A 130,102-nucleotide genomic window follows, 5' to 3' on the forward strand; every position below is an offset into this window, starting at 1 on the left:
GATTTGATGAGTGGACACTTTGATACCGGAATTGCAAAATTGAACGAAACTTATAGCGCTCGCCAAGAAGAAGCGGCCCGAATGTGTTTGCAAATGAAGGAAATCTTAGATAGGGAGGAAAATAGGTTTGAAATTGAATTCATGATGAAGGACCTCAGCAAATACACTCCAGAGAGGAAGAAGTTCTTACGTGGTAAGCAAAAGGAAATTATGCGAAAGTCTGCCTCAAGGAGTATGTTTCAAGATGATGAATCTTCTTAACCCTATATCCCAACATTTCAACGAAGTCCATCATCAAGTGAAGATGGTGGATATGATTGTTAAGTTTATGTAGTGTATGCATTATGTGCTTTATTAATTAAGTTTATTAATTGTGGTTTGTGAATTATCGGTTCTATTAAGTTTATGTACTTTATTAAATTTATGTCTTATTAATTATCCAATAATTTATGTCTTATTATTCCCCACTTTGATGTAGAATAGATGCCTTGAATAATTCAACCTCCATTTAATCATTTATCCAACGTACTAGACAAAATACTTTGCACAAAAAGACACTTAAATTTATTACTAGAAAATAACAACATAGTACACTTAAAATTATTACATAAATGCATAACCAACATCATCAACGTTCACCTTCTCGGCGCCATACATGCTCAACCAAATCTTTACGGAGTGTGTCATGACATTGAGGAGCTTGAATTCTATTTAAACGTCTTATATACTCACTCAAGGTGACCCTATCCTGTCGGGTCTCATATGTGGTTGGAGCGAGATATTCAACATATCTTGCAATAGCTCTTGCATGTGTTGGTTGGTCATCATCCACATCTTCGTCTGAATCTTCTTCAATTTCAATGTACTCATCTTCCACAATCATGTTGTGCAAAATTATGCACGTCATCATGATTGAATGGAGGTCTTCGGACTGCCAAAATCGTGCAGGCCCTCTAACAATGGCCCATCGAGCTTGTAGAATCCCGAACGCTCTCTCCACATCCTTCCTGTAAGACTCTTGCCTCTGCGAAAATAATTTCTTCTTTGCATTATTGGGATGAGAAAAACTTTTGACAAAAGTAGACTAACTAGGATAAATACCATTAGTTAGGTAGTAACCTAGCTCATACCTATTACCATTTACCTTGTATCGAAATTCTGGTGCCCATCCATTGACAACATTATCGAATAAAGGAGAAGACCAAAAAACGTTAATATCGTTGTTTGATCCAGGAGCGCCGAAGAAAGCATGCCAAATTCATGTGTCGTAAGACGCCACAGCCTCGAGCACGATGGTTGGCTTGTCATGACGGCCTTTGAATTGGCCAGCCCAAGCAGTAGGACAATTCTTCCACTTCCAATGTATACAATCGAGACTTCCTATCATGTCAGGGAAGCCTCTTTTTTCTGCCTTGTGTAAAAGCCTCTTCAAGTCTTCACGATTTGGGTTACGGAGGTATTTGGCTCCATATATGCCTTTAATTGCCTTACAGAAGTGCTTCAGATTCTCAATAGCAGTACTTTCTGCAAGTCGGCAATACTCGTCAGTTGAGTTTGCAGAGCATCATTAGCTAGCATGCGAAAAGCATATGTGAGCTTCTGATGAGGTGATATACCTTGTCGGCATGCGGCATCCACCCTCCGTTCAAAGTAGTGGTCATGATTGACAACTGCATTCAAGATGCTTTCAAAAAGCTCTCTCCTCATCCGAAACCGCCTCCGAAAATCATGAGCAGGAAATCTTGGACACTCGATGAAATAATCTTTCATTATTCGATCATGACACTCTTCTCTATCACACTGCACATATGAACGCCCCGTGACAGAACCACGATGACTAGATTCGCTATGGTGCTCAGATTGCATAAACGAGTTGATAAGTTCAACTTCGGCGTTGAACAATTCTGCATCCTCAATCTCCATCCTTGCTTGGTATTGTGCCATCTGCATTGCCATACTACGCCTTATTCTATCACCCATTGATGAGATATTGAGGATTTTTAGGAAACAAAAACTCTTTGAAAGTTGAAATATTGGTGAATATAGATGATGATTGAAGGTTGAAAGGTTGTGTGATCAACAAATATTGGACATATGTTTATATAGAGGATGATTTCTGAAAGTTTGGTGTTGAATGGTTGGTGAAAGTTGAAAGTTTGGCGTTGAACAGTTGGTGAAAGTTGAAAGTTTGGTGTTAAACGGTTGGTGAATTGAAAATTTGGTGTTCAAAGGTTGGTGAATTGAAAGTTAGCCCAGGGTTGAAAGATTGGTAAAAGTTGAAGGCTTGCTTTGTGGGAAATTTAGTGATTTTTCAATATTTATCGGAATTTAAATTTTTTTAGATTCAAATGTTCATAAAATTAATTTACGACAGTCTACATATTTATTTATTTATTTATTTTAAATTTAATTTAAGAAAAAAAATAGCCTAAGTTCATTCTTTAATAATTCCGGGCTAAAATTTTAGGCCAGAACGGTTGGAGTAGAAAAGTTGTTTCTAGGCTAAAAGCTAAATTTTCCGGGCTAAAATATTTGGTTTTTAGCCCAACCATTGGAGAATACTTTACCTACCATGTATACTTTACCTACCATTGGCTATTATTACTATATGTAATAATAGATGAAAAATACTTTACCTACCATGTATACAAAAATGTTATTTGATTCAAAATATATAATCTAGATTTTCTCAATATATATATATATATATATATATATATATAATCTGGGTGTAGTATATATATATTTTTTTATATAATTGGAACAAACTAATTTCTAATAATTTACCTACAAAAAATTATACCCCGTGTGTAATATATTTTTTTTTTTTCACTAATACATGGAGAATAATTTACCCATAACAAGAAGAAATATAATTTGATGTATTATATTGAAAAATATTATGTCATACCTATATTTATACACCAATAAAATGTGCCTAATATATGTAACAATACATGAAAAATAATTTACCTACAAGTTAGAGAAGTGTTATTTGATTCAAAATATATAATACGGATTTAGTATTTTTTTTTATAATAATTGGAACAAATTAATTTACTTCCCAATTAACGCAAAATATATATATCACAAAAAGGAAAATTTTTTGTATGATATGGATACAATTAATGCAATACAACAATTTATATATTTTATTTCACATTTTCTACAACTTATAATTTGGAATAAATTTAGGGATTTGGGAAAGTGGCATGGGTGTAAATAAATTGTATTAGTAGGTCAATAGTGTTCCGATGTGGCTGCAGATTTTAATTTTGGACTTTTATTGGACGTTTATATGTAGATGGGTTTTTATCTAGGAATCATGAATTGTAAGGGCCAAAAATCTAAAGCACCTTAAAATATTTTAGAGAGAAAGGGGGACGTCTGTAGAGAGAGAAGATGTAACATCCCGTCCCGAAACTAACGAAACGTACGTGTGAATTTACAATTTTACCCCCTAGTTGTTATTTTACGTGTATTTTTGTGTTGTGTGGTGTTGTAGGACCACACACACACTCATACACTTTCTTTTTCTTCCGGGATTCCCTCCCTCATTCCCTCACTCTGTCTTTCTCTGTCTCTTTCTCTCTCTCTCTCTCTCCCCGAGTTCCTCTCTTCTTCTTCTTCCTTCTGCAAACACATGGACATACACACAAACTCACCCAATACTTCACCAATCGAGAAACTAAGACCACCCTCGTGCTCGTGAGGCTGAGAGGAGTCCAGTGGTGCCATTTCCAGGTAAGAACTTTGACGTTTTCACGTCGATATCACCATGGCCGATTTGAGCACTGTTCATGCAAACCTAATCTAGCTTGTTTTAGGAGATTCTAAGCTTGTAGTTGTGTTTGTGAGGTTCCCAGGAGCTTGGGAGTAGTTCGTTGGACGAGTTTTGACGTCGGGAAGGCTAAGTTCAAAGTTGGCCGACTTTTGGAAGTGGTGGACAGGTATGATCTAGCAATTTTTAGCCCTTGAAACTAGTCTATCGTGATTCTACTAGTCCTAAGCTTCATTTTGGCGTTTGAATCGTGAAAAATGGTTGAAAAACGAAGGAGAAAACTAAGTTTGAATTTTTCCCAGTTTTCCGGCGCCGTCGCCGGCGCCGGAGAAGAAAGGGGAATATTCCGTTAAGTCTAACGGAATATTCCTAACGGCAGTGACGGAATCTGGTTAGATTTAACGGAATATTCCGTTAGTTGACGGAATATTCCTGACGGCGTCAGCCAGTGTGCATGGCACGTGGCCGCGCGTGGGGGGCGCGTAGGTCCGTGCCTTGGCCGGCGCGTGGGGGCGCGTGCGTGGTCCAAAATTTTTTCTAAAAATATGGGTGTGATCCTGAGGTTGTGTAGAGCACGTTGGTATATTCATTTGTCCAAATTGAGCAATGTATGAGAAGTTATTACGAGAAGTTGCTTAGGTGCTTTTAAATTAACGTTTTCGTAACTTTGTCGCGTTTAGGTGATTCGTTTTCCGAGGACGAGCGTTCACACTCGAGGCAGGGGGGCTACGACCCTTCCAATTATCAGTGAGTGGGCTTTTGTTTTCCGTATATACCTATATACATATTAATTCCCAGAAATTAAATAGAAAAGGTTATTTGTTTTATGCCATGCATCATATGAATGTTGGTTACGCATCATTGCATGTATTAGTAGTGGCATACATATATATATATATATGTGTATTTGGTGTTGTGGACGCACAGGTAAGTGCCAGGTAAGCGGTATTCATATTGTTATGCAATGGTAGTTTGAGATGTTTACAGAGCTCATAATCTGCACCCCCGGTGTTAGTGCTCCCGCCCGAGGCCAGGGCACAGCCTTCACGTGTATGTTCACCAGCACCGCATGCTCGCCTTGGATCCAAGTTAGGTGCAAGCCTGTCGTACAGACCACAATAGGTGGTTCCGACTTGTAGGTGACCCGCGATTTATCGCACAGCTTCACGTGATCGTAGCACTAGAGCATACATATATATATTACACCCAGCCTGTCGTACAGACCACGTTAGGTGGTTCCGACTCGTGTGCAGATTCAGTTATTGAGTTGAGAGTGGAGCTCTAGATGCAGCCGTACAGGTCACGTTAGGTGACTCCCGACTGCCAGATTATATGTTATTGATGTGAATTACGCTTGAGCATTTATAGTTGATTATGAGATTCTGTTGTGGCATATTCTCGAGCATGAATGGCATATTGTGAGCATGAATGGCATATTGTGGAGCATGATTGGCATACCTATACATACGTATATATGTTCATTTTCTGGGAAGTATACAGGTTTTACGGCGAGGGGTTAGAATGTATTTTGCTAAAGAGTTTTCAAAGAACTTTGTTTTTGCCCACTCACGCTTTTGTTTTTGCGCCCCTCCAGGTTCTAGTGGTCTAGCAGGTTCGGTGGTTTATCCCAGAGGGCGTCCCGGCATTTCTGACAGACATTCACCATTGTAGGGTCACCTTCGGGTGTATATATGTCGCATTTTCCTTTTGGACTGTTGTAGACTTGCTCTGAATTGTGTCTCACATACACTAGTACCTTGTATGCTAGTTAGTTTTTAATTATTAGTACTTTTATATTACTATCTTAATAGCTTCCGCACGCGCACATGGCTACGTCACCTTCGTGTGACGGCCAGCATGCCCTGATCTCGGTCGGGGTGTGTCAGAAGAGGTCATCTGTTCGTGAGATATGTTTTCTTATTAGTCTTGTACTTTTATTTATAACTAATTTTAGAATAATGTTAGGTGTATTAAATTTGTTCATTAAATAATGTGGTACTAATTAAATTTGTACTTATTTAAGTTGAATTGATTAAGAGTTGTAGTAAAAATTTATACGGTGTAGAATGAGCTACTATCATTCAGTGCATAAATTGGCATATGAAGCACCACCCCTAATTTTATACTTATCATAGGTAGGGTTTTACTGGACCCCCAAGTAATACAATCATGATAGGTTAAGATACTCTAAATATAAAAGGATTTTACTTTAAGTTTACACAGTCACATTCTTTAAATAACTTTATTCATAGCACTCCCTCTTGAGTGTGTACAACTTAAAAGGAGTAGTTGCATCAAGGTTTTCATATTAATAGAGGAGCAATTCGAGTTTTCCGAATAACCACAATTAATTAATTTATTTTTTATATAAATTTGTTTTTCGTTTCATAGTAGTACCTCTGGACTTATGTTCAAATTCTCTTCTTGTAGTTTAAATGAATCTAGTGCATTTATCTTACCGTTTGTGAAAGAGTAATATTGATATCCAAATGTCTTCCAACTCATTGCTCCCAAGGTATAAGGAAAGCAATTCATCACTGTTACCTAACATGTAAGGATACAATCTTGTAAGCAACAAGACTTCACCATCCTTCCTAAAATATATAGGAAAACAAATGAAAAATGCTTGAAAATTTTGAGTTTTAACGAAAAGGACAAAATAAAGGGTAAAATGAATGGTACTAGGATTGACTTTTTAGTGTAAAAATATAGTTTTTGGTTAAAATAAACAGTACCGAAAGTTTTTCGTTAAAGTTCTCCAAAATATAATGCCTTAGTAATCCAACCGTGACAAAAAAAAAAAAAAATAAGAAAAAAAAAAGAATGGATATTCGCATTGTCGGAAACAATTGAAATGTTCTAGCAATATTTAAATGGGCTACACAAATTCAAATTTAGCTGTTTTTGTTGTAGTAAAAATGTTCTTTTAATGAAGACTTAAACAATAAATGGTTCAAATCATGAAATCAAATCGTGCTTAAACGCTGTATTTACATGCTAACTGATTAGTGTGATGAGTCAATATTATACTATATATTTTACTCTTATCTTAGTATTAATTTATTGGTTATTTTGGTAAAATTTTGATACTTTGTTATGTATTTTCAATGTAGGACATTCGACTTCTTCTGGAGCAAAAAGTGATGCAATGGATGAATTTTGGAGTGATTCCAATTGGAGGATGTTTGTGAGTCTTTAAGATGATTGTGTCAAAATTCCAGATTTTTCTACCAAGCCATTTGAGCGTGGCGATGAAATAAAGGTCCAGCGCGCAGCCTTTCCAGATTGATGTTTCTAGACGTTTTGAGTATTTTGGAGGTCAAAATGGCATATTTTGAGGAAGATTCATAATGAGGATTTGTTAGGGACATCTCAAGCTTTAAAAAGAGACATTTTATGACCAAATTGGAGTTGATTTGGATGGTCAAAAGATAGATTTTCTGAGAAGTCTGAATTTCAGTTTAAATAGGAAACCTTTTATTTTCTAGTTATTTTAATCTATTATGTTTCCTAGTTTTAAGAAGACTTTTCTAGGTAGGATTTTATTTTGTAGCCTTAAAATAAGGCTATTTAGCCATTAGAGAAAAAAGGAGAACACATCAATGCTTTGCTAGACTTGGAGAGTTTTTGACGATTCAAGTTTATTTTTAAGGTGTTTTCTATCCATGTTTTTAATAATATTTTGTTTTATGATTGTTCGTGACTAGTTCATTTGCTAGGGTGAGGCCACGAGACTTAGCAAGAATATGTAATTTCTTTTCAATTTACTTATGATATTCTGCATGCATGTTTTGAATTGTTAATCATCGTGTTTGAAATTATCTAATTGTCTTGATGATTGGCCACCATTAGGGTATTTAGAAAAGTAATTTGATGCAATGTTGGCGAAAGACTGTCCTTGGAATTGACTAAGGCTTCTTGTGGTTAATATGTGCAACTTCTTAGGATGGACGACACGTCTTAAGGGTTATATGGTTTTTCAAAAGGATTTCACAAAACTTAATGAGTCTTGCATGTTCACATACAATCTGGACGCGCATGTTACATAAACATTATATGTTGGAGGTTCCAAGTAGGATATATATTAGGAAAACCTAACCTTCAAAATATGCATGGGTAATTCATAAGTAATTGGAAGAAATACATAAGATTATTAAGGTGACAGCGGAACCCTAGTGCTCAAATTTATTATCTTTTGTTTTCTTTACTTTCTCAATTTATTTAATTGTTTTTAATTAAATTCGTTTTTAATATTTTAGGTCATTAAATCACTTTTTTTCAAACTTTGTTTTTAAATAATTAATTAAGATTTGGTTTTAACCTAAAATATTCATTCAATCCCTGTAGAGAATGACATTGCTAGAGTCGATTATACTATAATTACCTTGTACTCTTGTAAATATTTTAAATATTTTTATTCCTACTTTTGCAGGTGGTAAAAATTCCTATCATAGTGCTAAGTGCTATTTTCTGTTTATGTTTTAATTCAAACATGGTATACGTAATTCAAGATTTCATTTCTTTAGACCACGCTCTCTATGTACGAGAGGGTGACACCCTTCGACCTACGTTCAAGTTTCAACACACAAAAGCATCCATCCAAGCCCATTTCGACCCCACTCACTCCTCTTGGTCTAGATGAGCCTTTGGATGGACCACATCGACGTCCAATTCTCTAGTACAAGTGAATTTTCCATATGTAAGTGGAGTTCATCTCTATCAAAAATGCTATTAACCATGTTATCAGTAAAAAATTGTACAAGTAACATTATTATCGTATAAAACTTTGAGCTTAATTATATCTCCAAATTCAATCAAGTCTACAAATTAATGTGAGGTCTTGGATCTCCAATTATTATTTATCTTAAGAATAAAGTCAGATCAAATTTATGCATTAAATTTGTAAGAAACTTGTTTAATACTTTGATAAACACTAATTATATGTGTGTTCCCAATGTTTTCAATATGTTCTAGTACTTTATAATTTATATGTCATCCTATTTTTACAATTTATATATCACAATACAATTATGTATATTTTATAAGTATACATAGACATTTATTTATAAGTTATATAATAAATTTAATTAAAAAAAAACTGTTGACACTGCCTAGATCCTGACTAGACGCATAGGCGTTAGGTCTCTATCTACCATCCGACTAGCACTTAGCCTCTTTAGAACCTTGTCTTAGTCTATAGTAGAACATTTAATCTCACCATGCATTGTCGATGTTTGACTCTAGTCTTAACATCTCCTTCCTGGAACAAATAAAGGAAAAAAAAAAAAACAAGTGACCTAATTAAAGAATGACAACTTGTATGACAACTTGTAAAACTTCAGCACAAAAACGCTGAAATCATGAGATATAAAGAGTGCTATGTATGCTCGTCCTTGTTCGATATGTAAGAAATCATCATGAAGGCAGATGCTATAAGTATTACACTCATGGCCTGTGGCTCCGTCATTGCCGTTGTCGCTGTTATATATCTGTGGGGTCATTGCATCGGAGGCAACAAGAAGCAAACCGGACAATCCACCATGATGCAGAGTGTAATGCCTCCTCCGGCAGCTCAACGAGCTTACTGCGATGTTGAAAGAGGTGCAGGTACAAATCATCAAAGAAATAATATTACTAGAAATGGAACAAAAGATGGTGGGATGGTGATCTTGGTAGGAGCTGGTGCTGCTTTTGCTACTGCTGCTGTCGCGGCTGCCGTAACTAATGATGTTGATGGGGACGGTGGAGGTAGTGCTTGTGGTTGTAATGACGGTGGTGCTTGTGGCGGTTGTACTGGCGGAGGTTGCGGGGGTTGTGGAGGTGATTAGGCATTACACTTGTTTTCTCTTTCTTTCTTGCTTTTTAAAATTGATTTTATTCTTATTTGAAGAATAAAATCAATGATTCATGCATTTGAGATTTAAATAAATGTTGTGAAGAATAATTAAGAGAAATTTCGGATTTGGTTTGTTCTGTGGTGGGTTGAATTATTTGTCTGCCATGCAACTTGGTGGAAAAATCAATTTCCCAAATTTGTAGAGAATAAGCACGCTTAATTTGAGGTTCAAGTTTAAATAATAAATTATGATTATACGTAATATAAAATTTTATATTATTAGAGCATCTCCAAAGGATATGTCAAAATGTTCAAATGATCAATAACGGTAAGATAACGGTAAGAAAAGACAACAACGATGTTTTCCAACCGAGAAGCCAAATCTTTTGTGGCATGACATGAAATGGCAGCTCTCTTCTTTGTTGTCAAATTTGACAGCAGCTTCAAATATTTTTCTAATTAATTTTTAAATGTTATTTCATTAATTTGTTTTTATCAAATCTACAACTCTCCTCTCTCAGTCGAGCCTGAGAAGCGCCACTCGTCCTTCTTCTTCCCTTTTCTTAGAACCAAACCCAGAAACCAACCTCATTGTAAACACGAATATTCCTACGATGAATGAGACAAGAACACGTGTACAAAATAATATTTTGTATTAATTTTGGGGTTATAATCTCTTTTACAATTTGATCCTCTGATTCTATCTTCGTAAGGTGTAGATTTGTGGATGGGCTGTTGATCTAAATGGCCGTTGGGGCTTGATCTTAGGATGAATAAGGATGAATGGATCTTCAAGGGCCTTTGGAGCTTGATCTTGATGAATAGTTGTGTGGATTTCTTCAAGTGTCGTTGGGCTTGATCTTGATGAACGGATCTTTAAGGGCCCTTAGGGCTAGATCTTGATGAACGATGAACGGACCTTCAAGGGCCTTCAGGGTTTGATCTTGATGAATAATTGTGTGGGTTTCTTCAAGGATTTGACGAAGAATGAAGAGAGCTTTCTTGATCCTTCGGGATTCTTAGGAATTTGGGCGGTTGGATGCTTGAAAGCTTTAGAGTTTCATAGCTTCAAGGGTTTGGGGATTCTCTTCCAATTTGGGAGTAGAGAAATGTATATGTCAATTCCTACTTTGATCCCTTGATGGAGAAGCCTATTTATAGACTTTGAGAATGAACCACCACCATCCTTTTTTTTTGGTGAAGCAAGTGGATGATGTAGGTGAAATGAGTAGAGGTTGTAGGTGAAGTAAGTGTATAATGTAGGTGAAATGATTGGAGGTTGTAATTTTAATGCATTGGTCAACATTTATTTCACTGAAATTTCGATGTCTACAAATACCCGCACTTCAAGGTGCGTCGTATACATGTGCTTGTCACATGTACGAGATGCGCTTTGAAGTCCCTTAATGTAGATGTCGATCTAAGGGCCTTCAAGGCTTGATCTTGAAATGGACTGGAAATTTCTTCAAGGGCCGCTGAGGTTTGATCTTGAATTGGGCTGAAAGTTTTCTTCAAATGTCGTTGAGGCTTGTTCTTGAAATTTGTTTGAAATTTCTTCAAGGGTCGTCGAGGCTTGATCTTGAATGAAATTGGACCACAAGGAGCTTCACGTGGTAGATGATCTTTGGCTTTGGTAATGGATGAATCGGCACATATTTTGTTGTGCTTGTTGACTTTCCACAGTTTTGATCTTGAACTGGGTTGGAGGATTTTCTGGTTTCCTCCGATTGTTGACTTTCCATAGGCTTATTCTTGAACTGCGCTGGGGGGTTTATTCTACCAGACTTGCACCAAATGTCTGAATTTACTCCTTTTATCTGGAGCTGAATTTGGTTTAAGGATGGTGGACACTTGATCTTGAATCAGACTTGTGATTTCTTCAAGGGCCGTCGAGGCTTGTTCTTCAACAGAACGAGACCACGAGCAGCTCCACGTGACAAGTGATCTTTGGCTTCGTCAAGGATGAATCAACACGTGCAGTCGTTGCGTTTGTTGATTATCCACAAGCTTGATGTTTCATTGTCACTCTCTTTATCTGTTCTTCAGGCAGATGTGGTGTCTTCTCTGGAAGTACATCAACTGTTGAGGATGAGTACTCGAGAGCGATGCTAGGTACGCTATTAGGGGATGGGTTCCAGGCAGTCGGTTCCTGACTAGAAGCTTGATTCCAAGTACTGACTGATTGCTTTCCTTCTTATAGTACTGCAGGTAAGAACAAGGACAAAGAAAATGACAGGGAGAAAACATGATATGAGATACTTTTTCTTTTGAAGAAGTAGGGGTGATTTGACGACGTTGCACAACGAGGCTCTTTGGCGACGGTACCAGCAAAAGGCTATTGAGGCTTCCCGAGCTCTTCGATTAGAACAACGACGCCGAGCTTGGATTTAACTTAGACTCTTCTGTCTGGATTATGCAGTTCTACAGGGAAGGGTGTCATGCTACAGTGATTTGTTCCAGCTCATCGTGCTGCATTCTTCTCTGCTTGTTTCTTTTGCATAACAGTAGTGATGCGCAACATTTTGCCTTTAAATGGTATTCCAGAGCATCACCTTTCAGTGATTCATCCATGCTTGGATGCTTCAGTGTAAAGAGCCAACATCATATCAACTATCCTGAAGTATTCGCTAAGGAAATTCGAGACCTATCAACAGTTGAAGACGAGCACTCGAGGGCAATGCTAGGTAAGCAACCAGGCAAAAGTTCCGAGCAATCAGTTCCGGATCGGAACTCCCTCTCTCTCTCTCTCTCTTTGATTCTGCGATTTTTGTTAGGGTTTGTTGGTTTTCTATTTGGGTTTTCAATTTCAATGTTTTTCGTTTCAATGATTGGGTTTCCATTTTCTTCTCTCAAAGTTTTTCGATCTAGGGGTTTTTCGCTTTTCTCCTTGTAGCCGGTGGTCTGTCTCCCTCTGTTTCTCTGACATTCAATGTTGTTCAATTTCTATTCAGATTAACCATTGTGTTTGTTTAATTTTCTCAGGAATTTATACATGCCATGTATTCGTCTCTATCTCGACTGTCTTCGTCACTGATTCACTGCCTTGCTAGAACCCCATGCCAGGGCGAGATCATCACTTCAAGGTTTTTCTCCATCGATAGGATGCCACCAGGCAAGTTCTTCTTCTTCCTGCATCCTTTTCTATTCGCCCATTGGGTTTCTGTTTTTGTTGGCTATGAAGTTGATTACATCTTAGACTATTCGCCCATTGGGTTTCTGTTTTTGTTGGCTATGAAGTTGATTACATCTTAGACTTTCTTTTTTTACCTCAAACTTGGGTTTTGAATCGCCTTTTAAATACGGTTGCCTGTGAAATTAGTTTGATGAAATAAATGGTGAGTCGAGAAGCTTTGATGGGAAGAGAATCAATCTTTCATTAGTGATATCTAATGATTGAAAATATATTGTGGAATTTACAGGCCGCCAAGAAAATTTTCAAAATGGTTTCAATGTTTCTGAGAATGGTGCAAGGAATTCCAGGTGTATAAACTTTGTGAGGGGAGTTATAGAAGAAGATGGATGGAACAACTTCGGGGGTTCTCAGTTTCCTTGATATAATATAGAGCAAAATGCTGATATTGTCCATGTAAAGATGATGAAAAGCAATACCTTTGTTACTGTGACGGACTCAAAGGGCAACAAGAAACTTGGGGCCTCAGCTGGTTACTTACCAGACATGAAGGGTGGACCTAAATTGGCCAAGTATGCTGCTGAAGCAACTGCAGAACATGTTGGACGGATGTCAAGAAATTTTGGCTTAAAATCAGTTGTGATGAAGGTGAAGGGGTTTACTTATTTTAAGAAGAAAAGGCAAGCTATCATGAGCTGGAAAGAGGGCTTCACTAGTTCCCAAGCGGGTCATAGTCCAATTGTATACATCGAAGATACAACCCGAAAGCCTCACAATGGTTGTAGACTCCCAAAGCAGCGTCGTATCTGAAACACGGGCGCTTTATTCTTGACTGGGTATAATTTGTACTTGGTTAGGAAGATGTATTTGGTGAAATAATGAGCTTGACCTAGTTGTTTTTTTTGCTTCAAAATTTGAATTTCTATCTTATTGGGATGCTAATGTAGTCTATTTGAAGGTCTTATTGCTATGTTTTGAAGATGGTTGTTTATTAAGATGAATTAGCTGGTTAAATAACTTCTCCGATAATATTGGTTTGGAAAGTTTGGCTTTTTCAGTTTTTCCTACTACTGGTAAAGAACTCATGTTGAAGATGGTCTGTTTATTATGTGTGAAAGACTTTCGGTTATTCTCTACCTGTATGTGTATTTCAAGTTACTAATGATTAATGTCATAAAGAGCTCATTGTACGTTGATAGGTGGTCGTACTTGGAATGAATATGTTTCATGACTGAAATGATTTAGGTTCGAGCTAAAGTACATAAACACAAACAGTATTATTGTCTTGTCATTGTAGCTTGTTCATGTATAAAATCGGATCGATCTTGAAACAAAAAAAATCTGACTGTAAAATCACACATACACACAAGAACACAATGATATATCGTGGTTCACCCCAAGTTGGAGCTACATCCACACTGGTGTCAATCTGGTTTCATAGTGAAATGAGAGTTGCATTATTGTTGCTAGAGAGGCTAGGGTTTGCCATTGAGGGTGAATGATGCCTTTTATAGGACAAGGTTTCCTTCCCCTCTTACATACATCATGGGGCTAAAGTAGTGAGGCCCAATATATGGTACAACATGGTTTAATGCATGAATGCGGAATGCATATGCATGTGGGTTTCTGCCAAGAGTTGGGTTGGTCGGTATCGCTTTGTTGATTCTTATGAAGAAGGCCTCCTCTTACTCGACAAGATCAATGAAGTTTCTTATTGAGGGAAACAACAGGTGAGGTGATTATAGCGCCGAGGGAAGAACGTTGCGTGTCTTGCTCATTATTATTTTCTTTGCCATATTTCAATGTTCATTAAAAGCCTGTTTCATCGATGAGTGAATGTTGAAGATAGTTTTTCAATGTTAGTTACTGTTCTTGTTTTCTGGTTTAAGAGCCAAATGATTTTGACTTCTCTATGAGGTTGAACTCTGTTCTTAGCTTGCTGGGTTCCTGTATGGAATCACTGCAGGGTTCTTGACTTGGTGTTTGTTTAGTTGAATTTGTTGTGCCTTGGCTGATTATCTTCACCAACATACAAACCCACAGTTGAATAGTTTAAAATACAAGAAATAAAGACACCGAGAAATTTACGAGGTTCGGCAAAAACCTGCCTACGTCCTCGGAGAGATATTGCTCTTCACTATGAGAAAAAACAGTACAAGTTACACATGAGTTAAATCGACATAACCCAATCCCATATCCCTTGTACACCCACTCACAGAATTTTCCCAAGAGCCTCACTCTACCCCAAGAGTTCTTTCACAAGAGACCTTTCACTCTAGCTCTCTTGATTTCTCTCTGCAACTCTCTCTACAACCATAAGGCATAACAAATGCCCTTAATATAAAATGTTCAACTTTTCCCATGGGAGAGCCGAATGCTCTCCCCTTGGATGCTTCTTTATGCTTTCTCATCATGATGCTTCCTCATCATGATGTTTCTTCATCATTTTCTTATTTCTTGCTTTCGGCTTCTTTAACAAATGCTGCCAATTAAAACAATAGGAAAACCACCCCGTGGCTTTCACATGGACCAAATAATTATGGCTTTGAAAAAGCCACAAAACAAGGAAACGTAATCCTCATCATGATGTTCCCTCATCACTATTGTTTTGTTTCCTAGCCTAATTTGGCCACTATCCAACAATCTCCACCTTGGCCAAATTGTACCAAAGTCCATTGGCCTTACGTACCAGCATGCACACTCTGAATCAACCTCGTTGGTCTTGTTCCGATTCAGTCACTCCCAATGCATGTGCAGCTGCTACAAGCAAAAAAAAAACATTTAGCTTCAGACAGGATCTCGACACATCCTCGTCTCCTCCAGCAGGTTTTCCTCATCTTCATTGTCTGCAACTTGGAAACTTGTCAGTGCACCCATTTCCAGCAACACCCGTCGAGCCAGACAAACATTCCTCACACTTCTCATTCTTCAGGACCATCTCATCACCTGTGAATCCCATAGCTCCACCTGCTGCAAAACCCCTGCAACACTTGAGACTATACATCACCAAGAGATGTGTTGCTTCGAGTACCTAGAGGGCATACTCGAAGTCTTCCGCCACAAAATTGCTGCTACCTGGACCAAGATCATCCTTTCTTTTTCTCAAAGGACAATTTATCTTTTTATGCCCGAATTCTTTGCAGTCATAGCATTGTGGTCCCTTGCCTTTAGAGCTTGATTTGAACCTCCTGTCTCTCTCAAATCCTCCTCCCAATTTTCTTCCATGATTCCAACCTTGAACAGCTAAAGTAGTCTCGTGCCCACCATCAACAATGGTCTTCCTCTTTTGTGTATCATAAGACACCAAAGAAGCCTGCACCTGCTCCAAACTTACTGTATCTTTTCCATGCAATAAGGTTGTCACAAGATTCTCATACGAATCTGGAAGTGAAGTAAGAAGTAAGAGGGCTTTATCTTCTTCCTCAACCTTAACATCAACTTTCCTCAATTGATCCAAGTATCCATTGAACACATTCATGTGGTCCATGAGATTCCCGCCTTCATCCATCTTCAGCTTGTACAGCTTCCTTTTCAGATGTAACTTGTTGGTCAAACTCTTAGCAATATAGAGTTTTTTCAACTTCTCCCACAGTGCAGGCGCAGAATCTTCATCCATAACATTGTTGATAATGTTATCAGCTATGCAGTGTCGAATCGTGCTAACACAACGTGACTCCAGCTCCTTCCACTGGTCATCTGTCATTTCTTTAGGCTTCCCATCTTTTCCCTTCAAAGCTCTAACCAAGCCTTGTTGAGTCAAGACATCCTTTACTCTTATCTGCCAGAGAGTAAAACTGCCCTTCCCATTAAACTTCTCAACTGAAAACGACATGTTTGTAGTCATCATGGTGAATAATAAATCTGAACCTTCAATGAACCAAAGCTTCCAACAAAGCTCTGATACCAATTGTTGTGCCTTGGCTGATTATCTTCACCAACATACAAACCCACAGTTGAATAGTTTAAAATACAAGAAATAAAGACACCGAGAAATTTACGAGGTTCGGCAAAAACCTGCCTACGTCCTCGGAGAGATATTGCTCTTCACTATGAGAAAAAACAGTACAAGTTACACATGAGTTAAATCGACATAACCCAATCCCATATCCCTTGTACACCCACTCACAGAATTTTCCCAAGAGCCTCACTCTACCCCAAGAGTTCTTTCATAAGAGACCTTTCACTCTAGCTCTCTTGATTTCTCTCTGCAACTCTCTCTACAACCATAAGGCATAACAAATGCCTTAATATAAAATGTTCAACTTTTCCCATGGGAGAGCCGAATGCTCTCCCCTTGGATGCTTCTTTATGCTTTCTCATCATGATGCTTCCTCATCATGATGTTTCTTCATCATTTTCTTATTTCTTGCTTTCGGTTTCTTTAACAAATGCTGCCAATTAAAACAATAGGAAAACCACCCCGTGGCTTTCACATGGACCAAATAATTATGGCTTTGAAAAAGCCACAAAACAAGGAAACATAATCCTCATCATGATGTTCCCTCATCACTATTGTTTTGTTTCCTAGCTTAATTTGGCCACTATCCAATAGAATTCATGTGATTTTTCTTGGTCTGCTTGTATTTCTTGCTTCTGTGGCCACAGAACTGTGTCACCAAATTTCACTCAGATTTGGTGCAAACTTAATTGGACAACGAAGGAAAAAAAAAAACGAAATAGCAAGAACTATAAACTCAAAGGTTATTCTCTGCGGTTCTGCAGATTGATCAGTACATGTCTTTTTTGCATTCCCAAAACAAAATGAATGGAAATCATATTCATTCATGCGGGATTATGGAAATATTTTTTTTGGGCCTTTACGCGTGGCACTCAAAGTGGTTGGAATGACTGAAATGTGAATAGTGTGTAAGCAGGGTTGGTCTAGGCTCACTGGACTAGACCACCGGAACATGGGTGGTTCGACGTGCTTCGGGTGGTCGACGGGATTTATCTGGTCGAGGGATTTCTTGTCTCTCAAAAAATGGCAACCTATCTAACATTTTAGTGGATAGGGTATTAGGTTTTTACTCATTCATTCCGAATGTTAATAGTCCTTGGAATGAAAAACAAGTCCCGCAGTGATTTGGTATGTCATACGGCAAACCAAGATGTGGGATTACCAAGGAGGGTCGATCATTCCATACCCAATGCTTCATATCCACAATTCCCATATCAGATATCGGATCAATTATTCTCATTGTGATCGCATGCAGAGTTACCAAGACAGTCATCCCTTCTGACTTTGTAATACTTACAGAATGGAGACGATGATTGCACGATTTAGATTCATCGTGTCAGAATCATCCTTCAAAAATGGTATATAATTACTCGTGCTCAGTATTGGTCTAATACAAGTGAAGAGAAATATCACTAAATTGTAGTATTAAGCGGCAAAATATTAATCCTTCCTAAATCAATAAAAACTGCTTTCGTTTCTCTTAAAAGCAATAATATCTCACAGAAATACAGCTCAAAATAATACCAAGTAAACTATTCGATATTTTTATTCGCAACGATATACATGTAGTGCTAACAAAAATTAGATAACACCAATCTAATTAAACACTCAACAAGCATCAATCTAATCCGAGAGATAAACACGTTTTGGATTGTGACCATACAAAATAACTAAATTAAACATAGTGCAAAACTAAGAAATAGTTAATTGATCATTATTTCCCTTGTACTGCCGAGATTGATCATTATTTTGCTTTAAATCGTAAAGAACTGTTTCTTTCCTCGAGTCTCTTTCTTTTCTCTCTTGACTTTATTTCTTTACCTCGTGCTTCTCATGCTGCAGCAGACAAAAAGAAGAGAGCATAAAATGTTTAAACTTTTTACTCATACATATCTAGATCTAAGAGATGAACAATTATCAAATAAAACATTATCTTTGACTTGATGTATAGAAATTACATTTACGATTCTACAATAATAGTACACATTGATTTTAGACAATAGAAAATATGATTAATTAGAAAGAGATTTTGGTGAGAATTTTGGTCTCCTGACTTATAAGTATATAATGTAGTTATTCATGGAGTAGAATTCTTTCCGCTCTTAATCTCTCTCTTTCCATTCCCTCATATTTAAAAGGTTGCGATTACGCCACCTTGTTTTGAATTTCTTATATAGAGAATAAGACAAAAAAAAGAATGAGACAAGAGACTGAAAAGAGATGGGTAATGGAAGGAGAAATAATCATACTCCATCATTCCAATTATTAATTTTCAAAAAGATTAGTTAGCTACAAAAAAATTTAGTATCTTTCCCAATTTGTTTTTCCATTGACAAATATGATGACCCTCACACCACGAGATGGTTTAACTTCCCTCTAAGACCGATGAACATGCCATTTCATTGACAGATATACAATAATACAAGATAAAGAGTATTTTTATAATCAATTTATCTTTAAAATACGTACTAATTGTAACAAAATATCCAGCTTATTCAATTTAAAAGTACTAATTAATTGATTACAATCATGAAAATTAGGGGTTTGCAGTACGTACCAAGGCATAAGCGCCAGTAGCAGCAGCTACACTAAGTTCCTCAATAGTCACTTTCCTTGCTGTACCCTCCTCCGCCACGCCCTCCGTGTCCTTCTTCCGAGTCATCATCATCAGATTTTTTGTACCCGCGACGCCCTCCGTGTCCTTCCTCCGAGTAATCATCAGTGCTTCCCCCGCCATAGCCACCTCCGCCGCTAGTACGACGTCCTTCACCAGAGTACGCAGTGGTCTCGGTAGCCCGGCCTCCGTGTCCTTCTTCCGAGTAACTATCAGCGTTGCCGGTCCCGCCGTAGCCACCTCCGCTGGTACGACGTCCTTCGCTAGAGTAAGCTGTGGTCCCGGTAGCACGGCCTCCGTGTCCTTCTTCCGAGTAACTATCAGTGTTGCCGGTCCCGCCGTAGCCACCTCCGCCGGTAAGACGTCCTTCGCTAGAGTAAGCTGTGGTCTCGCTGTACGCGGAACGGCCTCCGTGTCCCTCTTCCGAGTAATCATCAGTTTTGCCTCCGCCAGTACGGCGTCCTTCACCAGAGTAATCAGTGCTGTCACCGTAGCCGCTGCCGCTGCGGGCACCGGTACGTCCTTGGGAAGAGTAACCAGTAGTGGGGTCGCCGTAAGCACCACCAGAACGGGGTTGATCACCGTAACCAGACTGAGACTGAGAGTAGGATGAGCGTTTATCGTCCTCTTCTTCGTCCCCTTGGCGGGAGAAGAGGCCACGGCTGTGCCGCTCCTGATCAGCCATATTGGGGTAGGGGTATTTGGGAAAATGTAAGAAAATGCGAAAATGAAGGGAGGTTATGAGGAGGAGAGGTAGATACTGAGTTTTGTTATGTTGTCTGAGCGCATGATCGATGGTGGTGGAGGGTTCTTATATTAAGTGTTGGGAGTCCTAAAATAACTGTCGGCAGGAGGCTTAAGCTCTTCTCCATCACAAGCTCATACGTACAATATCCGCCTAAGGTGGGACTCTTGTGGTTTTGCCACTTGCATGGCTACCAGTCCAAGCCTTGGTTGTCGGTCATCATCCCCTGTATTTGTTTTTGTTTAAGAAATGTGTATGGGAGACATACCTTCGGAGTTCAACTAGATATTTTTTTGTTTGGCCGACTCTAGATATCATTTTGGCTACATCAATGTGGTACTCAAATTTTATTGACTCCAGAGGGCACGCCACATGTATTAAAGCATATTTAACAACATTGTATAGTTTTGCTATTACTTAAACATGGGTTTTTAACAATTTGGGTATTTGGATAAAAAATGACAAGAATACCCTTGAAGCACACCGGGATTCCTACATGTGAGCAACGGGCAATCATCTTTCAACCGAGTCAAAAGTGCCCAAAATAGGTAATAATTCAAAGCCTATTTCATCCATCCTCATCAAATCCTTTCTACAAGGTAACTCCCAAAACATTCCTTTTAAATTATGTTAATTGGCTAATTAATAGATTTATTACATAATTAATCTATTAATAGCCAATTAAACTACCAATTACGCCCAAAAAACACACATTAGGCCGGCCACCTTCTCTCCCAAGGGGGCCGGCCATGCCTTAAATATTCTACCTCATTTTCCCCTTTTATTAGCTAATCAATTAGGCAATTATTCTATTAATTGACTAATTAATTAGTTAATTATTCCATAACTCCCAATTTAACACAAATCAAGAACCTAGCCCACAAAGGGAGCTAAGTGGCTGGTCCTCTCTCATCCAAGGAGGTCGGCCACTCTCCTATTTAAACCCCATCATTCTCCTCAAAGTTCACTTCCAATTCTCTTTGCTAAAATTCTCTAAAATTCTCAAACACTTTCTCTCTAAATTCTACCTTTAGCATCGGAGGTTCTTCGGCCAAAGCCTCCCCCCCCCCAACCATATTCATCATGGGCACGTTGAGGCTCTTGGCCTTGACCAAAGGTGTTAATTGTTTTGTAGGTGCAATCTTGTCCAAGATCAAGGAGGAAGAAATTTGCATCCACAACCTAGTTAACTCACTAAACTAGTAATTAGTTACATGGACAGGGGTAACAAAACTTGTAATAGTAATACAACTAACTATTTGGATGTCTCTTTAATTCTTACCATCTAAAGTGGATAATCGTAACAATAAAGAAAATCTGAGTTTAATTCTTTTAAACAAATTATGAAAGAGTGCTACTAAAACCAACTCATTGTCTTATTTTCCCATCCACCTTTTAATAAAAATGTTAATCACATAATTATCCTTTTAGCAAAAGACTTTTAAATCCATATTTATAAATTCGTTATAACCTTAATTAAATAAACTAAAAGAGAATACAGAAAAACTAAAACTAACATAAGTAAAAATAAATCCATTACTCTCCCAAATCATCCACGATGGGCCGACGACTATTAAATCTCCAATCATCCATTACCCTCCCTAGCGACAAACACCACCCTACTCTCCCTTTCAATTCTGGTACTACCACCTCCACCCTTTCTTCCTCTTCCTCATAGATGAACAACGACGACAACCAAGACTTTAAATTTTAAAAATACCTAATTCTAGTTGGAATAAATCGGCTTCTGTATTGGAGCAATTTCCCCTGTGTTTTTCTCACTTCCTCCCCCTTCGGTTTCTCTCTCTTTCCAAAGGAGATGCCGCCAAGCAGGTGTCAAAGGTTTTGGTTTTTGATAGGGGTGGGAGAAGGTTCTAGTGGGGCTAGGCTAACTAGTGGCAATTAAGGAAGCATGAAGTTTTTCAAAAAACATATTAATATTACTCTTTAAAAAAAAAAATAGAGGTTATTTTAGGAATAAAGGTGGGTGGACAAATAACATTCCCAAATAACATTTTTAATTTTTAATTTTTTTATAGTGGATGAAATTATAATATGGATGTAGAAATAAGACAATGGGGTGGGTCTATTATCACTCAAAAACTTTTATGAAATTAATGGAACCCTAATGTTGATCCACACGTTCTCTAGACTTGTCACCGCCATCCTCTCCTCTCTCCACCGTTACCTCCCTTCTCCAACGACTAATGTTGATCCACCCTCTCCTACATGGCCAGCTGGATAGCCACATGATGGTGCTCCACCACCTCCTCCGGTGACCCACGTGATTGCTCTATTCTACCAAAATTAGGATTTCATAGTGTTTTTATTCTCACCAGAAAAAAAAGATATATTTGAAAAAACGGATCCAATATTTTCTCTTCTCTTCTATTTCTTGGGGATTTTTAAAAAGGAGGAAGACGTGATGAAAAAATCAACATTTTCTTATCCTTATTTCCTTTCGGATTGCTGCTTTATATGACAGCCCGAATCCTTCATGATTTTTTGTTTTGTGAAGTCAGAATCTTTTTTTAATCCTCAAGAAATTTTATTTCATGGTATATTCCTTGATATTTCCGAAGCTTTTGGCTTGTACTTTTACCGGATTTATCATCTGTAAGTCCTCCAAAAGTGTGGAGGGATGGAGGGTATGGAACAGAGGAGGAGAAAGTATTCAAATTGCTAGATTTTCAAAAAAAGAAACTAAAATTTAATAAAGAAAACAGAAAATTACACTAGACTATACACCTAAGCTACCACATAAGGTGCGGTATATACTAAATATAGTATAATAAAATGGTAAAAATAGCATTACTCTTGGATAAGAATTGAAGGATAGAAATCATGCTAGTTGTTAATTTTCCCAAGCGACAGCTCCTACTATTGCATGCATGAAACAGGACACCTCCAACTACAAAGAAACATTGATGGATTAGAAATCATGCAGGCTAACTTTTATAAAAAAACAAGATAGCCATATATATATATGTGTGTGTGTGTGTGTGAGAGAGAGAGAGTTTGATAATAAATATAGATTTAAATTTCTAATTATATACAGTTACTTACCTATGATAGTGATATCTAAAGCACTTTTTTGTTGGTGAAACAATATATAATACAATTCTATATCTATGAAAAATATTTGGTCAACATCTCCCTTTACCTATAAAAGAGATACGAAACAATTATACGTATGAAAATATTACTATCTCCCTTCAATAAAAATACCAAACCAATTATATACCAAAAGGAAAGGCAAAGACATACAAGCATTTAACAAATTTTAAGACATGTAGAAGAAGCAAAAGGAATATTTATTACATGTAGTTATCACCATGACAAATTTCAATATAAATTGTTGGACTATGATTTTTCAAGGCCAGAGTAAGACGGATCAAAATACGAATATCCAGTCATGGACTCTACAGCCTCCGATGCAGAGCTAAATAAACGGAGCATCGATGACACCATCATCCTGTTTCAGAATCAGTGGGTGAAGTTTGATGACTTCAATGAAATTGACCTTTTTCCATAAGATATGGAAACAAAATCCAGCAAGAAATCAGCAGGTTTCTTATAATTAATCTTGGAGTCCTTACAATTTAAAGATTGACGTGTGCGGCAAGTAATCACACTCCTAAGAGGATGAATATCTATCCCTAGATATCCTCTGGGATTCTCCCGATTTAATAAGAATTTTACTATTCTAAAATATCTCATCCTCAACTGGTATAAATACACCATTCTAGGATTATCTCTGGTAACACAATTATCGCATACTTACTCTCTTGTCTATTTCTTGAGTCTTATATTGCTTGCTAACTTGACCGTCGGAGAGTCTTTGACCGGCACACTCCTAGTTTTTGGTTAGCTCATGGTTGTTTGTTCTTTTACAAATTACTCGAATTTGTGTCAGTACCTCCTATGACGGTGCGTAAATTTAGTTTCAACATATTATTCTCAATATAAGATAGCATTATAACACGAACAAAAAGAAGAATAAAAAGTTGAAGAAGAACTTAGCATATCAACCAAAAAAAAAAAATGAAGAAGAAGAAGTTAGCATAAAAGTGGCTAGGCAAGGAGCAACAAATTAAGTAAAGGTTGGCCTAAAAATTATGTTTCTATCCATCTTTAAATTTAGGGCAGGTTCGGAATGAAAAAATGAAAGTATTTGTTTGTATCACACAAAAAAAGAAGGTTATACTAGTTGATATAAGTAATCAAGGGGTTAAAATGAATGTTTTTTGGATTTTCCCCAAAATAGGCAAGGATTTGGGCTAAATTAACTTTTCAATATTTAAAAAATACGGATTTTGACCGCAGATGAGAATCGAGAATGGAGGCCAGAAAAAAATATCCTTAAAACTTTCCACTAAAAATAGAGATAAATATAATCGTATTGTGAAGACTTTAATTTGCTTATACCATTCTATTTATCTTTATGCCCATATTTAATTGTTGCCATACGACGTAGTAAGTGTTGTGTACCATCACCACATAATGAGGTAAAGTTGATATGACATACATATGACTTTGTCAAATCACAAGATAATATACACATGGGTAGGAAAGCCTCTCGTGGACGCCTGAGTTCGATATGTTTTTTCTCAAAATTTGGATTAAAAGTATAATATCGTGCGAAACAAATGTGGTACATCAATATTGTTAGACATTAATTTCCTAAAAAAAATCTAAATTTATATTATCTTTACTAATTAATAAGACACTCATTGTCAACCAAAATCCTATGAAATTACCAGTTTAATCTTCTAATTAAAACAGAACATGAATAAGAAATATCGGGCAGAAATGTAATTTTACATAACCAAATTTTGCTATTTTCTTTTTTCAAAACCTCACCTACATATAATTCTAACATATCTCCAAGTAATAAAAAAAAATAAAAAATAAAAAAACTTCCCACCCCCACATTCTCTATCACTCTCTTCCTCTCTCCTTCTATTTCAAAAACAAAAATAAAAAATTTTCCCACACACTGTGTGTTTATAAGAGAAAATTAGAATTAGGTACCTTATTTTAGACTTTTGTAGACTAAACATTTATGCTTTTTGAGTTTTTGATTAAGCTTTTGAAATATTTGATTAAAATACTTAGACTTGAACTACTTCAGATTAATTAAAAATAATTTACATTTGAATATTTTTTATATATTTTAAATAATTTCAACTATATTTAAATCTAAAAATTTAAACTTTTCAAATCTAAATGTACACCCACTCCAAATGGAAATGTACCAACATTAAATGAAAACATACCAACGTCAAACGAAAACGTACCAACCCCGAATTAAAACGTACCCAATTATAAACTATATTAAAATGAATATTCATCTTTTCGTTAGTAAGCTCGGCAAGAATTTTTCGTAGTTGAATTGATAAAATATGGATACCGAGTTTTTACATATAAAAAAATAATGGTATGAAGAAATCATTCAAAATGAGATGTGGCCACTAGGAATTAAACACCGAGTAAACGGCATTATTATGAACCATAACAATGACATACATACATACATACATACATACATAGATGGCATGCTAAAAGAAAACCAGATAGCACCCATTAATTGAAAAGGACATAAAACCACTCAACAAGTGTAGCGATATTGTTGAGATTAAGCATCACACACTCACTGATCAGTCCAGATGATAACTAGTAAAAACACAACATTGCATATGTAGTCAAAAGATGACGTTCCACAATCCACATAGATCTAGAAGAGGTGGTGCTTCTTCTTTCCATGAGCCTCTTCCTCTTCTTCCTTTGTCTCTTTCTTCTCATGATGTTCATGGAAGGCAAATCCACCCGAACCAACTGCAGCTGCTGCAGCAATCTCCTCTTCAATCTTGTGCCTGTGGGCATGCTCTGGATCTTTCTTTTCCTTCTGCTTCTCATGCTACACACATCATATAGAAACTGACATAGGTTATATATCTTGCTAGCATCGATCTCACATCAATGTAAAACAAAACCTTGAAATTAACACATATTTGATTAGATTTGTCCTCGTATATATAAGATCAGGTGGTTAAGGCTTAATTAATATCAAAACTCTACATGAACTATTACGAAGGTATCAGTTAACTCATTTCTTCTCCCGATTGCAACTGTACCATTTACATGAGGACTTTGAATCCGTATCTTACATACCTATATAGTTCATCAATTCCGTCCATTGTTAATGGTTGACTTTGATTCCGTATCTTACCTATCTAGTCCATCAATAATTGCGCAACTTTCCATATTGCTAATTAATTTCATGATAAAACTTTAACTTTCTTCAAAATTAAAGTTGCAATGGACAGAGTTGATTGCAGTAATGTGAGACAAAAAAATGAAGGTGAAGGGACGAGGACGGGGATTCGGTTAATGTGAGACAAAAAAATGAAGGTCAAGGGACGAGGACGGTGATTCGGTTGCAAGAGTATGGGTAAAGTGATAAAGGGTAAAGTGATAAAGAATAAAGTGATCAAATATTTATAAGAATAATGACAGAAAGATTAAACTAAATTTATAAACCAAATGATATGTAGTTAATAAGAAATAAACATACTGATTGACGCTTAGTTAATAATCCAATCATCTACTAGTTTGCAAATTTGATTTAGAAACTTTGATCTCCCACGTTACCCTATCAAAATCATGAATAATTTTGAGAATGATAAAGTTAGAGAGACTAAATTTCTAAACCAAATAATGTGTCACTATTAAAAAATAAGTATGTTAATTAACGCTTGAGTAATAAATTCATCATCAACAACCACATCATTTGATTTTCAAAATTTGATCTTATTAACATCATTCTTAAAAAAAAAAAAATATATATATATATATAGGTGGGTTAAAATACAGTACGTACCAAGGCAAAAGCGCCGGCAGCAGCCACACCGGCCTCGCCGAGGTGCTCGAGGTGCTTGTGGTGCTTCTCCTCCTTCTTGTAATCAATTTCAGATTCATGAGTGGTAGTGGTGGCATATGCCGCAGTGGTCTCACTGTACCGGCCACCGCCGGGTCTTTCAACTCTTTCCTCAGAGTAAGCAGTGGTCTCGTTATAGCCACCATAGCCGCCGGGACGTCCTTCACCAGAATAAGCATTGGTGTCGCCGTAGCCACCACCTAGGCCACCGGTACGTCCTTCACCAGAATAATCATTGGTGTCACCGTAACCACCACCAAGGCCGCCGGGACGTCCTTCATCAGAGTAGCCAGACTGAGGGTAGTCTGAGGGTCTGTCTTCCTCCTTGTGGTGGTGGAAGAGACCGCCGTGGTGCTTCTCTTCAGACATGATAGGTTTTTGGATATTATGCGGAAAACAGAATGGTTATGATGAGGAGGAGGATTTGTAACGTGGGTTGTGATGGTGTGAGGAGTTGGGTGCATGGTGGAGGGTATTTATAATGTTGGTGCCCAGCATTTACCCATTTTTTCTTCAACTAATGTAACCGAGTATGCTTGCAGAATTTTTTCTTACTGTCTGATTTAATCATACAGCTGAGATTGAGTGTCCTGTATACTCACTTTTTATTTTTATTTTTTGAATAAATCAATATTTTACACTAAGGGATGAAGAATTCGACTAAGCCACATAATAGACAACCTAATTTGATATCAAATTCATCATCCACGAGATTCGAACCTAAGATCTCTCACTTTCAAATGAAAAGAAATATCACCAGACCATAGTACTAAATGACTGCTCATTTTGATTTAGCTCAATCAAATGTCAAATGCTGCTTATTTTTTTAAGTAAAAAATACATTAATAAATATGTTTATTATTTTTTAAAACAATAAAGCTTGTTTAAAATTTCATTGAACTAAAATCAAAAAGTGAGTATTATTCTTTTGAAGCAGCTACACAATCTTGGGATCTTCTTTATGAGGATCATAAAGATCATCATATTGTATTTGTTTATCGAATATTGTGCGACTAATTTTTATTAGGTACACAATTGCCCTTATTTATCATTATATAAAAGTGAAAAAAAAAATCTATATTTGGTGCTCGGTTGCACCAAAGAAAAATCGAATATTTAACGGTTCAAATGTGAAATACTAAATAAGGTAAAAGTAAAGGGGCTCAATCATGTTATCTAGACACATCGATAAGGATTAATTCTTCAGATTCTCTTTATGAGAATCATGTGAATTATTTTATTGTGTCCGTTCACTTACCATCTTACAATTATAAATTATTTTAAATTTTTATATTTAAAATTAAACATAAATAATACCTCACAAAAAAAATTCGGAAAGAATCCTCTTCCCACTGATAACACCCTAATACTGGTAAGCCTTACTATTTTGAGTAATGTTAAAAAGGTTACATTTTTTTACAGCGTCAGCATATCATACACCATACATTACAACAAAGTACAAGTACAGCTAAGTTTAATGAAATAATTTATTGATTGACATCACTTGTCTTATCAGCTTGTATAATTATATTGTACAATGCGGTCCCCTTGCGACATGCATCGCCAGTTATGCTTACCTAGGTGGACGGTTAGGATTGCTCTATCGGAAAGTGATAGCACCCATTTAAAGTGGGCAAGTGCAATCATATATGGATAAGATTTTCTTGAATTGAGAATAAAAATTGGGTAGTGATATCTACAAATGTATTTTTAATTTCATAAATACTGTTCTCAATTTTTGTTCAACTGATCAAATGAATTGAAGAAATCAATGGACAAAGTTAACAAATATGTGTAAGAAATAAAAATGAGTGTGTGAATAGCGCATTGCTTAAAAATTTCTTAACACTATGTTTGGATGAAGAAATTTAAGATTACTAAGAAATTTTAAAATGACAGAACTTAAAATGACGGGATTTTATTTTCTAGAGTTTGTGAATTTTCCTGTTTGGTTAACCTAAAAGAATAATGGAATTGAATACGGAATTTCTTTTTATTTTTAAACTTTCAATTTGGGAATTGGAGGTCTTAGATTTCAAGTATTTTTTTTTTCCACGCAGAAATTCTAAATTTCAATATTTATGAATCCAAACAAAAGATTTGGTGCATGTCAATTTATAAATTCTGACTTTTATCTAAATTCCAAGTTTATTTCTCTTATCCAAATATAGTGTATGTTAATAGTAACTTCAAAAGTAGGAAACTATTTTATTCTTTATTCAAGATATAATCCCTCAAGTAGTGTGGTGTTAGTTGAGGAAATTCTAAGCGGAGTCTCACCCAGTCCTATTGGAAATTCTCAAAAAAGGTTAATAAAGGAAATTTTAAAAGAGTGTGGTTAATCCAAACTTCACACATTTTTTAATACACGATTGGACAGAACACATAATATACGTTATTCGCAAGAAATGAAATATCTACATTTTTCAAGTGGGGAGATGCAAGTATTAATCTTGTTTTTTAACACATCATTTAGTCGATCAATTTTTTTACCTACAAGACTACTAATTTCATGACCCATCTAGTGATATTCCTCTTTACTTATAAGTGATAAGTTTTAGGTTCGATTATTGCCAAAGGCGAATTTGAACCACATTATGCTAGTCCATTGTGAGGCTAAGATCACCTCCTCTCCCTTAGTGTAGATAAATATAGTTTGTTCAAAAAAAAAAAAAAAAAAAAAAAACTTATCACAATATGTAGATAGAAGGGAATATTAGAAATGTTATCACAAGATTCTGAAGTGTATTTTTCATTCCTTATATCTAATAGTTTGTGTGTATTTCTACCTCACTTGAACTAAATTCATTCGTGTGAGACTTGAAGATCAATCATTCAAACATTCAAAGATTTTGATAATAGATATGCAAAATATTTTCATATCCCTCTTTACGAGATTAAATTTGGAATTTCTTCCAATGTAAAATAAATACTAATGGATAAAAACTAATGTTACACAGATTAATTTGCGAGCATTTGGTTTTCTTTTTCTTGGTCGAATTTTCTAGAATTTGTAAGCAATATTTGTTGATGTCCTAGGTTGTGGGTGAGTGAGGTGACCTAACTGCTAATGGATAAAGGAGGTAGGTTGTCTGCCCTCTTGTTTGGCCTTCACATTCTCTTTTCTTTGAGCAGTCACGATTAAGTCACGTCAACATTTTATATTCCTATTATTTTTTATCTTATTATCTCTATAAAAAAATCAATATAAAATATTAAAGTGACTTAACTGTGATCGCATAAAATAAGAAAAGATGAGAAAGACACCCAAACAAGAGAGCAGACAATCTACCCCCATGGATAAATGGGTATATGCCTTTGACAAATCACAAACGCCATTATTATATCACCCCACAAAAATGGGTCCGCTTTGCAAAAAAATATGACACGTTATCAAGATATAACAAATTATCACTCGAGTAGTACCTTCAAAAGTAGGAAACAGTTTTACCTCCTTGGTTTAAATTCTAAGTTTATTTTTCTCATTTAAATATAGTGTAAATTACTGTTTTATTCTCTATTCAAGATATAACAAATTATCACTTGAGTAGTGTGGTGTTAGTTGAGGAAATTCGCAGCGGAAACTCACTCAGTCCTATAAGAAATTCTCAAAAAGTAGTTATTTAAGGAAATTCTCAAAGGGTGTGATTAAACTTCACACATTTTTTAATATGCGATTGGACAGAATGTAGGATATACGTTATTCGCAAGAAATGAAATATTGCATTTTCCAAGTGGGGATATAAAAATATTAATATTGTTTTTAACATTTTTGAATATGCAATTGGACAGAACGTAAGATATACGTTATTTGCAAGAAATGAAATATCTGCATTTTCCAAGTGGGGAGATGCAAGTATTAATCTTGTTTTTTAACACGACATTTAGTCGATCAATTTTTTACATATAAGACTGCTAATTTCATGACATGTCTAATGGTATTCCTCTTCACTTGTAAGTGAGAGATTTTAGGTTCAATTCTCGTCAAATGCGAGTTTGAACTATATTATGTTAGCTTATTGTGAGGCTAAGCTCACCTCATTCCCCTATTGTAGATAATATCGTTTGTTCTAATAGTTTGAGTGTATTTCTTCCTCTCTTGAGCTAAATTCAATTGTGTGAGACTTGAAAATCAATCATTCAAACAATTGAAGATTTTGGTGATAGACATACAAAGTATTTTCACATCCTTCTTTACGAGATTAAATTTGAAATTTCTTCCAACGTAAAATTAATACTAATGGATAAAAAACTAATCATGTTACACAAATTAATTTGCGAGCATTTGGTTTTCTTTTTCTTGGTCGAATTTTCTAGAATTTGTAAGCAATATTTGTTCATGTGTTAGGTTGTGCGTGAGTGAGGTGACCTACCTAACTGCTGATGGATAAATGGGTATATGTCTTGACGAACCACAAACGCCATTATCATATCACCCACAAAAATGGGTCCGCTTTGCAAAAAAACATGACACGTTATCAAATTATTAAATGTTGGTTGAATAGTTGTGGGCGAGTGATGTTGACAGAGGACGAACACTAATAGAAGCCGGTTTTCGGGGAAAAGGAGAAATAGTTCAAGAAGTTGGAGGGTAATTTGCATGTAACAAATTTATCGTTACGTAATATTTTAAATGTAATAATACAATGTTATGTAAAGAAAAATTTACACATAATTTGTATAATTGACCGAAACTTTATGATAGCTATAAACTTGTTCTTTCTCAAAAAAGTTGAGGTGAGGGCCAAGTACCTCCTTTTCTTCTTGACTACAGAAAGAGAATTTATTATGGCCGGTGGTGGTGGTGGTGGTGGTGGGGGGCTCATTTGATTGGCAGTTGGAATTTGGCATCTGTCGGCAAGAGTATATTCATCCCCAGATACTCCCTCATAGCGTTGTGGCCGACAAATTATCCAATATTTCGGTAATTATCACTCTCAATAGGAAGATCCTACCAAATTGTGGTGCATTTTATTTTGGGATGTGCTATTCACATCACCCATTTTCCATGTATAAAAAATTATAGCAATTGTTTCTTAAGTTTAACTCAATTGAAGCAATAGTTTCTTAACTAAAAAATTATTATCTTTGGTCCCTCAATTCATTAAAACGTGCAGCTATGACCCCTCAACTAAAAGTTCATTACCATTGATCTCTCAACTTTAATCTAACTGGAGAAATGATCTCTCAAATTTAATCTAACTGGATAAATGATCTCTCAACTTTAACCCAATTGGAACAATGGTGTCTCAACTTTTACCCAATATTAGCAATGGTCATTCCAACAAAACTCATTTTGATAAAATTCTAACGAAGTTGATGAAAAAGACCATAGCTACACGTTTTGATGAGTTGAGGGACCCCAATTATAGCAATGGTCATTCCAACAAAACTTATTTTGACAAAATTCCAACGAAGTTGACGAAAATGACCATATCTACACATTTTGATGAGTTGAGGGACCAATGGTAATGAATTTTTAGTTGAGCATCATTGCTCCAATTTGATTAAAGTTGAGGGAACATTGCTACAATTTACTCTTCCACACACCATCTTAATTTTCGGTCATCAGATCAAATGAATTGAAGAAGATCAAACGATAAAAATTAATTAGGATTATATAAGAAGTAAAAAAAAAGTGTATGAATATTACACCGCTTTATTTTCTATTGGAGATTGTGACTAAATTAGGTTTAGGTATGCTGTCTCCTTAAGTTAACAAAAGAGTCACGATTCCGCGCTTACATAAAAGAACAATCAAAGTATTTTTTTTTTATTGAGATTTAATTTCAATGTCATCGCAGCACCGTCTTATTATGTTTCTAACTCCGTATATGTTAAGAAACTTGTACCATCATAACACATTGGTTGGTTATTCATGTAAAAAGAAAAAACATATGCCAAATTGGGTAAGTGGCCGACAAACTTTATAAAATATAAGCTAACACTGTATATGCCTTTATGTATAATACACATGCACGTGAAACACGATGTTATAGCCCCCATCTATTTAATGGCCGTGAGGACGCACGCTTTATTGCTATTGTCCTCCGTGTGTCGTGTCATGTTTCTTCTCGCTTATTTGCCCTTTATCTTTTTTCTTCTTTTTTTGGTTAAGTTTATCCACTCTTCTTAAGTTGAAGTTGGGGTATATATAATACAGTTGATCCTAAAAGTTTTCAAACTTATGTAGCACGCATGTCGAATATCTAAGAGTTAATATCTAAAAGTTAATTATTTTTTCTAGTGAATACAGATGTATCAACTCGCGACCGAATTGGATTCTAAAATCTGAAGACAAGATTGCTAACTACTGTGAAGTTCAAATAAGGTTTTGACTTTCAATGTGTCGAATACTCAAGTAACTTAGCAACACCTCACTTCGCCCAGAAGGTAATGAGACGAGAAGACTAAGGACTCCTCACTAGCAGACAGTGCTGTTAATATTGAAGATGTGTTGACGAAGTTGGGGGAATTATGGATTTCTCAGAGTGTGTGAAAGGCTTGAAGGTCCTTTGTCCTTTTTTATTGTGCGCAACTCTGTATAACCCATGCACTTGGATGTGTTTTAAAATCCAAGTCGCGAACATCAAACCATCTTTGATGCCTGTATCCAATCCACACTTACCGCGCCATCGGGTGAAATCACAACCACCAAAATGTACAATCACAAATGGATAAAATGGTATGTGCCATCTTTTATCCCACATTTCCACTTGAGGGTCCATGAAAAATGGAACCTTCTTATTTGCTAATTATCCAATCATTCAAACCACGTGATCCAATATAACCACCAACTGTAATGCCTATTTAGGAGAGTTCCATTTCTCCATCCCATTGCTATTACATTACTATGTTTAACTTTTTTGTTGTGATAGACGATAAAAATGTATTTTTATTTTCTTTTGGTTGATAAAAAAGATTTTATTAATGTAGTTTTAGATTTAGAAAATAATTATTATGGTTATCACAACAATAATATAACATCTAAAATTTTCTTTCATGCAATGGCCTCAACATCAACAACAAAGTTCTAAAAGACGTTAGGCGCTAGTCAGGCGGCGGACTAGGCAGATTTAACTAAATCTATTATATTTCGTATAAAGAAGTGTCTATTTATACTTAATATATATATATATATATATATATATAGATATATATATATATATATAATTTCATCATAAACTACAAAATAGAATGACATATATATATATATATATAATAAGGTATTGGAACATAATGAAAACATGGGGAACAAGCATATAATGTGTGTTCATTCAAGTATTCAACAAGTCTCATAATTTACTGGAAAAAATAAAGTGTAAAATGAAAGTTATCTATTTTCTGCTAAGTGAGTTGCAACCTAGGCACCCGCCTAGGTAGGTTTGGGCGGACTAGGCAGGCGCCTCAATAGGTCTAAGCATCATTTCTTAATTTTCAAACTATTAGGTATTAATCGGGACGGTGGTCAGCCGCCTAACACATAAGCGGGACCTAGGCAGAAATTTTTAGAACAATGATCAACGATGTCAATTGCATGGGGCCAATGGTGTAATTTCAGACGCCAAACAAATAAATACTACACTTCTTTCTCTTGTATGTTTGTCGATCCATCTCTGAAAATATATATCATTCCAAATGGATAAATGTAATTAATTGTTGCATTTGTTAACATAATATGATTTGCAAAACCATCATGAATGTGCATTTAAGTTGAAAAGGATAGATTACCAAATCTAATTAAACTTTCTAGCTAGCCATTGTTTTTAGTGCGGGATTTGTCCGATTGGTATGTGAATTATATGAACTTTTTTGGAGGCCTTACGAGTTACGACCCAGATATAAGTTTATATTCAATAGGTCTGGGCACGACTAGGTATGGTACGGTACGAGGGATGTAATGAAACCGAACTTGAGAAAAAAACTTTGGTACGGTAGGTTATGGTACTAAGGGGTGAACCAAACTTTACAAGTTCGGAATGGGTTCAAGTTCGGTTTAGTATAAACTGGTTCAAATTCGGTTTTGGCCTTTAATAACATGTATGAAGATTGAAATTCAAGTTCCGTTTCCTTTTCTTCCCTTTCCCAACCCCAATTTCTCGCATTCTTTATAAAGATCAAATCCAACATATTGTATACACACACGAGCTCGTAGTGTGTTCTCAATGCTCACAAAATCAATTGAAAAAAATTATTATATGAAATTCAAAACCCCCAATTCCAATTGAAAAAAATCAAAACTCTAATTTCAAAAATAGAAACAAACACAAGTGATTTACTCACCATTACGATTGGAGTGGTGGAGAGTGCGACGGAGTCTGGCGAAGTGACCCCTGAGCTTAATCTTTTCAATATACACAAATAATTTTCATTTTATATTGTCTAAATTACACAAGACAACTTTACAAGATTGATACATAATAATTCAGCTTAAGGGAAAATAAATGATACCAGTGAATTAAAGAGAAGGCTTAAATGTCAAAATGGTCCTTGTGTTATAATTATATAGCCAATTTAGTTCCCATGTTTTCGATTTGGCTAATTTAGTCATCATGTTTGTCTCCTTTAGTCAATTAAGGATATTTTATTTAATCCTTGTTAAAAAATTCATAAGAAAAATTATAAGATATATAATTACCCTTTCTCTTTATAGAAAAATGCCAATCAATGAGAAATAACACATACAAGTGATAAAACTTCCGATCTGAGAAATGATTAAGGTTGTGACATAGAAAAGAGAGGGGGTATTGTTAGGAAGGACTTTGGGGAGTTGGGAGGACAATAATTTTTCTTTTAATTTTTAATTTTTAAATATTTTAAATCAAATAAAAAAAATATAAATAAGTTTATAATAGTTTATACATTTTTTTACATAAATTAGATAGAAATGTCATTAATTGGCTAAAGGAGATAAACACAAGGACCAAATTGGCCAAATTAAAAATACATGGACTAAATTGACCCAATGACTAAAACACATAGACCATTTTTACATTTAAGCCTAAAGAGAAAGTAAGTATCTTAATCGGGTAGTTTGGCCAAATTAATCTTCTATTGCACAAGAGCTTAATCACGTGATTAAACTTTAAGAGAATTTTTGTTTGGACCCAACCTTTTTTATATCTACACCCAACAAACAAATTTTTTCTACTAAACTTTCAATTTGCCCTTAAATAAATAAGAATGACAAAAATAAATATTAAAGTTTTTATCTTTACACCCAATAACCCTAAACTCACATCACCACTGCACCTTCATTTTCTCCAGTGAGCCCAATCCAGGCACTGCAGTGTGGTCGTGGGGTTTGGGCGTAGAATGTTTATTATTTAAAGACAAATTTGGAATATCAAAGAAGAAAAAAATATTAGTTGGGTATAGAGATAAAAAAGTTGGGTCCAAATAAAGTTTCCCAAGCTTTTTTTTTTTCTTCACAGAGGAGGGCAACGCCCAGCAAACAAAACAAAAAATAACTCATGACCCAAGTCAGCCATATGATTAGCTGAGGCATTCTTTTCTCTATATATACGAGTGAATTCGCATCTCAAATTTGGTTCGATAGCTTCTTTGCAGTCAATAATGAGACTATAGAGAGGGTGCGAAACCAAAATAAGTTGTTGGATCAAAGTAAAAGCAGCACAAGAATCACATCCCTGCAACCCTCATCCCAAGCTATAGAAAGTCCCATAAAAACCCCAAAGCTCAGCTTCCATGATGACTCATTTGCCCAAATTAGCAGTAAATCCCTTAATCCATTCCCCTTCAGAATTACGAAGCAAACCTCCAACACTTATGTGGCTAAATGGGTTTTACAACTCCCATTTGTATGGATTTTATATCTACCAATTGGCGGACGAATCCAATGGATTGAGATGATTTGTCTAGGAGGCTTACTAGAAGAATACTTGTTGGCATCATACCAATCCCTTGCAAATTGAAAAATGAAATTCTGGAGTGAGACAGGTGGTTGTTGGCTAGCATTAAAGAAAAAATTATTCCTCCATTTCCAGCAATGCCAGAGAGTTGAAGCAAAGATAAGGTTCCAGGGTAAACAATGTGTTGTGATACAATGTGTCCTAAGGTTTTATAGCGATCAAACTCTGAAAATCAAAGAGCAAAGGAATAGGCAACTTCAGGAGATATTCCAATACCATTCCAATAAGAAAGAGAATGCCTACAAAATCTGAAAATATGATCCATTGATTCCTCAACATGAAAATTTCCCGAACTTGAATCGTCAACCTTACCACAATCTCGGAAAACCCCTTAATTTCATGATGCAACTATCGGAGCTACTTATTCGACCACGTAAGTGTAAATGATAGAGGCACATTTTTCAATGTCTTATTATACATATAGGTTGTCTCGACAAGCAACTAAATATCATTTTAACAATAGCCTGATAGTTTTTTTCTCTCCTTGTGAGAGACTTTCTCTCTACTTGAGAGACCTTTCTCACCACCACTTGTGTAAGGGTTGCACTTCCGATCAAATTTGATGTCGCCGACCCTAGCTATAGTTGGGGTTAGTGGTCGTGCTTTCAGTGTTCTGTTGTTTTCCTTTTTGTTGTTTTCCCCTACTCTCCTTCTCGATCTGCCCATTTCTTCCTACCCCATCGACGTTACTCCTTGCTCATCTCTGTTCCGATCTGCAGTTGCTTTATAACTGCGATTTGTTGCGGTACTTCGAGATGGTGTGTAGAGTTCCGGTATTCCCATCGGCTCGTGTCTGCTTTTGTTGGCAATGTTGCTTGTGGAATCTCATGGGCTTCCTTTACTTGGTTCTTGGTTCTCATCTGTGTGGCTGTGTTTGGACAGGTGCTCGTGCTTGGATGTTGCAATCGGCGAGGTGTCGGTTGGTTGGTAGCGAGGGTTTGTGCTGGTAGGGATGCTTGGCGACGGGTGCTGCAATGGAAGCCTAAGTTTTCTTTTGTTGTATTTCATGGCTTGGGCCTTTACTGTTTGTTGGGTCTTTTGGGTTAGTTTGGCATGGCCTCTTTTATTTGTTTATGTAACTTTGGACCTTGTATTGTTCCTTAGTGTTTGGTAATGAAAATGACCCACTTATAAAATTAAAATAAAAAAGAGATCATTTTAACTCTAAGTGAAACTTTAAACTAGAAAAAAAAAATAAATTACTATACCAAATTTATCCTTATAGGTAAAAACCTAAAAGGTTTTATGTTTGTACTAGGATTCTCTCACCTCCTCTCTCTCCATCACCTTCCCTCATCCCCTCTCACATTCTCTATTTTATCTTTCTCTTTTTATATAAAATTAATATAAGATGTTGACGTAACTTAATTGTGACCGTTCAAAAGAATGGGAGCGAAGGGGAGGGGAAAAAAGAGGGGAGAAAATCTTACTCCCTTATGTTCAGATATTGTTAATGACAAGTTCTATACTAATTTATCGTTTACCATGAATGCATAATTAAGTTGTATTCAATAAAAGATTTATTTATTGATTTATCTCATGAAATTGCCATTTACTCTTACTTTAACCTTAAATTGAATTTGTCTCGTTTTACCCTTCACAAATTGCCAAAATCAAGCAATTTTACCTCATTTACGTTCATGTTCTAGATACTTTTTAAGTTTTAAAGGTTTAGGGAAGTTTGAAAATTTCATACCTCACCAACCACAGTCTCTGCTAGCATGATATGAAATGTTCAAACTTCCTTTTATTTAACGTCTATGAGATAGAATTGACAAAAAAATGGGTGAAATGAAACAAGCAAAAAAAAAAAAAAAAAATGGCCACGTGTTGAGTTTTCATTTTTATGTCAGCTTTGATAACAGCCATCAGATGCCCAATCAACGGTTGAGATGAACTCAATATCTCTTCGCGAAGTCTATTCTCTCTCTCACTGGTTCGGCTTAAACCCTGCCCGACGACGACGACAACTGCCCTTTCTTATAAACCCTAAACCCTAATTGCACAGAGAGAGAAGAGAGAGAGAATGAGGAAGAAGGTAGACGAACGAATCCGAACCCTTATAAGCAATGGCGTCAAAAACCGGCACCGCTCCATGTTCGTCATCGTCGGCGACAAGTCCCGTGACCAGGTACTCCTAATTTCTTCTGCCCTTCCTATCCCATTCCCTATTTGCTATTCCTATTCAATTGGAGGAGTTATAACAATGATTTAAATTGAATTGGGTAGAAAATTTTACCAGTTTTACTGTTTTTTATTTTCACCTGCAATACTTACTGAGTAACACTAAAAACCTCAAACAAGCTAAGAAATATCATCGAAAATCTATTGAAAACAAACGGAAAATGGCTAATATGGAGTTTTATATGGTCTTCAGATTGTGAATCTTCATTATATGCTAAGCAATGAAGTAAAGAAATCGCGCCCGACTGTGTTGTGGTGCTACAAGGACAAGCTCGAGCTCAGCAGGTTGGTTTCTTTTACCTTCCATTCTTCACCTTATGATAAGGCAAGGCGGAATTTAGTTTTTAAAATATATTGATTCGTTGCGTTTGACTATTTGATGATGCAGTCACAAGAAAAAACGTGCTAAGCAAGTAAAAAAGATGATGCAGAGGGGGCTGCTTGATCCCGAGAAGGTTGATCCTTTCTCACTTTTTGTTGAAAGTGGGGGATTGACTTATTGCTTGTACAAGGATTCAGAAAGAGTTCTTGGTAATACCTTTGGAATGTGTATACTTCAGGTAACTTGAAACTTAACCAAATTTTCTGGTTTGGCCGAGACCCCTTGTATAATTGATTTAAGTTTCACGTCTAAGTTTGATCTCCTGCATTAGGATTTTGAGGCCTTGACTCCAAATCTACTAGCAAGAACAATAGAGACGGTGGAGGGAGGTGGACTAGTCATATTGTTGCTTCGTTCTCTAACCTCACTCACTAACCTCTACACCATGGTTATGGTATGCATATAATAATATCTCTTTCTCTTACGCACGCACACAATTAATGCTTAGTTTCCAGGCCGGCATGGCTATGCTTATTATATACCGCAAAATCTTGAAAACTAGCCATGTTAAAAGTTTCCCAATTTTTTCGTAATGATGTGCTTGGCTACAAGAAGACTTTTGGTAGATTCAATTGCTTGACTTTCTTTAAGAGAAAGCTGCTGAACATATAAGTTTCCCAGTTGGGCCTATGTAGACTAGTTGTTTCTTTTCATGTTCTAGCCCCAAAAAGAAGAAGAAAAAACAACTAGGTTTCCTCATAATATTTGTTCTTCTTGTTGAGGTAGTTTCTAGTTTTACTACATTATGTACTTAGAATGAATATAGAAATAGCCATGCACCACATATTATATTTGATAACAATTCCGTTATGTCTTGTTTTATTTGCAACACTGTCTTTCTTGTTCTCTCAAATGCAAAATATCTCCATACAGTCTTATCAGCGCCTCTTGATTTCAGGATGTTCATGATAGGTTTCGAACTGAATCCCATTCTAAGGCTACTGGACGTTTTAACGAGCGTTTCTTATTATCACTTGCGTCATGCAAATCATGTGCAGTAATGGATGATGAGCTGAATATTTTACCAATTTCATCTCATGTGAGGTCAATTACCCCAGTTCCAGTGAAAGAGGTAACCTTTTAGCCTCTTAACTTTTCTGTAGGATGGAACTGATAAATTGAGGAATGCGAATGCTTTATTTTCGTGCCATCTTATGCAAGATGAGAAAAAGAATAAAAGTAATTTTCCAAGTGTGTGCATACCGAATGGTTATTAGGATACTTTCTAGGAGTTCGTGAAGCTTTGACAACTTTGATAACTTTTTTTCTTGTTTTCTGATCATGATTGAAGGACTCTGAAGGGATATCAGAGTCACAAAGGGAACTGAAGGATCTAAAAGAGCAGCTGAGCGATGCCTTTCCTGTTGGCCCTTTAATAAAGAAATGTTGTACGTTGGACCAGGTAGGCACTCTCCGATTTGTATTAGTTTTGAGTTTTTCTATCATATGTGATTTACTAATATGACTCATAGTTTGAGTTGGTAAATGTTTCAACAGGGAAATGCTGTTGCTACATTTCTTGATGCAATCTTGGACAAGACACTCCGAAGTACTGTTGCCTTGCTTGCTGCTCGAGGCCGTGGAAAATCGGCTGCACTTGGTTTGTCAATTTCCGGAGCTATTGCTGCAGGGTAGTATGCCTTTTACAATGTATTAAAATTGTTTTGGTGTATGTGTAGCTGTCTACAGTCATATTCATGTACTATGTTTTGACGATACAAATATATCTTCACAGGTATTCAAATATATTTGTAACTGCACCCAGCCCTGAGAACTTAAGAACCTTGTTTGAATTTGTTTGCAAGGGTTTTGATCAACTGGACTATAAGGTATGTCGTTTTTTGTATTCCTGCAGGTGGTTCTAATGTGATCTTTAGCTTTCTTGTCAAAAATGTAATTCTAATGTGATCCTTAAGCCTTCTTATGAGATTTAACTCCCAAATAATCCATGACGATTAGCAAATAACAATATCTTAGAACATACCCCACTAATAAACATTTGTGACAAGAGTTGCTAATTGAAAATTGTAGATTCAAATGTTAGATAAATTTTAATTTTTTTCCTGCTAATTTTAATAGCTTTTGCAGTGAAATTGTTTAACTATCAAGATTGTGGTGTTTGAATGTTTTGTTCTGTGAACTACATTTATCTTTCATTAATTGTTATAAGGTCACTCCGTTTTCTTCATTTTTCAATCATGTACTTCAAACAGTGCACTAGTTATTGAGCTTACTGTTGTAAACTATGTGTACAGGAACATATAGATTATGATGTACAGAAAAGTAGCGACCCTTCGTTGAAGAAAGCAACTGTACAGATCAATATATACAAGCAGCACAGACAAACAATTCAGGTAAACTTATATGCACAGTTGGTTACAATTGAGGTAAAATTATATTGATGAACTCTTAATTTGTGCCCAATATTGATATAAAAATAGGAGTATTTCACTTCCTTGTTGTCAGGATATAATCTGTTTCTATATTAACGTACAGATGGGCCAGTGGGAAGTGTATATATAACTTATTCTTAGTACCAAATCAAGTTAAGATGACTCAGAGAATTCTGAGGTCTTCCCTTTCCTTTTGGATTATTCCGTACCCTGAAAGTTGCTACTATGTCTACTCTCTGCATATATGCCCAGTATTATCCTAGTTGACTCTGAAGCTAGTTACCTTCTATGTTAATTTCAAGCTTTCAACCTTTAAGAATTATAGTGGGGATTTACAAGAGAATTCTTGGGAAAGAATCGGGCATTCTTATGGCTTCTCTCTCTCCAAGCTTTTGGGATCTTTCATTTTATGTAATTTTGTTAGATTGGGGAGTTGCATGGAGGTGAATGTTGAGGCATATGTCAGGGCTGTTTCGTTTTGATGGTGGACTTCCTAGTCCACTAAGTGTTGTATTGTTTTTTAGCTGTTTGATAAAATCTCGTTTTCTATAAAAAATAGCAATAAAGATTTTGTTTAGTCAGTTACCAAAATACAAATACATGGAGGAATTGTTACTCATGAAAAGTTGATAACCAAGTTGTAATAGAGAATATTCTTCTATTGGATAGCCGCATCACAATAGCCATGAGTGTGTTCACCTTTTGCCCATCAAATGTCGTGGGTTTTGTGTATATGCCCTCGTATATGATTAGTGGTTATCTTTGTTTGACTACTCTAAAAATTCCATTGTACTTGTGCCCAAGTGCATCATTTTTGTTATTGGTGTGAGCATATTGAACATAATATAGATGGTTTGTGATTACTGAAGCTTGCTTCTAAAAGCATGTTCCTGAAACGCCAAACTTTTTGGTCAACCTAATGTGTCTTCCTGGCACTGATCCAGTATGTATGGTTGTATGGTATAGAGGCACTCAATATGCCTGTGAGATTGTGAGGTGGTCTAGACCTTTACAACTCATGTAGCCTAAAAGAAAGAACTTTGTACTGCTCATTGCCTATGGGGCTAGCTGTTTTTGACTTTTGTTACTTGTCCTTGCAGTATATACGGCCACATGAGCATGAAAAGCTTTCCCAAGTTGAACTGTTGGTTGTTGATGAAGCAGCTGCTATTCCACTACCAGTAGTGAAGTCTTTGCTTGGTCCTTATCTGGTCTTCCTTTCATCTACTGTTAATGGGTAAGAGTCGTCCATGTTCTTCTTCCTTCATGTCGTGTATTCTTATCATGTGTTCTTTTTGGGTTTTAACAGTCTCAAGAAACATATTTCACTTCACTTTTCACTTTCTGTTACCGGGGGAAAAAAAGAAAGATCTTTCACTTTTCATGAGCTGTTTCCACTTTTCCTTGACTCATGCTTGATGTCTTTCTATTTATAAGTCAACCCTGAATTCAACTTTTGGTAAAAAAGAATCTAAGTGCAATTTAAATACTAAAGGACATTTATTTTACACTGAAAGCTATGAAGGTACTGGTCGGTCTTTGTCCCTAAAACTTCTACAGCAATTGGAAGAGCAAAGCCAAGTGTCTGCTAAAGGGCCTACATCTGGTATGCTTATCCTTCATTGACTGTGTTTTGTATTCTCATCTTGACATAACTCTTGAATGGGGTTGGATCAAAATCCCCCTTTCCCCCCAAAACTTGAATTTATTTTCAAAATTCTATTCTTAACATTATTGTTTCTGAAATACTTGAACTGTTGGCGCTTGCGAGTGAGCAATGTATAATTTGTTAAAAACTATTTTGTGATATTTGGACATAATTTTCTGAATTGATAATGTCCCTGATTGTAGGTCGTCTTTTCAAAAAGATAGAATTGAAAGAATCAATCAGATATGCTTCTGGTGATCCGATTGAATCCTGGCTTCATGGTTTACTTTGCTTGGATATCACAAATTATATCCCTAAACTTAACGGGTAAAAACATTTGCTTAGACAGTCAGAACCGAGGAAGATGTAACCATCTCCATTATAACCCTTACCTTTACTAATGATCTCTCTCTCTCTCTTATCTCCCTCTTGGCGACTAGGTTACCTGCACCCAGTGAGTGTGATCTGTACTACGTTAACCGTGATACGCTTTTTTCATATCATAAAGATAGCGAGTTGTTCTTACAGGTAATTACATTTCAAGTAATGTCAGACTAGTGATTCTCATTTTCATATTAATGAACTTACATATTCTAATACTTGCAGCGGATGATGGCTCTATATGTTGCCTCCCACTACAAAAATTCTCCAAATGATTTGCAACTAATGGCTGATGCCCCGGCTCACCACTTGTTTGTGCTACTTGGTATATATGCTACGTTAAAACTGGTCTTTCTTTTTTTGCCGCTATTTGGCTGGACTTGTTTATAATTTGCACGTGCAGGCCCTGTTGATGAGTCAAAAAATCAGCTTCCTGATATTTTGTGTGTCATTCAGGTTTGATTGTCTTCCCCTAGTTCAGGACTATTATTTCTTTTAGTTATTTAACGCATACCCAAAATTTTATTAGTTTTTTATTTATAATTTTACCTTGTGTGAAATAGCAATAAAGGACAACACTTTAAACACGTACTTCATCTTCTGTAAAACACTAATTCTTTGATGCTCAACATTTTATGTGTTATCATTTTGTTCTTAGGTCTGCCTTGAGGGAAAGATCTCTCGTGAATCTGCAATGAAAAGTTTAAGCGATGGTCATCAGCCATCCGGTGACCAGATACCATGGAAATTCTGTGAGCAATTTCAGGACACGGTTTTTCCCAGTCTTTCAGGTGCTCGGATTGTACGAATTGCTACACATCCAAGTGCCATGAAGGTATTCTCTCATCATGGTTTCCAAAGCAATATGTACAACCAGGATTTTGTTGAAATGGTAATCTACAACCAGGGATCTGTTGAAATGGTAATTTATTTTTCTTTGTTGTAGATTGGATATGGATCACAAGCAGTGGAACTATTGACAAGGTATGCTCCACCTTGAGTTATTGCCCACCTAAACGTTTTTGTAGATCACATACATGATCTCAATGTGTATGTGGAATCGTGGATGCCTAAGGTGTTGAGAAAGATTGATGGAGTGATTCTTTTAGCCCCATATTGCTACACTTTGAATGAAAAGCAATCATGCATATGCATCCTGGTGCGGGTTCAATACCCACCGATTCCCCTCCCCCTAACAACTAAACTTTTAACCCACTAACGCCATTGTTTGTTAAAAAAAAATAAAAATAAAAAAAAAATCATTCATATGCACCCTGGTGTGGGTTCGATACCCACCGATTCCCCTTCCCCTAACAACTAAACTTTTAACCCACTAACGCCATTGTTTGTGAAAAAAAAAAAGAAAAAAAAGAAGGTGAAAAGATTGAAGATTATATGTCTGAAGCAATGCTTCAAATGATTTCTAAAATGAATGAAAAACAATCATGCATCTGCACCCTGGCTCGGGCACATAAAGTCGCAACTAGAAATGTGAGTCTCATGCTTTCAGTTCACTTGGCTTGAAAGCTAAAGAACATAGACATTGTGGGTGCTGAAGAGATGATCATTTGATTTCAGTTTTGATATACAGATGACTTTCTCACAATACAACTCTCGATTCATATGATGGTAGTTCGAGAAATAAGTGGAAAGAGATAGAGGATTATTAGTGATACCATATTAAAATACGGTCATGTTGGGGGTTTTCATCTTAGTTTGGGTTACATTTCTAAGAGTTACGAAAAATTCAGCAAAGCAAAGCATTTTCTAAAGGAAAGGAGGAGAAGTTGTCCATTACAAAGAAAAGAAGTCCAACTAAAACTTACTTCAGAAAAGTTACAGTGAAATTATAACCCCACTCATCTGGAGGAAACCGCAGGCATCTTCCCAAATTGCTTTGGCAATAAATCCACGAACACATGGAATTCGATATCTCAAATAAAACCCACCTCATCCGTATTTATCTTGAGAAACTCTTTAGCTTATTTCAATCTCCCAACAATGGCCAAGAGTCTGCAGTGCCAACAGTTGAGTTTAAACCTGTATGTTTAAATGAAGATTGGATATTTCCTTAGTAATTGAAATTTCCAACAGAGAAAAACCACTAACAAACTTAACTAGCAGCACTTTAGGATATAATCCAAAGATAGAGCATTTTAGGATAATAATCCAAAGATAGATCCTCGTTGTTGACTGCACAAATTAATGTGGGGTCCTAACTTTTTAGATAGGTCTCACTGATTCTGACCTTGTATCCTATTTGGTCCTAGATTTTTTCTTGAACTTACTTTACTTGGTTTATCTCTCAAGTCAACCCATGCATGTCTGTTATCCCTTTGTGCTCATAAGCCCATGTACTTTTTACTGCAAATGTTGTTGGGGACACAAATATAAGGAGTGGCTGATGTGTACATTCTAGGGACACCTCTGGTATGTATCATGTGCTATGTGGGTGACATTGGATTGCTATTGTTGGGGATCCAGATATAAGGAATGTGTGTGATATGTGGGATGCATTGCTCTTGTATCAATGTAACTCATAAGTACTTCATTATTGAGATAAAAGTGTTTTGACATGAAAATTTCACTGAATCTCTTCCGTTCTAAAAGTTGATGCTTCACATTTATGTTTTTATATTTGAAAAAAATGGGTGTTAAGGGTTTATTTCTCCTCAGGTACTACGAAGGACAGTTTGCTCCTATTTCTGAACTGGACGTTGAAGATGTTGAGACTCCCCCACTCAGAGTCACAGAAGCTGCTGAGAAGGTGAACTACAATCACCAAGCTTAGTTTTTTTTATAAATATTTTTAATTAATAGGTTGGAGAACTGCTTATATGAGACTATTCTATGTATTATTATTGCAATTGGAGGACATTTTTATAAATCATAGGTTTCTGGTCAATGTAATTCTTGTTCTGTCGAAGCGTTTGAGTTGGTTAAACTTCATTCTGGTGATTGTAGAACAATTTCTGTGTTTGAATATAATTTGACAAACTTTTGTGAATGATCATTTGTTGTGTTAATTTTAATCATAATGACATCGAAGTATATCATGTATTGGTTGGTTTGTTTGGTATTAATCAACCTGCCGCCTGTGCCTTGATATTGTTTGTCAGAATGATACCTATGTCTGTTTTATTTATAGGTTTCATTGCTGGAAGAAAGTATAAAACCTAGAACAGATCTTCCTCATTTGCTCGTTCATCTTCGTGAAAGGCGACCAGAGAAGCTCCATTATATTGGTGTCTCCTTTGGGCTTACCTTGGACCTTTTCAGATTTTGGTGGAAACATAAGTTTGCTCCATTCTATATTGGACATATTCCGGTTAAGATGGATTCCCCTCTCCATACTGAATCCTTTTTTCCGTTAACTGTTTTATGAATATTATCATTTGTGAATGAAGGACTGATTAAACAATATTTTTTCTTTTTTCTTTTCAATGTAATAGAGTGCTGTGACCGGGGAGCATACGTGTATGGTCCTCAAATCTTTGAAGAATGATGAACTTGAAACCAGTGATTTTCGTCCATTCTACCTAGGTGGGCCCATTTTTCTTTGGAGAACCTTTGTTCTATTTAAATTTATGCAGATTTTTTGTATTTCAGTACACAGCTTGATTATTTGTTGGCTACCTAGATTTCAGGAGAAGATTTTTGAGACTATTGGGTTATAGTTTTCGTACAATGGATTATAGGCTCGCTATGAGGTACTATTAAAAGTTCCCTTCTGATAAATGCTTATTGTTCAAGTGCTCCTACTAACTAATAATTGTCCAGCATCTTAGATCCTAAGATCAATTACAAGGATGTAGAACCGAAATCGTCTACTGCAGATGGATTCTTACGGTCTATCACAGACTTACTTTCGCCTTATGATATGAAGCGACTGGAGGCCTACACCAGCAGTCTTGCTGACTTTCATATGGTAAGTTCTCTGAACAATGGTTGATTGCCAACTTGCCCTGTCACAGTGCTATGTTGCACTGTTTTGGGATTTTTTTGTCTTAGGATTACTAATTGATTCCATGCTTTCATATTAAAAATAGAAGTAATGTTTGCATTACAGAACAAGATATACTTCCCTTAGAATAAAAAAAGATATTTGCGTTACAAGACAAAATATGCTTTCCTTTAGAAAAAGAAAGTAATATTTGCATTACAAAAGAAAAATTGTATTCCTTTGTGATAGAATTATCATCTCAGTGTGGCAATATGATTATGTGATTGTGATACAATTTTTAATTGACAGTGCTGAAATATTTGTTTTCTTACCGTGGACAATCTGATACCATGATTGTAAACATAAATTACTCTTGCAATGTTTTATGAATGAAAACCGAAATAACTAGTTATAGTAGGCATGAAAAGGCTAAATGAAATATGTTCTTTTTATACATATGTTTTTTTTATACATATGTTTCTAAAGCACTTCCCTAAGTTTCAATTTTTGAAAGATACGAGGATAATCTTTTTCAAAAGTGAACTATTAGGACATTGTGTGTTTAGTTATTTATCTAGTTATATGTACATATCTGTTCAGTTAGAACATAAAAAGTTCAAAATTGCTTGTTTGAGAAGGGGAATTTGTGTACTTTACAAGTAATTTGTGTTGAGGATTCTGTGGCCGATGTTTCATCCCGTGCTCTGTGTTACATGAAAAGATGAAATAATTTCTTTAAAAGATGAAATCAACAACGATTAGGCTATTAGACCCCTTCTTTTCCCCTCCCAACCAATCCCACCCCGTTGTGGGTATGCCCCTGAGGGAGGTGAACCCATTTGTTGTGCGGTTCTCAGGAAGGTGCAGTGCATCCTGTTCAATGGCCATGTTGTCCATTTTTGTTGATTATGGTTTGAGTGGATTATCTGCTTCCTTCTGTTTTTTGGGAAAAGCCGCCAGTTTGAATTTGTCAAGATGTTCTTCCTCCTGTTAGGCATATAGATAATAGTGGGGAGGAGGGATCCGAGGGCTTACTGCATTTTCATCCTTAACCAACAGACCTTACTTTCTTCAAATTACCCGAGAATTGTTTTTAAAATTACAGTTTAAACCCTGGGGTCCATTTGAATTTGAAAGGAAGTGTTATTTTCTAAACTGAGGTCCTCTTGTACTCTAGTTATTGTTTGTTTATAACTTTACACGTATGTTAAAGTTAATGTTTTTGTTTTACAGATTTTGGATCTTGTTCCAACGCTTTCACATCTGTATTTCCAAGAGAAACTTCCGGTGACATTGACAGGTGCCCAGGCTTCCATATTGCTTTGCATTGGCTTACAGAATCAAGATATCTCCTATATTGAGGTTTGTTTCTCTACTTGTTGCTCATATGGTTTGCTTGGCTATACCAGTCACATAGATGCGATGCGAGCACGCAATCAAACCCACTTGCAAAGACAAAACACTCTACTTGGTTGCGTCATTTCTGCTCTTTATTTCATTCTTATCAGGTGTAGATTTTTACTTACATTCACGTTTTCCAGGGGTTGATGAAACTGGAAAGGCAGCAAATATTGTCTCTGTTTATAAAAGTTATGAAAAAGTTTCACAAATATCTATACGCTATTGCATCTGAGGGCCTCGGGTCAACCTTGCCTAAACCAAAAGAAGTAAGTTCAGCAAAGCAGTAACCGTTTTTTTTTTTTCTTATGGAAAGGACATGATATGTTGGTGGTTTCCATCTCTTTCTAATAATTTCGCAGCGTAGGATGTGTTATGATTCTAGTAGGCTTAAACATCGTCTATCACGTTATAATTGTGCGTGCGTGTATGTATGCTACTGTGCTTTTCTTCTGCCTATGTTGTAACTCAAGTCTGATTCGGAAATTTTGGTTCAGACTCTCTTGGAACCTCACAAAATCTCCGTTGACGATGATCTCAATGATGCTGCAAGAAAAGTTGAGGTACGCTTTATTCCTTCCTTACCTTCCGTGTTACGTGAACTGGCTCTCTCTTTCCCGCGTTCTGAATTCCGAGAGTTGGGCTGACTTGACTACGCAAATACAGGATGGGATGAGATCCAACTCGGAGGGCTCATTAGATCCCAAGTTGCTTCAACAGTACGCGATTGGGGACAGAGACGCAGACTTTGAGAATGCATTACAGAATGGCGGTGCAAACTTACCGGCTGGTGGTCTTGTTAGCGTGAAATCAAGTAGAAACAAAATGGATAAAGGAAAACAGAGGGAGAATCACGAGAGTGGGGAAAAGCGACGTAAAAATGAGCATGGCTCCAACTCAAAGTCCAACAAAAAGAAGAAACATTGACATTAGCAACGGTCTTGTATGCATCTATTGTAACATTCAGTAGGGCGTCGCTTTAAGTATCCAACTGTTATAACATTCTTACGATGTATTTTTGACACAAACACAAACAGAAACAGGGATGCATCAGGACATGACAATTTTGGTTCTTTAATTCGATTGTGGTTTCAATTTCGTGTTTCAGTTTCCAAATCGAATCCAATTGTGATTTCAATTTTGGTTCTTTAATTTGATTGAACCGAAATGATATATGAAACAGCTATAGCGGATTATTCTATTTTGAGACCCACTATAGTCTATCAAATTGAATCCATTGATACAAACTCCTGAGATTTGTGCCTGATTCCTTGGGGCATCATGCAAGACCAATAGAGTTGGAGGTGAAAAATCACAAGCAGAGAAGACGATATATGCAACCAACGTTTTTAACAGATTCTTAATGACTATAATAACACAGCAATTAACATCAAAACAAGAATAATTTAACTTCTAAGATCTCAAACTCAATTTGGTTCATGACAAGGATTCAATATCCCTTCCATATCTAAAATATTACGAACATAACAGGTCAAATGGGAATTACCATAACATATGCTCGCTAGATATCCTCCGTATAGTAAGCAATGAACACCGAGCTTAAAAATACATATCCGTACCTGGTCTGTGTATCCCTCTGCTTCGCTTCCAGAAATGCTTCTCTCAGTCCCACAAGAACCCGCTTTAGTGCCACTAGACCGAATCAGAACTTCCCCTCCACCGGAATATTTTGTGGTACCAAGCCAACTGAAATCGATAGGACTCTTAATCACTCTAAGGTACTGGCAACTGAGAGCCAAAATATTCCAAACATTCTGTGTAAAATTAGAGACGCAATCAATGAATTCACTTGAGACATCGTCAAAATCTGCATGTCGAACTTGACCATAGAATAAACAAGCTTCAAATTTTTCTATCAATGAGCATTTTGGACATCTATATCTTGCAGTGGAACATGGATTTGACACAGGCAGATCCCGGTGGACAAACTCACTCCAGAATGAGCTTCTAGCAAGAGTTAACAATGACTCCCCTGCGCTTGTCCAGAAATTTGCAACAGATACAATTAGAGACGATTCAGAGTGGAACAGATGGTGAGTTGCACCAGCAAGTAGCAAGGAGTATGCTGCACCAGTCCTGCTTAAGTTCAAAGCTTTTAACAGATGATCATCCATTTTAGAAGATAAAGCTATCATGTCAGTTGCACGGATTTTATACGCTGAAGCCAGTGTTGTGTAGGCATTTAGGGAGAGGTAGTTTAATGGGTGCAACCAGTATCTCAGCTGCGATGTCTCTCCGTTGCAATCTAATTGCATATCAGAGAGTCCTTGTGTGAACGCATGCTCAAGCCTCTCACAAGAAGATTCAGGATCGCCAATTGACAGGTAGTCGTCAATAGCATCATCAAAGTAAACACTCAACAATTGCGTTGCCTTATCTCTATCAAAGTTTATTTCTAAACTCAAACTGGAGGAGCTGGAATTGACTGCAAATATTTCCTGGAGTTTTGAAGCCGAAGGTTAATGATTGTTCAAAAACCACCAATAAGAACATTAGCTACATCCTAGGAAATAAAGTTGACTGCCAGAGAGGATGAAAAATGGTTAGGAGGTAATTCACGTTCAAGTTGAAAAAGACCTTTTGTTCAAAGTGAAAGGCAAACTATATACAGGGGGGATACAAAAACAAGAATCTAGAAGTACAAATATCCTAGTGCATTTATAATTTCTGTAAAATCAATAGTATAAAGATATTAGGGAATAACTCCAAACAGACTTAAGAATCAGTATTTAATTGAGAATATCAAGAAAAATGAATTAGCACCTCCAAAGCTTGATCCACGTAGGTTAGGGGTGATGCACTACATCGTGTACAAGAGCAGATAAACCGATACCTTGACCATAGCTCTGACTGCCTCATTGCCTGGAGGTGCTCATGAGAAGAAAAGAAAATGTGACGTTAAAAGAAAGCAATTAAAATATAACATCAACATTAAAATTGGAAATAAGTAAAAGAAAAGTCAAATGGGGCAAGATTTAGCTAATCCCTAAAGTGGAAAGAAGTCGGATTGCCTTGCATTGTCTCATCAAGTTTAGTTTCCTAAGACAGGGACAATAAGCATACAATGACACTAGCAAATTCTCATCTCACAGTCATCGACACATCGCTCAGTTAACTTGACAAAACAGATGTGGATTATATGAATTCAAAATTCCAATTACTGATCCATGTATAATGTGTATTTAGATAAAATGCAGATACCTTTGGCTGCAACAAATCAGTATAAGTAACAGTCACTTCTTCGCCTTTCTTGATTCTCTTGATGCTCCTAACCGTCACTCTTGGACCATAACCTCGGCATTCTACATTCATAATATAGACGAATGGTTCAATAATACTGGTAAATTTGGTGTTCTAATTCAAAAAACAAAAAAAAAAAACCGAAAAGAAGCACAAAAACTTAAAAAAAACCACAACACCTTTTGCTAACACATTATTGCTACAAACACCATTCTCAATCTGCAACAAATATCCATCTCACAACTCTGAATTTCAATCTTATTCCACTATAAATTAAACAAACGGAGCAAATTTGCAGGGATTACTTGTGTGGCAGGACCGGAGGAGCGGCCGAAGGGGACAATGCGCAGCAGCGGCGTTTCGGGCCAACAAGGTGGTGTTGGCGGTGTCATCAAAGAAAAGCGGTAGCAAGCATTCGGGGAACAGCCGTGATTGATCCAGCAGAAGCTGGGACCGTAGACGGAAATTCCAAGGGTGCGCCCGGTCTTATCCTGCACCTCCACGGCGTTCGTTAGCACCAATGACAGCACGGCCTCCTCCAATACGGCGTCGTGCGGAGCAACGTCGGCAATAGTCGCATCGATAGAGAAATTCGAAGATTCATCCCGCATCTTCCTGGCGAGGAACATGGCTCTGGCGCCGTCGCGAACCCTATGGTCGTGGTGGTGGAGGAGTTTGTGGCGATACGTCAGTAGGCCGGCGATGCGGGGGTAGGGGGAGGTGGCGGGAAGGGATTGGAGGAGGCGAAGGGCGGCGCGGAGGTCGGAGGAGTCGCCGTTGGGATAGGTGGAGTGGTGGGATTGGAGAAGCAGGAGAAGGTAGGGCTCGGCGCTGGAGACGTGGAGGGGAGAATCGGCGGAGGAGCAGAGGGAGGAGCAGTAGTAGGAGGAGGGAGTGTTGGGAAAGGTAGGGGTACAGAGGGGAGGGAAGGGTTGGGGAGGGAGGGGGGAGAAGCAGGAAGAGCAGTGAGATGAGAGGAGGGAGTGATGGAGAGCGGAAGAAAGCGGAGGGAGCGGCGGCGTTATGTCTTGTCCTATCTCTATGTCTTCCCCGGCCCTCATCTCCATTTCCGCCATCTCCGCCATCTCCGTCACTGCGCTTTCGGTAACCTTTCAAAAGCATTTACCTTACAATTTGAATTAAATTACTACATAATTGAGAAGTTGTATGCCAATAAAATAAAAACATTTCCAAAAATAAAAAAATAAAAAAAATGTTTAATTTTTTTTTTAATAAAGTTTCGAAATGATTAGTTCTTAATTGTAAAAATGAATATCATGCCATAGGGAGCCGAGAGGGCGCCCTTTCATTTGTTGCTCAAAGATAATGATGCTTCAATTGGATTGCAGATGACGTTATACTTGAATGACAACAAAAGCTTGACAATACTTGCTTGTTGGGTTTTTATGCAGCTAGTACAGTTACAAGTTAAGGCCGCACGCAGGAGAAAGCAAATACAGATAATGGCAAAGCAATCAAGCACGGCTACGTGAGCAGTCTCAAAAGATGCGAGTGGAGAGGATGTCGGCTTTGAAGGAGGAGAAATCGAATGATCTTTTAGAATCGCAGCCGCTATCATTATAATTATAATCATCACCATCATCAGCAGCAGCACTAGTGAGGGTGGTACTTTGTCTGGAGAAGGAAACTCAAGTTTGAAAAAGAAGACGCACCTTCCAAAGAAAAAAGCAGAATTTTGAACCTCCTAGATGAGAAGGCCATAAGCGCGCATCGCCCACAAAATTCACTTGGCAACCCAATTAGAACCTGAAGCATTATAAACGCCGTGGTGGTCGGCTTAATAATCATCATAGTAATGATAGTTATGTTCCAGGCAGCTAGTGAAGGCTTGTATACTAGGCGCAAAAGCGTAGGTGGACATTAGCTGACCATCAATGAGGACTAAAGCCGTGCCATGGGAAGGAAGACGAGGAGGAGGGAGCCGTCTCCATGGTAGAGCGGGTTCAGCAACGTCGAACCAGAAGAGTGGACTTTCTGGGACGGAGACCATGATCCATAATGAAGATCTCGTTGTGCATGGAAGCCACTTTACGTAACACGAACGACTCACCATTGGAACCGTCGGCCACCGCTTTTCTTCCGGCCCTTTTGGGTTTTGGCTGCCTTGGCTTTGGCTTTGCAAGTGGGGCATCTGGGAGATTGAGAGCTTGCATCAGGTTTAATCTTGCAGGAGCAATTTAACAGATCGCTCAGTTCGATGGCGTAGATTATGTAACGGCACCTGTCACCATCCGTATACTTGCGCTCCTCGCTGCATATGTACAGACGAAGAGGACGAGGAGGAGGCTGCTCCATCTGTCCTCCTCCTGATCTGATCAGCGATCTGAATTGAACTGCAGCGGGTTTTCCTCTTTCTAGGTTCGCCTTCGCCAATTTTTGCAAGTCATTTTGAGGCTTAACTCGCTCCTTGTCTTAGTATAGATAATATTATTTGTTAAAAAAAAAAATTCTCCCACTCACATTATGACACATAGTGTACCAACCTGTGTTCCCTTTATACTAAAAAAAATCTCCCATTTAATATATTTTTTTTTTTGTTAAATAATAAATCTATTACATTAGCTAGCGACAGAGTTTGATATCAATTGCCAATTTTTTTGCAGAGAATTTATTCCGAATAGTCACTATTCCTCCCTCCTAGAGTATCAAATTCACTATTTGTAATCATTATTCTCAAATTTCAGTTATTAGAGTTGTGGATTGATTGTTGAGTATGAAACTATCATAAACATTTTCAAAATATGAAAACCCGTCGATGACAATTTTGGACTTTGTAGATTGTAATAACGTTGTTTATGCTATTATTTACGAATGAAAAGTTTTATCATTTAATTCCTCAATGTCACTTCTGTCTACATTTTTTCTGAAATTTTTTCCATTGAGACCTCCTGAGGTCAGAGTCATGTCCGCAGCTAGACATAAGATACCAAATTATTGTTCATTCAATCTCGATGAATTTGATCTCGTATTTGCATTTCTTTATTACGAATGATTTGTGCGCTTGCGAGTTAAACAGGCGTGGGAAAAGGAAAGGGAAGCATGCAGAAATAATTTCTTACTAGATATGCCATTGTTAATTAGTGACTCTAATTTGCCAAGGTATCAAAAGTAAGTAGTAAATCTTGTGTCCACAAACCAATTGCCAATAAGGTCTAAGTTGCATTGGAAATGAAATGAAAGTCCACAAAATTTCATTAATTTTTCCAAATCATGAATTTCAATCGAATGCAACTGATGTCGATATCACAACAGAAACTGACATCGTAAAATTGTTTTCACTAAGCTTTAACCGCACGACTACGCCAACCGGGTGAACAAGTCTCACTTTTTTGTTAGTACAAACCAGTTACATACAAAAAATAAAAAGCAGAGGAACATCCAGGGCCTTTCTTCATAAAATCCATATTTCTTGCAATGCGGCTGAATCGATCAGCTTCTCGGTTCAACCTGAGAAGCTGGACCAATAAAAGAAGAGTGAAGAAAAAGGAAAGGTTAGGAAATAGGGAGGAGGAAGCAGAGAAAGAACAGCGGGCGATAAGAGTGCTCTCAACTCGCGAATATTATAGAGCTCACCTGTCTCCTACTTAACTTTCAAAGTAGTTTCTATTCGTTCGACAAGCTGATCAGCAGTCATAGCACCCTCCTGCAAGTAATGAAAGCAAAGTCATCATAGATATTTAAAATCAACCAAAAACAAAAAGTAAAACCGCCAAAACTAATCTAGCAGTGGCTTGCATACATGCACAGAGAACATACATTATTTATTCTATTTAATATTTTGGATCTAAGAGAATATACATCCTTCAAATTCAACATTTTCGAATCAAAACTAAACAAAAGAAGAAGAAAAGCATGCGAAGCAACACTGACGAAATTGGAAACCAATCCAAGTGCATAGGATATCTTACAAAATCTAAAAAGTGGAATTAACAGCAAAGCGTAACAACTTGACAATACCCGTCCATATTCTGGCCATATAAAAAGCACGCAATCAGTATGAGATGTTATGCGACAGATTACACATTTCTAGACATTTGATCGTCTACCAGAGGCAAACACATTTATCTCCCAAAGGAATAAAGAGAACAGATTCAACTTACAAAGCGGTCAAATGGCTCTCCATCCTTAAATATGATGAAAGTAGGCAATGCTTGTATGTTATATTTATCAGCAATGCTAGGATACTTCTCTGTGTCAATTTTCACAACCTGGATCTTGTCATTCAGTGTAATACTGACTTCGTTGAGGATGGGTGCCATAAATTGACAAGGTCCGCACCTGTCAACCAGAGTTTATTACTTGATTGTCTATTGTACCTTTATATAGAGATGGAAAACCTAAAAGGTGAATAGCTACTACCTTGTTTAGGAACTAAAGTTTAACTGACAATACAACAATAATGACAAATTTGCAAACAAAATAAGAAGTGAGATACACCAGCAAAGCTTACCAGGTTGCATAAAAGTCAACCAACACAGGTTTTTCAGAGGTAGCCAGCAAATCTTGGAAGGATGAAAATGTTTGCTTCTTTGCTTCAACCTACGAAAAGTAATGTTTTTTCACATATACATGTAATTACTGAATCACCAATTCAGTCACACTTCATAATTTAGCCATACAGGCTAAATATTCCGAAGATAGCAAAGAAAGAGTACACGCAGCTATTGAAACTGTCACAACATGGTCCATATGGATAACTACCTAAGTGATATGTTGAGGAAAAACTAGAGCACACAGCTCTAACACAAGTGTTGGCGAGACAAAACAAGTAAACAAATTACTTGTATTAACTCACAAAATATTACAACACAACAACTATCAAGGACACACTTTAGAAGCTATGACACTCTCTCACTTCTAGAGACAAACTCTAGACCACTTGCACTCTTCACAAGACTACTCACTTACAAGGCTTCTCACTCTCTTACTTAGCTCTCTCTTGGTTTGCTCTCTTACTTCTTCTTGGTTACATTACAACACTCATACATACATATTTATCAGGCATGTTTGCCGACTTATACTATCACTAGAACTTTCTAGTGCATTGATCATGCACACACTCTTCCACCGACATAAGAAACATCCTTCTAGTCCCTTCTACAAAAGACTACTTAGCCTAGATAATTCTATATTTAATGTTTCTTTACCGACCGCCTTCCATGCATATTTGAACTAGAAAAATCTAGTTCCATTGCACCAGGACGAACTACAAGATGGAACCTTCATTTATCTGCTTTTATATGTTGATGATATGCTTATAGCATGTAAGAGCAAAGTGGAGATTGAAAGGTTGAAGACTCAACTGAGTAATGAATTTGAGATGAAGGACTTGGGAGAAGCTCGGAAGATACTAGGTATGGAAATTGAAAGAGATAGACCGAAGGGTAAGATTAGTTTGTGTCAGAAGCAGTATTTGAAGAAGGTACTACAACGTTTCAGGATGAATGAAAATTCAAAACCGGTTAGTACACCTCTTGCCCCTCATTTCAAACTTAGTGCTTCTATGTCTCCTAAAACTGTTGAAGAGAGTCAGTACATGGCTCAAATTCCTTATGCAAATGTTGTTGGTAGTTTGATGTATGCTATGGTGTGTACTAGGCCTGATATTTCACAAGCTGTTAGTATTTTTAGTAGATATATGCATAATCCAGGAAAAGGGCATTGGGAAGCTGTGAAATGGATTTTACGGTATATTCTGGGTACTGTGGATGTTGGTTTATTGTTCCAGCAGGATAAAATTACTGGTCAATGTGTTGTTGGATATGTGGATTCTGATTACGCAGGTGATTTGGACAAGCGTAGATCCACTACAGGTTTTGTATTCACTATTGCTGGAGGTCCAGTAAGTTGGAGGTCGACTCTGCAATCTACAATTGCTCTGTCAACTACTGAGGCAGAATACATGGCTGTAACAGAAGCTATAAAGGAAGCCATCTGGCTTCAAGGGTTGCTTGATGACTTAGGGGTTCAACAAGACCATGTGGATGTTCATTGCGACAGTCAGAGTGCTATTCATTTAGCAAAGAATCAAGTTCATCATGCACGTACGAAACACATTGACGTGAGGTTCCATTTTGTTCGTGAGATTATTGACGAGGGAGATATTCTTCTTCAGAAGATTGGGACCGCTGACAATCCTACGGATACGTTAACAAAGCCAGTTTCGTTGCTCAAGTTTAAGCACTGCTTAGACTTGATTGGCATTTGTAAAATTTGTTGATTGCCCCATGGGGGAGTGGGAGACGACTATTAGGAGTTCTACTTAGAGGGTTTGCGCCAAGGTGAAGATTGTTCATTATTGGCTCAAACAAAGTAGTCTAAAACCAACAAATGATTTCGGCTACTTTTGTGGTCAAAATTGATGGTTGGCATGCTACATGTGGGAAATAAAAAATGGATGCACTTACATGTGGGAAATAAAAAATGGATGCACTTATGCCTAATTTGTGGTCAAAGAATGGATGCACTTATGCCTAATTCTTTTTGACTTGATGAGAGGCCTTGGCCTATAAAAGGAGGTGTAGGCATAACTCAAAAATAACAAGGAAGAAAGAAAAATAGCAAGAAGCCATTCGGCATAGAGAAGAATTTTCTCAAATTGTCTTGCTTTGTATTTTTTTTGGTTTTCTCTTCCTATTGTAAGTGTGTGAGCTTGGGTTATTCGGGTCTTTGGGAAATTGAGTGATAAACACTATTGTATGTTCTCATTGATTATAGTGGAATACTCCGTCGTCTCCAAACTGAATGTAGGCATTGCCGAACCAGTATAAATCTTGGTGTTCTTGTCGGTATTGTTCCATTTATCTTTTGTCAGTTATTGTGATTTATTTTCACTCACACTTGGTTGACGCTTCCGCACAACAAGTGGTATCAGAGCCTAGTTTTTTCGACTAGGCATTCTCGTGGGAGTGAAAAATTTGCTGGCGCTACAGTCCCGTGAATAGTGCCGAGTAGATGGCTGGAGATAAAGATGAATCTGTGAAGGGGAAGGAGTCGGCATCGTCTTCGTCGGCATCTACATCCAATAGACATCAAATTGCTACTACAAGGTTAGAGGTTGATAAATTCAATGGCTCTAATAATTTTGGTATGTGGCAATGTGAAGTTATGGATGTGTTGTATCAACAAGAGTTGGATATGGTTCTGGAAGATAAACCAGAAGATATTGATGACAAGCAGTGGACACGAATTAATCTTCATGCTTGTGCTGCTATTCGATCGTTCCTTGATAAGAAGTTGAAATACCCGTATATGAAGGAAACTTCTGCTAAGGAGTTATGGACAAAATTGGAGGAGAAGTATATGACCAAGAGCGCAGAAAATCGGCTCTTCTTGGAGAAGCGACTCTTCCGATTTCAGTATCGTTCAGGTATTACTATGCATGAACACCTCAATGATTATAATAAAATACTTGCTGATTTAGCAAACCTTGATGTGAAAATTCCTGACGAGGATAAGGCACTATATTTGTTAAATTCATTGCCTGATGATTATGATCATTTGACAACTACTTTGTTGTATGGAAAATCCGAGGTGAAACTTGATGAGGCGTCTGCGACATTGGTGAATCATGACTGTCGTAAGAAGGAACTGAAGACTCACAATTCACAAACCGAGGCATTTCTTGCAAGGGGTCGAACATAGGAAAGAAAATCTGGGAAGCGGGGAAAATCTCGTTCAAAGTCACAAGGGAAGTTTCCTGCTAAAGATGAATGTGCCTTTTGTCGCCAAAAGGGTCATTGGAAGAAAGACTGCCCCAAATTGAAGAACAAAGAGAAGGAGAAAGCAGGTTCTGAATCAAATATTGCAAAATCTGGAGATGATGATTTCGAGTTTGCTTTGGCTAGTTCATCTGCTGATGGTCACTCCAAGGAGTGGATTTTGGATTCAGGTTGCACCTATCATATGTGTCCCATTCGAGAATGGTTTTCTAATTTCGAGGAGCTGGATGGTGGAGTTGTTTTGATGGGTAATGATAATGCCTGCAAAACCCAAGGGATAGGCAAAATCTGTTTGAAGATGCATGATGGAACAATCAGAGAATTAAGTGATGTTCGGTATGTACCAGATATGAAGAAAAATCTTATCTCACTAGGTGCATTGGAATCCAAGGGTCTCAAGATCACCATGAAGGGTGGAGTTCTTAAAGCTGTTTATGGGGCACTGGTGGTGATGAAAGGTACAAGACGAAATAACTTGTATTTCTTGCAGGGGAGTACAGTTATTGGTGAAGCAGCTGTCACCGAAGCTGCTGACGCAGATAGCACAGACACCACGAGGTTATGGCATATGCGTCTTGGGCATGCTGGTGAAAAAGCGTTGCAAGGATTGGTGAAGCAAGGCTTATTGAAAGGTGCAAAGGCATGCAAATTGGAATTCTGTGAGCATTGTGTGTTGGGTAAGCAAACTAGAGTAAAATTTGGCACTGCTATTCACCACACTAAAGGCATTCTTGATTATGTTCACACTAATGTTTGGGGACCTTCCAAGAATGCATCTTGGGGAGGTAGCCATTATTTTGTCTCTTTTGTTGATGACTTCTCTAGAAGAATATGGGTGTACACCATGAAGCGTAAAGATGAAGTCTTGAAGATATTCCTGAAGTGGAAAAAGATGATTGAAACGCAAAGCGGTCGAAAGATCAAGACTCTCAGATCAGACAATAGGGGTGAATATAAGTCTGATCCTTTCTTGAAAGTTTGTCAAGATGAGGGTATTGTGAGGCACTTCACGGTTAGGGAGACACCGCAACAGAATGGGGTGGCGGAGCGCATGAACCGTACTTTGCTTGAGAAAGTTCGGTGTATGTTGTCTAATGCTGGATTAGGCAAGGCATTTTGGGCTGAGGCAATTACTTATGCAAGCCATCTCATTAATCGATTGCCAGCTGCTGCGAATGAGGGCAAAACGTCCATGGAGGTATGGTCTGGTAACCTTGTACTGATTGCAAGTTTTTGCATATATTTGGTTGTCCTGCTTATTATTATGTCAGAGAAAGCAAGTTGGATCCAAGAGCAAAGAAAGCTCTATTTATGGGCTTTAGCACTGGCGTGAAGGGATACCGACTCTGGTGTCCAGATGAGAAGAAATTTGTTGTAAGCAGAGATGTGACCTTTGATGAGGCTGCTATGGTTAATCAGAACAAGCATGAAGGTGAAACTGAAACAACCGAGACCATGAGTAGTTCAAAGCAGGTGGAGTTCTGAAGACTCCAGTTGTTCCAGTAAGGTCTGATGTTACAAATACTAGTCCTACAGTTAATCATGATGATGAGGACGAGGATGATGAAGAGGAGGCACCTACCCAAGAGCCTCCACATCAACAAGACTATATTGCAACCAGAAGATCGAGAAGGGAAATTCGAAAGCCTGCTCGATTTATTGATATTGTGGCATATGCACTTCCCGTTATTGAAGATGATATTCCATCCACCTACAAAGAAGTTGTCATGAGTTCAGAGTACGAGTTGTGGAAGAAATCTATGGATGAGGAGATGAACTCTCTTCATAAAAATAAGACTTGGAAGCTGGTTCGGTTACCAAAGGGGAAGAAAGAAATTGATTGTAAATGGGTGTATGCCAAAAAGATGGAATCTTTGGGAAAAGACAATGTAAGATTCAAAGCCAGATTGGTAGCTAAAGGCTATGCTCAGAAAGAAGGCATTGACTACAATGAGGTATTTTCTCCTGTAGTAAAACATTCTTCTATTCGTATTCTGTTGGCTTTGGTTGTGCAGTTTGATCTTGAGTTGGCCCAACTTGATGTCAAGACTGCGTTCTTACATGGTGATTTGGAGGAAGAGATTTATGTCTCAGCCAGAAGGTTTCAAGGTTGCTGGAAAGGAAAATTGGGTTTGCAAATTGGAAAAATCATTGTATGGCTTGAAGCAGTCTTCAAGACAATGGTACAAGCGATTTGATCGATTTATGATCGGGCAAAAGTATACACAATGGTTCAGGTTGCAATATTTGCTTCAGAACCTGCTTTCTCCTTCTCTTTGTTCTTCAATTTGGGGCAGTCTTTCTTCCAATGACCCTTTTGGCGACAAAAGGCACATTCATCTTTAGCAGGAAACTTCCTTTGTGACTTTGAACGAGATTTTCCCCGCTTCCCAGATTTTCTTTCCTCTGTTCGACCCCTTGCAAGAAATGCCTCGGTTTGTGAATTGTGAGTCTTTAGTTCCTTCTTACGACACTCATGATTCACCAATGTCGCAGACACCTCATCAAGTTTCACCTCGAATTTTCCATACAACAAAGTAGTTGTCAAATGATCATAATCATCTGGCAATGAATTTAACAAACATAGTGCCTTATCCTCGTCAGGAATTTTCACATCAAGGTTTGCTAAATCAGCAAGTATTTTATTATAATTATTGAGGTGTTCGTGCATAGTAATACCTGGACGATACTGAAATCGGAAGAGTCGCTTCTTCAAGAAGAGCCGATTTTCTGCGCTCTTGGTCATATACTTCTCCTCCAATTTTGTCCATAACTCCTTAGCAGAAGTTTCCTTCATATACGGGTATTTCAACTTCTTATCAAGGAACGATCGAATAGCAGCACAAGCATGAAGATTAATTCGTGTCCACTGCTTGTCATCAATATCTTCTGGTTTATCTTCCAGAACCATATCCAACTCTTGTTGATACAACACATCCATAACTTCACATTGCCACATACCAAAATTATTAGAGCCATTGAATTTATCAACCTCTAACCTTGTAGTAGCAATTTGATGTCTATTGGATGTAGATGCCGACGAAGACGATGCCGACTCCTTCCCCTTCACAGATTCATCTTTATCTCCAGCCATCTACTCGGCACTATTCACGGGACTGTAGCGCCAGCAAATTTTTCACTCCCACGAGAATGCCTAGTCGAAAAAACTAGGCTCTGATACCACTTGTTGTGCGGAAGCGTCAACCAAGTGTGAGTGAAAATAAATCACAATAACTGACAAAAGATAAATGGAACAATACCAACAAGAACACAAAGATTTATACTGGTTCGGCAATGCCTACATCCAGTTTGGAGACGACGGAGTATTCCACTATAATCAATGAGAACATACAATAGTGTTTATCACTCAATTTCCCAAAGACCCGAATAACCTAAGCTCACACACTTACAATAGGAAGAGAAAACAAAAAAAAATACAAAGCAAGACAATTTGAGAAAATTCTTCTCTATGCCGAATGGCTTCTTGCTATTTTTCTTTCTTCCTTGTTATTTTTGAGTTATGCCTACACCTCCTTTTATAGGCCAAAACCTCTCATCAAGTAAAAAAGAATTAGGCATAAGTGCATCCATTCTTTGACCACAAATTAGGCATAAGTGCATCCATTTTTTATTTCCCACATGTAAGTACATCCATTTTTTATTTCCCACATGTAGCATGCCAACCATCAATTTTGACCACAAAAGTAGCCGAAATCATTTGTTGGTTTTAGACTACTTTGTTTGAGCCAATAATCAACACTAGTCCCTTCTACAAAAGACTACTTAGCCTAGATAATTCTATATTTAATGTTTCTTTACCGACCGCCTTCCATGCATATTTGAACTAGAAAAATCTAGTTCCATTGCACCAGGACGAAGTGCAAGTTCTAGACTTACTGCTAGAATCTTCTAGAATCCAAACACCAATTGGGCTGGTGTTGATCTTCAACATGAAAGGTCATCATCCTGAATTGAAACTTCACTTGTAACTTGAGGCAAAGCCAGTAGTGATAGAAGGACCATCGATTGACTGGTATAAACAATCAGCTTCTGATCAGATGATTAAAGAACAGTCGAGTTCATGCATGAAGGCCTCAAATATGGATTTGCTCATTGTCTCTAGCATTCAAATAGTTACAAGATATACTATCCAAGTTTTACAATCTGTACCTTTCATCCCATTCAATAATTTTGGTTCTAGGTTGTCCCTTCCCAACTTTATGCCCCAAACGGTTATCATGAAAAGGTACTTCACCTGGCAAATGGGGGTAGATCAAATTGTCGCAACCTAATATCCTATATCGGTGACAATGTGCATTCTAATTGTTTGGGAGAGGTTTGATTCCAAATTAGTTTACCGATAGTCTAAAAAAGTCAGCTGCGTGCGCCAAAATCAAGTACAAAACCATTTCAAAGACCATCAAAAGTGAGTTCCATTTCCTTAAGCTCTATATTCCACATGCCTCCTGTAGCATGCTAAATCTGTGTCTTGCAAACCATCCTCTGAGTTTACTTTTCCTGCATTTTTTTGATTAATTATCCTTCTTCTCTTGAAAAGACTAAAATTTGGAAACTCAGAAAACCGACCCATGTGATTTTCTCACAACTCATAGGAAACGGCAAGGACCAACGAAATACAAAGCAATTGGTGTTTAGGCCATAAATATGATAACAATAAGATTTGCAGTTGTATGCTTTGCTTCCTAAATTTAAATTTTGCAATTTCTTCCACTACAAAACACAGAAATTTTAGAACAGGAATTTTAACGCTACACAATTTCGTCAGGTTAAATTCCTCGATTTTCTCGAGAAACAAACAGACTACGAAACTACAAAAACGGAAAATTGATTACCGGAGGAAGAAGCCGAGGCCGTGAGTCCTGAGTTCCGATCCGAACACGTCGAAGCTGCGCCGGAAATCGCAGAGAAGTAGAGGAAGACAGTTTTGAACAAGAAGAGGAGGAGGATGAGGCCGCCGCCGCAGCTAAGCGAGTCGTACGGTCAGAGCTGAGAGAAAGAATCGTGGACGCCGTCACGGAAACCGCCATTTGGATTGGATGCTCCCGTCAGTGAGATTTTGTCCGACGGATTCTTCTTCCTCGCTCCCGTTTGGATAATCGGAATTCGGAAAAGAAAATGAACAGAAAAATACTTCCAGCGAAGAACAAAGACACTTGCTCTTCCGGCTCGCCAAGAGGAGATATATTACGGTGTTGCTTCAGGTGTATGATGCTATGGTAGCGTTTAATTATTTACGGCTGGATTGTTGGAACAAGAAAAATAAGTTGATCGGACGGACGTAGTTGACTCTTGTGACCCCAAATTGAAGACCATTCGGCGATTGTCTGTATGCTTAATTCCTGTGTTCCTGGAGGACGTTCGTGTGAAGTCACGTGCTACTGCACCCTCCTTCACCTTTTTTATTTTATTTATTTTTCCAATCAATTTTTTTACCAAAAAAATGTATAATTAATTATTAGAATTTAGATGGATCAATTGACAAATTTGTAGATTTTTATTATTTTTTTATACAATTATGAACTGAAAACTTAAGCAAACTCTCACTTATAAATATAGAAAAATATCATTAAATCGTACAGCTAGTAACTACTCAATTTACAGAATTAGTTTGTAGTTATAATATATAAAAAAATATGTAAAAATACCTTTAGAACGAGCCAACCGATGCACAATAGCTACGCCTCCATGATTGGGTAGCCATTTATGTACCAAACTCATTGACAATATCTATATCCGGCACCACTTTTTTTATGCAGCTTTTGGTCATGCTTTTGTGGACCCAGTTCGTAATGTATTTCATTAATCCGAACTATTTATATTTTAGATATTCTCACAAAAATCGTATTTACCAAAAATTACCCAAAAACCATATGACTGTTTGATAAGAGTTTAGGAATTATTATTATTATTATTATTATTATTATTATTATTATTATTTTTTTTTTTTTTGTAAAATTGTAATCGTTCATTTTCTTTAGTACAAATGAATGTTTTAGAATTCAAAAGATTATCTCTATAAATAGCCTTTAAGGGAAGGGGATGCCATGTTTTTTCCATCTCGAACTTCAACGTCTATTTTTTAAGTTACACTTTATGGATTATCCTTGCAAAATATTAATTAAATCAGAAATATTTAAGACATCTAATTGAATACAAAGAATTTGACGAACACTAAGTTCTAAGAAACATTTTCATCGTGACAATTAAATAGGAAAAGTGATTGAATTGAATTTTTGTTATGATGATTTATGAATCGAGACTTACAAAATTGAAACTTCGGATCAGCAAAGATCGATGCGGAATGCATCCCACAATTAATCCCATTTTTTCAAAAAAATGGACATCCCTTCCGTGAGGAGGCTCTATATCTCTATATATCATGACAAAACCTCAAAACCATCTACAACACAATACAAGGAACTACAATGAATGCTTGACCGTCAAGATCGTTGAAGGAAAATCGTGCCAGCAAATTATCCAGCGCTTGTCATCATCAAGGCAAGAAGAACTATGGCGATTGCAGCGACTATGATAGCACAAGCAAATAACCACATACCCGTGCTCGGCCCTTTGTTATTCTGGCTCTCTTGACTTCCCAACTCAACTTCTCTAAGAAGTTCTCTCACTTCATCTATGTCGTAGTCCTTGGCAGCTTGGGTTAGTCGACTTTGAATCTTCTCAAGCATTGTGATCCTCCTATCTCTGCCTGCATCCTTGGCCGGCCACCAGAAACTTGTAAACTTCCAAAGGAGGATTCCAGCATAAATGGCCACGACACAGTCTACGCTATAATGGTGACGCTCCCGTATTTCTCTCTGTGCAGAGTGCCCGACAAGCAACCATATGATAACTGAGCTATAACCACCATAAGCTTCCTGCAACAATCGAATCAGATTCAAAGAAATCAACAACCAGCACCACAAGTAGGTTGCTTCTTAGGCAAAACAAGTGGCAGTGGCTAGACATTTCAAAATACATATTAGGCAGTACCGTCCAGGCCATAGCTGTCAATACAGCAACTAGCACATGTCCACTGAATATGAGGTCATTGCAGCCGCCTCCAGCATTCTTCAGTGAACTATACCATGGTCCATCCAACGCGGTTGGTCGCAGAAGATCTATTAGGAAGCTCATTCGACCCCAATCCGGCCGAAAGTCGCCAAGTAATTTTCCAGTATTGGCTAGGGGAAACAAATAAAAAATGTTGTAACATACACAGCCACATTATCCTCAAAGGGGAATGCATTTGCTGACAGGTAGAAAGGAAACTATTGGTGCTGAAGTTGCAATCGAGAAAATGAAACCTAGGGATCAGACCAAGAAGAAAATGAACCAATTATGTAGTACTTACCAAAAGCTATATCCTGTCGTAACAATTCACGAATAGCATTAGAATCCGAAGCATACGGAACATAATACTTCTGAGCCCAGCGATGAGGATATGAAGGGACTGTGAAACGAGTAGTAGCACACCAAGGCCGGGCAGATGGCAGAACAGTTGATACAAAAGTTATGGCACGAAGAAGACGGCCAATACCCATGGTGAACATGTACCGTGCACCTAGTCCAAGGCCAGGAGCTTTCACAGAGTCAAACAGTACGGAAAAAGCCAACATCACAAACAACATGAGGAAATGATGCAGTCCAATAATACGAGCTCTCAATATTTCAACTAATGTATGAGGAAGTTTCTCATTCAGTGCCAAAAGCAACCACTGGCCAGTGTCGGGAAGGGGAGCTGTACGACTGTCAAGTATCAAACATAAAAAGGTCAATCAGTTTCCTCTCATCAAATACTTGGCTAAAAACTATGGCTAATTTTGCATGAGAAATGAAAAAGTATCCTCTCTATAGCGATGATAAGAAATACAAGAAAATGGACTGCATCAAATCATCTGAGAGACACAGACCTTATAATCATTGTATCAAATCATTCAATTATAACAACAATGCCGAGGGACTTTATTAAACAGAAATCAAATGAAAAATGTTGCTTATGTGTGGAAATTTGACAAGAAAATTTACAAGAAGATATTTTTCCATGTGTATTTTCTTTTCAGATTCCTTTTGTTTGGTTGATAATACATTACATTGTAACTGATCCCTAACAGCACAAGCTTTTGAGGGCTAGTGGTCATCTAACATGGTTTTAGAGCCTTGGTTGCGGGAGGTTCTTAGTCTGAATACTCCAATTCTCATTCCTCACTTGTTTGCTGATTCATTCCCTAACAGTTAAAGCTTTTGTGGCCCAAAGGTTGTCTAACTATCGTGATGGAATTTGCATTTATATTGAAGCACACAATTTTACATCTAAATAAAGAGCTAAAAGAAGTGGAGCAAAGATGCATAATTTTTTTTTGTAGGCCGGCACCCTAAATGCAAGTCAGATAATATGCTTGAGTTCTTGGATTTGCTAGCCTTCTCTAAACAATATGGGGGAGTTTGACATAAATTATTGGTGACAACCAAGCAAATCTGTAATTTCATCATTTCAGTCGCTTTATTGACAAGTTAGAACCGTATCGTTTCATGCGGTTTTTAACAAAAGTGGTGGTGGAAGGTGATTGAGTGGGCACCATTGCAGCCATGCATGCACAGTTCATTGAAGGATGTTTCCAGTTTAGGACTATTGGTTGAAGACGTGAAGGCCTTGGCTGCTCCGTTGAATGATGTTCGTTTTTCAATTCGCTCCTCCAGCATGTAATGGCGTCGCCGATAGGCTTGCCATATTAGCATTATCGATTCATAATGAGTTAGCGTGGAATGAGACCTAACATTATTCTCTTCCATTCCACGACTTTGATTGTATTCAAGTTTTAGTATTAAACCATCGTTTCGAAAAAAAAAAAAAATTATATAACATCAGATCCTTAAAATGCTGGCACTAATCACATAAATTTGACCTAGTCTGGTAATTAGTTAGCACAATAAACAAAACAGGTGATTCAGATTACAGCGAAATGCCGAAAAAACAACCAAATCAAACTCGACCCACATAATATTTAGGGATTTAGCACCCGAAATAAAGCAGAGAACTCGAAATGCAGATCAATATACACAGATGGGGAGAAAGAGAGAGAGAGAGAGAGAATGGAAGTATAAGAACAATACCTGTTCCAATCAAGGCCGAGAACAGCGGTGACAAAGCGGACGCAGAGAGCTTCAAGGAGAAGAGCCAAGATCATAAAGAGCATAGAACCGATGAAGGGAAAGACGACGCGAAACTCAGAGGACCAATGCTTGTAGAAAGGAACCCGACTGACGGCAATGACGGCGAGTACGGTGTGCAACGCAGGCTGAAGACGGCCGTGCCACGTGGGCGAGAGGTGGCGGAGGTAGTCGACTGCCACATAGGCCACAGCGGCGATCCCAAGGCCGCCGGACCTCAGCGGCAGCCACCGCATGGTGGTGAACGAGAAAGAGTGAGCTGATGGTGTGGCTGGTTTAAAGAAAACCGGGAGCTGGAGGAGGTTGGCACTTGGGGGTTTGAACATTAGTCTCGTCTCTCATGCAAGTATTTTTTTTGTTTTGTTTTTGTTTGTGGGTTTCCATTTCATTTTTTCACTTTTTAATGATTGGATTAATTCTGACAATTTAATTTTCTTATTATTAAATTGACGCATCAGAACGCGCCACATGACACAACTTTTCAATTCTTTTAACATTAAAAATTCAACGATTCAGATCATCCGGCCATGAGAAATCCATGGCCACGTCTTCGAGTCGTCGGATCTTCAGTTTGAGTTGCTGCTGCAGGGGCCCATAACAACATAAATTGTCAACCCACTCACCCGCATGCCCATGTAATACACGCACTAGACATAAAAAATATAAGGGGTTTTTTGAAATGGGTCCAAAGTAACTAAAAATTGGACCTATTTCAAAAGTCAAAAGTCACTAAAAATTGGACCTATTTCAAAAGGTAGTCTATAAAATTGGACCTATTTCAAATTTTCCCAAAATAATAACGTGACTGAAGTCATGTTGGCATCTATTTATCTGCTGGCCTTGGGCATGAATTCCGGGATAGTTGGGCGAGCTTGGCGTGGCCGACCCATTGCCCCTTGCTATTTGGGCCACTGGAGATGTATTTTGAGGTTAAGGGCAATTTCAAAGCACTTGCCAAAGGGCAATGGGTGGAAGTTCTCTAACATTGTTGCATAAAAACCCTAAATTTAGAGCATTCATTCCCATATAAGGCAAATAATCAATTACTAAAAATCATTTTACCACTTACTACTATATATTGTAATATTTCTCTTTAATTAAAAGTGTAAGGTTTTAGATTTAATTTGAGTTCAATGTCACTTTATTATGGTTAGATCATTGTGGCTTAACCAAAACCTTACAGCCCTTAAGCTTCATAATTGAGCTCATATCATGTTTCTAAATAACAGTACATTTGAGAGCTCTTAAACCTAAGAACATGCGGGAAGTCCACACGAATATGGATAACTGGGCAAATCCGCACCTTTTAAACTTGATAGGTCTGATATGGTAATAGCACAGCTGTAACGAAACCACCCCCCTATACTTGTTTAACATTTTAAACTATAAAAAAAAAACATACAATTTTATATATGTTAGAAATAAAATATAGAGAAAGAAAGAATAAATAGATAACAATCATTGGGAGAAGAAGTGTGAGAGTTGGAGTTGTGGCTTAAAAACTAATTTTATAATATTGAACAATGTAACAAATTCATATTAATTAGTAAATAAAAAGGGCAAATTTTATTTATTTACGAGTTTGACTCTATATTATAGAGATAATATACTATGAATGAATCCATAAGACTTAAGGTATGGAAATAATGTCTTAAACGATATTAGGGCAGGGAATCTTATATTTCATAATCACTTAGTCCTTAAACAAATTAAATTCCTAGTCGACTAGAAACTCAACTAGACATTGACTATTCGGTAAGGCCAGTGTATATCACACTAAAGTTAGCATGGTCTAGTACAAAGCATATTGGGCACGTGGAGGATATACAAGTGTTTGTCTATTGGACAAGTTCAACAAACGCTGGTCGCTCAAGGAAGCTTAAATGTATGGATGTTTACCACAAGTCAAATATTACAGAGCTTCGAACTATAATATGCAAATAGTTCTTAGACATTAGGCATCATCGGATATCTTGTGCTTATGGATATGAACTTTAACTTCACCTCAAAGCCCTCATTACCTTGCATGACCCAATAGGTGTTGCTTGGGTTCATGTGTATGAGTATGGAGATATCTGAATGTACAATAAGGAATCGATTACCTTTTGGTAATTGTTCAATAGAAGGAGATATCTCTCAAAGCTACTTGAAGAACCATCTCAAAAATATATGGCCATAGTAAATATATCTTTAACTTCACCTCAAAGCCCTCATTACCTCGCATAGCCCAATAATGTGTTGCTTGGGTTCATGTGTATAAGTATGGAGATATATGAATATGCAATAAGGAATCTATCACCTTCTGGTGATTGTTTAATAGAAGGATATCCCTCAAAGCCACTTGAAGATCCATCTCGAACATCTCTAGCTAGAGTAACTGTTAATCAAGCTATGTTTGTAAGAACTGCTTTAACATAAAATGCATCATGGTGATCATAGATAACTACATGTGATTTGACATTATTCCATATCACATCAATCTTGATCAGGATACGAATGATAGAAGAACCGAATTACATTGTAACTACAATCAAATGATTAGAAGAGTTTCACGAATACTTGTATCTAATTTGGATAACCATGATGTGTTGCTAGCTAAATGTCACTCGTGGTTTGTGGAATTAAATTAGTTTATTAATTAATTTCATTGCTCGCTTTAGTTAGAACTGTTATAGGCGTCAAACACGTATAGCTTCGAGAGTAAATAAATGTTTTTAATAACTTCTTTAAGATTTTATCATTAGTTTTTATCATGATAATTATCTTGGAGTTTTTATTTAAAATGTTTTGACAGCAACAAAAGCAAAGATGATAGAATCCTTGTCCAACGTAATCACGGTTCTGATGGCTTGCATTTTATAAGCGGTGTGATTGCTTTCCAATTCCACAAATTCAAATGAGATGAAGGATTGTTAAGGTGGGCACGGAGAACAACATGATTTAGGATTTATAACTATGCATGGGGATTAGAAGGTTGACGGAATTTAGCACAATTGTCACAAGATCAAACTCTAATGTCGTTAGACTATTTAATATTGTGGTAGTGTCAAGGAAGAAATAGTACACCAAAGGGAAGAAGATAATCTATTTCAAGTTTCACAATTTGTCTAGAGGAATGAATCCTCCTTTTATAGACTTCATCATACCCTTTCCATAGAGTTATGAGACTTCTCTAAATGGTTTTATCCTTTCATGATAAGACACAAAAGGGTATAACTCTTATGATAAGTCATACCTTTTATCATACCATTTGGTTAAGCGTATATCAATACACCACTCTTATGGTGCACCTCTAAACATCAAATGCACACATAGTAAAGTCAACATCATCATGATCATATTCCAACATCTCCTACTTGATCTTGATGATGTAAGATTCCGTTGGCTACACAAATTGGATATCATTACCAAGTATCAAATCCTGATCACTCGACTTTCCAACTGTAGTTTATAAACATTTGTAAACTGTCATTAGTCAGTGGTTTGGCTTATAAGTGCACACGCTTTGAACATTTTTACTGACTGCACTTTTACCAGCGATTCCATTTTACTATCGTTCAAGTAAAATGGCATAATTACTCTTTACTAAGAAAATACCATCCGTACCTAGCATGAATGGCGAATTCAACCAAGACTAACTTGACCTGCGTTCAAATTTGGATCAAGTACTTCCTCCTAAGCCAATCCAGAGGCTTTCATTGATACACCATATCAATGACTTTACACACTATGCGCCAAGATGTTATACAAATTCAAACTTGATGCCTATAAACGGATTTTACAAACAAGAACATTTGTTGTAACTCCATTACCTCGCTAGTGCCCCTCTATCTTTTATCCGACCAATCAATCAGATAGAGTTGCATCAAATTGTTCATTTCAGGCGTCCCTGAAATCCCTCCAATGATGCCCATATTGCATGTTCCAACTACAACATCTAGATGATTCCAACTTGTAGTCACATACTCCTCTGAATAACCTTTCAGAGCTATCCTTTGGTCATAGGATCGGCCGCCATCTTAGCCGACGGTGTGTGGTCAACTCTTACGTCATCCCTCTCCACTATAGTTCCATATAGTGATAGTTTGCATCAATTTGTTCTCCTTAGGAACTAACAATTCCTAGAAGATTGTGGACTTATTATCATAAAGCACATTGACATAATTCCTAGGATTACAATCCATATATATCAATAAACATTGACCCTATATTGTAGTACTTACCGGCCCATATTATAACACAACTTTGTTTCTTAATTAATCAAGAAGCGACCATTACATTTTTAGTCAAAATTTCCTGCAAAAATGCACTACAATAGAAAAACACATATTACTTAATTCAATGAATTCCATACCTTCAGTTCTTGGTAAACATGTTGACTTCTTATCGACGTGCTTGATTAAAAACATAATCATATTCTTTGATTATAAAATAAACTGAAACAAAGTTTGTTTGGGTTTCCCACTGATTGATTAATCTAATCAAAATTGAAGATTTTAATTGCCATTCGAATCTTGTTGGCAACTTCAATTTTCTTTTTCTCCCACTGTTCTAATTATTACTATTAGAACCTAGTAACACGTTACTAACCATATCATTGTCATGATCATTGATTATATCTCTCTCCCACTTGATCATTGACAATGTCTTTGTTTTAAACCATTTCTTGGTTACTAGTGGAACTTTGTGCTTCCCTGGGTTTTCTTTGATACATTATTCTTAGTATCATAGTAATTATACTATATATTAAATTGAACACTATACATAAAACTAATACTTTTATTGATAGAAAATGTGTACAAAATATAATCTTACACCTTACACAAAAATACAATATTCAAAGTATGTAGTAAATATATCATATTTGAATAGATTCAAAGAATCAATTCCTTCGGCATATCATTGTTCTTCCTTTGTTTAGGACAATTAACCTTATAATGTCCAAATTCACCACAATGGAAACAATTATTTTTCTTGCCCTTATTGTGTGTATACTCTTTCGAGTTTTTTCTTTTGTTATTCATTTGTGGCTTACTTTGTGAACTTTCAGCTAGTAGAAGACCACCATCTCTAATAATCTTGTCATTTTCCTTCCTCCGATTCATTCTAACTTCCTCTATAGCCAACATCGCAAGTAATGTGGTCATGGTTAATTCCTTTTGACCATATGTCAAAGTAGTTACTACATGATCCCACGACTTTGGTAAACTATTCAAAAGTATAGAGACTGCATTTCATCAAAAATAGGATGGCCAACATTAGAAAGATCTCTTGCCATAATCTCCATCTTGGTAACATGGTCCACCATGCTATCATTCTCAGACATATGTGTCCCGTTGTACTTCTCAAGAAGTAATTGAATATAAGTTTGAGATTTGGGACTGTACTTGTCTTCAAGAATATCCATGATCTCCTTGGTAGTTGTATATCCCTCATAAAGAGGAATCAAATCATCTTCCATATGGTTGAGAATTATGGCATGAGCCGTTTCATTATCCTTCTCCCACTCTGTAAAAGCACGAGAACCCTCAACGGGTGCCTCATCTTGAATTGTATACATAGTTTTCTTGTGGGTAAGAAGATAAGCAACCATTCTCTTCCATATACGATGATTGACAAGCCTCTCAATTTTGATCAATTCAAACTTACTAGCCATTTCACAAATTTAATGATATTAACAACCACAAACAATAAGTGAAATAGAAATAGAATAATATCCTACTAAACTTAATTTAATAAACAGTAAACTTACTAAACTAAGTTGATCACGTCTGTCCTACACACACTTCCCAAAAAAGAAGTTACTATCTGGAAAACGAAATGTGTGTTTGCTATATTTGATTTGCAGTGCACGATTTCCAAATTCCCCTTGAATGAAATGTATGTTTGCGATATTTGAGACATTATATATACTAAATATAACTGCTTGGAGGAATTGTAGTAGTTGAAATTGATGGTTTATGTTGATTGAGAATGATTTAGAGATCTCTTGTTAATTGAGACTTGGATAGATAATTAGTCGGTCTCGAAGCAGTATTGTCTATCCAAACTGAAAGTACTCCTCGGTTGCCTGATGGCTCCAGTCAACATATACCATCATGTATATCAATACACCAATTAGTGCACCTCCAAACATCAAATACACTCGTAGTAACGTCAAAATCATCATGATCATATGCCAAAATATAAAAAGAAGAGATAAATTTTTGTCCCCACCAAATGATGATCAAGGTGCCAAATCACAAGAGGGTTTGAAATATCAAGACTCTATCCTATTGTTTGGTTTGAGTCGATTGGTGCTCGTAGCTTAGGTGGATAATGTCAATTGAGGATCATTTGCCACAAGGAATATCTCGTATTCATTTTGTTCACTGAGCATACTTGCTCCATAATTACAAAGTTGCAGACAATATTTGAGCTCTCTTCAAATAAACACACAAATCTGCTATGCACAAACTCTCGCTCTACGCGAAAACTCTCAACCCTCTTGAGAATTTTATTTTACTGTTTTTCCCACCAAAACATCTTCAACTTGGATAAATAGCATTGTAAAGGCAACCGATGACATCTTCAGTTTGGATAAACAACACTGTTTCGAGATCGACTAATTATCTATCCAAGTCTTAGTCAACAAGGAATCTCTGAATCCTTGTTGGAAGAGATTAACCCATTAGCATTTCGGCGAGTTGGGGTGTTACCAGGCTACGACATTCAGCACACTGAAAGCTGAATATTTATTGAACTTCATAGTAACTAGCAACCTTATCTTCAGGCTCTAGAACCCGAAGGCTGAACCACGTTCGTTCCCCGGCCGCAATCACAAGATTTAGAGGTCATCAACACACTCAATGCCACAACAACATTCATTCACTCCCTGGCCGAGCTCGATCGATGAGTTGGCATGCGCCGCATTCAACCGAATGACGTAATTAGCTTATTAGCTATTTGGCTTGCACGCCACATAGGCTAAATAGTTTTTTAAGGTCAATAGTCCATGACGATCATTTTTGTCCTACAGAGAAAAGAGAGAAAACTCCTAGCTGAACTTCCAAGTGTGCCCAAGAGAATTAATTCAAGTGAATGATCTTGCTAGAATAATCAAATCCTTCACTTCATCATCTGTCATTGGTGTATTAAGTGTGGATACTCTTAGAGGCTCAGTACTTAGGGAACTTTTTGTGATCAATAATGAAGAGGAAGTACACAAGCACAAGGATTCATGTAAGTTAACCTCTTTACCATCTTTATTTATTGCATTATTGATTACAACCAACCAGATATATAATCCATATAACATATTGTATGTTATTTTTATTTTTTTCATTGCATAGTTAATATTTAAATTAAATTTATCCCAATAACTAGCTTGGAAACCCAACACGGAGGATCTGGACTTTCCTTGAAAACTAAGATGTATCATCTTATGAAAAGAATGAAAATTAAAAATATCCTCTCACTCTTGTTCTTCAAGAATATAGCCATGCCATACAAGTGCAAATACCCACAAATGTCACACCACTTAATACTTGAAACACTAGAGGTTGGGGATGGTCCCCAACTTTCGAAGGTACCAATACAAAAGGGACATCACTTCTCTTTAAACTCAAGTAATAAGGAACATGATAACTCTTGGCTAAGATGCAAGTATCACACTAAAAATCTATCACTAAGACCAATATAAACAAAATTAGGCATTATATGCTTCATATTGGCAAAAGATGAATGTCTCAGACGCTTTCTCTTGTTCTCTTCTATATATCCTTTCACAAAATAACTTTGTGCAAATGTCATCCACAATGAGTTCTGCTCTCCTAATGTCTTCATTTTGAGGCTTTCTGAGGACCAAATGCGTACTAGCCACAAGATTATATTAGTCTTTAAAATATTGGACAAGTTAATAAACCATAACAAGAAAATGAATTTTCTAATGGTTCATGGGTTTTATGTTGGTTTTGGTTTATTAAGTTGTCAAATATTTTAAGATTTTGGATATGAACTAATATAATCTTGTGGCTAATATACATTTAATTCTCATGGGTCTTGAACATGAGGATCTTAGGAGAGCATGATTGCATATAGGCACTCTCTCTTGCCATCTATTTGTACTATCACCTGTACAATCTCTCCAATAAAAGTAAGGCCCGCAAACACATCTGTGTCCCAATTTCTATTAAAAAGATAGGACAAATGATGGTATAAAAAACGATAAGAATAGCATTTTTCGTCTGATAATCTCCTTGCATTGAATATCATGAAGAAGACGAAAGATTGGATGGATTAGTCTTCCTGCACATAGACTATTAACTTTCGTAGAGAATAATGTTCATTAGTATGCTAATTGTATTGTATAACAACGAACACGATTCCCTCCATGTAGAAGAAGTCTGCACATACACTAATTTTATTGCATTTAGACAATTAAATTTTGAGTATTTTTGGTCTTTTACTCTGTCATCCTGCACTATACTATGCTAACTACCCTGCAGGCTAAAGGGCTAATTTTATTTTATAACTACCTTTGTCATTATGTTCCAAGAAACCATCCTTGGGTGCCTTCACATGCCTTGTCATCTTGTGGGTATTTACATTATTAATTAGCTTGAATTTAACAATTAATATGGTAATACTAAAGGCAGTTCAAAGTCGCTTCATTATTATTCTTTGTATTTGGGATAGCTGCTTCTATGTACCTAGGATCACATGACAGTATGTGTTATAATATAAGTTATCGGGAATCATGTCAATAATTATCTTCCAATGCGCAAACTTTTCATTAGTAAATGACAAATTACAAAATGGTAAAATTAAGAATAAAAATTATGTAATGTGACCGATGTTCTAATGTCCTATAAATATATGTACATATAGTCAGAGATATAAGCTCCCACCATCAACTATGAGAGGTAGCTACTGCTATATGCTTCTCTCCTTGGTTTTTCTGGGCTCACTGAAAGACATTATTCAGTTATGTGGTGCTGATCCCACTGATGGCTTCATCGATGTTCCGTTGACGGAATATAATTTCGAATTACAGAAACCGTATGACGTACCACTGGAGAAGCGCTATAGTAGTGTCAATGGAGTAAGGCGTTTGTGGGTCTATGCTGATGACAAGCCCCATAACCCTAGTAGCCAAACCCAGCCACGTACTGAAGTCCGCATACGGGTAACATCTCCCTACCTGCGCTACTCTCTCTTTATAACATATATGTACTGATATATGTTTATGTTCATATTTGGTGAATTAATTAAGTCGATTTTTAACTAAATGTGTTGTTCAAAGTCACAACTTTACCGATAAATTCTTATATTGTTAGACGGTTTGATATGAGGCTACTAACCTATATACATACCCCAAATATTCATAAATTGTTAACTGATCGACTAGAGAGAACAGTACTTAAAATACAGTGGGCAAGAAATTTCTTCTTTTTAAAAAAAAAAAAAAAAAAAAAAAAAAATATATATATATATATATATATATATATATATATAAATATGGGACATTGATCACGTTGATTTTCATCAGACAAGTGGATTTACGTTGTTAGCAGTGAGTATGAATTATTGCTCATGTTGACTTATACTAAACATAGTCTGCCAACATAAGTCTAGCAAGAAAAAACGCTTTCTTAAATATGCGTATACGAATTTGTGTGTGCTTTTTTGCTATGTATGGTATACGTCTTGTGTAGAACGCTTCTAGAACTGGTGGTCGAGATTCATATACAATCAACAGCTAGACCTAACTAAGTTTTATGTAGGGTCTTGACTATTCATCTGGAATATGGCAATTTGAAGGGTATGGATTTGTGCCAAATGGAACCTCCGGTGCTACGGTAGCACAGATACATGGAGCAGCTCATGGTGCTACCACAATAATCCTAAGAATCTATAACGGCGACATGAGGTATTATAGTCGAGATTTAGTGGCTACAAATCTTTACGATAAGTGGTTCAGACTTAACATAATTCACGACGTTGACGGAGGCACGGTGACTGTTTTCATCGACGGAGTCCAGAAATTTCAGGTGAAGGATAAAGGGCCAGGAGACTTGTACTTCAAATGTGGAGTTTATGCTGCACCGGCTAACATAAGCTACTACATGGAATCACGTTGGAAAGACCTCAAAATATATAAAAAGTGCTGATGATTATATATTCTGCAATGGACAAATTTTATGTATGTTTGTGTTCGATCTACAACCAACTGCCTTGAGATGTTTCCATACCAATGTAACGCAAGCTTCTGCAGCTTCAAAGTATATATAATATTTAGACCATGGAACTTAGGATTCGTGTAGTGGGACTGCTTTTGTAGAATGAATTTCTGCTCATAAGCGTTTTCAGTGTAAATATGTCAAAATTTTCATTGAAAATCCAAATGCCTTCTCACAGTCGTAAGTATTTTAGTTGTGAAAAAACACTTCTAATTCCCAATTGAATCCCAAACAGGCTTTTCCACTCCAAAGAATAACGGCATTTAAACTAACGTTTAATGGACGGTATTAAATAGTCCCCTTGTTTTCACATTGGACGATGTTAGAGAGACTATCTTAAGCCATATTTTTGTAAATTACATGATATGGCAGTTGATGGTTGGACTCGCTCTTTAAATCATTAAAGAAAGAATCCAGCCATTAACTGCAGTATAATGTGGTCTACAAAATATGGTCAAATTAAAAATATAACCTCCTTAGCATTTCCCTTCACATTAGCTACTAACAGCTCGTTCCAAATATGATAACTTTTTACATACTGATATCATATATCAATAATCTTATTTATTTTTTCTTGAGGTATTTGTTGATTTACCCTCTGAACTTGTATATAATTTCCAATTTTCCCCCTAATTTTAATTTTAGCCGATTAGCCCCCTGAAATTGTATAATTAGCCATTTCCCCCCTGAACTTTACTTTTAGCCGTTACTGTCTTGAACTTTTATAAATAGCCAATTTTTTCCTTGGCGTTATATTTTAAAAAATTCCATTTTTTTGGCTCTCATACAATTGACATGTGTTGTTCCCGTGATCAAGATTGATGGAAAATTGAATGAAAAATTTTAAAATCTAATGCCAGGAAGGAATTGGCTATTTATAAAAGTTTAAGGGGTAATCGGTTAAAATTAAAGGAAAACTAACGAAACATAAAAAAGAAAAACTTTAGTTTTAATGAAAAATGACAAATATAGGTATAGTGAATAGTACCAAGGAAAGGTTAAAATGTAATTTTTCATTAAAAGTGAACAATATCGGGAGTGTTTCGTTAAAACTCTTTAAAATTAAAGCTCAAGAGAAAATTGGCTAATTATAAAAGTTCAAAAGGATAATCGGCTAAAATTAAAGTTCAGAAGGAAAATTGGCAGTTCCATATACATTCCGAAGGCAAATCAACAAATATGCCTTTTTTCTTTATGAATAATAGATCGCTTGTGACTAGGGGTGCAACTTGGGCGAGTTAGAAGGTCAACCTAATCCTAACTCAACTTTTACAATTCGGGCTCGGGTTCGGGTTAGGTTTCATTGGGTTCATTTGGGCTCGGATTTAATTGGGTTAGGGTTTACTTGGGTTGGGTTCGGGTTGCCTAGCGTTTTCAAGTTTAATCTTGTAACAACTTTGTTTCCAAGAATTCCTACAAAAATTAAGCTAAGTAGCATCCAAGCTAGCTAACTTTAATTTCATAAATCCATCTATTATAAAGCTTTACGATTTAGAAACTACAAATATGGGCTGACTAATTATAGCATCTTATTCCCTAAAAACTTAAGTAATTATAAAGGGTAATTTATTAAAAAAATATTAGAAAGCGCGTTGATTTTTGGACTTGGCTCACTTGGATATAGTATGAGCATTGATTGCTATGGGTTATAATCTGGTTAGATTGGGATTGGTTAGTCGGGTTGGGTTGGGTTGGGTTGGGTTAGGGATGGATGAGCAAATGATCAACCCAACTCAACCCAATCAATGAACGGGCTAAAATTGGGTTGGGTTCGGGTGGTTTATAACTAAGAAAACCGCACTTGTTCAGGTTTAAAGTCGGGTTGGACATGAACAAGTTCGGATTGGTCCAACCTAAGTTTCACCCCTACTTGTGACTGATCAATGCCTAAAAGGGTTATTGAATTTGTTTTTTTTTTTTTTTCCTTCTATTAAAATAAATGGTTGTGTCAGTCTTTGTGCTGCTGATCCTACCAATGGATTCACCCTTGTGCCATTGACGGAAGACAACTTTGTCTTACAAACACCATATAACGAACCCCTCGATGATCGTTACAGGTACAAGGATGGGGTTCGAGGTTTTTGGATATACAATCATGACAAGCCCTTCAAAACTGACAACCGAGCTCAGAGCTGCGCATATCGGTATATATATCTCTCTCCCTCTTCCTACCATTTTTTCACAATGCTGTCACTAATATTCTAACTAGTTGCCGAACTTGGGGGTTTTGTTGCAGGGGCATGACCATTCTTCTGGAATTTGGCAATTTGAAGAACATATATGTGCCAAGTGATACTTCTGGGGTTACAATTGTGCAGATCCACGGTGCAGCTGAGGGAGCTACATCTCTACAGCTAAGGATGTACGACGGAGATATCAAATACTACAAATACAACCTCGTAGCTACTGATCTCTACGACAAGTGGTTTCAAGTAAACATAATCCACAACGTTGACAAAGGAAAGATAATAGTTTTCATTGATGGTGTCAAGAAGTTTGATGTGAAAGGCCAAGGACCAGGGGACCTGTATTTCACATGTGGAGTGTATGCCACACCAGAGAATTCGACTAACTACATGGAATCAAGGTGGAAAGAGATCAACTTTACAAAAAATGACGGAAATTAGTAGAATATTTGTATTAAGTAGCTAAGTGTGTCGTTACAATGTATCTACCGGTCTATATATGGAGTACAACGCTACGGTTTTACTTGAGAACTCGTATAACTCTTTCACCCCCTTCTACTTCAGTTATAGTAAGACTGTACCAGTGCAAATCATACAGGATTCAGTAGCACTTTCATAATCCATACAATCATTAAATCCTATTACTCAACCTGCCTATGCAAGATGGACAAAATGCTGAAATTCTCTGGCAACCAAAGTTGCTAACTATCTCAAGGTTCGATAAAATTGTTCGACTCCTACAAGCAGTTTCAAGAATGTCTCAATATTACAGTGCTCCAATTATTTATACAACCTGAGCAGAGTTCAAAGACAAGCAAACATCAGTTTGCATTTCTCTGTACCTTCAAACACATTGTTCAATTTCTTACAGGATTCAAAACCCGTAAATATGTTGTATTATTATTCTTTCTGTGATGAATATATAAAAAGTCAAGAAATAGAATTGGGAAAGATCTCAAGAACCGCACAGAAGTACATACATAGATATATACATATATTCACTCATATACAATAATAATTGGCTTACCAGCTTGAGGCATGTGGTAGTTGACGAGATGTAAAAACAAGTGTCCCTTAATACCAAAGTAAGCCAAAACTTGGCCCTATCCCGTGTCCCTAAGATAAGGAGTGTGCTTGCAAACCAAGGTTGGGGTACACAGCATCAAAATGACAAAACTATTATCATTTGACTTCAGCAAATCTTATGCGGAACCACGTACTTATATTTCTCAGGTCAGTGAAAATTGATATAAATAATTGATTCGGTTCAGCATCGTTATATTCTCACTTTGTCAGCTTTACTAACTGAAACGAAATTTGACTTTTTGTAATTCTCTATACCCCAAGCTGTGAGAACCCTATATTAACTTGTAAGCAATTTATCAATCAAACCCACGCAGGGAAGCCATAGATGAAATGAATGAAACGCCAATCTAAATTATGAATATAAAAATAAAATTAAAAAGAAAAATATATCTGTACAACAGCACAAGACACAGCAAGAATCCTACACACCACAAGGCAGGCAGCACCACTTCCGAAGTTGAAGAAATAACCACACCATAGGGCTTGGAAGCTCATCTTCCTCTGAAGATGCAGGTTGCAATGGTAACTCAGGAGGTAAGTGCCGGTGAAATGCATCAACTGCAGCTGCAACACCGTCTTCATTCTCTATCAACTTTGCTATTTCTAGTACTTGAGATTTAACCTAAGAGGGTTTCAATTCCTGGTTAGAACAAATGCCTGGTGTGCTACGTTGCTGTACTATTTTCTCATTAACGGACTAACCACATGACCTACGCTATAAAGAGGAAAGCTTACCATTTAATAGCATGAAATTTTTAACATATCATATTTGTTTTCATTTTTAATCCATTTCCAACTGAGCAATGATGAGTAGTGCTGATAAATAATTGAAGGATTGTATCTGATTCTCTAATTGCTTAAGTGTTTGGTAAGGAATAACTGAAACATTATTAGCCCTTTTTTTCTTTGGCGGAGATTGTAAGACATGTGTTAATTATTTGTGATATTTGATTTGTTTCTGTCCATTGTTCCATGATTGCTTGGTTTCTGGTTTTTCTCAGTGTGTTCTCATGCTGTCTGCATTATCTTTTTTGTGGTACGGTCTAAATTCTGAGTAGAGTTTCCTACTTTCAGTAGTTTGTGCACTCCTGAAGGCTGTCTTTTGGTGCAATCAGATTTTAATAAACAAAGTGAACAACATAATGCTAATTGAAAAAAAAACATGAAAACAAGAAAGAAAGGAACGGATTTAATCTAACCTGGTAACGTTTCAGCTAATGCTATTACTGTTAAAAGTATGGTCATACCGTTAAAAGTATGATCACAAGGCTTCACACATTCTGACTTGTTAGCTGAGAAATAGGTATTGGTGCAGGCCCCAAGCCTTTCTCATGTATCCTATCACCCCAGAAGAACTGATCACCAAAGAACGGCACTATGGTTGTTGGACACTGTATATCATAAAATATTGCAATTAGATAATATCCAACAAAAAAAAAAATACAATGGTGAACGATAAAGCATCCATTCTCCCAGAAATAAATGATATTAGAACGACCACACTGACTGAAAAGAACATTACCCCAGCTCTCAATCCTGTAGCCGTAGTCCCAGCACCACCATGATGAACCTGCATATTTACAATAGTACAGCTTTTAAAAACATGCAGTAGAAATCAATATCCACAACTGGTTTACGAAAAAATGTCCAATCGCTGTGCAGGTTACATGAGTGATAATTAGTTAAAATGGAACAAAAAGGTGAAACCATAAAATACGGCATACCACTGCTGAACATTGAGGAAATAGCCAATCATGAGGGCAGTCCTCCAAGAGGAAAACATTATCGGATGCTTCTGTAACTGCAACACGCAAACCAAATTAGAGGAAAATATATCAGATGCTTTTTTATTATTTTAAAGCAAAGCAACTAGAACAGCTCGCCTTTTTTCCTGTTTTTGGTTAAAAATAGCCTTATAACAAACATGTAATTGAACAGCGATTACAAAAATTAACACGATCAGTCAACTGAAATTCAAAAGATATTAAGGACATCCAATTTTAACATAGAGAGAGAGAGAGAGCCATAATATGGTGATATAGTCAAGTGCTATATCAACAGGCACATGAATTGACAAACCAAAGCACGTAACACTTGACAAACAATTTAACCCATACAGTGGAATTTCCAAGAACAGGTTAAAGAATGAGATCTAATTGAAAAAAGAACAGACACTTACAATTACCCAGGTCTCCCCAACCTCTATCAATTATTCCTCTCTGTCCTGTATCTTTCAACGCCTCCAATATAATATTCGTAGTTTTCTTGGGATCATCGAGCGGCTTAACAAAAAACAGGCGAAGTTTTAGGTTCTAATCTTTTCAAAACTCATGATGAAAACATGATTTTATCAGCCATGAATGTGAATTACGATAGGAATAAATTTTTTACAGAAAAAAAGATAAAAATCAAAGTACTAAACCAATTCAAGAAATAAATTATCAGCCACAATTACACGTATCCAGCCATTAACCCACATTGATAAAGAAGCACCCTCTTCAGAAGAAAAATGGACTTAATTATGTCCATATGCTATCATCCTGATTCCAGGTCAAGATAGAAAATATCTAGAGGTAGAAAATTCAGTTCGGCACTATCTGCAACGATCAAGACATCGATGTTTATGGAATTGATTGGTATTATTATCAAGGTACTCAAAGAGCCCTCTAAATTCTCTAGCAGAAATTACATATATTACTAGACAAGATAATCGTCAATTTTCAAGGAACAAGGCTAATCTGCACTAAAGTTATATGAGCTTTCCTAATGATCAAATCAGAGTTATTGAAGATAGTCCTACCAATCCTTCCAGATTCAACTAAGTTTTTTGATATGGAAAGTTATATGAACATTGAACATGAACATAAAGTTTAAAATAAATAAATAAATAAATAAGAAAACAGGAATACACACTGCAGTTTTAATCACTTTACACATAATTTAAGCGAGATCATATACCATGCTTCCAAAGCCAATATATATAGGTTTAGGCCCTTTCTGAATCCATTCAACAAACTCATCTTGAGGTTGATACTTCGACCCAAGGTTTAAGAAACAATAACCAACGACATCCACAAGAGATCCCCAATCTGCATATATCATACAATGTCAAAACCTTCCAACAAATAGACTACTGGTAGAAGAGAATAATTAATATCGAATTACATACCACTTGGCTTTGGCACAACGTGGGGACTCCACAGATAGCCTGTAGGCAAATGAGATATTGATCCATGGTATGTGCTGAAGTATGCAATAGGAGAAAGCTTCAACTTCTTTTTTCTGAAGTCATTTATACATCCCCGAATACCCCACCATATCAGTCAATCCACAATAATGTATGAAATCTAGATGTGGCAAAGAGAAATGGGATTAGATTTCTCATCAATTAGTCCAGTGGTTCAAATATATGACAATAAAATAAATAGAAGTAAATACCAAACAAATCGCGTACCCAATAACCAGCACTTTGAGGTACACGTGCCAGCGGGTGAGGAAATTTATAAGTAGGCCTGTCTATAGAAAGCTACGTTAGATGGCACAACATAGAAGAGAGTTCCCCGCAAAATAAACCAGCATTCAAGACATAACATACTACTGAAAAGTGAAAACAAGAATAAGAACAAATATTTCTTTCAAGCATCCTTAAATAGCTTTTATTTTGTAATTTTATTCATGTCAACTTGAAACACCAATGCAATCCATGTGACCAAGAAAGTTTCTACCTTCTCTGCTTCCTAATGGTATAAATGAATCAATTATACTTGTATATGCTTGACGCTTGCTGAGATCGATATAATGAAGAAACTTAAAGAGGTAATCCATAATCCTAGATATCTCTTATTGGTGAAGACTAAAAGACTCCAAATCATAGCATTCTAATCCCATCTGTAAAAGTGTTTTAATCCAGGACCTAACTATTAGGATCACAGCCTGACTTGCCTCCTTTCTTAGAATCTTACTATAATTGAACTGTATATATTATTATGTATACCGGGAAACATTTCAGAAACTCTCGAATGTTTCCAGACTGTCAATTTGAAGAACTCTTCAAGTGGGTTCCTGTTTGAATGAGTGGTCCAGATTGAATGACTAACTTAACTAGTCACAGCGTCTACCAGGAGGACAATTACTCTATCAAAAGAATGCAAGAAAAGAAGTGGTTAAAACTTACGTCCATGGCATTGTGAAGAAAATATGAAGGGGTACTCCAAGAGCTTCCGCAACATGAGCATGTCCTGCAACCCATATCACATAATCTAAGAAGTTTCTCACGATTGAACTATATCTTTTTACTTGATAGAAGAAGAAAAGATGCAGATGTAGAATAAGTTCATTAATCACACTTTATATTCACACAATAATTTTCTAATGGCAGATCCACAAATGGAGTGACTGACATATTTGATGAAAACAATTTTCCTTGAAGGACAGATCTAGTTACTACAAAGGTCCCATAATAAGGGGTTTAAACCCTTTGCTGACTAAATATTTCAGCGCATGGCTTCCAAGTTCCGACGAGTACAGTCCTTCAGTCCTGGATCAATATTCTGATTTCAAGCTTAACAGGACCAACTACAAGGGAGGGTCTATTATACTGATTTAATTAATCTTGATTGAAGCGGGAAGGTCCAACAATGAAAGATGACGTAAGACGCAAGAAGCTAACAACACAACTTTTTAATTTAATTGTGAATAAGAGTTCATCGTAAAACCTTTTGTAAACTGTAATACGTACTGATTTACCAGAAACATAATTCAATTGAAGTAACATTAAATATTCCACTTGTACTAACTCACCATAAGCAGGAGGGTTTGCAATAATTGCCTGTGCCTTAAAGGGCACACCAGTTTCTATATCTGGTTCTGTGCATGCTGGAAGAAGAGATTCAATAATTGCCTTCAGTTGCTTTCTTTGTATTGATATTTCTTCTCGGCCGGATGGAATGAGACCTTTATTTTTGGTCATATCTAAAATTAAAGGGCACTAAATTTCAGTTATTCAATAAAGCACTTAAGGGTAGAAGAACAATAAACATATTTAGAGTCTAAACGATGATGTGAATGAGAGTTCTAAGCTCTAGAAATATCGAATTTTGGCTAAAAGAATAGAAGTTAGTTAATTTAAGGAAGTCAACATTCAAATAACTCCAGCTTTCACACAAACTCTTACAGTTTAACTTTAAGAAAATTTGTTGGAATTAGGGTTCAGCTGAGATAAATTGGGAAATATTATAAAAATTAAAAATTAAAAAATTAAAAAAAAACACTTTCAATATTAAGGACCTCTTACATCCTATCAAAACGCGAGGATCACCACCCAATGGATAAAAGTCTACACCAGCCGACTTCACAAAAGAGCTAAAGTTCGCATGAGTTGCCAACCTAACATGATGGCCAAACTCCTGCAAGAAAACATAAAACCATCTACAACCAATAAAACATACAACAAACATAGGAATATATCAGTGATACCTAAAATTTATTATAGGTACTAGCATCAAGCATGGTCTATCTCTGCAGGTAAGAGTTATAACTATTTCGTAACAAGGACAAAGTTACAATTATTAACCTCTCCGCATCCTGTTAGCCCAAAGAATTATGACCTATGTGCCATATATCACCAAAAAGTGGTACAAAACTAATCTTTAGAATGCACTCATTGGACCAACAAAACAATACCTAACCGGATAGATATCAATGATATTGGTACTTCCTTAAAAAAACAGTACATTAAGAATAAAACGCACATCTGTACGATGACAACATGTATAACAAGAGCAGACTGAATGTAAATTGACAACAAATTATTTCAAGGTTTCATGGATCATAAATGTAACCTAAATTGATGAAAGTTGATTTTTCGGAAGGAAGCTAGTTCTTCCACAAGGAAAACAAACCATGATAGTAAAATTACATACAACTAGGGGAATGGTAAGAAATAAGTGCTAACAACGGTAAATTATTCACAAGAAAAGTCATCTGGTTATGTTAAACATGCCTGAAATCTCTTTGCCATAGCCAGGAAAGCCTGTACATCTCCTCTTGTTCCAACCACAAGTATGCAAATTTTCAACCTTGGAATTGACTTGATGGTATTGGAAGGCATATCATCAAGATTGATGGACACATCTTCAACAGTGTGGAGCTCTAAGAACTCAGAGGCAACAGGTGCACTTTTTTCCAAATCAACTTCTACCGTTCCATCGTTTTGTATCTTGACCATCTCAACAATTAGTTTTCTCTGAAAACCAAAACAAGAAAAGCAATGATCAACCAAGAAGAGAATGAACCACAAGAATGTATAAAATCAAATAAACCATCAGCAATCCAAAATTATGTTCATAAGGAATTGGGGGAAGGGGGGGGTGGGATGGAGGATAACTAGCAACCTCAGTGGTTGGAGCCGCTAGATTATAGCTCAATTTATGTCACGATTATCAGGTACTGAAACAGTACAAGATACTGTGTAAGACAGGGTCTGTCATACACCCATGTTTTGCAAACAAATTTAGGGGACAACACTTGGCACGCATCTATTCAGCATGAAGTTGCAGTTTCATGAAAGAAACTAGTCCAACAAATATGTTTCTAGTTCTGAAAGTTGGAACATCAAAATTTATAAGCAAACGCAGGAATGGCAACAAACAACCATGCATATAATAGTATCTACCTTTTCACGCTCTGACAGTCTATCCAACTTTAAGTCATGCCTTCCCTTCCTCTCCGTCCTGGATCTAGGGAATCTAATCTCATGATCCTCAATCAGCAAACCTTTGGGAGTGCCAATTGGTGCCGTGATTGAATGGTCCAAGCCTTCATGAACATATGTGTACGTATCAGTGAGCAAATATTAGATAAACACCAGAACAAAAGAAACATAAATACATATTTAAATGGTTCCCAGTATGGCGTTAAAGTCCAGTAACATCTGGGGTAGGCTTGATCACATCATCGGACTAATTAGACTATCAGTTTGGATCATGATCACATCATCCTATGGTTCACTGAAAAGCTTAGTAAATGGTGGCCACACCAACAACAATAGTGGACATAATCATAGTTTAGGATCTGAAGTATTTCCACAATTTAGACAACATGAATTTTAAGAACTATTCTACTACTTCAATCCGTCATTTCGTTTCTTTTTCAGTATCGCTCTAGAACTTCAGTCCGGTCATCTAAATTCCAAATTCCATGACTTATTTACACCTTAGTGACTTCACTAAGTAATGACTGATTACTAAAGGGCACAACTAACATCCTGGCAATATACTCTTGAATTTTAAGCTAAGACGGGAAGCTCCTTTCCGCATTGTATAGGCAATAAAGCTTAACACATTTTGGTTCATGGGTGTTAATAGAAAGTTTCTTGGCTAAATTTTAAGTAATTCCACGTTGTCAAACTATAGTTCAACCAGAAGAGTAAGAACCTGGTCTCTTGTCAAGGAAAAGCTTCATTTTTTGTCCCTCAATGCATTACAGATAAAAAAAAACAACTATAACACGGAATACGTGGGGGCACTAACCTCTCCGAGGTGAAGAACCAACATTGAACTCTTTTGCCTGAAAAATCTCTAAAACCGAAGAAGGCCGTGAAGAATTTCTCTTCTGATTCCTCTCCTGCTGAAAAGAACCTGCAACCAATCGTTCATTTGAATACTTGTTATCCATTTCCACCGAATCATAAATTCGACAACTTAACAGAAAATCCTTACTCTGTCCTTGGCTGCTACCGCCTTCCTCTTCCAAATGTTTCAATGGATGGTCAACCCCATTGCTTCCCATTTTGCCTAGTGCACGGGGATGCGCAACAACCGACCAAACCCCAACTCCGGCAACCTTAATTTCGGCTCCTCATATCTACAATCCTAGATTTACTACAGCATGAATCTGAACACAAACGATGAACTGAAACCACTAACTAACCCCAACTCCAATAACTTACAACTCAGTTCCCAGTATCGAATTATTAACTGTACCGAAAATCGAATTTCAGGATGTCAAGAAACATAAACAAAAACAAAACCCCACTAAAACAAAAAACCTCAAACCCTTCAAAAACACTTCCAATATCCAGAACCTCACAACACAAGACAGAGAATCGCTAAAAAAAATAAAAAATTATCGAAATTTAGCTGTTCCACACGCAGATCATGGACAGCTCGAATGCTAACTGTATTTTGACCAAAAGACAGGAGCCACCACTACCAGCAAGTCAAAGCGTTGGTGGGCGAAAGTTTAAACCGCCTTTGAAGTTCAAAAGCAATTCCAAAACTGAAGAAAAGTGCTTTTCCGACTGATTTTAAGCCGAGAGCAAAGAATCCAACAGAAGCAGAAAGCGATTATTTGGGTACTAAGAAATTCTGATGCGCAATAAAATATGGCCCTTCGAGTGAGAGGTCCTATAAAGAATTGGTAGAATACAGGGAAGGGAAGGAAGTTGAAGAAAAATTTGGAGTCTTTGAACTGACAGGTTGGGTTGTTAAGGAAGCTTCTCTCTGTCTGGATTTCAATGAAACTTCAACTGTTCGTCAAACAATATGAGACAGGGTTGTACACTTGTTACCCGTCATATAATATAAAACAGTTTTGAGTTTTACCATAATGTGCTTTTTGTCCTCCCTGGAGTTGGATTCTAGTTGGATCCTTTTTTAAGGATTTCTAAAACCTCGTATCATATTCATTTATTGTATGGTGGATGATAAGAAATTATTTTGTATTTTTTATTTAAAATTAAATACAAATAGTATATAATAAAAGTTGGTTACACGATGTACAATGAACGGATATAAATGTGAGTATCCTAATACAAAAAAGATCTGAAGAGGATCTTCATCCTTCCCATTGTATAAAAATGGGTATTCTAGTTCTTGTAAAAGCTTTTTGTGCTTCTCTTCAAAAATAGAAAATGAATATTGGATTGATTGTTTGATCTTTTGTCAAATTGATGATATAGTGAGTCTATCATTTTTATGTGATAACGTATAAGCAGTATTTGCACTATATTCACATTGACATGACTTTAACAACTTCAAAATTTTAGAGTGATTATGATGTTATGTGAAAATGTTAGAATCCGGTGAACTATTTTAAAACTCTATCTTAAACAAAAAGTATGAAATGTAATCAGTCGTGTACCTCTAAATCATTATTTTACCTTTTTCTTTTAACTGGAAAGGTAATCACTTAATTTTTTTTTTTCCTACTTTTTTTATGAAAACATCTTTTTATTACTTTTAAATATACAAAAGGTAAGAACATTATTGATTAAAAAAATTCTTTTTCTTGAAAATGTTATTAATTGCATAGGTTACATGCAAATAAGGCACTTGATTACACAATATAGCTAAGTACAACTTCCTAAACACCAGCATTACTCACTTAATCCAACGGTCTGGACACCTCTGAAAAAAAAAAAAAAAAAAAAAAAAAGAGGAGGTATGTACACCTCATGGGAGTTGATTATCAAATGCTATAGAGTATTTAATCCTCGTCCCCTCGATAAAATCAATTATTTTAATAAAGCGATTTTATTTATACTAAAAGTACAAGAGATTAGAGTAATGTCTCATATTAATTTGATATCGAACTTGTCGTCAATTTTTAATTTCTTCCCTTAAATCAAAACACAACAGAAAGACAAGGAACTAAAAGAATATTTGATCTTGAACTGAACAAGGATAAAATAACGCTATGATTTTGATGTCTATCTTGAGAGAGACATACAACAAATGCAGCCAAACAATAGATGACATTATATCCATGAGAAAGGCCGATCGAGAAGGTGTGACAGTTGCAATGCCCATTCATCAAAGTATTTAATGATTATAACATGTTTGATAATGTAATCATTGTATTGAATCAACTTCACAACCTAACCATTGATTAAAAGGGATAGAAAAGAGTTGTCCATGATTGTTTTGTCCAATGGACACCCTTCTTCCTTAATTGGCCATGTCAGTAAATTATTTTAATACCATGTTAAGATTTCATAACATCATATTAGTGAGTTATCGTCACATTAGTATGATATCCAACTTAGACCTTATCATCTAAAATACGTCGTGTAAAGTATTAACACCGAAAACATCAATGCAATAAGAATTAGAACCATATATTATATATGTATTTTATTTCGTCAATTTTTCATTTTCTTGAATACGTTATTAATTTATACAAGCATAGATTACATGCAAATAAGGCACTCGATTACACAAATATAGCTAAGTACAACTTCCTAAAACACTATCAGTACTCACTTAACCAAACGGTGTGGACAACTGTGAGAGAAGGGGAAAAAAAAAAAAAAAAAAAAAAGGGTCTGGACACCTCATGGGAGTTGATTATCAAGTGCTATAGAGTATTTGATAAAATCAATTCTTTTAATACAATGATTTTATTCATACTAAAGAATTAGAGATTAAGGTAATGTCTCATATTAATTTGATATCGAACTTGTCGTCTACTTTTAATTTCTTCCTCTAAATCAAAACACAACAGAAAACAAAGAACTAAAAGAATATTTGATTTTGAGCTGAATAAGGATAAGAGAACGTTACGATTTTTATGTCTATCTTGAGAGAGACATACAGCAAATGCAGCCAAACAATAATATAAGACATTATATCCATGAAAAAGGCCGATCGAGAAGGTGTGACAGTTGCAATGCCCATTCATCAAAGTATTTAATGATCATAACATGTTAGACAATGTAACCATTGTATTGAATCAATTTCACAACCTAACCATTGATTAAAAGGGATAGAAAAGAGTTGTCCATAATTGTTTTGTCTAATGGCACCCCCTCTTCGTTAATTGGGCCATATCAGTAAACTATTCTAATACCATGTTAAGATTTCATAGCATCATATTAGTGAAGTATCGTCACATAGGTATGGTATCCAACTTAGACCTTATCATCTACAACACATCGTGTAAGGTATTAGCTTAGAAAACATCAATGCAATGAGAATTAGAACCATATATTAAATATCGTATTTTATTTCGTCAAATTTCCGACGCATTCTACGTTAGTTTTACATAGAAATGTTGTCATTGTATTTTGTAATTACAAATCTAAAACGATTGCTCTTTACTGAGAATCTCAAACAATTGTTTTACAATTTGTACAAGCATTGCGCTTTTGGTTTCATGTCTCCGTTAAGATATTGATGACATTCTATAGTATTTACGTACGCGGAAGGTGATGCACATCGACATCGGCCAAGTAGTTGGTAAAATAATCATTCCTCTTAGACCTGATTTGGTGCTGAGGTGATTCTGAAAAAAGCTGCTATCAAAAAAAGCTGGGAGCTGTTTTTGTGTTTGGTAAACACTCAGCTTCAGCTTTTTTTCACAGTTTTGGATGAAAAAAAGCCAAAAACAAGAAGCTGCAAAACCTAGCTTTGAAAAACTGGCTTTTTTTCACATCTGTTTTATATAAAAGTTTACCAAACACTCTAATACTGTTTTTTTTTTCAAAAGCACTTTTACAAAAAAGTTTACCAAACACTCTGCTGCTTTATTTCACAGCTGCTTATTCTCACAGCACAGCAGAAGCAGTTTTTTTTCAAAGCACAGCAATACCAAACCAGCCCTTAGCTGCATGGATCCAGCATGATCCGACGGCAGTCCTTGGGAATCAACTCATGGAGAAGAAGATGCAAGTGTCACAGGATGTAAGTGTCAATAGAGAAGCAAAACAAAGGGAAATTGACAATAATACAATGCAGAACTCAAAGGAGCAATAAGGGAATTTTTACAGTTTGCTGATGCTGTTCTTGGAGAGACTTCCCATGGACTTTGCCCTCTCTCTCAGTACATACTTCTGCACCTTCCCAGTCGAAGTCTTTGGCAGATCTGCGAAAACAACTGTCCGAGGAGCCATATAGTGGGGCAACAGATTCCTACAAAACTTAATAATCTCCTCTTTGTCAGTATTACAGCCATCCTTCAACTTCACAAATGCGCAGGGCGTCTCCCCCCAATAATCATCAGGCCTTCCCACAATTGCTGCCTCGAGAATATCCGGGTGGCTGAAAAGCACTGATTCAACCTCAATTGTGCTAATATTTTCACCCCCAGAAATGATAATATCCTTTAAACGATCCTTTAGCTCTATGTAACCATCCGGGTGTTTCACACCCAAGTCACCGCTACGAAACCATCCCCCTTTAAATGCATCTGTTGTTGCTTGATGATCTTTCAAATATCCATTCATTACAGTGTTACCTCTGAACATAACCTCCCCCATGGTTTTTGCATCAGCTGGTACAGTCTTCATGGTGACAGGATCTTTAACGTCAACCTCCTCCATGCCAAGATGTTGCAATCCCTGTCGGGACTTGATCTTTGCCTGTTCATCTCGAGGCAGGGAGTCCCATTCAGGTTTCCAAGCACAAACTGTACCAGGTCCATAAGTTTCTGTCAAACCATATGAATGGGTTACACTGAACCCTAGCTCTTCCATCTTGAAGAGTACGTGGGCTGGTGGCGGTGCACCCCCAGTCATGACTATTACCTTACCTGGAAGTGGTCTCCGCTCATGTACTGGAGCATTTACAATCATGTTTAAAATTGTTGGTGCACCACCCATGTGGGTTACCTTGTGCTGAGAAATACGGCTAAAAATGCCCTTTGCAGTAACATTCCTTTGGCAGATATTAGTGCCACCCTGAGCAGCCACAGCCCAAGTGAGGCACCACCCGTTGCAATGAAACATGGGAACACACCATAAATATACAGGCAATGAGCTCATCTCATTAAGTAGAGCTGCCGCGAAAGAATTAAGATAGGCACCTCTGTGACTATAAATGACGCCTTTTGGGCTCGATGTAGTGCCTGAAGTGTAGTTGAGTGAAATTGGATCCCATTCATCTTTTGGTCGTCGGATCTCAAAATCAAATTTTCCACGTCCTAACAGGGTCTCATATTCCAAGTTCCCGGAAGTGGGATTACAGAAGTCAGGGGATGATTGATCACTCTCTGGGATTAAGACTAAAACGGGCAGCTTGGTCCTAGTCTTGGATAGAATATCAATTGCTCCCTTAGCAACATGAAACAATTGGTAGTCTACAAAAATGATTTTGGCATCTGAGTGTTTTAGTAACACTGACACCATTTGTGAATCATGGCGTATATTAAGTGTACAGAGAACTGCCCCTGCCATTGGAACACCAAAATGGAGCTCATACATTGCGGGAATATTTGGAGCCAATGCAGCAACCTGTCCGAAAGAGCAAAAGCTTATTGCAGGCACAGGTAGAACTGGTCATCACAATTTAATGTCAACACTTTTAAGGATTTATCTCAAGCCATATAAGAAGGGGAGAGCGAGAAATTGAAAAAGAAATCAGAAACGAAAAATCAGGGAGAAAAAATGTTGCACTGTGGGCATGATATTCATTCGTTGCCTAGAACGAAAGTGATGAGATATATAAGCATGACCTTATTAGCATGGATAACTTTATTAGTAAATGAACAAAAAATCCAAGTCTGCTCAGGTAAGAAGAAACCTTAAAATTCATGTACTTGAGCTACAAAGGTGTTCAAAGCAGCCTGAACACGAACGATGCAAAAACCACAGGACTTAAAGTAATCACAAGTTCACAACCACCCTCTCCTCCATAGCTATGTTGATTAAACATTGTGACATAAGAAACAGATTGAGGAAACAAAAGCAAAGAGGCAAACAAGAAACTAACCACACCACCGAACCCACAAAAATCTGGGACGCCACAAAAAGCAAAGGGTTGTACAAAATGAGAGTGTTACATAACCCAAGACATGGAGTTGGTTTCTTACCACATCTCCGTAAGAAACTCCGAGCTGGGCAAGAGCAGAAGCGAGTCTGGTGCATCGTTCAAGTGTCTGTCTCCAAGTGTAGACGATGTTGCCATACACAACAGATGGCCTGTCTCTGTAGACTATGGCGGAGCGCTCCAAGAAGCTGACCGGAGAAAGAGGGATGTAGTTGGCAGAGCACCTGATCGAACCCTCCATCAATTTTACCGGCCAGGCAGCCCTCCCTCTTGGAAATAATAGATAGAAAGCCTAACAAGTGAATAACTTCTCTGCGACACAAAAACATCATATCAGTCATCCTTCTTCTGTTAGACCGTGGAGAACAGGATCTGCAGCATATAGACCCGTATGAAGCAAACAAACAAAAACAAAAGGAATTTGGAGCGAGAAAATGCAGGCAGAAAAACAACCACAACAACAAAAGGTTGAATCTTTATCAGCACTAAAACGAGTAGATTCCGAGTAGGTTTAAAATCATAGTACAATATCTATGTATGTATTTTGTTTATCCATCTTACGTTGTACCCAACAAAACTCAAGGCCGAGACAATTGGGTTTCAATCGTTGAGCAAAGGTTTCTTGATGACCCTAAAATCCACATATTTAATAACAGAAACAAACTCACGGATACCAAACGGATGAAAAATGGGAGAGAGAGAGAGAGAGAGAGAGAGAGAGAGAGAGAGCAGCAATCGGCAATGGAGGATCAGAAATGGAGAAGCAATCTCACTTGGGTCTGTGTCGCCGTTGGGTTTGTGACGCGGAGAGAGAGAATCATCACACAAAATAATAAATAAATAGTTATCTTATTCATGCAATGTTTTTATAGCACATTTTCATACCATCTTAGGTGATATTTGATATGAACAGTTACATCATTTGAATTAATCAGATTTTTAAATTTAATTTATTATTTAATAAACTAATGATTAAGATAAACTAGTTAATTAAATGATGATTGTAGTATACGAGGAGTATTTCTCCCTCCATTTCTTGCGTTTTGTAAATTTTTCAAATAATATAACTATTATGCCATCTAAAATGATATAGAAATGTAGTATAAAAACATGGTATGAATAATATTACTCATAAATAAGAACGAGAGAGAGAGAGAGAGAGTGTATGATGTGTGGATATTTTTGTGGTCAGGCAGGGTTAGTGGTGATAGGATAATTTCAAGTTACAAATGTCATCACTCGTACACTTGTGATTTTTGTTTGAGTATTTCATAATACAACTCTTCACTCAAAACTCCATTGGCCATGATAATGTCGTTTTTAATGATTTCTTTAAAAAATTTGTTTCAATTTTGTTTGCAAATGAAAACTAATGCATTAATAACATTGGGGCTCTAAATTACATTTTCCTCTTTCAAGATGTCATCTTGATTAACCTATTAATTGGACAATTACATAATCTAACATTTTCTCATCTTATTAGAGCATCTCTAACCGATGTTTCAATTTCACAGTGGAGGCTCCAACGTTAACTTTTGACAGCATATGTTTCTCCAACCGATCTGCAAAACCTTTGGCATCAAGCTCCTGGCGTCAAAATACACAGCACTGTCAAATCCTTTATTTTGATTTTTTAAATATTTTTCACCGCTTCCAAAGCAACTTGTTTACTTTTGATTGGATTGAGTCCCACCGAGATGTAAACATAACATATTTTAAAATATGTATGCATGGGTCCCACTTGAACAAAAACACTGACGTCTCTATTGAAGATTGAAAATTTAAGAGCATCTTCAAATGGAGTTCAGACTTTCCGCACCCAAATACCCATGTGGCCCCTCTATGACTGTTCGAAATATGTGACACCTGTCTGTTCATACAACTTTACCAAATCTTCTGTTATCTCCCTAAGAGCATCCCCAGCGTGGGGTTTTGCTCGGGGGAAGGGCTCCAAAACAATGGCCCGAGGGCCGGTGGTGATGCTCCAGCGTGGGGGAGGCCGAAGGCAGGGGGAGGTCCGAGGGCCAGGCCCGTGAGGGATTGCCAGGCCTTGAGCCCGAGGTGGGGCTGACGCCAGGATGGCGTCAGCGCATTATTTAATTTTTTTTGTGTCAGGCGTGTGCACCCCACCCGCGCGTGGGGGCGCGTCGCCGACACAAAAAAAATTAAAAAAAGCAAGTGTCAGTTACCGTTGGGAAGCCACGTGGCTTCCCACAGTGCGTTAGATCCTAACGGTCACTTAATGTAGACCGTTAGATCTCAACGGTAAAAAAAAAAAAAAAAAGGTCACATTTAATATCCACCGTTTGATCTGAGATCAACGGTGGATATTAAAATGCTTTATAAATTAAAAAATAAATGAAAAAATAGTTTTAAAAATCTGAAAAGTTACCGTTGTGACACGTGGCACAATCTGGAGCGTTGGAATTTAAATTTTTTTATATCTAACGGCAGAGATTAATTAATTGAATAAAAATTTAAAAAAAATTGTAAAAAATTCAAAAAAATTCAAAAAAATATCTGAAAAATCTGAAAAAAATTGTAAAAAAAAATTGTTTTTACTTTTCTATAAATACCTTCTCATTATCATCTACCTTACACAACAATTTCATATTTTCTCAACTACTTTCAATCACATTCCTTTCTTTGTCTCAAAGTTTGAATCCATTTTTTTTCAACAAAATGACCACTGGTGCAGGTACGAATTGGTCGCTTATTGAAGATGTTGCGTTGTGTACTAGCTGGGTTGAAGTTACTCATAGTTTGCTTACGGGTAATGAGATGCAGTTGCGAGAAATGTGGAGTCTTATTCATACCAATTTTCTTGAGAAAATTGGTGGGAAAAGAACCAAAGAATCGATGTCCAGTCGTTGGAAATTACTTAGCCAATCGTTTGGTACGTGGAGAGACGCTTTGGCACAAGCTAGTAGTAATATTCGAAGTGGGGAAAATTACTCAGATCAGGTAACAATATATTATTTATTTGATACCCAAATTTACATTATAATTTTTTTTTGTTACATACTTACATTATAATTATTTGTTTGTATTATTTATTTGTTATGTACAAAATTTATTATTTATTGTTACTTATTTGTTACATTATAATTATGTTGTTTGTATTATTTATTTATTTGTTTGTTTGTATTATTTATTTACTAAACTTGGAACTCTAGCCCCATGTTATGATTAACATGACATATATATATATATATATATTTGCTAGTTACTTATTTTCATTATTTACTAAACTTGAAGCCTTCTTACTTATTTTCATTATATTTGTTACTTATATATATATATATATGTATATATTTGCTAGTTACTTATTTTCATTATAATTATTTATTTGTTACTTATTTTCATTATTTACTAAACTTGAAGCCTTCTTACTTATTTTCATTATATTTGTTACTTATATATATATATATATATATATGTATGTATATATTTGCTAGTTACTTATTTTCATTATAATTATTTATGTGTTACTTATTTTCATTATTTACTAAACTTGAAGCCTTCTTACTTATTTTCATTATATTTGTTACTTATATATATATATATATATGTATATATTTGCTAGTTACTTATTTTCATTATAATTATTTATTTGTTACTTATTTTCATTATTTACTAAACTTGAAGCCTTCTTACTTATTTTCATTATATTTGTTACTTATATATATATATATATATATATATATATATATATATATGTATATATTTGCTAGTTACTTATTTTCATTATAATTATTTATTTGTTACTTATTTTTATTGTGTAGGAACTTCAAGCACAAGCTTGGTACGCTGCCAAAACCAAAAGCAAAAATAAATCATTCAACCGATGGGAATGTTGGAATATTGTCAAAGATTGTCCTAAATTTAGAGTTGTGCCAGTCGGCCCAGAAGTGCACATAAACAGCACCCCTCTACACTCTACACCCGATCATGTTCATGAAGATGATGCAAAAGAAGTGCCCGAAACGCCCCTCCCTGAACGCGCGTCGGGTTCGACCCGTTTTCCAATTAGGCCTCAAGGTAAGACGGCTTCAAAGAGAAAAGGGAGTGCTTCGAAGAACGATTATGCAAAGTTCATGGAAGAACTTACTCGCCAAGGTGAATTGACTTTGGCGAGGGACCTGGCGAAAGATGAGGCTGATAAGGCTAGAGAGGCATCAAAACAAGCAGTTGTTGAGAGATAATTTTATGCTAATGAGAGAGAAAGAGAGCTACTTAGGCAAGAAAGGGAACATGTTAGAGAAGAAAGACGGGCTCAACAAGATCGTGAGATTATGAACATGTCTTTAGAAGGGAAGTCTCCAAATTCTAAATTTTTTTGGAAGTCAGAGAAAGCGGACGTTGTGCGAAGGAGGCGTGCAAGAGAAGCAATAGCAAGCCAAGGTGGTTCTAGCACCGCAAGAGAAGATCATCCTAGCACCACAAATTGGTTAAGTGATGATGAATATAGTACTTTTTGTAATCGGAGCCCATAATTTTCCAATCACTTTGGGTTGTAATTTATTATTTATTGTTTGTATTATTTATGTTGTTTCCAATATCTTGAATATTTATTCAAATTAATTTGGTAAGTTATTTATTAAAAGTCCATCGTTCTAATTAAAAGTCCTTTACATAAACATAAATATAAAAAAATTTACATATACTAAGAATTACATAAACATAAACATAAACATACTAAGAATTACATAAAAATAAACATAAAAAAATTACATAAACATACCAAATAATAAAACACACCAAATAAAATAACATAAACATACCAAATTCAAAAAAACACACTAAATGAACTTAATTATCTTCAGCTTGTTTCAATGCCCACTGGTGCTCTATCAAGTCAATTTGTCGGGCATTGTGCATGTCTGACATTTGAAATGCAGTATATCGTTGAATGAGCCTTTCATTGTAACGTTCATCCCTTTGTAATGGCTCATGTTGCACGGGCTCATCGGTGGCGTCATGAGCACAAAATATATACGTGTTCTTGAATTGTTCATCGGGTCTAGCTCATATTCATCAACAGCTTCATAATCGTACTCATCTTCCACAATCATGTTGTAAAGAATAATGCACGTCATCATGATGGATCGAAGCGACTCTACATCAAACAAATTGGCAGCACCCCTGACGATCGCCCAGCGAGCTTGGAGGATACCGAAACAACGCTCCACATCCTTCCTGCACCCCTCTTGACAGCTTGCAAAGTGTTTTTCCTTTGCACTCCACGGACGTGGCACTGTTTTGACAAAGGTTGACCAGCGCGGGTAGATGCCGTCAGCTAGGTAGTATAGCCCGTCGTACATACGTCCGTTGACCTCATACGTAACTTTTGGTGCCTTTCCTTGCAGGACATCGTTGAACACTGGGGATTGGGCAAGGACGTTGATGTCATTTTGAGCTCCCGGGACCCCGAAAAAGGCGTGCCAAATCCATGTATCAAAAGATGCCACCACCTCCAGAATGATACTTTTTGCTCCTTTTCTGTCCCCGTAAGCGCCTTGCCATGCACTTGGACAGTTTTTCCACGTCCAGTGCTTACAATCAATGCTTCCAATCATCCCAGGAAAGCCACGCATCTCCGCCTCTTCAACAGCCGCTCCAAGTCCATGTGTGTAGGTTTGCGGAGGTACTCAGCGGTGTAGATAGATTCGATTGCTCCGCAAAACCTCATCAGGGACTCAAGAATGGTTGATTGCCCCATCCTCGTTATCTCATCCACTTGGTCTGCAGATGCTCCATATGCAAGCATCCACAAGGCAGCAGTAATTTTTTGCTCAGGCAGTAGACCCATAGCACCAAAAGCATCTTTTTTTTGCACAAAATAAGAATCATGGTTGCAAACAGCAATCATGATTTTGTTGAACAAATGTCGTTCCATTCTAAAACGACGTCTAAAGTACGTATCAGGGAATGCACTATTAGGAACAAAATAATCATCCAACAGTTCCATACCTTGTCGTTGCCTGCTTCTATCAAGGTTTCCGGAACGGCTGGGCCTGCAGATCTGAGCCGCAGCTTGGATGACTCGACGGGAATGTGAGGCTCTGCCCCTTCTTACTTCGTCATTTCTCATTTGACGCTCCTCATCCTCTTCCCTCTCATTTCTTACCCTCTGGTGATTGAAGATTGCTTCAGATTCGTTAAACAATTCTTCCTCTTCCTGATTGTATTCCCACATCATCCTTGAGGAAGAAGAAGAAGACATTGAAAGAAAGAAACAGAAACTATGAATAATGATACAGATTTTTGTGAATAAGGAAGCAGAAACTATGAATAATGATAGAGATCTTGAGAATTTTGGTGTGAGATTTGTGAGGATGGATGGTGGATTATATAGAGGATTCAGAAAGGATTAGGTTTTGCATAATGTCACGTGGCATGCCGTCATTCGTTACAAATCTGATGGAAATCTATCCTCAAAGATTGTGAACAGATTATGACACGTGGCATGTCGTCATTCGTTAAAAATCTGATGGAAATTTATCCTCAAAGATTGTGAACCGATTATGACACGTGGCGCGACGTGATTGGTTAATAATCTTATCAGAAATCCATCACCAATAATTGTATTATTTTGTATTATTTAATAATACTTCAGATAATGACACGTGGCGCAACGAGAACGATTAAAAATCTTATCCGATATTACAATTAAAATTATTTTGTATTATTTTATAAAATAAAAAAAAAATACTAATATTCAATTGCCTATTGCCAGGGCTATTGAAGTGTAACGGTGGAGATGCAAATTCTATTGCCAGGGCTACTTACTGTTCATTAAGGGCAGTTACTGTTCATTAGGTGGATTGAATAATGTATTGCCAGGGGGGAGGGCTCCAACGCTGGAGTTGCTCTAATAAACCAACGGCAACAGCCAGAAAGGCATTTTCTCTTCCCTTCCTCGCTGGAAATCTCCAAGTTCGATTTGCTCGACTTGCCACCGCTCGAATCGGTGAGCGACTCGCTTCCTCCGCCACCATTGTCAGCTGAAGAGACAAAGCCCAATTCTTTTCACTACGACTCTCCCTTTCTCTCACTAAAAATTTCATCTTTTCAACTTCTGAAAAATGCATGAGCTTCTGTTGCACAAAGAAGACAAGGAAAATGAGCCAACATTTAGTTCAAGTGCTTTGTTCTAGGATGGAGTTAGACTATGTAGTTGTGGCTTTGAAGTTTTCAGAGGATTTGAGGGGTGGGTTTTTAATTTTTTGGTGGGCCATTTTCCCTTTACTTCCTCCGTGATTTGATTTTTCTCACAACAGCCACCCCAAACCGACAACCACCACCCACACTCAACCTCGGCAGACACCCACATTACTCCGCTGTTGTACGATCTCTTCCTTGTTGCGTCCACACCATATTTAAATCTGGATCATATTGATCCCTTCATCACCAAATCAACAAAATTGTTGATCTCACTCTTGTATGTCAGACTAATTAAGCTCCAGTTAGACTTGATCTCGCAGCAGTTTCCGGCGCCATGGCCGCCAATTTTGAAACCCCACGCAGACATATAGTGATATCAAATGAATGTCACTGTGCATATTTCACCTCAAAAGTCTATTCAACCGAAATGTTGTTTGCTGATTGGATTTGAAAGTTTCGTGATTTAGAGTCAAATTTGACATCCATGTCGAATTTATTTTTAATTCATTTTAATTGTAGATCTCTTAGGGTGTGTTTGTTTGAGCTCGCTAGGTTTCGCTGGCTTGGACTAGACTATGTAGTAGTCTAGTCCCGTGTTTGTTAACAGTCCGGGACTAAGTTTAATGAGATTACAAGGGACTCGCGGGGACTAACTCCCTCGCATCTTCCGCTGCTCCTATGTTCACAAACACCGAGAGCTACCATCATTCCCTTTCGCCAATTCCCCCTTCCCCTCCTCATTTCTCCTTGCTTTCTTCTCTTTCTGCTTCGCCGAGATCCGAGCTCGGCTCGAACTCGGCTGCGACGACGACAATTGCTCTATCTTGATGGTACTGTAGTTCTGCTACTGCGGCAGCGACTCAGTAGCAGTCGGCTTCTCCTGCGTAGAAGATATTCTAAGCACGCTTAGGAATAGCTGCAGGCCAGTTTTACCGCTCCACAAACTTGCGGCTCCGATTGAATCCACGGACTTGGAAAGCTCCCTCCAGTTGGAATCTTGCACCGAACAAAAACCAGAGAAACCAGGCTCGATTCTTCGTTTGGCAGAATTTTTTATTGGCAATTAATCGAAAAAAAGAGGAAAGGGAAAGAGAGTGTGGAACAGAGAGACGAGGGAGATAAAGAGGGAGAAAATGATGGAGGCTTCCAGAGAGAGAAGGAGAGTATTATTAGAATAAAAAAGATACAATTAATTAATATAATATTATTAGAAATGAATTAAAAAAAATATAATATTGTAGTTTGTTATTATTCTTCTTTTTAGTCCGATACTGCACCAAACGCTTCATTAAGTCAGCCCAACTTAATCTAGTCTAAGCCAGTCTAGCTTAGTCCATGAAACGAATCCAGTCCGAGATAGTCCGGTGCAACAAACGCACCCTTATTTCACTACCATTTCAACTTAACAAAAATTTTGTTTTAACTTGTTTTTAATAATTACAACAAGTTAAAGCTCTATTAAAATAATAAAATAACATTTGACAATTAGATTAGAAAAGTACAAAATTTAACATAAGACTTCAGATTGCCACATTATCCATCAATTGTAATTTAACTCTTATAATTTAACATTTCTTTTGGAAATGGTCTAAAGATGTTATTTCAACATCAACTCAGTCATCTAATACAAATTAGGCACATTTTTTTTGACATCTCCATTGAAAGTGCTCTTAGCTAATTATATGTCTAATATTTTATTGCTCATTGTGTCCTATATACATGAAATGGATCCTTTCCGGATTTCTTCCACCTAATCCTTCTCATCAAACAATCCGGACTCTTAAAATTTGATCCAACAGCTAAAGTTATTATAACTTTTAAAGTGAGCCCGTGTTTTTAGCCGTTGGATCAAATTTTAAGAGCCCAAATTATTTGATGAGGAGAATTAGGTGAAATGGATCCGAAGATGATCCATTCCCTATATACACTCCCTTTTACATTGTGGCAAAATAATAGACCATTTTGATTTCTTATGTATATTTTCATCTATTTCTCTTTCTTTCAAATCCTCTCCTCTCTCTCGTCTATGGATCTCTCATTCTCTCAAGTGTTGTTATTGATAGGAGCATATTTATGCGCCTTAGTTTGCTTGTTTTCTTGCATTTGTGTTGCTAGTACTTAGTAATTTTATTACTTTAAGCTATTTTCGTGTGTTTGTAGGTCCAAAGGGCTAAAGGAGCAAAAAGATGCATTTTGGAGACTTTTGGAGCACTTTTGGGCTAAGGATGGATAGCTTATGCTTGGAGCCAAAGTGTTGGACGAAATTGAAGACCTAATTGAAGACCAAAGTGTTGGAACCTTGTTCCCTTTAGTTTTAGGACATTTAAACCTTTTCTATATCCTTGCCGTGCATCCCACTTCATCATTTCAGCTTTCCACCATCAACAAAGAACCATTCATTAACCATTTACACTTTAATCATTCAACCACATTCACACATCACCCATTCACCTTTGTGCCGTGACTTCCCCTTCTTTCCAACCTAATTCACATGCATTCCATCCTTTAATTTAATCACATGCACTCCCATTCTTTAATCCATTCAGCCACATGCACATTCAAACAAACACAACACCTAGCCGTGCAAAACATTATCATTTCATACACATTCATTTTCAGCAATCACTTCAAAGCCGCAAGCACCAATTCCACATGCATTTTCACCCACATGCACATTCAATCATTCACTCCACACTTTGTGCCGTGCTTCCACCTTTGTTCCAGCACTCCACATGCACAAGCCACTCCACATGCACCCAAACCACATGCACTCCCATCCATTTCATCATTGCAACCATTGCAGAAAATACCCATCATTGCCGTGCACTCCCACTTCATCATTCCAGCTTTCCAACCTAATTCACATGCACTCCCTTTAATTAATTCAACCTAGCTATCATTCCACTTCATTGCACATGCATCTTCAATTAAATCAGCCACATGCATTCATATTCCCTTGTGCCGTGCATCCACCATCCCAGAAATCCACCCATCCCATCATCATTCACACAAACACAACCATTGCCGTGGCTCCCCCTCCACTTTCCAGCATCCCATTTCATTATTGTAGCCACCATTCACTCTTTAACCCACATGCATTCATCATCATTAGCCCTAGCTTTAATTCACATGCATACACACTTCATTTCAGCAATCAAATCCACCAATGCCGTGAGTTCCCATCCCATTTCCAGCTTTGCACATGCATTCACTTAACCTAGTTGTTTTGCACATGCATTCACTTAACCTAGCTGTTTTGCACATGCATTCACTTAACCTAGCTGTCATGTTCCCTCTCCCATCCATTCATCTCCCTATAAAAACCATACACACTTCACACAACATTCATTCTTCCATACATTCAGAAATTCACCAAGCAACAAACCCCTTGTTGCCGTGCCTTCCCTACTAATCCAAACACCATCCTTCCTTCACCATTCCACAAAACCTATCATTCTACATCATCCATAATCCCCAAACCTCACCTTAGACCTTGTGCTACAACAAAGAGGAAGAGAAGCGGGCCTAAACGTTCATACAATTCAAGTTTGAATTGTTGGAATGTTTAGGTGTTTCTTTTCCTTTGAATTCAAAGTTTAATTTCAATTCTCTTTGTTTTGTACGTATGAGGAACTAAAGCCCCCCTTGGCTAGGGGGGGATTCGAAATATATGTTTATGCTTGCATTTTGATTTGATTACTTCTAATTGCGTTTCATAAGTTGTGGATTCAATTTGTTTAACTGTTTGATTGATAACTTATTTATGTATGTTTATTGAGAGTGCACGCTTAATTTTCATGCATGAATATGACGCTAGAATATAAGTGAGTTTCACCTAATAGTTACGAACTTATATTCACAAGTAGTGGAGGTTGCTTATAAACAATCGCGTTAAACGAATTCTTGGCATAAGTTTCATGCGTATTCCATAGTAACGAATGCCTCGTCAACACTTATAATTTTCATAGAGCGTAATGATTCTTGCTTGTATCTCTATTATGCAATCATGTAGGGGACTTGTGGGGAATGTTTTGGGTTGTCGTATGCAATCATCCAATTCAATAACGTTAGGAAGATTTGAAGGTTAATTAGTGCATCACGGTTAACTTGGGGTGTTGAGAATTAATGGTTTATTGAAATGCAATTGGAAATCATTTTATTTTGCAAGTATAACATGTATGGAGATGAACCCCTTAGCTAGCATTCATCCATACTTTCATCATATTCATATTTACATTCTGCTTTAATTACAATTTGTTCATTTAGTTTTATTTCGTCAAAACCTAAATCCCCCTTTACTTTAATGTCAAATTAGTTAGAAATTAATTTAGTTTATGTTTTTAAGAGTCTTGAGTCTTTTGATTTGTTTTAGTGTTTTAAGGTTTAGTTTTGCATTCTTTGAGTCTAGTATAGTGTTTTATATTGTGTTTTTACGTTTTTGAGTCAAATCCAAGTGATTAACAATCCCTCCTAATCCCGGGTCCAGAACGATCCCTACTTACATACTTACTACAATTGACAAAAAGAGGGTTTAATTTGTGTGCGTATAAATCTCGCATCAGTTATGTCATTCGATTGTTTTATACCAATGGAAAAACAAGATATTCACCCCATCCAGGTACTGCGAGTGTACACTTACAAGGATCATAGGTTTTTGTATCATGAAGGGTAGGGTGCCATAACTTGCTACATCAAAAAATTGTCTCCAAGGGGCAAAATCTACTCTTTGAAGATCGATATAATCGCTATAAAAGATAATCTTTTCATTGTCATTACATTAGTTTTATTCATTTTAATATTTTAGGGTGTAAGAATATTACCAACATTTAGCTTATGTGATTTATTATAGAAGAAGTAGCATCACATGGCCAAATTTTTCCAACAATTTGAGTGGAGACCTGGCTGCGACTCTTATTTCCTAATCACATATAGTCCTCCACGATAAATTCCTATCGTTTGATTTTACTTTTCAAAAAGTAAATTTTTGATTGCTAACTTGCTTATCAAACGATTTTACTTTTCAGAAAACAAATTATTGATTGCTAACATGCTTATATCAAAATACAAATGGCTTATATCTTATTGGCTAAATTTTGGCAATGGATATTTGCAGATAGACTTGATGTACTATGTGAATAGTGATCTTATTGTTGTGACTGCTCAAGTTTCATAAAAGTATAGTTGATAAACACTGGCAGCATGTCTGTCGTAATTGTATGTAGCAGATCAGACACCCTGTGACAATTGAAGAGTTATATTTTGAAGTTGTAGACGATCGCTACGTAAAGAAGTGTTTACGGCTTTAAAACAATGACCAACATGTCTCTTTTTATATCATAGGCCAAACTAATCCTTATGATTTTCCTATTGTGGTGATTATTTATGTTAGTATGTTTAAAATTTCAAACAATTTCTTTTGCCATGCTACATCAATCCGTCCGTCAAACCTTCAAGCTTCCATGAGATTTATAGTAAAGTCTTTCAAGGTCATCATAGCCGTAGCACTATATTATTTGAGAATTATTTGCCAACTTCATAGTAAAGTACAAAATCTATAAAAAAAAATTAAAAAAAAAATCCCTAACTTAAATTCTTCGTGCCTTTTGCCCAAAACAAAATCTTGGTGTAAAATCAACATCAGTATGAAATTAAGTCTATTCTATCGTTTGGTTGCCATATGAGGCTTGAGTATATGAAACAAAAACAAAAATTCAACCATCCAACCATTATAAAAATCGGAAGATCTGCAATAATGGGAGGTAAATGGCAGGCAATGCAACTGAATCAACAAGCCTATCCATTAACGAAACTAGCCTGTGTCAAAACAATGAACAACGACTTGTGTTACTATGCAATACAATGGAGTAGGTCAAGCACGATAGTCGGGTAAAAACCTCAAACTCGAGCATTGAAGCTTCCAAACAAAACTCACAAGGATGTTTAAGTTTACAATAATAACCTCACTAAATTCTGCAACAGAAGAAAATTTCTTACCAAAAACTTGCCAGTCTCTTTAGAGCAACTTCAGCGTTGCAAAAGTCTTCTAGGGCAACTCACTATTGAATCCACCCAGTGAACAGTAACTACTTTTAATGAACAGTAACTACCTTTCGCATCTCTACCTTTTGCTCTATCTTTGCACTGACAGCCCCACCCACCACCTGAATTCCAAAATTCGATTACCACCCGCAGATGGGTCTGCTCGATCCGAGGCTGAAATTGTTGTTGGTGCCACCCACTCCTTTTCTGAAGGTTATCTCCCGCTTTCTTTGTCGAAGTCTCAACGATGGCTACTGCCGCCGCATCACCGACTCAGCTGTCTCAGAAGGAGGCTAACGTTCAAATGATGTTGGGTGTCGAGGCCATCTAGGCAACAAAAATTGACAAAAAGACGCGTCTTCAAGAGACGCAACAATTGTATGCATCAGATCTCCTCCCTAATCCATTGGTCTTGATGATTCTAGTAAACATATGCAAATGCTTCCAATGCTCATCTATTGATTTTGAAAAGATTAACATATCATCGATATAAACAATCTACTCATGATAAACACAAATCAAATATATATATACACACACACACTTGGCTGAGTTTGTATATGTGTATATTTTTGCTTGATCTGGTATACAGCTTTAGCATTATTTGTTCTTGTTGGTACATTCTCTATCCTTATTCGCAAAATCCACATTGATTATTTTTGTGTGAATTTAATTTCTTTTGGGAAAAATTGTGATGGGTTGCTTTGTTGTGGATGGGTTTTCATAATCATGTTTTTTAGTCCGACACTACATCAAACGTTTTACTAAGCTAGTCCAGCTTAATCTAGTCTAAACCAGTTCAACTTAGTTCATGCAGCTAATCCAGTCCGAGACAGTCCCGTGCAACAAACGCACCCTTAAGGTTTTAATTAAAGAATGTTAAGAATTAGAAATCACATCCAAAGTATTCCTTTAAAATATGTATGTATGGGTCCCACTTGAACAAGAATAATCAGACACTGACGTCTCCATTGAAGATTGAAAATTTAAGAGCATTTTCAAAGGGAGTCCAGATTTTCTGCACCCAAATACCCATGTGGCCTCTCTGTATCCATTCTAAATATGTGACACCTATCCGTTCATTTAACTTAACCAAACACTGTTAAATCTTCTGATCTCCCTAATAAACCAAAGGCAACAGCCAGAAAGGCATTTTCTCTTCCTTTCATCACTAGAAATCTCCAAGTTCGATTTGCTAGAATTGCTGCTCTTTCTCGACTTGCCACCGCTCGAATCGGTGAGCGACTCGCTTCCTCCGACACCATTATCAGCTGAAGAGACAAAGCCCAATTCTTTTTACCACGACTCTCCCTTTCTCTCACTAAATATTTCATCTTTTCAACTTGTGAAAAATGCTTGAGCTGCTGCTGCACAAAGAAAACAAGGAAAATGATCCAACATTTAGCTCAAGTGCTTTGTTCTAGGATGGATTTAGACTATGTAGTTGTAACTCTCTTTTAGTTCTTCTTTCCCAAAAGAAGTAGACCTTATGGTACGTACCTTTCTTAGCCATTGGTGCGTTAAGGCTTAGTGGGTAGTCTAAAAACAAAATAGGCTTCTCCTCAAAGGTAGCTTGCTTACTTAGTGCTTGCTTTTCTGGGGCATCCATATAATATATGCATCTTCCCTCTATCCATCAATCCTCTTCTCTGCCCTTTTTTAACCCAACAAGTGCTCTCCGAACCAAGCTAGATAGTCTCCTATCACTACCTGTACGTTACGATTTCAAGCCTTTCTGAACGCCCGTTAGAACTGAACTTTGAAACCAGTAGCTCTTTTAAAAATATAAAGTCTAGCTTATTATCCGAATTTTGATTCCTAAATCTGGAAGATATAATATCATCGAAAACGAAGAAGGCCGAGGATGGCCTATGGTGCATATTATCTGAGGGGAACACGCTTTTTCGACCGCGGTAGTATGATTGCGATGCTTCTTCGGCCAAATACGATATACAAGTGGGACCTGGACTATGAGCAAGCTGTGCGAAAAACCGCTTCTTTTTTCCGGTTTCGCACCTATTTTTTTTGACATCTCCATTGAAAGTGCTCTTAGCTAATTATAACTCTAATATTTAATTGCTCATTGTGTCCTATATACAGGAAAGGGATCCTCTACATATTCCTTCCACCTAATCCTTCTCATCAAACAATCCGGACCCTTAAAATTTGATCCAACAGCTAAAATTATTATAATTTTAAAAGTGGGCCTATGTTTTTAGGTGTTGGATCAAATTTTAAGGGTCCAGATTATTTGATGATGAGGATTAGGTGAAAGAGATCCGGAGATGATCGTTTCCCTATATACACTCCCTTTTACATTGTGGCAAAATAATAGACCATTTTGATTTCTTATGTATATTGTCATCTATTTCTCGATTTCTCTTTCTCTCAAATCCTCTCTCGTCTATAGATCTATCATTCTCTCAAGTGTTGTTATGTCATTCAATTGTTTTGTATCAATGCTTATATCAAAATACAAATGGCTTATATCTTATTGGCTAAATTTTGGTAATGGATATTTGCAGATAGACTTGATGTACTATGTGAATAGTTATTGTTGTGACTGCTCAAGTTTCATAAAAGTATAGTTGATAAACACTGGCAGCATGTCTGTCGTAATTGTACGTAGCAGATCAGACATCCTGTGACAATTGAAGAGTTATATTTTGAAGTTGTAGACGATCGCTACATAAAGAGGTGTTTATGGCTTTAAAACAATGACCAACATGCCTCTTTTTATATCATAGGTCAAACTAATCCTTATAATTTTCCTGTTGTGGTGATTATTTATGTTAGTATGTTTGTTTAAAATTTCAAACAATTTCTTTTGCCATGCTACATCAATCCGTCCGTCAAACCTTCAAGCTTCCATGAGATTCATAGTAAAGTCTTTCAAGGTCATCATAGCCATAGCACTACATTATTTGAGAATTATTTGCCAACTTCGTAGTAAAGTACATCATCTATAAAAAATAAAAAAAAAAAAAGAATCCCTAACTTAAATTCTTCGTGCCTTTTGCCCAAAACAAAATCTTGGTGTAAAATCAACATCAGTATGAAATTAAGTCTATTCTATTGTTTGGTTGCCATATGAGGCCTGAGTATATGAAATAAAAACAAAAATTCAACCATCCAACCATTATAAAATTCGGAAGATCTGCAATAATGGGAGGTAAATGGCAGGCAATGCAACTGAATCAACGAGCCTATCCATTAACGAAACTAGCCTGTGTCAAGCCTATCCATTAACGAAACTAGCCTGTGTCAAAACAATGAACAACAACTTGTGTTACTATGCAATACAATGGAGTAGGTCAAGTACGATAGCCGGGGAAAAACCTTAAACTCGAGCATTAAAGCTTCCAAACAAAACTCACAAGGATGTTTAAGTTTACAATAATAACCTCACTAAATTCTGCAACAGAAGAAATTTTTTTACCAAAAACTTGCCAATCTCTTTAGAGCAACTCCAGCGTTGCAAAGGCCTCATAGGGCAACTCACTATTGAATCTATCCAGTGAACAGTAATTGTCTTTAATGAACAGTAACTACCTTTTGTATCTTCACCCCTAAACTAAATAGTTATGGCAATAGGCAATAATATATTAGCATTTTTTCCTCACCCAATCCATCAGACATCCCCATCACCTTTTCCCTTTTTCCCTTCATTTGACTGGTTCTCTCTCTCTCTCTCTCTCTCTCTCTCTCTCTCTCTCTCTCTCTCTCTCTCTCTTCCTTTTTCATTCTTTCTCTCCCTTTTTTCCAGCTCACTCTCGTGAGCTCTCTTTCTCTTTCCTCTTCAAACCTTCAACAAATCAAGCTCAAAAATAATATTTTTGGAATCCCTGGAACTCTAGGAACCCAACCATGGCCTTGCATGCGGCATCGGTGCATGGTGCGAGGTCCTACAATTGAAGCCGAGAGCTTGAGCTCTCAATCTCGAACTCAGATGGTGTTTCTATCACTATCTTGTGTTCTTGAGCTTTAAATCATGTTGTGTTGCAATTCTTGTGTTTTAATTCGAGGGCTTAATTCCCTGCATGCATCCCATTCTTTTTCTAGATTCTGACAAAGGAAAACGGACGAATTCGAGCCGGGTCACACTGACGTCAGCCACACATCACACAGCCATCAAGCTCTTGGGCCACCAATTTGAGCCTGGCCTTTCGCTCGGGCCCCCCTCAGCCCACACGCCCGCATGGGCTAGAGCTTGTAGCTGGGGCTATTGGGATGGGGAAGTTGCCGGTTTATTGAGCTAATGGTCCCGATGGAGTTGCTCTTAAGTAGAGGTGTAAAGATAGAGAATTTTTTTTTTATATCACCCATTACATCACCATTGCCTCTGATCACTTCCATGAACTTCTCTTTGTCCGGAGCAAGCAACGAGTTAACCTGTCATTATAGTGATTAATAAGTTAAATTTGCTCACCAACAAGAGTTCTCATTTGCCATTTCTTTCGGTGAGGAAAAAGGTGAGAATATTAACAATGGAGTATAATAATTAAATCATAGAGAACAACAAATGATAAAACTAGTGGATAAGCTAAGCAAACTTTTGCTGCAAGTTTTCCCAATTTTCCTCTATCATTCAAAGCAGTAATGTATATTAGAGCATTTCCAACCGAGGATTCAATTCCAAGGTGGAGACCTGAATAGGATTATTTGACTATATAAATTGTTCCAACCTAAACACCATTTGCTCACATGGATTGATGCTAGAATGCTTGCTGCCCTTTTTGTCGTTGCCTTTAGATTGAAAGTTTAGGCTATCTCCAATCGAAAGGGCTAAACATAGCCCTGTCTAGAATTATAGCCATGTAAGAAATTATTTTTTAATGAACAGTGTCAGATCATATTCATATCCATCTCCAATCGAGGAGGCTAAACATAGTGCCCTTAATAATTTATTAGTTTTAAATGTATTCTTTAAATTTATTGGTTAACTCTTAAACAGATAAATATAGATGTAAATTTAAGTACCAATTAAATAACATTTTTGCCACATAATGTTGAAAACAAATCTTAATTATGAAAAGGTTTAAAAACCATACCATATTATTGCCCACTTCCGGCAATGGCAAAAAAATAAAGGCCAAATGCAAAATTGATGGAAGAAACTGCTTTGTTTTCACTGCTATCAATGATACCCAATTCAGCCGAGTCAACAACCTTGGTCGTTGGGTAGCAGGCTAACCTTGGCCATTGCTTCAAGTGCTTTCGTTGCGATTTGTGTGCAGAATGGACATGCCGGTAAGGTTCTTGCATTGTCTGCGAGATGGATGCAACTGGTGTTAAGCTTGATGCTGTTAGTGTTGTGAGTGCCTTTTCGGCTTGCTGGCAACTAGGGTGTTTGGAGACCGGGGAAGAAATCTACGAGATCATGAGAAAATATGCAATATAATTGTTGCCAACGCGCAACTTGATATGCATGTGAAATGCGGTTGCATTGACATGGCTAAGACTTTGTTTAAGGATATGCTTCAGAGGAATTTTATTTTCTGGAGCAGTATGATAGTAGCATATGCCTTAAACATGGAGAGTGGAAAGACATTGGATATGTCTTCAAGGATGCGAAAAGAAGTGAAACTAAACCATGTCACCCACTTCAACCAAGTCACCAACGTCACCCAACAAACGGGCTGGGTGCCAAGCTAACCTTGGCCAGCAAGATAGCCCTTTGCCCATGTAACCTGGTGTGCTCCACTAATTTTTAGCATAGTTTTCAGTTGGAGATGGATTTTTTTCGAATTCAGGCCATATTTTGGCTCCATAGCCCTTTAGCCATTTTCATTGGAGATGACCTTATAATAGTTAATGCACGGCCTACTTTAAAACTATATAGTATCATTATGATTGGTTTTCCATTTTTAATTTTACATAATAAAAGAATATAATTTTGACATATTAGGTGGAGAAGAAGGGTCTTACTTAATGTCAAACTGTAATGTCAGCCATAAAAAATAATTTGACATTTAGAGTTTGATAATTCCTTTGGAGATACTCTTAAGGAAGACTTCTCTCTAACATGGGAAAAACATAGATGAAGGATTTTTTTTTTTTTTTTAAACTAAGTTCATTAAGCAACATAATGCATACATTTAACAATTAAATGGCGGAAGCATGCTTGTATGCATTTTAAAACAAAACTTAAATAATCTGATTCTGACTCCATCAAAGTCTAATTCCTCCTTAACTTAATTCCTCTAATGTCAATTACCAAATAGTAAACGGGCCATTGGAGTAGAAAGAAAAAGAAGATCCTAATTACGCTGTTTCAAATTTGCTTTATTGACCCCTCCCAATCTAAGAATAGAAGTTAAACTTCTCTCTTCCAAGAGAGTAACAATATGGCACGGGTTCACCGTCAGAGTGGCGTCTCGTACCAATAACACAAAGATATATGGGAAACAACTAACATATATTTATGTATTATTAGTACGGGATGCCATGTGATAGGATACTCGTGTCATGCAAATCCATCTCCTTCTTTAGCCCACAGATCAATGAGCATGTCACGCTCGATCCAAACTACCTATTAACCAAAAGAACGTGAAAAGACCAATTTAATCCAGCCAACATAAATGAAGAAAATAACTAAAATAAAAATTATGAGCAACATAGCAAATTAAATACAAATAAATTTTATTTATTTTTCTCAAAACCTCATGACTACGTAACCATATCAGCTGCTCTTATTTTCTCTTTCACGTTGTTCTATTAAACAAAATAGAGTGTAAATTACATTTTACACCTTTAGGTTTGTGGTTAATTGTAACCTCATACAATATCTTTAAAACATTTTAATCTTATACATTAATTATTATTTCATTTCAATTTTATACAACTATTAATCAATCTATTAAATTTTTCGTTAAGTGATGTCGTGGCCACTTTTTTTTACTGATCTGGCATATAAATGGGACCAATTGTTCCAATAATATGGTGACAACGTGGAATATATATATATATATATATATATATATATATATATAATAAAAAATAAAAAGATTTCTTAAAAAGCATTTAAAAAATAATTTCCTCCAGTGCCTCATCTTTCTTCTCCCTCCCCTTCGATTTGCGTTGCTTTCATCCCAAGTCTCCACCATGCTAACATTCAGCACTAAAACAGAAAATCCATTGCAACCCACCCATCTGCAAACTTAAAACACCATAAAATGCTTGAAAATCTATGATCTTTAAAGAATTGAAGCAAAGATTGAAAAGTGCTTCAAACCACAGAAATCCATCGTAACCCATCAAATTGTATGAACCCAGATTTGCACCGGCCAAGAAAAACCCACAGCTTTTGCAAGAACCTAGAAGATGGGACGAACTCGACAGCGTTCGATCACTACAGGACAAAAGTCAGAGGCTAAGAGAGTGTATTTGGTCGAGACTTACTGTTTTTTTTTCAGGCGGCTCAAAATTTCTTGAGGGTCGGTTTCTATTTATCGTATAAGCAGACGAAATTGACGAGGAAGAGTCTGTTGCGGAGTGGCTGGTTGGCAGGGGAGTGACCATTACTAGAGCAATGAAGGATCTGCGGAATCGGCGTCACCGAGTGCAAGGCCATTGCTGGAAGTCATAGAAGTGCAGAGAAAGAAAGAGAGGGGTGGTGTGCTTGAGTTTTAGAGAGGTAGGATGAGAGAAAAGGATGAGTGTGTGGAAATTCTTTGAACTTGGGCACAGAGCGGTGAAAATTGAAGGGAAGTAGGGGTGGTGGTGTTCGGGCGAAGATTTCTTCAGAGAAGGCTCCTCGGCTCTCAGCATAGCTCCCCAAAGGATTGGCACTTTGGATGTATAGTCGGGTTTTTGCTTGTTGATGTGTTGCAAGAAGAGGACAAAGTTAGTTCTGAAAAGTGCCTTTGTGGGGCCTTAGGTGCAGGTCTTGAGGCTCACAATCAAAACTAACTGAGTGCTAGGCGTGCCACTACTATCTCAGTATAGCAGATGTAGAACAAGATTGTGTTTAGTCAATTACTTGCGCCCCAAGTTACTTGAACTTCTTGTTATCAATTGATTGTCGTGGATAGGTTAAGTCCACATTAAGTTCTTTTTCTTGCCTTGCGAACAAGGACTTTCATAGTCTTGTATGTTCGAATGAAGGGAGTCCAGATCCCTTAAGTCATTTACTCGGTTCTTGATTGGTTTTAAATGAAGGCGTATCCATTAAAATGACCAGATCCAGACATAAATGAGACTCTTAAAGTAGGAAAACATATGGATATGACTTGAATACATGCTGGAGAATACATTAAGCAGTAGATCTATTAACTCGTAAAACAAACAAAGAGCTTTGAGCAAGATTTCACCTTGTTGGACAAGGTTGAACTTCTTGCAATCACTTCTCTTTTGAGTTTACATGGTTTCTATACTAAAAAAGGGTGGATGGTAAACAAGTTTACACAAGGGAATCGATACTACGCCACTAGGGGTGATAGCAGAGCTTATAAACTAAACAAAAGATGACTTTTGTAGGGAATGATCCTGAAAATGATTGAGATCTGGGCTGATTACAGCTTTTAGATGCAAATCTGGCTTGAGAACAGAGTTTGTATGTTTGTTTGATTGGTTGAGTTTTCTTGTCTCTGGGGCCTCTTCCTCATTTTATAGGCAGATTAGCCCGACTGCAGTGACTTTGCTCTTGCCTGAAAGCACTTGGAGAGTAGTGAGTCATCAGCTTTTTACTTGTATTACCATTGAAAAGTGCTTTTTGTCTGATTATGAGTTAGTCCCCATCACTTGACATTTAAATCATAGGCACATGGCCTATGCATTAATGGGAAAGCGCTAATTTATCTCTGGGCTTGATGCTGGGCTTTGGGCAAGTCTTCTTTTAATTGGCATCTTTGGGCTTCCACACACTTGCAGCCCAAAGTTCAAATATTAACCCAAATAGGTGGTTTAAGGAAGAAGAAGAGACCTAGAATTTTAATCGGGGAAGAAGACGACGCCCAAATTTTATAATTAAGATTTTTTTTGTTATTCACATAGCACAAATTTGTGGGACCTACGATGGACACATAGGCATATAACGGAACAATTGACCGAAATTTTAAAGGGTATATGAAATTGAAATGAAATAATAAATTATGTATGATATTGAAATATTTTAAAGATGTCGTATGAGGTTGGAATTGCATCCAAAACTGAAGGGATTAAGTGTAATTTACCCTAAAATAAATTTTTAACGACCATTTTATATTTTCTCTCTTTGTAAATTTTATTTTTAAAATTTTAATAAACATGCGCATAACATAATATGTGTAAAACTTAATAAGTAAACCTTTCCAGGTTATAAGACTTTTCTCTCCTAGTTGAGAGCTTTTCTCTCCAAGCTGAGAGTTTTCCTCACTATTTGTGTGAGGCTTTCAAACTTAAGAAAATTTGATGGCACCTATCGTAGATTCGGCCGGGGTCAATTGCTGTGTCCTCCTTTCTTTCTTTTCCTTCTAGTACCCTTGCCTATATTGTTGTTTCTCCCAAATTTTTATTCTGATCTGTCCAATTCCTCAATCCTATGGGTATACCTTTTCCTGACTTTTCCTTGGTCCGATCTTCAGCCATGTTGATATCCTGTTGAGATCGTGTGTAAAGTTCGGGTGCTTTCAACACCACCACTTTCTCTTTGTTGTTTGCCGGTTTTGGCAGTGTCGTTTGTGGGTTTCCATGAACTTCATAATGGTAGTTGGCTTCTATCTCTTAGTTGCCGACTATTCCTAATTTATGGTTATGCTCAAGTAGCAAATCATGTTGGAGGTGGCGCCTAATGAAGCGATACTTGACTGTGGACAAGGAATTGAATGGATTGACTGGTACTATGTCAATGAAGAATGCTATGGAAGCTTTTGGTTTAGGCTGCTGTGTTTTATTTTTGGGCCTTACTGTTTATGGGCTCTTTTTGTGTTTGTTCTTTCGTTTTAGGCCAATTTTTGTTTGTTTTAAGCTCATCTTTGGTTTGCTTGTAAGAGCAGTTCCAGCGTGGGAACTCTTCCCCCAGGCAATACACTATGCTATCCACCCGGTGAAGAGTAACTGCCCTAATGAACAGTAACTGCCTTTTGCATCTCCACCGTTGCACTTCAATAGCCTTAGGAATAGGCAATAAAATATTAGTATTTTTTTTATTTATAAAATAATACAGAATAATTTTATTTGTAATTTCGGATTGGAATTTTTAATTGTTCTCGTTGCACCACATGTCATTATCCGAAAATTTATAAAATAATACAAAATAATTTTATTTGTAATTTCGGACCAACATATTTTTAATCGTTCTCGTTGCGCCACGTGTCGTAATCCGAAAAAAATAATTATTGGTGATGGATTTCCGATAAGATTTTTTTTTAAAATTTTTCAATTTTTTTATGTGTAAGGTAGATGATAATAAGAAGGTATTTATAGAAAAGTAAAAACAATTTTTTTTCCGGATTTTTAAAAAAATTTTAAAAATTTTTATTCAACTAATTAATCTCTACTGTTGGATTTAAAAAAAATTGAATTCCAACACTCCAGATTGTGCCACGTGTCACAACGGTAACATTTCTGATTTTTAAAACTATTATTTATTTATTTATAAAGGCTAATAATATCAACCGCTGATCTCAGATCCAACGGTTGATATTAAATAAGGTTTTCTTATTTTTATTACTGTTGCAAATTAGACGGTCCAAAATGTTTTGCCGTTGAGATCGAACAGACCGTGGGAAGCCACGTGACTTCCCAACGGTAACAATTTTCAATGGGTCGCGGGCCCCAATTCCTGAAATCCTGTCGGCCCATGGTCCTATATGCGCGCTTGAGGGCCACGCGCCTGATAGAAAAAAATAAAAAAAGTGGCTGACGTCAGCCGTGCGTCATAAAGCCCTCAGGCTCTCGAGCTGGCAACTCATGCCAGGCCTGTCCCTCGGGATGCCACACGTTGGACTCTCTCACTCTGGCTCTACGGCCCTATTCACCAACCCTTCCCCCGAGCACCAGCCAACGCCGGAACTGCTCTAAGTTTGTGTTTGGTGTTTAATAAAATAACTCTTTTAGCAAAATATATGTATGTGTGTGTGTGTGTGTGTGTGTGTGTGTGTGTGTGTGTACAATTATCAGTACACAATCATCAAGCCCAACTACTAATCTGCTCACGACAGCACACAACCTTTGATCACAGCCGTCCCAGCCGTCCGTGAAAATTCTGTAGCCGAGTCAACAGACATACCCAAGGGACACCTCGTTCAAAACCGGCATCCGGCTAAACTTACTCTGCCACGCGGCCGCACACGTATCCCCTACACACCCACTCCGATTGCGCCATTCCGTGGGGCCCACGTAAGTCCCATCGGGACCCACAAACCATGCAATCATAATCTCGGTACTCTGGATAGTACTGGATAATTGGTCCCATCAAAATATTCAAAAAATAAAAAAAAACAGGTTCCGGAAAGTGGAAACTGCTTCGCTTCGCTCGTTGAAAAGGCTGCTCCTCTCTGTGCTGCGGTTCGGGGGTCTGATCCCAACAAATAAATAAATAAAAACACACCAAATCAGAACCCTAAAAATTCCAAATCTAGCGAGCGAAAGAGAGTGGACAGAGTACGAGGTGCCTGAGAAATCGGCGACGGAAGAGATGGCTTCGTCGAAGCTAATGTCGTCGTCGTCGACATCACAAAACTCGGATCTCTCCCGACGCCCTTCCACTTTCTCCTCCGCTACAGAGCCCAAGCCCACCACCACCACACCACACCCGTCTTCCTCCTCTGCGCACCCCCAAAACCTAAACAACTACCAGAACAGCATCGTTAACACGACGCCCTCGCTTCCAATCGGCTCCATGACCGCCGACGGCCTCCTCTACGACCCCACCCCCATGACCGACGCCACCCTCCTCGACACCCAAATAACCCTACTCGACGCCGCTGCAAATGTTAATGGACCATCAGCGCCGCCGCCCAAGACCGTCGACGAAGTTTGGCGGGAAATTGTGTCCGGCGAGAGTCGGAAGGAGTTTAAAGCGGAGGTTCCGGATGAGATGATGACACTGGAGGACTTTTTGGCTCGGGCCGGGGCCGTGGAAGAGAACGACATTAAGGATTTTCCGCTTGCGCCACCGCCGGAGATGGAGAGATTGAGCAGCGGAGTGTTTTCCTTCGATCAGATCCCGCTCAGCCCGTTCGGGTCGATTGATAAGGTCGAAGGGTCGATAGTTGGGTTTGGAAATGGGGTGGACCCTGCTGGGAGTGGAGGTAGGTTGGGGAGGGGGAAGAGAGGGCGCGCCGTCATGGAGCCGATGGATAAGGTGGCGCAGCAGAGACAGAAAAGAATGATCAAGAACCGGGAATCCGCGGCCAGGTCCAGAGAGAGAAAGCAGGTGTGGAATTGGGTTTTTGATCAAATTGTCTTTGCTTGTCTTCTCATTACTTAATTTGTACTTTTGTGATTGTGTTTTTTATTTTTTTTTTGTTTTTTTTTTTTTTTTTTTTGGTTTTGTTTGAATTTTAGGCTTACCAAGTTGAATTGGAGTCATTGGCGGTCAGGTTAGAGGAGGAAAAAGAGCAGCTTTTGAAAGAACAGGTAACCGAATTGTGCTTTGGACTGTTGTTGGCTACCGATTCGCGGTGAGAAATACGCTTTTCCACTGCGAAATGGTAGTAGAAGAGTGTGTGATCATTTGCAGAACTGAATGCTTTATAAGTTCCTTACTTTAGTAGCATTAGAGTTTGGGGACAAAGTTCGCTGTGTTTGAGTCACAATCAGTATTCGGGATAGTTATGAAAGTTTGTTACTTAAGTTAAACTTTGCTACAAAACTAGTTTCCCATTCATCTGTCTCATTTTCTGAGGTTGCAGACGTTTTGTCAATTACAAATACGTGACTCCAAAAGATTTCCAATTTGATTTGACTTGTCGACAACTGTGTTCATCTGTTGTGATGAAATTCCATTTCTATCGTATTTAAAGCAGTATGTAGTCATACTTTCAGCAAATATAGCTCCTTTAAGACTTAATTATCATTTGTCAGAAGAGCTGTAAGTGAAGAGAGCCGCCAGGCTTCGCTTGGTTAGTTAGCCTGATAGTTAACCCAAGCCAAAGTAATGTTTCATGACCGAGCTTCATGAATAAGAGGCTTCACTAAGGATTATGAGTTAGAAATATGTTTATAAAAATCTTATGTATATATGTACTTATATCATATAATGTATATGAATACATGCATACAAAACCACTGAAGTATATACTTTAATATTTTGTTTTGCAAAGTGTAGGGATAAATGATTTAAGACTTTAAGTACTTGGCGATGTCGTTTAGCATGTTCAATCCATTATAACATGAGTTCAAGTTTTACGAATGAGTTCAATCCATCATAACATATGAAATATTAAACAATTATCTCAATCCATTATAACATTTACTACTTGGCTTGTTCGTTCAATTGCCTATATTTCGGACTGCCTATTGGTTTGAAATGGGGAATGGGTTTGGATTTCTTGTATTTGTGCATGATGCCTGGGTTTATGAGTATGTGTGGGAGCTATATCATTGCTTTTAAGTTATCTGATTTTGATATTTTGGTTTTTCAAGTTGATGTGTAGACCTTGTAATTCGATGTTCGCATTTTACCTGTTTTTCTTTTGAGAGAAGGAAATTTATTAATAACAGACTGCAAAGCAGTCCCCAAAGTACAACAAACAGAGCTAGAGGCCTAACCCGCCAGGGCAAATAGATTTCCAAGCTCAAAATAACTGACTAAACTATAGTAAACATCTAAACATGCCATCAAACAGGGAGGTGTATATGTTTAAATTGCTCTCCTTTGTTGCCTTAACATTTATTTCATATTCCATTTTGTAACAATATCTTTTTATTGCAGGCCGAGAGGACTCGGGCAAGACTTAAGCAGGTACTCATTTCATTCTCGGTGCATGTAGTTAATTGATGACGCAAGGGATTGGATTTTATTAGGAACATGGTCTTTGGCTCGTGGTGATCTTCTTTTAGGATAAGAAGCAACAAATTTGCTAAAGTGAAAAATACAATATGAGGCAGATAGTATAGAAAATCGCAAGGAAAACATTACAACTTTTTTCTCCAGTGCACCCAAAATAAAATGTTGCCATTATTTTGTAACTTATATCTGAAGAGGTAAAGAAAACTAGAAGCCTACTCTAATGACTCTTCTTGTTGAATTATACCTTGCAGCCATAGATGTGGCATAATGTTTAGATCTTAGATATGAACTTTTTTATCATGGTGAAACTTTCTTGTTGTCTTCTCTCGTGGCATAATGTATAGAATCATCTTTTAATCCGAAAATAAAAAACTTAACCTCTAGCTATGCTTTTTTTTAATGTACAGTTTTTTCTGTTATTATAAATTTTTTAGCATTCTACAAGAACATCTAGCAACACCCTCCTCCCAGTAAACCAACAGAAACAAATAATTAATTTAAATCATGATAATTCAACAGCAGAGTCTTATGAATAAGAGTACAATTAAGGCACCATCTAGCAGGCAGTGAATTATTCAGGCAAACAGACATAGCGTGAATGCATTGTGAAGGGTTGGTCATTTATTTCGATGCATATAAAATTTTCAAAAATTGAAAAACTTATTTTGATGTATATAACTTTTTATAACTGAGAATTTTTGCTTACACCAATCTTTACAATTTTGTTTTGTTTTTAATTTTGATAAATAGCATACCTTTGTTAACTTAAATTTAAGCTTATCAATTGGAACTATTTTTAGTGTACTTATTACCTAGCACTTTACCTTAGCCAAGCATATCGCCAACCTGTGAGGGGATAGATTTTTATGGGGAAGCTGCTGTGATATGGTTGAAATAGATGAAGACCCTTTTCATGCTTGACAGAACAACATACAAACAATATGCATGGTTGGGTCTTTGCCTACGTCCACGAGAGAAGACAATAAGAAAGTTTCACCATGATAAATATGATTGCGTAAAGGAACATTTCACTCCCCAGAAGTAAATGGTTGTGGTTCTCTAGATAATTTAAGCTTTGGGCTTGTAGTAGTCAAGAATTATATGGCTCATGGTCCTCTGGACCATTTAAACTTGGAGTAGTCAAGACAATCAGTATGTTATAATAACAAATAATGGTTTTGTTAGAAGTCTTACTATGTACTTTCATGTATATTTGGATGTGATAAGTAATTAGACAAGCAAACAAGTTGAAAAATTTATCCAGAAGATGAGGAACATAGTGGTTGTAATAGTCGTTGGCTATTATGCAGTTGACCTTCTTGTGTATTTTTTTTTGCAGCTAATGGAAAACATCATTCCCGTTGTGGAGAAGCGAAGATCACCTCGTGTGCTCCGAAGAGTTCACTCATTGCAGTGGTAGGAATGTATATGCTTGATTTGTGACGTGGAAACCAACATTGCTTCAAGACCTAGGAGGAAAGAGTATGAAAATACTCGACTTGGAATTTGATTGTCTGAATTAGATAAATTCCACCTGATGATATTATCATTCTTAAAGAGCTAGCGTGGTTTGTGGTTTGTCTTTTTGAGAGATTGCAGTCCAAGTCACGAAGGTCATTCCTTAAGAAGGAAAAGATAGCGTCAACGAGGGAGATAGAGGTAGAGAGCCTTATTATGTAAGTAGTTAAGAGGTGATGAAAGTAGAGGATCGGGATCGAGAATTAGTTTATTATGTTTAGATGGCGTATAACACCTTTCCGGGAATATATGAAGATTGATCTCTAGCTCTATGTTTATATAAAGGTGACCTTGCATTTCAGTTTCTTGCTATATCGATTCTTTTTTATATAAAAAAAATATTGAAAAGAAGACGGGGTGTGGTCGTATGCTTGTATTTCTGTTTACTTGGAGACGATATTTCCTTTTTAAAGAATGTATTGCTGTTGTGATTGAGAATTTTAGAAGTAAAATTAGAAATTGATTAGTTATTTAGTAGTACTGATTTAGCGTTTCATCTATGTAAGTTGATTAATATCTTGTTCTTTCTTTTTTGAGGAGAAACGATAGCGGAAATATCCTTGTTCATTAGTTCATTATATGGCTTACTTCTTGTAGACCTACAGAGACAGGATTACCTCTACATGCATCAACATTGCCCTTTTCAGTGAATCACATTCATTCGCTAGATTTCTCTTGAATTCTTGAACACACGTTCGACTGATAAATTATGTAATGCAAGTCATGCATTGATTTGCCCAAGAATTTTTTCACTGGGAAATTTTATTTGAACCCTAAGGGTGTTGAAAATGTTTAATCAACCCGTGGATTAGCGCCAAGTTTTTAGTACTGCTAAATCAGATCATATGATTGAAGATGGCTCAGTTAGTGTGTGAAACTGCACCACTTAATTTGTTGCGTACTTGTTAAGTTGTTGAGCGAAGAAAGCAATTGGAAGTTTAAGAGTGAACTAAGAAACAAGATTTTTTTATTTATATGTTTTTAGAAGAATTACATCGCAAATATGAGAGAAGGACGTTCTGAATGGTATTAGGAGGGTGAGTTTTAACGATAAGGACACAATAAAAGGTAAAGTGAATAGTACCAGAATTGACTTTTTAGTGTAAAAATGTGGTTTTTCGTTAAAGCGAACAGTATCAGGAGTTTTTTTGTTAAAGTTCCCTAGAATTCAAGGAAAACTAAGGGCAACTTGCTGAGAGATTAAACCTAAAACTGGTGCGGAACACCATTACAAATACGCGGACATGAGCAACACAAGAGCAACTTGCATGACATAAACACACCATCATAGTGGTATTTCATGTCAATTATGCCACTCTCATTCGCGCAAGTTGAATCGTGGACGGAAATCAAATTCACTTACATGAACAAGGGGAGGCGAGTGTGATGTCGTCGTTCTTTCCCGACTTAAGAGGAGTCCCTGGTCCATGTGTGCACACATGAATTCAACTCAACAACTCAATGAGAAGCCGCCGATTAAAAAGAGAGCAAGAAAAGAAGTATCGAATGAGAAGCAGCCAATTGAGAAGAGAGGAAGAAAAGAACGGATGTGATCGCCATTACCATTTATCAAACAAATACTCCTCATGTTGTGACTTTTGATGAAACTGAAAGCAATATGAGTCATGACGACGAGTGCATAAACAACATTAACGCTGGTGAGGCGATGCCCATGAATTCACGACCCATCAAACCTTTTTTTTTTTCCAAAAAATAGGGGATCAGTGGTGGCTTCACCACGTCAGTCCATTATCCACCATTTCCAGAGCTAGAAAGACACAGATATTTCAGCCTCTCCCAGAACGTGTCTTGTGGTACACGAGCTTGAAATTTGTCTGTAACCACTCAGCCACCCCGTGGTGGTTCACGACCTATCAAACACAATGCACAGACAAAATGTAGGGCTCACCTCAGTCTCGTGAGTGAAATAATGAGTTCCTATTGTCACAAAAATGTCATGAGACGAAATTAATTAGGTCGGAATTAATAAATTCATCAATAAAATACTATGACTTGTGCCAACTTAAATTCCTTTTACCCGAAACACCTAAAATATTTCTCAACAGTAATTATTTTGATCTGTTTAACTTTCAGTAGCAACTAGCAACGGTAATGCTCCACTCCAACTCTATCTAGAACAGTAACTTTTTTCTTTATATATCGGGCACACTAGTTAGTACATTACATATCATAATATAAGTAGAGAGAGTATATTTTTTCAATGTCCTTTAGTATACTAGCTCGCGTTCCAAATACACTGAAAAAATTCTCTTGTTTTTGCTGATTCTGTTCTAATAAATTTGAATTTCCAGACGAAACAGAAGACAAAAACAAAACCAAAACAATTGTGGCTGTTGTATGTACTGCGTCAAATACCCAGTTGAGGGCTTGCCCATCTCTATTAGAATCAAACTACGAGTGTGATGATCTATTTTCAAAATATAGATTCGACGGAAGATTTACCAACTTGAAAATTCTGAAAATTCACCAAACGTTCACTCTATTAAAAATGTTCACTGAAAAATGCTACAGATTTTCTATGACAAATAACTTAATTGTATGACCCGAATTCACAATTTGGCACAAAAATATGTTCATTTTCGAGTTCAATATTAGGGGGGAGAGAGAATCCGAGTCTCCCATTTCATCCATTCAAAGTCCTTATTGCCTTTGTGTTTGTCTTGTAGTTCCATGGGAAGTGCTTTTGTAGCTTTGTGTTCTTTGGCTAACGTCCTCAAGTAGGATAGGCCCACTGACCTCATCGACAAATACAAATCAAATTTAAGGTTGCTTTTTTGGTGCATATGATGCCGGCCAGGTTTGGTCTCTGCTCGCTCTGTCTCCTTGCCACTTCCATTCTTTCCATCCAGTTGCATTATCTGTCCAGAAAAAAAAGTTGATGCATGTATGAAGGGAAGAAGGAAAACTCAATGTGCTTGAAGCAAATATTATTGGTGAAGGAACAAGAGAGAAGAGAAAAAGAGAGACTTTAAAAATCTTATTCCCTTACCACTATTTTATTTAAGGCATCAAAGTAAGAGCCTAATTACATTTTTATGGATTAAATTAGGAAATTAGAATAAATAAGGCCTAAAAGGAAGTGATTTGCAGTCCTCCACCTCCCAAGACATTAGTTTATTTGGGTTGAAAATTGAGACTGCAGGTTGATAATCAAAGACCTAATCATTTTAGAATAATAATCCCCATCATCAATTACAATCAGAGTGCCACCCAAAAGATCCCTTCACTTCTCATTCTTTTTCTACTTTTTTTTTTTTAATCCTCTCTTTTATTTTGTTAAAAAAAAAGCTTCTCTTTTATTTGCATGTAATCTAATATTGGATTTTCACCTATGAGTCTCGAGTTTAATTTTTTTCTTTTTTTTAATAAAAGGGAGACAATTGGTGGCAAGCTATAAATGCATTTTAGCTTCCCCTGACCACAAATCTGGCTTCCACACCAACAAAAGGTTTTGAACCCAAGACCTCTAGTTTTTAGTTTGAAGGAAGTCTCGCAATCCGTGCGTTACCACTGGGATACTAGCTCATGGTTGAGTCTCGAGTTTGATAACTCTTCCCTCTCTTAAATAGGCTTATTAATTGAAATAGGCTGATCATGTTTCATTTCTGTTGTAATGAGTACTTTTCAAGTGCAAATTTCGAGCCAATACATGGATGCCTTGCAAGTGAAAAGATTTTAAAAAAAAAAAGAAGAAGAAATAACCCTTATTTTGGTTGATATAATGATTTTGTTGCTCGGAATTTTTCCATGGATTAAATGATTTATTTTAATAAGGGCCCAAAACATCATGGGTTTGAATTGGAGTTATTAAAAATGGAATTGAGATTTGTTTAGCGTGTAAATTGAAGGTAAACAGATGTGTAAAAAATAAACTGTCTAAAATGCCTTTGAATTTAATAGTTCTTTAACGGAATGTGGTGAAGTGAGATTAAAAGAGTTGAAAATATTAATTACAGGAGGCAAAATAAAACAAAACTAATTTCAGAGAGTAAATTGAGACTTAACTACAGTTAAAACCTCTTTTTATTTGTCTTAAAATCTATATTCTTTAAAAGGGTAATGTTTTTCTACCAACAAAATGATTCAACTTTTTAGTGTGATAAATAAAAAGAACATAACTGTGATAAATAAGGCCATACACAATCTCCCATATTTATGTCTGTCATCCATTCAAACTCGTCTCACGGAAAAGCAAAGCACTACTGACATTTTACAGTCTCTATGCCACTCTTCTCCTATTAATATTTTTTTTTCTTTTTCACATCTTTCAAAACCCTCTTTTCGAATAATGAATCTGCACTTTTCAGACTACATTTTATAATAATACGGTAATTATACATAAGAAAGTTAAAATACAAATGCCGCTATCCAAACATTTTAGGAAATTTTAACAAAAAGTTTTAGATACTGTTCAATTTAACGAAAAATTACATTTTTATACTAAAAAGTCAATATTGGTACTATTCACTTTACTTTTTATTTTGTCTTTAACGTTAAAACTCAGAGTTTTTAAACCATTTTCATTAGTTTTCCTAACATTTTATGCTAATAATTTGACATTATGTGAAAAAGTTAAAATATATAATATTATAAGAAATAATAACTTTTATGACACGAACACTTTATTCTTATAACATCCAATAATGTAAACACATATTTAAATTTTTATTCACATAACATTATATTATTGAAATCGATCGCTACAGTAC

General features: G+C 36.9%; 10 protein-coding genes and 4 pseudogenes across 17 annotated transcripts; 5 read left to right on the top strand and 9 right to left on the bottom strand.

Moving 5' to 3' along the window:
• Nucleotides 1-541: 541 nt before the first annotated feature.
• LOC137728281 (protein ANTAGONIST OF LIKE HETEROCHROMATIN PROTEIN 1-like) lies at nucleotides 542-1,980 on the bottom strand (annotated as a pseudogene).
• A 10,023-nt stretch (nucleotides 1,981-12,003) lies between these two features.
• LOC137722340 (small ribosomal subunit protein uS11m-like) lies at nucleotides 12,004-13,805 on the top strand (annotated as a pseudogene). Its single transcript, XR_015962104.1, has 3 exons — nucleotides 12,004-12,301; nucleotides 12,600-12,729; nucleotides 13,037-13,805. The product of XR_015962104.1 is annotated as a small ribosomal subunit protein uS11m-like (transcript).
• Nucleotides 13,806-18,223: 4,418 nt separating this feature from the next.
• On the bottom strand, nucleotides 18,224-20,363 carry LOC137725300 (uncharacterized). The gene is made up of 2 exons (XM_068463943.2): nucleotides 19,263-20,363; nucleotides 18,224-18,541 (listed from the first exon to the last, which is right to left on the bottom strand). The coding sequence occupies exon 1, from the start codon at nucleotides 20,002-20,004 to the stop codon at nucleotides 19,303-19,305; it is 702 nt and encodes a 233-aa protein (XP_068320044.2). The 5' UTR covers nucleotides 20,005-20,363; the 3' UTR covers nucleotides 18,224-18,541; nucleotides 19,263-19,302.
• Nucleotides 20,364-25,539: 5,176 nt separating this feature from the next.
• On the bottom strand, nucleotides 25,540-27,542 carry LOC137726480 (uncharacterized). Its single transcript, XM_068465416.2, has 2 exons — nucleotides 26,948-27,542; nucleotides 25,540-25,984 (listed from the first exon to the last, which is right to left on the bottom strand). Exons 1-2 carry the CDS (start codon nucleotides 27,371-27,373, stop codon nucleotides 25,802-25,804), a joined length of 609 nt encoding a protein of 202 aa, XP_068321517.2. The 5' UTR covers nucleotides 27,374-27,542; the 3' UTR covers nucleotides 25,540-25,801.
• Nucleotides 27,543-38,830: 11,288 nt separating this feature from the next.
• On the top strand, nucleotides 38,831-50,360 carry LOC137725518 (RNA cytidine acetyltransferase 1). 2 transcript variants are annotated; one of them, XM_068464232.2, is made up of 26 exons: nucleotides 38,831-39,067; nucleotides 39,314-39,405; nucleotides 39,509-39,680; nucleotides 39,774-39,896; nucleotides 40,401-40,574; nucleotides 40,794-40,904; nucleotides 41,000-41,133; nucleotides 41,238-41,331; nucleotides 41,758-41,856; nucleotides 42,996-43,132; nucleotides 43,413-43,501; nucleotides 43,747-43,870; nucleotides 43,984-44,071; nucleotides 44,150-44,249; nucleotides 44,328-44,380; nucleotides 44,583-44,759; nucleotides 44,871-44,908; nucleotides 46,601-46,691; nucleotides 47,073-47,252; nucleotides 47,377-47,467; nucleotides 47,565-47,634; nucleotides 47,705-47,852; nucleotides 49,101-49,229; nucleotides 49,409-49,534; nucleotides 49,763-49,828; nucleotides 49,932-50,360. In XM_068464232.2, exons 1-26 carry the CDS (start codon nucleotides 38,963-38,965, stop codon nucleotides 50,190-50,192), a joined length of 3,072 nt encoding a protein of 1,023 aa, XP_068320333.2. In that variant the 5' UTR covers nucleotides 38,831-38,962; the 3' UTR covers nucleotides 50,193-50,360. The 2 variants fall into 2 exon arrangements, with proteins under 2 accessions (XP_068320333.2, XP_088551124.1); XM_088694998.1 differs by having other exon boundaries at nucleotides 47,377-47,463; nucleotides 47,561-47,634.
• Nucleotides 50,361-50,649: 289 nt separating this feature from the next.
• On the bottom strand, nucleotides 50,650-53,670 carry LOC137725519 (SET domain-containing protein). The gene is made up of 5 exons (XM_068464233.2): nucleotides 52,832-53,670; nucleotides 52,706-52,745; nucleotides 52,488-52,588; nucleotides 52,050-52,148; nucleotides 50,650-51,724 (listed from the first exon to the last, which is right to left on the bottom strand). The coding sequence occupies exons 1-5, from the start codon at nucleotides 53,609-53,611 to the stop codon at nucleotides 50,693-50,695; spliced, it is 2,052 nt and encodes a 683-aa protein (XP_068320334.2). The 5' UTR covers nucleotides 53,612-53,670; the 3' UTR covers nucleotides 50,650-50,692.
• A 2,046-nt stretch (nucleotides 53,671-55,716) lies between these two features.
• Nucleotides 55,717-65,488, bottom strand: LOC137725533 (uncharacterized). Its single transcript, XM_068464257.2, has 5 exons — nucleotides 65,122-65,488; nucleotides 56,998-57,086; nucleotides 56,648-56,825; nucleotides 56,121-56,190; nucleotides 55,717-56,002 (listed from the first exon to the last, which is right to left on the bottom strand). Exons 1-4 carry the CDS (start codon nucleotides 65,314-65,316, stop codon nucleotides 56,128-56,130), a joined length of 525 nt encoding a protein of 174 aa, XP_068320358.2. The 5' UTR covers nucleotides 65,317-65,488; the 3' UTR covers nucleotides 55,717-56,002; nucleotides 56,121-56,127.
• A 998-nt stretch (nucleotides 65,489-66,486) lies between these two features.
• On the bottom strand, nucleotides 66,487-69,783 carry LOC137725083 (protein PHLOEM UNLOADING MODULATOR-like). Its single transcript, XM_068463686.2, has 4 exons — nucleotides 69,401-69,783; nucleotides 67,641-68,035; nucleotides 67,280-67,470; nucleotides 66,487-67,164 (listed from the first exon to the last, which is right to left on the bottom strand). Exons 1-4 carry the CDS (start codon nucleotides 69,781-69,783, stop codon nucleotides 66,763-66,765), a joined length of 1,371 nt encoding a protein of 456 aa, XP_068319787.2. The 3' UTR covers nucleotides 66,487-66,762.
• Nucleotides 69,784-74,669: 4,886 nt separating this feature from the next.
• On the bottom strand, nucleotides 74,670-75,113 carry LOC137725084 (uncharacterized). The gene has a single exon (XM_068463687.2). It carries the CDS (start codon nucleotides 75,111-75,113, stop codon nucleotides 74,670-74,672), a length of 444 nt encoding a protein of 147 aa, XP_068319788.2.
• Nucleotides 75,114-78,353: 3,240 nt separating this feature from the next.
• LOC137725085 (citrate-binding protein-like) lies at nucleotides 78,354-79,608 on the top strand. The gene is made up of 2 exons (XM_068463688.2): nucleotides 78,354-78,623; nucleotides 79,222-79,608. The coding sequence occupies exons 1-2, from the start codon at nucleotides 78,354-78,356 to the stop codon at nucleotides 79,606-79,608; spliced, it is 657 nt and encodes a 218-aa protein (XP_068319789.1).
• Nucleotides 79,609-81,505: 1,897 nt separating this feature from the next.
• On the top strand, nucleotides 81,506-82,395 carry LOC137725086 (citrate-binding protein-like; annotated as a pseudogene).
• Nucleotides 82,396-83,241: 846 nt separating this feature from the next.
• On the bottom strand, nucleotides 83,242-92,379 carry LOC148697179 (sterol 3-beta-glucosyltransferase UGT80B1-like; annotated as a pseudogene). The gene is made up of 15 exons (XR_015962164.1): nucleotides 90,668-92,379; nucleotides 90,479-90,586; nucleotides 89,623-89,765; nucleotides 88,951-89,193; nucleotides 88,243-88,354; nucleotides 87,750-87,920; nucleotides 87,124-87,187; nucleotides 86,404-86,461; nucleotides 86,119-86,296; nucleotides 85,908-86,038; nucleotides 85,129-85,231; nucleotides 84,674-84,750; nucleotides 84,472-84,519; nucleotides 84,224-84,340; nucleotides 83,242-83,646 (listed from the first exon to the last, which is right to left on the bottom strand). The product of XR_015962164.1 is annotated as a sterol 3-beta-glucosyltransferase UGT80B1-like (transcript).
• Nucleotides 92,380-94,452: 2,073 nt separating this feature from the next.
• On the bottom strand, nucleotides 94,453-97,583 carry AAE1 (acyl activating enzyme 1). 3 transcript variants are annotated; one of them, XM_068464189.2, is made up of 3 exons: nucleotides 97,486-97,583; nucleotides 96,756-97,024; nucleotides 94,453-96,177 (listed from the first exon to the last, which is right to left on the bottom strand). In XM_068464189.2, exons 2-3 carry the CDS (start codon nucleotides 96,951-96,953, stop codon nucleotides 94,711-94,713), a joined length of 1,665 nt encoding a protein of 554 aa, XP_068320290.2. In that variant the 5' UTR covers nucleotides 96,954-97,024; nucleotides 97,486-97,583; the 3' UTR covers nucleotides 94,453-94,710. The 3 variants fall into 3 exon arrangements, with proteins under 3 accessions (XP_068320290.2, XP_088551125.1, XP_068320289.2); XM_088694999.1 differs by having other exon boundaries at nucleotides 94,536-96,177; nucleotides 97,381-97,550; XM_068464188.2 differs by having other exon boundaries at nucleotides 94,536-96,177; nucleotides 97,274-97,517.
• Nucleotides 97,584-121,305: 23,722 nt separating this feature from the next.
• LOC137726022 (G-box-binding factor 4-like) lies at nucleotides 121,306-125,852 on the top strand. 3 transcript variants are annotated; one of them, XM_068464878.2, is made up of 4 exons: nucleotides 121,306-122,276; nucleotides 122,408-122,479; nucleotides 123,777-123,806; nucleotides 125,194-125,852. In XM_068464878.2, exons 1-4 carry the CDS (start codon nucleotides 121,536-121,538, stop codon nucleotides 125,272-125,274), a joined length of 924 nt encoding a protein of 307 aa, XP_068320979.2. In that variant the 5' UTR covers nucleotides 121,306-121,535; the 3' UTR covers nucleotides 125,275-125,852. The 3 variants fall into 3 exon arrangements, 2 of the variants coding, with proteins under 2 accessions (XP_068320979.2, XP_068320980.2); XR_015963156.1 differs by having other exon boundaries at nucleotides 121,348-122,276; nucleotides 122,408-123,164; nucleotides 123,259-123,806; XM_068464879.2 differs by lacking the exon at nucleotides 122,408-122,479 and having other exon boundaries at nucleotides 121,391-122,276; nucleotides 125,194-125,673.
• Nucleotides 125,853-130,102: the final 4,250 nt, after the last annotated feature.

The sequence above is a fragment of the Pyrus communis genome, chromosome 5 (genome assembly GCF_041283825.1).
Source record: "Pyrus communis isolate YQ-2024b chromosome 5, ASM4128382v1, whole genome shotgun sequence".
Taxonomy (NCBI): domain Eukaryota; kingdom Viridiplantae; phylum Streptophyta; class Magnoliopsida; order Rosales; family Rosaceae; genus Pyrus; species Pyrus communis.

Coding starts and splice junctions, on each gene's coding strand:
- LOC137726480 (XM_068465416.2), bottom strand. CDS start 27,373: ATGTCTGAAGAGAAGCACCACGGCGGTCTCTTCCACCACCACAAGGAG. Junction 25,985..26,947: donor CTGCCGGCGCTTTTGCCTTG/GTACGTACTGTA, acceptor TGATGTGTGTAG/CATGAGAAGCAGAAGGAAAA.
- LOC137725084 (XM_068463687.2), bottom strand. CDS start 75,113: ATGGCTAGTAAGTTTGAATTGATCAAAATTGAGAGGCTTGTCAATCAT.
- LOC137725533 (XM_068464257.2), bottom strand. CDS start 65,316: ATGGCGGTTTCCGTGACGGCGTCCACGATTCTTTCTCTCAGCTCTGAC. Junction 57,087..65,121: donor GGCCTCGGCTTCTTCCTCCG/GTAATCAATTTT, acceptor TACTTTTCGTAG/GTTGAAGCAAAGAAGCAAAC. Junction 56,826..56,997: donor GTTGACTTTTATGCAACCTG/GTAAGCTTTGCT, acceptor TCTGGTTGACAG/GTGCGGACCTTGTCAATTTA.
- LOC137725083 (XM_068463686.2), bottom strand. CDS start 69,783: ATGTTCAAACCCCCAAGTGCCAACCTCCTCCAGCTCCCGGTTTTCTTT. Junction 67,471..67,640: donor ACGACAGGATATAGCTTTTG/GTAAGTACTACA, acceptor TGTTTCCCCTAG/CCAATACTGGAAAATTACTT. Junction 67,165..67,279: donor TGACAGCTATGGCCTGGACG/GTACTGCCTAAT, acceptor CGATTGTTGCAG/GAAGCTTATGGTGGTTATAG.
- LOC137726022 (XM_068464878.2), top strand. CDS start 121,536: ATGGCTTCGTCGAAGCTAATGTCGTCGTCGTCGACATCACAAAACTCG. Junction 122,277..122,407: donor GGTCCAGAGAGAGAAAGCAG/GTGTGGAATTGG, acceptor TTTGAATTTTAG/GCTTACCAAGTTGAATTGGA. Junction 123,807..125,193: donor CTCGGGCAAGACTTAAGCAG/GTACTCATTTCA, acceptor TTTTTTTTGCAG/CTAATGGAAAACATCATTCC.
- LOC137725085 (XM_068463688.2), top strand. CDS start 78,354: ATGAGAGGTAGCTACTGCTATATGCTTCTCTCCTTGGTTTTTCTGGGC. Junction 78,624..79,221: donor GTACTGAAGTCCGCATACGG/GTAACATCTCCC, acceptor AGTTTTATGTAG/GGTCTTGACTATTCATCTGG.
- LOC137725518 (XM_068464232.2), top strand. CDS start 38,963: ATGAGGAAGAAGGTAGACGAACGAATCCGAACCCTTATAAGCAATGGC. Junction 44,909..46,600: donor GCAGTGGAACTATTGACAAG/GTATGCTCCACC, acceptor ATTTCTCCTCAG/GTACTACGAAGGACAGTTTG. Junction 49,230..49,408: donor AAGATATCTCCTATATTGAG/GTTTGTTTCTCT, acceptor CACGTTTTCCAG/GGGTTGATGAAACTGGAAAG.
- LOC137725519 (XM_068464233.2), bottom strand. CDS start 53,611: ATGGCGGAGATGGCGGAAATGGAGATGAGGGCCGGGGAAGACATAGAG. Junction 52,149..52,487: donor CTGATTTGTTGCAGCCAAAG/GTATCTGCATTT, acceptor GAGCACCTCCAG/GCAATGAGGCAGTCAGAGCT. Junction 51,725..52,049: donor ACGTGGATCAAGCTTTGGAG/GTGCTAATTCAT, acceptor TCAAAACTCCAG/GAAATATTTGCAGTCAATTC.
- LOC137725300 (XM_068463943.2), bottom strand. CDS start 20,004: ATGGCTGATCAGGAGCGGCACAGCCGTGGCCTCTTCTCCCGCCAAGGG.
- AAE1 (XM_068464189.2), bottom strand. CDS start 96,953: ATGGAGGGTTCGATCAGGTGCTCTGCCAACTACATCCCTCTTTCTCCG. Junction 96,178..96,755: donor GAGTTTCTTACGGAGATGTG/GTAAGAAACCAA, acceptor TCTTTCGGACAG/GTTGCTGCATTGGCTCCAAA.